A 144,179-nucleotide genomic window follows, 5' to 3' on the forward strand; every position below is an offset into this window, starting at 1 on the left:
ATTCATGAGGTGGGTCATTGCGACCCCATAGCGAGTTGCAGTCGGTGTCTGAGACACCGTACTGCATACCAATTTGCGAGGTGCAAATTGCGAGTCGCATGGACTCGCACTTTGCACCTCGCAAATTTTTAAGTTGCTACATCTGGCCCCATACACCAACATATACTGGGTGGGGACCAGGGCTCACCTATTAGCCACACCTCTGTATTTGGGTCCTCACATTTGGGACACTGCTATTCCTCAAGACAAAGGCATCATGCACCGACCCAGGACACTTAGCATTGACATGGGATATGTACTGGTCCGCCAAGCCCACCATCTGTACATTCATAGAGTGGAAACTCTTATGATTTCTGAACACCTGGTCATTTGATGGGTGGGACAAATGCAATATGTGTTCCATCAATCTCCCCAATTATGTTGGGGATGTGTTCCATTGCATAGAACTCGGCCTTCACTGTGGCCAAATCTTCAACCTGGGGGAAAACAATGTAGCTGCACATGTGTTTAATCAGGGCAGATAACACTCTGGTCAGCACTATTGAGAACATTGACTGTGACATTCCTGCTGCCAAGCCCACTGTCACTTGGAAAGAACCAGTTGCCAGGAACTGGAGCACTGACAGAACTTGCACAAGAGGGGGGATCCCAGTGGGGTGACAGATAGCAGATATCAGGTCAGGCTAAATTGGGCACACAGCGCTGTGATTGTGACCCTGTCAAGTCTATAGGTTGGTGTGATGTGCCTGTCCTCCAGTGTTGCCAAGTCTACCAGAGGTCTGTACACGGGGGTCTGTCACCATCTCCTATTTATCCGCAGCAGTAGCAAACTAAGGAGTGAGAAGCATGTCACTAACTGGACAATGGGGCTGCAACAGAACTTTCAATGCTGTTAACTTGCAATGGGTAAGTGTGAGTAGTATAGTATGTCCAGTTTTCAACAGTGACTCAGCAAATATCCAGGGCCTGCCCCCCACCGTGAAATGGCGTTTGCCTGTCCTGTGTGGAGGGACAGGTGGAAGTGAGGTAATTCTGCTGACGTGCGCCGTTGAGGGAGGCGGTCGGGAACCGCCGTGCAACTACTCATTGGGTAACATTGGGCCCTTTGGGGTACAGTGGCCAATGGGGATCTAAGCTAGCGGTGACGGTATGCACCGTAGCGGACGTGACCGCCATTTTCTATCATATTCCTCACTTGCTACTTGATCATTCAAAGGAGAGGACCTACACTGCATGTGCTGCTGTGACCTCTGTCTGGAACCTACCATGGCCTGTGTGACTGGGAAAGGGCCCCTGCCTTCACTTTGGTGGAGTTGGAGAGACTGGTGGATGGGGTCCTACCTAGTACGGACTGCTGTATGGGCCTCCAGGCCAACAGGTGGGTACACTGTGGGCACGAGGCATGTGGCATGAGTGCATGGAGTGGTGTGTGTGTGAAGGCCTTGTGGAAGGGGGGGTAGGTGGAAGTCCTCTTGGCGGCGTACAGGTTATGTGCTGGGCTATGTGTGTGCCCATGGTGATGGAAACGGGTATGGTGGGCCATATGTGTAAGGGGCTGGACTCGTTGTCTAATGGTTTTTCCCTGTGTGTATTGCCTCTGCAGGTCAGCACCCATCAAAAGAAGGGTATATATTGTGCCATCACCAAGGACGTGCGGACCCTGGGGGTCTATGGCAGGCGGAGCACTCACTGTCGGAAATGGTGGGAGTACCTGAGATGCTGGGCACAGAAGTCGGGGAGGCCCACCTGGGGATGGCTTCCCTACGAGGAAGAGGTGCCCGTTGAACCCAATCCCCCCTGATGGCCCGCATACTGCTGGTGGGCTATCCTGCGCTGGATGGGCGCTTGAAGGAATCACAGCAGCCTCAAGTGGGTGAGTACAGTGTCCATCATTACAACTTAAGCATGGTAGGGTGGTAACCAGGTGGGGGTTGTGTGTCAGTGGGTGCCCCTAGGCCAGGCCTGACATTGCAGCGTAGGTCACCTGGTGGCTAGGGCTCTGGGGGGATAATGCTGCTACCTAGCTTGTAAGCTTCCACTACTGGTTAGGGCTGCATGGGTCCCAGTTGTGCTGCATTTGGCAGTGTGTGCCCCTCCCCATGCATTGGATCCTAACTTTTTCTCTGGTAGTGCAATGCATATTGTGTTGGCCTGTTACCTGTGTGTGAGGGAGCTGTGTACGCCCACGGTGGTGTTGGTGCAGCCATTGACCAATTGTGTCCTTTGTCTCTTCCCCCCTTATTGTTTCGTCATCCTTTCCTTATGTGCATTAGCATCATCTGGCAGAGGAGCAAAGGCACTGGTGATGGAAGGAGGGAGCTGCATCCCACAGGACCCAGGAGGCAGAGTCCACCGACGCTGAGGGCACCAGTGGGACGGAGGGTGAGGGTAGCACCACAGCACAGACTGGAGGGGACAGTTCAGACAGAAATACCTCCTCCGAAGGAAGCTCCCTGGTGGTGGCGGACACCTCTATGACCACCCCAGCTACAGGTACAGCCGCCACCTCCCATACCAGCACTGCCCTCCTAGCAGCCCCTCATCGAGTTGCACATGCCCGCTCACCCAGGAGGGTGGGCATCTCCTTCGCCCCAGGCACCTCAGGCCCTGCCCCAGTAAGCCCTGCTGCCCTGAGTGAGGGGACTATTGACCTCCTGAGATCCATTGCTGAAGGGCAGTCAACCATTGTGAATGCCATTCAGGGACTGGCAGCCCAAATGCAATAGACTAATGCATTTGTGGTGGGCATTCACACTGGATTGGTGGCCCAACAGAGATCGATTCAGGCTCTGGCCTCCTCTCTGATGGCAGCCATTGTCTCTGTTTCTACCGTTCCCCCCTCCAACTTCCACTTCCCAGTCCCATTCTCCTCAACCCCAACCCATCCCAAGCACAAAGGCAGAAGAGCATGCACACAAAACAACACACAAGAGTGGTTCAGGCAAACACAAGCACCACACTTCATCCCACAGGCACTCACACAAACACCATCCAACTGCAGATGTACCAACATCCACTAATTCCACTGTCTTCCCCTCCGCCTCCTCCTCCACCTCCCTCCCAGTTCCATCCACACTCACACCTGCATGCACTACATCATCATCCACTACCAGCATCATCACCACCTCACCAAGCAGAACACACACCTCACTGGCAGACACGTCCACAACAGCCATGCACATTCCCCTGTGTCCTCTCCCACTGTGTCTGTCCCCTCCCTCCTAAGGTACACTCAGACACCCAACAGCCATCCACCTCACAACAGCATCCAGCCCATGCACTTGCATCCAAAATCAGCAGGCAGACACCTACAACAACCACTCTCTCTTCCTCCAATGCCAAACCTTCTCTCTCTTCCCACCCCAGTGTCCCTAAAAAACTGTACCTATACACCATTGACCTTTTCCCTCCCCCCCATCCTGCACTTCCGGCCAGGGTGGGAAGAACCCAGCCAGGGCACCTCAGCCACCCAGTCCTCAGACCCAGTCGTCACCACACCCACTTGTGGTGGAAAAAGATCCAGGCCACATGTCCTGAAGGTAAAGGAGCCTGCCCAAGCTTCTGCCAATAAGGAAAAGGAGCCTGCCTAAGCTGCTGCCAAGAAGGGAAAGGAGCCTGCCCAAGCTGCTTCCAAGAAGGGAAAGGAGCCTGCCCAAGCTGATTCCAAGAAGGGAAAGGAGCCTGCCCAAGCTGCTGCAAAGAAGGTAAAGGAGCCTGCCCAAGCTGCTGCCAATAAGGGAGAGGAGCCTGCCTAAGTTGCAGCCAAGAAGGGAAAGAAGCCTGCACCAGCAGGCAGGAAAAGCAAGGGCCTGGGGCAGGAACTGTGAGGGAGCCCCCACCACCAACCCTGGTTGTGCAGCCATATGAGGTTGCAGGGAATGGGCAGGAGCCTCCCCCTACCAGCAGCACCACCACCTCCAGTGAGAAGCCATCTGAGGTTGCAGGGGATGGGCAGGAGCCTCCCCCCACCAGCAGCAGCACCACCACCACCTCCAGTGAGCAGCGGTCTGAGGTTGCGGGGGATGGGCAGGAGCCTCCGCTCCCCACCAGCAGCAGCACCACCACTGAGCAGCCGTCACTGCTGGCCGACGGTATGTAATCCCGACTCCGTGGGCTGCTGTGCGGCCTGCCCCCTGCAAATCCAGTGGCTATGACACCCACCTGAGAGACTGTGACCTTGCACTCTCCAGGATCACAATGCCCCCTCCAGAACCAGTGGGGAAGACACCCACCTGCCCCAGACTCGCTAGGATCAAGAGCACAGGGCACAATGCCCCCTCCAGAACCAATGGGGAAGACACTCACCTACCCCAGACTCACCAGGATCAAGTGCACAGGGCATGATGCCCCCTCTAGAACCAGTGGGGAAGACACCCACCTACCCCAGACTCACCAGGATCAAGAGCACATGGCACAATACCCCCTCCAGAACCAGTGGGGAAGACACCCACCTACCCCAGACTCACTAGGATCAAGAGCACAGGGCACGATGCCCCCTCCAGAACCAGTGGGTAAGACACCCACCTACTTCAGACTTGCCAGGATCAAGAGCACAGGGCACGATGCCCACTCCAGAACCAGTGGGTAAGACACCCACCTGACTCTCCAGGATCAAGAGCACAGGGCACGATGCCCCCGCCAGAACCAGTGTGCAAGTCTACCACTTGAGAGACTGTGGCCTTGCACTCCCCAGGACCAAGCACGGGGCACGTTGCCCCCTCTAGAGCAAGTGGGCAAGTCACCTACTCAAGAGACTGGGCTTGTACTCCCCAGGACCAAGGACACGGCACGTTGCCCCCTCCAGACCAAGTGGGCAAGTCACTCACTTGAGTGACTGTGGCCTTGCACTCCCCAGGACCAAGCACAGGGCAGGTTGCCCCCTCCAGAGCAAGTGGGCACGTCACCCATGTGAGAGACTGTGGCCTTGCACTCCCCGGGAACAAGCACAGGGCATGTTGCCCCCTCCAGAACCAGTGATGTTTTTCTATCTCCCAGCTGAGGTCCCCCCATCCCCCTGAAGTGCCTGCCTATTTACCAACAGATGCCCCTGCAGTGGTGTCTCCATGTTGAGACAGATGCCATGTTTGACCTAGGACTTTGGCCTGTGCCCATGTGGACTACGTACATTGTGGATTGGGCTATGTCCCTTTTTGTGTACATCTGTATATATCTCTTGTCTTGCCTCACTTGTTTATCTTGATATGTTTCTCTCATTCCATTCACTTTCTCAAAATCGTTTTGTCCTTGCATTATTCATCCGCGGTACGGGGTACAAATATTTTGGTAATGCAGCTGGTTGTGTGTGTATAGTGTTGGGTGTGTGTGTGTGTGTTGCGTGTGTTTGTCACTATCTTTTTCTTCCCTCCCTCCCTTGTGTGCTAAGCATCTGTACTCACCGTTGTCGTCTTTGTCACTGTTGATGTTCGTGGTGGAGCAGCACGTTGAAAATCATGGGGAAGACATGCAGCTCAGGATCCATGGCGGCGTGGTTGTTCCCTGTGTCTCCAATGGTGAGTCCTTTCACTTCTGTGCAGTGTTTCCGCCAGGCTTTTGATGTCGTTGGTAGCACCCCGCAAAAGGTGGCCGAATAGTGTGTCTTAATATGGTGGGTGGAACTGGCTGTAAGCGGCTACTGCCGTGGTGGCTGTTTCTTCCACCCTGGCACTCGGTGTGCTACATTGGCTGTCTATCGGAGATAACACCACCATAGTCATAATTTTGCAGAAATTACCACCGGCCTGTTGGGGGTATTACTGCCACTTTAACACAACCCACCATGGTTGTAATGAGGGCCTATGTCTGGATAAGATGCCTTTCCTCCATGGTCTCCAGGTCTACTAGTGGACGGTACACTGGTGGTTGTCTCACTCTCCTCATGGCAGGATAAATATGTAAAGATAAATGAAACTAGTATGTGTTATTCAGTATGCACAAGTCATGTACACTTTGTTTATTACCTCACACCGAACATCTTTAGAGACCGACTAGCACGCCTGACATATACAGTACAGCCCATTGATAAACATCCGATTACACGATCCTTGGTGCACATTGCCTACTATGACAATGGAATTGTACATATGATACTACTGTAAGAGTATACGTGTGTTCGACTTAGCTGTTCTACACTAATCAAACATATGTTTGAAATTGATTTATATTTTTCTGAGTACTAAGAATCTCTGAGTAGCTGTATAGCTATCACCATATTTCTCACACTACACAGCTTTTACTTCACATATGCATATTATGTGACCCAAACATGATGGCACTACATACAGATACACAGCAATTTAGGGGAGAAAAGTGAATGATGCAGATTAGTAAACTCTTCCACCCATTAAATGTGCCAAAAATGGCAGGCAACCGACCTACTGTACTAGACAGGTGGAAGTGACCTAAGTTCGCCAGCGCAAGTTGTCATGGAGGTAGGCGGTCACAACTGCTGTGTAACTTCCCATTGGAAATTCCTGCCTTTGGTGGACTTGGGCCATGGCGATGTCCGCCGATGGTGAGGGTCATGTACCAGGCGGCCATGACCACCATCTTCTTCACTATTACTCACTCGACTCCTGACACCTTTGCCAGCAAGACCTCCACAACGTGAGCTGCTCTGTACTGCCTCTAGGAGCCATCATGCCACATCCTGCAGGTGATAGGGACCCTGTCTTCACCCCGGAAGAGCTTGAAAGGCTAGTGGAGGAGGTCCTACCCCTTTGTAGACAGCTATATGAGGCACCAGAGGAGCAGGTTAGTCCAGTGTCCTAGCTATGTGCGATAGGTGTTCTGTGTGACGTTGCACCGGACATGTGAACTTGTGAAGATGTAGATGCATGGCGATGGCATAATATGAAGGTGTGTGTGCAGAGGCGATAGGTATGTGTGCCTACTTGCTGTCACTGATGTGTACTGACCACTCCTACTGGTATGGGGCATGTGTAAATGACTTTCTCCTTTTGTCTGTGTCATCCATGCAGGTCAATGCCCATCAGAAGAAAGGGATTTGGCATGTCATCGCCAAGGAAGTGCGGACCGTGGGGGTCCACAGCGGGCAGAGCACCCATTGCATTAAGGGGTGGGAGGACTTGAGACGCTGGGCCCGGAAGACCGCTGAGGCCCAGGAGGGAATGTACTCCCAAAGAGGAAGAGGTGCCCATTGGACCCTGACTTCCCTAATGGCCGCATTTTGGTGGTGGCCTATCCTGAAGTGGATGGGCATTTGAGGGCAGCACGGCAGCCACAAAAGGGTAAGCACTGACTGACTCCATGTATTTTCCTCTGGTAGTTTTCTGTTTGCTGTCACACTTTAGCAGCCGTGATACTGTAGTAGGTGATACATTTATGTTGACTAATGGGAATGCATAGTACTCAAGTTGCTTGAATAAAAGATGGAGATCTGGAATTAGGGGTGTGCATGTGGACGTTTAGATCACATGTGTCAAGGAATATCTATGACTGCATGTGGAGATGCACATTTGATAGTGCCACTTGCATGAATCAACCCAGCCATATATATATGTCTGTAAGCTGCTGTATCATCCTACCCATCTAGTATTTCCAGGTCCATTAATCAGATTACATATTAATGTAGCTCTAAGGTGTCGGCCCACTCCCATTTGTAAAGATCAGCTGCATGTGTTACGTAGGGCCTGACATATTAGGCTTAGGGTCCAGTTACCTTGTGGCCTCATACAGGTATTGGCTCCATGTGAGGTTGGCATCTCATTCAGTCAATAGGTATGGCCAGTATTGGACAGTTCAAATGGGTTTGTGGAGGTTTCCGCATTGTCCCTCCATATTCATACTATGGGGTATGTGTATGTTGTAATGGAAGGACATCCAACCATAGGCATCTGATTTTGTCTAATTGCCCTAAACCATGCATTTCCATGCCTTCGACATGTGGACAAATCACTTTTATCCCAGTGCCTTTGTTGTAGAGGAGGTAGGCTGTCCTACCCGTTGACAATGTGCAATGTCCATGCTAGATGTGTTAGTGCCCTACCAATAAGACTGCAACATATGGTATTATCTGCCTACATCCTGTCTCAATGGTTACTTGGGGGCGGATCTTGTAGAGTGGGACAATAATTGCTACCTTTAGCCTAGTTGATGTGGGCAGATAGGACTGGAATTGTGTAAGGAAATGCCTCCTTGGCATGGTTACCCCCTGACTTTTTGCCTTTGCTGATGCTATGTTTTGAATTGAAAGTGTGCTGAGGCCTGCTAACCAGGCCCCAGCACCAGTGTTCTTTCCCTAACCTGTACTTTTGATTCCACACTTGGCACACCCTGGCATCCAGGTAAGTCCCTTGTAACTGGTACCCCTGGTACCAAGGGCCCTGATGCCAGGGAAGGTCTCTAAGGGCTGCAGCATATCTTATGCCACCCTAGGGACCCCTCACTCAGCACAGACACACTGCTTGCCAGCTTGTGTATGCTGGTGAGAACAAAACGAGTAAGTCGACATGGCACTCCCCTCAGGGTGCCATGCCAACCTCACACTGCCTATGCAGTATAGATAAGTCACCCCTCTAGTAGGCCTTACAGCCCTAAGGCAGGGTGCACTATACCATAGGTGAGGGCACCAGCGCATGAGCACTGTGCCCCTACAGTGTCTAAGCCAAACCTTAGACATTGTAAGTGCAGGGTAGCCATAAGAATATATGGTCTGGGATTTAGGTCAAACACGGACTCCACAGCACCATAATGGCTACACTGAAAACTGGGAAGTTTGGTATCAAACTTCTCAGCACAATAAATGCACACTGATGCCAGTGTACATTTTATTGTGAAATACACCCCAGAGGGCACCTTAGAGGTGCCCCCTGAGACCTTAACCGACTATCTGTGTAGGCTGACTGGTTACAGCAGCCTGCCACAACCGAGACATGTTGCTGGCCCCATGGGGAGAGTGCCTTTGTCACTCTGAGGCCAGTAACAAAGCCTGCACTGGGTGGAGATGCTATCACCTCCCCCAGGCAGGAGCTGTAACGCCTGGCGGTGAGCCTCAAAGGCTTACCCCCTTTGTTCCAGCACCGCAGGGCACTCCATCTAGTGGAGTTGCCCGCCCCCTCCGGCCACGGCCCCACTTTTGGCGGCAAGGCCGGAGGAGATAATGAGAATAACAAGGAGGAGTCACTGGCCAGTCAGGACAGCCCCTAAGGTGTCCTGAGCTGAAGTGACTCTAACTTTTAGAAATCCTCCATCTTGCAGATGGAGGATTCCCCCAATAGGGATAGGAATGTGCCCCCCTCCCCTTGGGAGGAGGCACAAAGAGGGTGTACCCACCCTCAGGGCTAGTAGCCATTGGCTACTAACCCCCCAGACCTAAACACGCCCTTAAATTTAGTATTTAAGGGCTTCCCTGAACCTAAAGATTTAGATTCCTGAAACTACAAGAAGAAGAGGACTGCTGAGCTGAAAAACCCCTGCAGAAGAAGAACAGAAGACACCAACTGCTTTGGCCCCAGTCTTACCGGCCTGTCTCCTGCCTTCCAAAGAAACCTGCTCCAGCGACGCTTTCCAAAGGACCAGCGACCTCTGAATCCTCAGAGGACTGCCCTGCTTCAAGAAAGACAAGAAACTCCCGAGGACAGCGGCACTGCTCCAAAAGAACTGCAACTTTGTTACAGAGGAGCAGATTTAAAGACCCCTGCGAATCCCCGCAAGAAGCGTGAGACTTGCAACACTGCAACCCGGCGACCCCGACTCGACTGGTGGAGAACCAACCCCTCAGGGAGGACCCTCCGGCGACTCCGAGACCGTGAGTAACCAAAGTTGTCCCCCCTGAGCCCCCACAGTGACGCCTGCAGAGGGAATCCCGAGGCTCCCCCTGACCGCGACTGCCTGAACCTAAAGTCCCGACGGCTGGAAAAGACCCTGCACCCGCAGCCCCCAGCACCTGAAGGAACGGAACTTCTGTGCAGGAGTGACCCCCAGGAGGCCCTCTCCCTTGCCCAGGTGGTGGCTACCCCGAGGAGCCCCCCCCTTGCCTGCCTGCACCGCTGAAGAGACCCCTTGGTCTCCCATTGAAACCTACAGAGAACCCGACGCTTGTTTACACACTGCACCCGGCCGCCCCCGCGCTGCTGAGGGTGTACTTTTTGTGCTGACTTGTGTCCCCCCCGGTGCCCTACAAAACCCCCCTGGTCTGCCCTTTGAAGACGAGGGTACTTACCTGCTGGCAGACTGGAACCGGGGCACCCCCTTCTCTCCATTGAAGCCTATGTGTTTTGGGCACCTCTTTGACCTCTGCACCTGACCGGCCCTGAGCTGCCTGTGTGGTAACTTTGGGGTTGCTCTGAACCCCCAACACTAGGCTACCTTGGACCCAAAACTGTGACCTGTAAGTGATTTACTTACCTGCTAAAAATAACAATACTTTACCTCCCCCAGGAACTGTGAAAATTGCACTGTGTCCACTTTTAAAACAGCTATTTGTGTTTTATGTGAAAAGTATATATGCTACTGAAATTATTCAAGGTTCCTAAAGTACTTACCTGCAATACCTTTCAAATGAGATATTACATGTAGAATTTGAACCTGTGGTTCTTAAAATAAACTAGGAAAAGATATTTTTCTATAACAAAACCTATTGGCTGGATTTGTCTCTGAGTGTGTGTTCCTCATTTATTGCCTGTGTGTATGTACAACAAATGCTTAACACTACTCCTTTGATAAGCCTACTGCTCGACCACACTACCACAAAATAGAGCATTAGTATTATCTCTTTTTGCCACTATCTTACCTCTAAGGGGAACCCTTGGACTCTGTGCATACTATTCCTTACTTTGAAATAGTGCATACAGAGCCAACTTCCTACATTGGTGGATCAGCGGTGGGGTACAAGACTTTGCATTTGCTGGACTACTCAGCCTGATCACACGACAAATTCCAAAAATTGTCATTAGAAATTGATTTTTTGCTATTTGAAATGTTTCTAAATTCTTTAAAGTCCTGCTAGGGCCTTGTGTTAGTCCCTATTAGCATTGCTTTTAGAGTTTAAAAGTTTGGTAAAAGTTTGAATTAGATTCTAGAACCAGTTTTAGATTCTTAAAAAGTATTCCAACTTTTAGAAACATAGGGGATAATTCTGACCATGGCGGTAATTACCGCCATGGCGGAGGTCGGCGGTAGCACCGCCAACAGGCTGGCGGTGCACCGCTGGGCATTCTGACCGCGGCGGTTCAGCCGCGGCCAGAAACGGAAAGTCGGCGGTGTACCGCCGACTTTCCGCTGCCCGTCTGAATCCTCCATGGTGGCGGAGCGCGCTCCGCCGCCATGGGGATTCTGACACCCCCTACCGCCATCCTGTTCATGGCGGCTCTCCCGCCATGAACAGGATGGCGGTAGGGGGTGCCGCGGGGCCCCTGGGGGCCCCTGCCGTGCCCATGCCAATGGCATGGGCACGGCAGGGGCCTCCGTAAGAGGGCCCCAAAAAGTATTTCAGTGTCTGCCCAGCAGACACTGAAATACGCGACGGGTGCAACTGCACCCGTCGCACCTTCCCACTCCGCCGGCTCAATTCTGAGCCGGCATCCTAGTGGGAAGGTTGATTTGCCCTGGGCTGGCGGGCGGTCTTTTGGCGGCCGCCCGCCAGCACAGGGCAAATGTCAGAATCACCGCCGCGGTCTTTCGACGGCGGTGCGGTGTTCTGACGGCGGTACCTTGGCGGACGGCCTCCGCCGTCCGCCAAGGTCAGAATGACCCCCATAATGTCCAGTACAGATGTGAATGTGGTGGAACTCGACAGCACACCTTACCTCCATCTTAAGATGAGGGAGCTAAGGTCACTCTGTAAAATAAAGAAAATAGTAATGGGCCCCAGACCTTCCAAACTACAGTTCCAGGAGCTGTTGGCAGAGTTTGAAAAGGCCAACCCCTCTGAGGATGGCAACTCAGAGGATGATGATAGTGACTTGGAGGGTGATTCCCCCCTACCAGTCCTATCTAGGGAAGACAGGGCCTCTCAAGCCCTGACTCCAAGCATAATAGTCAGAGATACTGGCTCCCTCACAGGAGGGACCAACCTCTCTGAAATCACTGAGGATAACTCCAGTGAAGAGGACATCCAGTTAGCCAGGATGGCCAAAAGATTGGCTTTGGAAAGACAGATCCTAGCCATAGAAAGGGAAAGACAAGAGATGGGCCTAGGACCCATCAATGGTGGCAGCAACATAAATAGGGTCAGAGATTCTCCTGACATGTTGAAAATCCCTAAAGGGATTGTAACTAAATATGAAGATGGTGATGACATCACCAAATGGTTCACAGCTTTTGAGAGGGCTTGTGTAACCAGAAAAGTGAACAAATCTCACTGGGGTGCTCTCCTTTGGGAAATGTTCACAGGAAAGTGTAGGGATAGACTCCTCACACTCTCTGGAAAAGATGCAGAATCTTATGACCTCATGAAGGGTACCCTGATTGTGGGCTTTGGATTCTCCACTGAGGAGTATAGGATTAGATTCAAGGGGGCTCAAAAATCCTCAAGCCAGACCTGGGTTGACTTTGTAGAATACTCAGTAAAAACACTAGATGGTTGGATTCAAGGCAGTGGTGTAAGTAATTATGATGGGCTGTACAATTTATTTGTGAAAGAACACCTATTAAGTAATTGTTTCAATGATAAACTGCATCAGCATCTGGTAGACCTATGACCAATTTCTCCCCAAGAATTGGGAAAGAAGGCGGACCATTGGGTCAAGACTAGGGTGTCCAAAACTTCCACAGGGGGTGACCAAAAGAAAGGGGTCACAAAACCTCCCCAGGGGAAGGGTGGTGAGACAGCCAAAAACAAAAATAGTAAAGAGTCTTCTACAGGCCCCCAAAAACCTGCACAGGAGGGTGGGCCCAGAGCCTCTTCACAAAACAATTCTGGGTACAAGGGTAAAAACTTTGATCCCAAAAAGGCCTGGTGTCGTAGCTGTAGTCAGTCTGGACACCAAACTGGAGACAAGGCCTGTCCCAAGAAAAATACCACTTCAAACTCCACTCCAGCTAACACTGGAATGGCTAGTCTCCAAGTGGGATCAACAGTGTGCCCAGAGCAAATCAGGTGTCACACTGAAGCTACATTAGTCTCTGAGGGTGGGGTGGATTTAGCCACACTGGCTGCCTGGCCCCCTAACATGCAAAAATACAGGCAGCAGCTCTTAATTAATGGGACAAGTGTAGAGGGCCTGAGGGATACAGGTGCCAGTGTCACTATGGTGACAGAGAAACTGGTTTCCCCTGGCCAATACCTGACTGGACAAACCTATCCAGTCACCAATGCTGACAATCAAACTAAAGTACATCCCATGGCAATGGTAACTTTAGAGTGGGGAGGGGTCAATGGCCTGAAACAGGTGGTGGTCTCCTCAAATATCCCAGTAGATTGTTTGCTTGGAAATGACCTGGAGTCCTCAGCATGGGCTGAGGTAGAACTGAAAACCCATGCAGCCATGCTGGGTATCCCTGAACTAGTGTGTGTCAAAACAAGGGCACAGTGCAAGGCACAGGGTGAAAAAGTAGAGCTGGAGTCTGGAAGAAAGGCCCAGCCTACCAAGAGAAAAGGAAAGTCAGCTGGGAAACCAGCTGCAACACAACAAGAAAAAGAGAGCCTCTCTTCTCAGGAAGAAGTTCTGCCCTCTGAGGGAACTGAGCCTATGGAGCTGGAACCTTACCAGGTTGAGCTCTTGGGCCCAGGGGGACCCTCAAGGGAAGAGTTGTGTAAGGGGCAAGAAACCTGTCCCTCTCTTGAAGGCCTTAGGCAGCAAGCTGCTGAAGAGTCCAAAGGCAAGAAAAATGGAACACATAGGGTCTATTGGGAAGATGGACTCCTGTACACTGAGGCAAGAGATCCCAAACCTGGTGCCACTAGGAGAGTGGTAGTGCCTCAGGCGTTCAGAGAGTTTATTCTGACCTTAGCCCATGATATTCCCCTTGCTGGGCATTTGGGACAAACCAAGACGTGGGAGAGGTTAGTCAACCACTTCTACTGGCCCAACATGTCCCAGAAGGTTAAGGAGTTTTGCATCTCCTGTACCCCCTGTCAAGCCAGTGGTAAGACAGGTGGACATCCAAAGGCCCCCCTCATTCCACTTCCAGTGGTGGGGGTCCCCTTTGAAAGAGTGGGTGTGGACAGAGTGGGTCCACTTGAACCTCCCACAGCCTCAGGAAATATGTACATCCTAGTAGTAGTGGATCATGCTACTAGGTATCCTGAAGCTATTCCCCTTAGGTCGACTACTGCCCCTGCAGTAGCCAAGGCCCTCATTGGTATCTTTACCAGAGTGGGCTTCCCTAAGGAGGTGGTGTCTGACAGGGGTACCAACTTCATGTCAGCATACCTGAAACACATGTGGAATGAGTGTGGAGTGACTTATAAATTCACTACACCATATCATCAACAAACTAATGGCCTTGTTGAGAGGTTCAACAAGACATGAAAGGGCATGATCATGGGGCTCCCAGAAAAACTCAAAAGGAGATGGGATGTCCTCCTGCCATGTCTGCTTTTCGCTTACAGAGAGGTGCCTCAGAAGGGAGTAGGGTTCTCACCCTTTGAACTTCTGTTTGGCCACCCTGTAAGGGGACCACTTGCTCTTGTTAAAGAAGGCTGGGAGAGACCTCTTCATGAGCCTAAACAAGACATAGTGGACTATGTACTTGGCCTTCGCTCAAGAATGGCAGAGTACATGGAAAAGGCAAGTAAAAACCTTGAGGCCAGCCAACAGCTCCAGAAGTTTTGGTATGACCAAAAGGCTGCAATGGTTGAATTTCAACCAGGGCAGAAAGTCTGGGTTTTGGAGCCTGTGGCTCCCAGGGCACTTCAGGACAGATGGAGTGGCCCTTACCCAATCCTGGAAAAGAAGAGTCAGGTCACCTACCTGGTAGACCTAGGCACCAGCAGGAGCCCCAAGAGGGTGATCCATGTAAACTGCCTAAAACTCTTCCATGATAGGGCTGATGTGAATCTGTTGATGGTAACAGATGAGGACCAGGAAGCTGAGAGTGAGCCTCTCCCTGATCTCCTCTCATCAGACCCTAAAGATGGCTCAGTGGATGGAGTGATCTATTCAGACACCCTCTCTGGCCAACAGCAATCTGATTGTAGGAAGGTCCTGCAACAGTTTGCTGAGCTCTTTTCCTTAACCCCTGGTCAGACACACCTGTGTACCCATGATGTGGACACAGGAGACAGCATGCCTGTCAAAAACAAAATCTTCAGACAGTCTGATCAAGTTAAGGAAAGCATCAAGATGGAAGTCCACAAGATGCTGGAATTGGGAGTAATTGAGCACTCTGACAGCCCCTGGGCTAGCCCAGTGGTCTTAGTCCCCAAACCTCACACCAAAGATGGAAAGAGAGAGATAAGGTTTTGTGTGGACTACAGAGGTCTTAATTCTGTCACCAAGACAGATGCCCATCCCATCCCTAGAGCTGACGAGCTGATTGACAAATTAGGTGCTGCCAAATTCTTAAGTACCTTTGACTTAACAGCAGGGTACTGGCAAATCAAAATGGCACCTGGAGCAAAAGAGAAAACAGCATTCTCCACACCTGATGGGCATTATCAGTTTACTGTTATGCCCTTTGGTTTAAAGAATGCCCCTGCCACCTTCCAAAGGTTGGTGAATCAAGTCCTTGCTGGGTTGGAATCCTTTAGTGCAGCTTATCTTGATGATATTGCTGTCTTTAGCTCCAACTGGCAGGATCACCTGGTCCACCTGAAGAAGGTTTTGAAGGCTCTGCAATCAGCAGGCCTCTCTATCAAGGCATCCAAATGCCAGATAGGGCAGGGAACTGTGGTTTACTTGGGACACCTTGTAGGTGGAGGCCAAGTTCAGCCACTCCAGCCTAAGATCCAGACTATTCTGGACTGGGCAGCTCCAAAAACCCAGACTCAAGTCAGGGCATTCCTTGGCTTGACTGGGTACTATAGGAGGTTTGTGAAGGGATATGGATCCATTGTGACAGCCCTCACAGAACTCACCTCCAAGAAAATGCCCAAGAAAGTAAACTGGACTGTAGAATGACAACAGGCCTTTGACACCCTGAAACAAGCTATGTGCACAGCACCAGTTCTAAAAGCTCCAGATTACTCCAAGCAATTCATTGTGCAAACAGATGCCTCTGAACATGGGATAGGGGCAGTTTTGTCCCAAACAAATGATGATGGCCTTAACCAGCCTGTTGCTTTCATTAGCAGGAGGTTACTCCCCAGGGAGCAGCGTTGGAGTACCATTGAGAGGGAGGCCTTTGCTGTGGTTTGGTACCTGAAAAAGCTGAGACCATACCTCTTTGGTACTCACTTTGTAGTTCAAACTGACCACAGACCTCTCAGATGGCTGATGCAAATGAAAGGTGAAAATCCAAAACTGTTGAGGTGGTCCATCTCCCTACAGGGAATGGACTTTATAGTGGAACACAGACCTGGGACTGCCCATGCCAATGCAGATGGCCTTTCCAGGTTCTTCCACTTAGAAAATGAAGACTCTCTTGGGAAAGGTTAGTCTCATCCTCTTTCGTTTGGGGGGGGGGGTTGTGTAAGGAAATGCCTCCTTGGCATGGTTACCCCCTGACTTTTTGCCTTTGCTGATGCTATGTTTTGAATTGAAAGTGTGCTGAGGCCTGCTAACCAGGCCCCAGCACCAGTGTTCTTTCCCTAACCTGTACTTTTGATTCCACAATTGGCACACCCTGGCATCCAGGTAAGTCCCTTGTAACTGGTACCCCTGGTACCAAGGGCCCTGATGCCAGGGAAGGTCTCTAAGGGCTGCAGCATATCTTATGCCACCCCAGGGACCCCTCACTCAGCACAGACACACTGCTTGCCAGCTTGTGTGTGCTGGTGAGAACAAAACGAGTAAGTCGACATGGCACTCCCCTCAGGGTGCCATGCCAACCTCACACTGCCTATGCAGTATAGATAAGTCACCCCTCTAGTAGGCCTTACAGCCCTAAGGCAGGGTGCACTATACCATAGGTGAGGGCACCAGCGCATGAGCACTGTGCCCCTACAGTGTCTAAGCCAAACCTTAGACATTGTAAGTGCAGGGTAGCCATAAGAATATATGGTCTGGGAGTCTGTCAAACACGGACTCCACAGCACCATAATGGCTACACTGAAAACTGGGAAGTTTGGTATCAAACTTCTCAGCACAATAAATGCACACTGATGCCAGTGTACATTTTATTGTGAAATACACCCCAGAGGGCACCTTAGAGGTGCCCCCTGAGACCTTAACCGACTATCTGTGTAGGCTGACTGGTTCCAGCAGTCTGCCACAACCGAGACATGATGCTGGCCCCATGGGGAGAGTGCCTTTGTCACTCTGAGGCCAGTAACAAAGCCTGCACTGGGTGGAGATGCTATCACCTCCCCCAGGCAGGAGCTGTAACACCTGGCGGTGAGCCTCAAAGGCTTACCCCCTTTGTTCCAGCACCGCAGGGCACTCCAGCTAGTGGAGTTGCCCGCCCCCTCCGGCCACGGCCCCACTTTTGGCGGCAAGGCCGGAGGAGATAATGAGAATAACAAGGAGGAGTCACTGGCCAGTCAGGACAGCCCCTAAGGTGTCCTGAGCTGAAGTGACTCTAACTTTTAGAAATCCTCCATCTTGCAGATGGAGGATTCCCCCAATAGGGATAGGAATGTGCCCCCCTCCCCTTGGGAGGAGGCACAAAGAGGGTGTACCCACCCTCAGGGCTAGTAGCCATTGGCTACTAACCCCCCCAGACCTAAACACGCCCTTAAATTTAGTATTTAAGGGCTTCCCAGAACCTAAAGATTTAGATTTCTGAAACTACAAGAAGAAGAGGACTGCTGAGCTGAAAAACCCCTGCAGAAGAAGAACCGAAGACACCAACTGCTTTGGCCCCAGTCTTACCGGCCTGTCTCCTGCCTTCCAAAGAAACCTGCTCCAGCGACGCTTTCCAAAGGACCAGCAACCTCTGAATCCTCAGAGGACTGCCCTGCTTCAAGAAAGACAAGAAACTCCCGATGACAGCGGCACTGCTCCAAAAGAACTGCAACTTTGTTACAGAGGAGCAGATTTAAAGACCCCTGCGAATCCCCGCAAGAAGCGTGAGACTTGCAACACTGCACCCGGCGACCCCGACTCGACTGGTGGAGAACCAACCCCTCAGGGAGGACCCTCCGGCGACTCAGAGACCGTGAGTAACCAAAGGTGTCCCCCCTGAGCCCCCACAGCGACGCCTGCAGAGGGAATACCGAGGCTCCCCCTGACCGCGACTGCCTGAACCTAAAGTCCAGACGGATGGAAAAGACCCTTCACCCGCAGCCCCCAGCACCTGAAGGAACAGAACTTCTGTGCAGGAGTGACCCCCAGGAGGCCCTCTCCCTTGCCCAGGTGGTGGCTACCCCGAGGAGCCCCCCCCCTTGCCTGCCTGCACCGCTGAAGAGACCCCTTGGTCTCCCATTGAAACCTACAGAGAACCCGACGCTTGTTTACACACTGCACCCGGCCGCCCCGCGCTGCTGAGGGTGTACTTTTTGTGCTGACATGTGTCCCCCCCGGTGCCCTACAAAACCCTCCTGGTCTGCCCTCCGAAGACGAGGGTACTTACCTGCTGGCAGACTGGAACCGGGGCACCCCCTTCTCTCCATTGAAGCCTATGTGTTTTGGGCACCTCTTTGACCTCTGCACCTGACCGGCCCTGAGCTGCTGGTGTGGTAACTTTGGGGTTGCTCTGAACCCCCAACGGTGGGCTACCTTGGACCCAAAACTGTGACCTGTAAGTGATTTACTTACCTGCTAAAAATAACAATACTTTACCTCCCCCAGGAACTGTGAAAATTGCACTGTGTCCACTTTTAAAACAGCTATTTGTGTTTTATGTGAAAAGTATATATGCTACTGTAATTATTCAAAGTTCCTAAAGTACTTACCTGCAATACCTTTCAAATGAGATATTACATGTAGAATTTGAACCTGTGGTTCTTAAAATAAACTAGGAAAAGATATTTTTCTATAACAAAACCTATTGGCTGGATTTGTCTCTGAGTGTGTGTTCCTCATTTATTGCCTGTGTGTATGTACAACAAATGCTTAACACTACTCCTTTGATAAGCCTACTGCTCGACCACACTACCACAAAATAGAGCATTAGTATTATCTCTTTTTGCCACTATCTTACCTCTAAGGGGAACCCTTGGACTCTGTGCATACTATTCCTTACTTTGAAATAGTGCATACAGAGCCAACTTCCTACAAATTGGTATTGGCTCACCTCATATTTCAAGATGTCATGGTTTAGCTGTACTATTGTTGTTATGGGATATGTTATCATTGCATTGGCAGTCATGTAGGTGCATGTGTACATCATCTGTACATGTATTTTCAGTGGGATATATGTGTTGTTTGGACTTAGCTAGTGGAAATCACACGTCAGGAATGCTGTGAGTGATGTTGGTGTACTCAGGTTGTAATGTTGTGGCTCTGAATCTGCATGTCAGGTGGAATGTAATGTGCCCTCCTAGGAATTAGCAGGCTGTCCATTGTTTAGTAGTTGTAATTATGCTCTCTGTGATTGTCAGTGGATGTCTCATGTGTGCTAGGTTGGCTACAGTAGCAGTACATGCATTCATGGTGTAACAGGGAATGTCTGTGAATAGTGACTGCTGTTAATTCTCTAAGATTTGGTACATGTATTGACATAGTTATTCTCCAGACATGGAATGTATAAATGTGATGGCCACTGTATGAGACTGCCACATGTTGTGTCTTCATCAGAGATTGTTGCAATTGTTCATTTATGTACAGAGGGAGCAGCTAGGCGTGTGATTGGAATGGCAGGTGCTGTGTCATTTGTGAAGAGTTGTCTTTACTTGCATGGAGCATGACTTATGTTCATGGACTGGGCAAGTGTAGATTCGGATTAGGCATGATATGGTGTTATCAGTCAGCTGCATTTCCTTAAACTGATAAGAATATGGAAAGTGACAAGCTGGATGAGGATGATATATCAGCTTTAGCCAGGGCATGATGAGCATGCTGACTTTGAGTTACAGGTGATTTGATGGGATGCTCCAGTTTTGCTCCCTTACATGGATTATGGTGTCAGTGAGAGGGATGACAAATGGGGTAGATAGAATGTAACATGTTTTGACAAGATGTAGGATCGATGGGTTTCAGTATGTATGGAGATGTATACCTACAGTTGTGCATGTTGTAATGTGTGTATTTGAAGAATGTGATGACCCTCTCTCACCCTCTATATCTCTCCCTTCCTCTCTCTCTGTTTGTGTGCATCAGCATCGGCAGGTGAAGGAGACGGAGCACAGGCAAGTGGAGATCCTGCCAGCCACAGGACCCGGAGTGCTGATACCACCGACAGCAAGGGACCCAGTGGCCCAGAGGATGAAGGGAATGCCATGGGGGAAACAGGATCCAGCACATCATCTTCGGAATCCTCCTCCTGTGGACACTCCCTGGCAGTGGCAGACCCTTTTTCAATCACCTCAGCACCATCTTTTTCCACCCCCCCCCATTTCTATCACCGCCCTCCCTGTAGCTCCCCACCCAGTTGGCCGCACCCGCTCACCCAAGAGGGTGGGCGTCTCCTTTGCTGCAGGCACCTCTGCCCCTGTCAGCCCTGCTACCCTCAGTGAGGAGGTTAGTCGACCATCGCTACCTGCCCTGACACCCCCAACACCCCCAACACCCCAGCATTACAGACACAACACCTGACACACCTGCATTCACTACACCAACATTCACCGATCCAGCCCAACACCTATCCTACCCACATTCAGCAAAATAGCAGACCCTCAGACAACCACCCCAGTCACCACATCCACAGACACCACAACCTGAGACACACCTGCATGCAGCGCATCCACCATGCCTGCATTCACCACCCCAACAGACAGTCACCCATCCACCACAGCATCTTCCAGCCCCTCTACCCCCTACCAAGACACTTAAACGCCCACACTCACCCACCCAACAGACACCCAACACCCACAAGCATACCTCGCACACACATGCACCCAAGACATCCACCAAAACACCTCAGACAACCACTCCTTCTCCCTCCACACCCAAACCCTTTTGCCATGATCATCCCCATGTGTCAGAGAAAGCTTTCCTCTCAGAGTTTAACCTTTTCCGTACTCTTCTCCCACCCTGAGAGACCCCATAATGCTCTGTGTCCCTCACCAAACCCAGCCCTTCAACCTCCAACACTTCCCCTGCCCTCCCTGCAAGTACCCATGCCCCTCCCTGTGAAGAAGTCTATTCACAGCAAATCTGACAATCTTACTTTGGTTTCGCCTACACAGGTTTTGCACTTTGTCTCATTATTTCGTTTGGCTCCAGCAACCCACTTGGGGCAGAATGAAAAAATTGCAGGACTACAACAACCAGCATGCACTGTTGCTCACTTGAGAGGCCCGCTGGGGTGGACTGGTATTTAAAGAGACTAATCAGGTGCCTGTAATTAGGCAAGCTGAAGCCACGCCAGTCTTTTAACTAAGAAAGAAATGCCTGGAACACTTCCAGCACTGGCTGCCCCTACGAGGATGAAACACTTTTATATTTTTTTCTGCTGATGAAGGGATTGACCCAGGAACACGTGTCCAGAGATGATTTTAAAATCTAAGGCCTGGAATAATGAAACTGCTTAAAGAATTCACTGTGAGTTGCTGGCTTTGCTTTTTCTTCACGTTTATATAACCTGTTGGGAGTGTGCTTTCAAATGAGGACAACTTCGTTTTTGATAATTAACCGGCCTGTCCAGCCGGGAAAGCTGCACCACTGCACATCGAAGCAGGTCTGTGTGACTAAAAATGGATTGTCACATGAGAGCAATCAGGTTGGGATATTCACAGCAAATCTGACAATCTCACTTTTGTTTCACCTACACAAGTTTTGCCTTTGTCTCATTATTTTGTTTGGCTCCAGCAACCACCTTGGGGCAGAATGAAAAAATTGCAGGACTACCACAACCAACATGTACTGTTACTCACTTGAGAGGTGCACTGGGGTGGACTGGTATTTAAAGAGACTAATCAGGTGCCTGTAATTAGACAAGCTGAAGCCATGCCAGTCTTTTCACTAAGAAAGAAATGCCTGGAACACTTCCAGCAATGGCTGCACCTACGAGGGTGAAACACTTTTATATTTTTCTCTGATAATGAAGGGATTGACCAAGGAACACGTGTCCAGAGATGATTTTATAATCTAAGTCCTGGAATAATGAAACTGCTTAAAGAATTCACTGTGAGTTGCTGCCTTTGCTTTTTCTTCCCGTTCATTTAACCTGTTGGGAGTGCGCTTTCACATGAGGACACCTTCGTTTTTGTGATACATATATATATATATATATATATATATATATATATATATATATATATATATATATGTATGTATATATATATATATATATATATATATTTATTTATGTATTTATAAGTTAATGACATTGAATATATATCAGGGCTAACCTGTTGTTGGTTCAAAGGTTACATCTTTGCCCTGTATTTATTTTCTTAGGGCAATTTTAGTCTTGGCTGATTTTGTTTGTCTGTGAGTAAGTTTTGTATGAGTGGTTGTACTACCAGTTGTGTCTGGGCAGCATGTGTGGTTGTGTGCATTGCATTAGTCGCCTAGTGATGGGTGTGCATTGTGTGATGGGCATATGTATGTTTGGGATATGTTGTTTTGTTGATAATGTGTGCTGTTTGTATTGACATGTGTTATTTGCAATGTTGTGTGCCTTTGTGTGGTTGTACTGTGTGTGTGAGTGTGTGTGGATATTGGTATGTCAGATCTGTTGTGATGTGTGTTTGCAGGATATAATGAATTCTGCATTGTTTGGATGTGTGATTGTGTGTGTTTGTTCTCTGGTGTTATTATGCTGTTTTGTATGTATGATTTGTCAAGTGGTGGTGTCTATTGTAGGTGCTTGCCGATGCTTTAGTGGTGTTGCAGTTATGGTGTAGTTGTGTCTTTTGGTGGTGTTGTGTATTATTGTGTGTGACTGAGACAGGTAAGTGTGTTTACTCTTGGTTGCTGTCGTCATCGCTGGTTTCGAAGTCATTGGGCAAGCAGCAGCAGCAGAAAGATGTGTAGTTCTGGTTCCTTGGCAGCTCCAGGCGAGCATGGTTTCCTGAAGGTGAGTGTATCCTTTTATATTGTTGGTTTCCGACAGGGTTTCCGTGGTGGTGCAACCTTGGCGAAAACCTTGGTGGTGTGCCACCTCGTAATATGTTCAATGGGAACATGGTCTCCGCCGGGTTGCAGATGCCTACCCGAACTGGCGGTCCCGATAGTACTTTGGCTGTATTCTGTTGTGAATACTGCCATTGTCATAATTTGGAAGTCTTCTCCACGAGCTTGTTGGTGGTACGACCGCAAACATGGCGGTCCTGAGACCGCCAAACTCGTAATGACCCCCCATAGAGCGTGTCCTGTGAAGTGAGTTGAGGCAGAAATTATTTTTTGTATTTTGATTGCTTCAAGTTTGGATGTGATAGCTGTGGTTGTTGTTAGATTCTTCTTGTCAAACCTTACGTTGAGATCTCCTAGAATGTATTGTTTTGGGTGATCTTTAAAGTTAGTATAGCTATGTGGTGGTCTATATATTAAGAGAAAGGAATAGGTAATAGCTGGAGTTGGGTGACATCTTATCATCAAGGATGCACATCAGTCCATGGTGAGTTTTCCAGTGACTGTTATTTGTAGTTTTTTAAAGGATGACAGCTAGGCCTCCTCCAATTTTTCCAATATGATTTTTGTTAATGATGTGAAAATGCAGGAGGGACGGCTTCATGCACATGGGTGCAAAATCATCCAGAACCATGCTTCTGTATTGAAGATGAGGTCCAGTATTGCTTCTGAGTGTAGGTTACAGACGTTAATGCAATTTGTGTTCATTGATCTTGAGTTGAAAAGTAGGCATTTTAATTGCTATGTTTCTGTTTTGGAAATAGAAAATCCTGCTCACTAGTGAATTTGGATTCATTATTACTATTTTAGAAATGCCACTTTTAGAAAGTTTCTCTGCACTTATTGCCTTCTGTGCCTTACAGCCTATCTCCAATCAATGTCTGGGATCTGCTGGTTGACAGCTTCCCCTGTTCATTCCACCAAGACAGCCATAAACACAGGACACTCTGTCACATTTGCATTCACTTGCATACTGAAGGGGGGGCTCCCTGGGCCTGACCCCACACAAAATACTGATAACCCCCACAGGCATCCTGGCAGACAGTACTGGGTTGAAAGGGGACCTTGTGCACTTAAAAATCACTCTTTGAAATTTCTGCCATTTCGAAGGCAGTTTTAGGTATATATACTGGATCTGTGACCCTCCAAAATTAGACACTTCTGGATCTACAACTGGACTTTGTCAGAGGGACTACCTGACTGCCCAAAGGACTCTTCTGGACTGCTTTGCTGGAAGGATTGCTGTCCTGATTGTTGACCTGTCACCTGCTGGCCCTGACTCTGCTGGAAGGACTCTGCCTTCCCCACAAGTGCCCTCCATGGGCTGAGATAAGGTTACCTCCTGTTCTGAAATATCAGGCCCACAAGGACTTCACCAAAGAGAGGAAAATCCCAGTGCCTCAGAAAATTGATGCAACGCCTGCAGAAATTGACGCAGCGCCTGCCTTGCAGCTGAAAAATTGCCACATCGCCTACCGGATCGACACAGCGCCTGCTCCTTTATACCAGCGCAACAATGATTTTCAACGCATCGTCCCAGGGCATCAAAATATCTCCACATCACGGTGAGGAACCAAGGCTGCACTGCTGGAAATCGACATATTCCTTTGCAGAGTGGAAAGAAACGATGCATCTTCAGTGTTGCAACAGAAAATCAGATGCCGCACCTTATTTTTCAACCCATTTCATCCTCTGTGGCCCCCGTGAGTTGTTATTTTTGACTCATCCCAAAGGATAAAACCGCTGATTCTTAAGGAATGAGACTTATTTAAACATTTAAGAAGTGGTATCTTTTTAAAGGTTTATATTGCATATTGAATTTTTGTTGTTTTGGTCTTATTCAGATAAATACTACCTATTTTCCTGAACTGGTGTAGAGTACTTTTTGTGGTGTTTCCACTGTGTTACTGTATGGGTTAAATACACAGCGAAAACAGGTGGAGAATGCCAAAGCTGCTCGCACAACAACACAGGTTTATCAAATGTCCATCAGTAGTAGTCTTCTTTTAAGCAACAGCTAGTAATGGGTGCCAGGCTAGCCATGCACCTGCGACCTTAGGTGTCAGAGGATCACACACTGAAAAAACAGTGAGTGGCAACCTATACAATGCGAACACAAAGGCCAGGACACACCCAAAATAAAGCTTCGTATAGTCGATCCAAGTGGTGAATCCAAAATTAAGTCGAAGTCCGGCAAACAGGTGACACAGGATATTTATTGCAGGTGACAACAAGTGGTCAGAGTTCCAGTCAAATGACCACATACAATATAAGTCCAAAAAAGCAAAACAGCCAACACGTGTTTCGTCTTCAAGACTTTGTCAAGGCTGTGAAATAGATGAACATACATACCAATGGATGAGATGGGATGTGAACACAAAAATACCCAACATCAAGATCGATTATCTAAAAGAGGGGGGGAAAGGCCCAACCAACAGTGACCAGTGTGATAAAGAATAATCACACACAGGAGATTGTGAGTATCTGAAAGGTCGGTAAATCCTATCATAATCAAGGGGATGCGCACCAAAGGTGGAAAATCATACACGGAGAAAAGTGCACAGTATGAGGTTGATGAACACACTGAATAAGAGTATAAAAGTTGGAAAGGGCCCAGCATCAAGAGGTGATAGTATGCTGATGAACACATAGATGGCAACCTACCCAATGGGTGCACCATGCTTTTTGTGCAAGAAAATAATGAATAAATATGTCAGACAATGCCCCAAAAAGAAAGTATTCCTTGTTTGAAATTAAGCAAGATAGAAAATGCATAAGTAAGCAAGTGCAAAGGATTAAGTAAGAGGTCAAATACCTTCAGCTATGCGGACATATGAAGATGAAGAGAAATATAAAGGAGTCCTGAAAATTTGTTTGAAAGATGTTTGGAAGATGTTGAGCTCCTGGTGAGTCAATCATACGGAGTACAGGTAGCAAAGAGGGATATGATAAGCCTAATGTGAAGGAAACAGAAAAAACTGTCAAAATCCAGCTGGCACTATAAAAATAACGGTAAGTATCAGATAACAGGTTAAAAAGAAAAGGGAACCATATGAAGAATAGCTTCAAACTGGGTCCTAACGCCCAAGGTTAAGGCATACGGATGTCAACTCTGTGGGCTACATAATTAGGAGGCAGGTAATCCGAGGGTGCTCAAAAAAGGAACATGGTAAAACCAAAGCATAAATATAAACGTATAATACCATCGTAAACACTACTAGCCAGTAGACTGTACTATAATGCACCCAATGGAATACCAATGAAAAAAGAAATGAAAAAGGAAACACGAATCGCGTAGTGTATCGGGAAAGCTATATAATTAAACACTACAGTCAAAAAACATGGGGCCGTGTAAATAAAACGGCACAGAGCGGTGCTAGTGTAAAGTCAACAGAGAGTGGCTGGGCAAAGAACGCGCTCATAAAATCCACAAGTTACTTCCTTAAATAAGCGTAATTGGTGGTAAAGAGCCGGTCGCGTCGGTAAACGGCCCAAATGCCGTCCGTAGTTTTTACTGTATGGTTTATTGCACAAATACTTTACACATTGCCTTCGAAGTTAAGCCTGCCTGATCTGTGCCAAGCTACTAGAGTGAGCACGGGATAATTTAGGTTGTGTGGTAACTTATGCTGATTAAGATTGTGGTCCCCACTTGGACAAGGGTGTATATCTCTGCCAACTAGAGACCCAATTTCTAACAACATTCCTTTGAGAAAGATATTTCTGAATTATGAATAATGTGTGTTTAACATCATGGACATTGTGCACTGAAAAATAAAAAGACTGCACTTTGTAAAACTGTATTTTCATGTCCTTGGCTGAATTATGCCCAAATCAGCCACAACTCCATTTTGAATCTTAATGTTTTCCTCGGCCAAGACACGTGTGCTTGTATTTCTCCTATCACAAGATATGCACTATAAATGTTCTGTATGGCACCCTTAAAATAGTGTCAACAATCACAGTCAAACTCCTAATGACAAAGTTCCCAAATGCTCAGTTTCTCTTTTGCTGAGTTTGGTCAAATTCCACTTGACGTGCTTGAATTTTTTAACACGTACTTTAGCTGACAATAGAAAGTGAGTGCAAAGCAGAGTTGTCTGTGGTTGAAAAACAGACAGAGTGTGGTGTTGAAAGAGAACGACAGCGGATGTTTTCACTCTTTATGATGGCCGCTCAGAAGCTTATACGGCCTTCTGCGGCCCAAGCATCTCGTAGAGAGAGCAGGATGTAGTTGGCCTGGCCGCGAGCCCACCCTGCCCTCAACCTTCAGCCCTCCCTTATCGAGCTTGACTTCTGAGAACACCAGCCACTGCAGTAAGAGACACTATTTTCCCAAACGTGTGTCTTATTAACAAGTAAAAGGCACAAAAATGAAAATCGATGGCCCCATTTAAGGCAGCAGCATTCTTCTCAGGCCCATCGATTATTATATTATCCGGGGGTCTGCTGAGCAATAGGGACAACACTTGACGTATGCTCACTCCCTCACTTTCCTAGAAACATCTTTGTTGGTTTTACTGTGGATCGCTGAATGCAGAATGCACCTCATTGACTATTTTAAGGTGAAACGCAATTAGTTACACTTGGTTTAATGGCATTGCCTCCGATGGCCATTATTTCTGATTCCCGTCTTCATATTTAAATGGGCATGTTTTCTGCTTAAATACACGAATTAAGCGGGTAGACGCTAACATATTTGTTCAAACCACCATACCCTCTGACACGCGCGATATTGTCTGAAAATTCGACTTATCAAACAAAGAAAACAAGAGTCAAACCCCAAGGTGTGTACTGTGTACCCAGGGAAAGCAAAAAGTGAAACAACATGTTGGTAATAAAGATTGTTCATGCCTTACTCATGATGGAGAGCGTACATTCTTAGACAGTCCTTTGTGACTTTATCAATTACTCACACCTTAGGGGATGAAGACACCATTGCCACCCCAAAATTACAGTCATTTTTGTGGACATTGAAACAGTGTGAAAAACCTCCCATACCAAAGACAATTTTGGCTGGTCAGCTATTTTGCGGCGGTGCAGGGTGACAGGACAGCTATCCTCACGCAGGTGAATATGGATAGATTAATGGAGGTTGATAAAGGGACATACAGTAAACTTATCAATCCTCCATAGTTCATTGCAAGCCTCCATAAAAAGGCAGCTCAATATCAAGCACAGAATGCAAGACATCTCAGGATTTCAGTAGAGGTGAAGCGTATTTTTGCATTGTCGATGTCAGTGAGATTGTGGTCAGATAGAACCGTAAGATTTTTTGGCATTATTTACATAGAGCTTTTCAGAAAAAAAATGTTTAGACTCTGTGAACTCATTCCCATGTTTGGGGCCATATGGAAAGGGGAGGATAACATGAAGTGTGTTTAATTTCCCTGTGCAGTGGTATGAATGCGTACATTCAAAATGTGCACGGGTCTGGGTGTCCTAGAAATGAGATACTGGCCTCCTCATGCTTGTACAAGAAAAGTGGAGGGTCTTAATTTCTTCCTGCTGCATCAAGGTCAGCCTCTCATGAACGCAGCTTACAGGCATGTTGGAGCATCGGCACTCACACATGTACCAGGGTTTTTCTGGGCCTGCTTCTGCTTGGGGAGAATGCTGCTGTCAGTATATTATTGCTGTGTTCCCTGTCATCATTTTACAAGGAAACCTCTTGGGGGTAGCAGTATTGGGCAGATCCTCTTAGGCTCCAAAGGTGGTAATTTATTTTATCAACAATTAAAGGGACCAGGAGTACTAAAGGTCCCGCATACACACTCCTTAGTACTATCAACAAGATACAGAATATGCTGTTTCTATGTATACTCCAGCTAAACACCATTAGTGTACCCTGGTGAAGTAAAGGTCAGTGGAAATATTTAAATTTCAGCGCAAGAGCCCTCACCCACCAAAAAAGGTGGCATGCTTCATCATCGGGCAGCTCTTCGTTGGGCTGGTGCTGCAATGCCCAACAGGCCCCTCAAGGGGGCTCTTTGCTGGAGTTCTTTTACCTAGTTTGACGATGATGAAGTTTGATCAAGTTAAAAAGTTTTGTTTTTATAAATGAGTACATTGGTGAGGAAAGTGAACTTAAAATTAACTAGTAAGCAATCACACCTATTGATTATCGTGGTGGGCCTTATCAGTAAGTAAAAACAGAGAGGAATATGAAGGAATTAATGTTCCCACATATTCGCTATAAACGGTCAACATGTTTCTTACCCTTTATTTAGTCATAGCTATGGCAATTCTTCAGAATCCTAAAACCCTAATCCACAAATAAATTAGAGTAAGATTCAATTATATAAATGCGCTCATAGGCATAGATCAAGTGTTGTGGTGCAGTTTCCCTACTCAGTTCAAAGGAAATGAGAACAAGAAGGCCAAATAGTTTATGAAAAGGATGGTACAAAATTCATAGAGTATGTTTTAAATTAGGCGAAATCAGGTTTATTCTCTAGGTGCTATGTAATACTTTATGTCTGATTTTTACATCCTCAGTGAAGCAATGAGTAAGAACATAAATAAAAGATACTTACCAGAACTGTATTGGTTCCACACTTTATCCTGCGCTTTAATACGTTTATTCTTTGGACCTTTTTCTTGGCTAGGCTGTTGAAGGATACTTAGCAGCCCTCCCACTACATTTACTCCAGTTATGTGGAATGCTAGTGGCTATCACATTGGTCTGCATGCTAGTAGTTGCTTCACTCCAGTCTTGTGCAGGATCCTGAATGAGCAAATAAAACTCCTTGAAGTGTGTCTGCAATGGGCGCATGCAGCAGGCATGCCAATGGCATGCCGAGAGCCTGCAAAAGGCAATTCAGTCTGTCCGCAGTTATTTCCTGCCCGTGCACAGTGCCGGCCATGCTTTCCTTGAGCTTCCAGATTTTGGACTATAATCTATGGGTAAACCTGCAACCTATAGTTTACTGTTATGAAACTTTGTTTTTGCTCAATAGGTGATATTTGCCCTGTACTACTTCCAATGAGAAGTTGCAGTCATTGAATTCTTATCCTTTTGTATGTGTCCCAACTTTTTTCTTATTCCTGCCCTCCCCCAACTCCACATTTGAAGCTACCCAAACTCTTTTCATTGTTCTCACTGAACAAGCTTCAATCATGGCTTCCTGTAACCAACCACCTAACTCTTGCAAATTGAAATGTGTGCAGTCAACACACTTTCACTGGTCAAACACTCTACTGAGGTACACAACCTTTTGATAAACTATCAGCTAAACATACTTTACTGCTGAGTCTTGCGCTACTGAAGCTTCCGCTCCAAATCTATAATTTGCTTGTCCTGAGGGTTACAAAGTGGTTTGTCTACCTTGACTTGATAGGAAGGTTGGTGGGCCAGCCATTATTTACAGAAATGCTTTGCAAGTGTCTCCAACTCCACTCAAATGTTTTCCCAGATCAGAGATCTCAGGGTTTTTTATTGGACTCTCTCCCTCTGTTTCCATTTTAGGCATTCTCCACTATAGTCCACTTCCTGCTTGCAGGGGCATAATACTTACCCCTTCAGCCAAGGTGGCGCAGAGGGGAGGCAACCCTTCAGGGGCCCCAAAGCCTTTAAGGGGGCTTAATTTGGCTTCATTTCAACTGTGTGCTAATAACTGTTTGGACTTCTTTGCTAATAATATCTTGTCTTTTTGTAGCACTCTATCTGTAGATGATTCTTTCATGGATGCTGCTTCTTCAGGAGTAGGTCACAAGCCCTCCCTGACCGAGTTTGAACATCTTTCCATTGAATTTATTCTGGAAGGTTTCCCTGTCACCTTATCAGGGCCTCACCTTGACCCCTGTTCTATTTATATTCTTAGGCTTGGAATCCCTTTCTCATCCACGGAACTTCAGACTATTAGTAATAAAGCTCTTGCTACCTTTTCAGTTTCTCCTGTTTAGAAAATGCAGTAGTCATTCCTCTATTTAAAAGGCCTACATCAGGCTCAACTATTCCTAGACATTTCTTCCCAATCTCTTTGTTATCCTTTCAATAAAAGATTTTAGAAAATGCCTTCAACAATCTACTGTTGTATTTTCTGGAACATAAATGTTAGAAATTGGGTTTCTGTTTGGCAGAGGTATGCACCGTGCCCAAGCTGGAACCACTATTCTAGTCAAGGCAAGTCACTAACACACCCTAAAGTAACCTGTGCTTCCCCCGTTAACTTGGCCCAGAGCAGTCAGGCTTAACGTAAAGAGTAAACTGAAATGTAGTGCCTAAAAGCATAAAGCACCAAGCAGAGCTATCTGGTCATGCTAGACCAGGTCAAAAAAGAAAGTTCAGGCCGACTGTGATGGAGCGTGGGTCAGATATAGGGACCAGCCTTGGTCCACTGCAAAAGTACTTTGTTGTCATTGATGTCAAGGGAGATGCGAGTAGCATGGGAGGCGCTGCATTGGCATAGATCCTTAGGATGTAGGCGATGTGTTGGTCGGGATCTGCGCAAAGTTGGCGATGCATCAGAAATGGAGGCAATGACCCTTCAGCGATGCAGTGTCCTCGAGCCTCACAGCAGCAACGATGCACCAGTTCCGAGTAGTGCACAGGCGTTAATGCTTTGATTTTCATTGGAGCAGCACTTTATGCCTGTAAGGAAATGCCTCTTTGGCATGGTTACCCCCTAACGTTTTGCCTTTGCTGAAGCTAAGTTTTGATTGAAAGTGTGCTGGGACCCTGCTAGCCAGGCCCCAGCATCAGTGTTCTTTCCCTAAACTGTACCTTTGCTTCCACAATTGGCACAGCTCTGGCACTCAGATAAGTCCCTTGTAACTGGTACCCTGGTACCAAGGGCCCTGATGCCAGGGAAGGTCTCTAAGGGCTGCAGCATGTCTTATGCCACCCTGGGGACCCCTCACTCAGCTTGTGTGTGCTGGTGGGGAGAAAATTACTAAGTCGACATGGCAGTGCCATGCCAACCTCACACTGCCTGTGGCATAGGTAAGTCACCCCTCTAGCAGGCCTTACAGCCCTAAAGCAGGGTGCACAATACTACAGGTGAGGGTATATGTGGAAGAGCACTATGTCCCTACAGTGTCTAAGCAAAACCTTAGACATTGTAAGTGCAGGGTAGCCATACGAGTATATGTTCTGGGAGTTTGTCAAACACAAACTCCACAGTTCCATAATGGCTACACTGAAAACTGGGAAGTTTGGTATCAAACTTCTCAGCACAATAAATGCACACTGATGCCAGTGTGCAATTTATTGTAACATACACCCAGAGGGCATCTTAGAGATGCCCCCTGAATACCAATCTGACTTCTAGAGTAGGCTGACCAGTTTCTACCAGCCTGCCACACACCAGACATGTTGCTGGCTACATGGGGAGAGTGCCTTTGTCACTCTGTGGCCAGGAACAAAGCCTGTACTGGGTGGAGGTGTTTCTCACCTCCCCCTGCAGGAACTGTAACACCTGGCGGTGAGCCTCAAAGGCTCACCCCTTTTGTTACAGTGCCCCAGGGCATCCCAGCTAGTAGAGATGCCCGCCCCTCCGGCCACTGCCCCCACTTTTGGCAGCAAGGCTGGAGGAGATAATGAGAAAAACAAGGAGGAGTCACCCACCAGTCAGGACAGCCCTTAAGGTGTCCTGAGCTGAGGTGACCCCTGCCTTTAGAAATCCTCTATTGTTTCCTACCTGAAACCCGACGCCTGCTTTGCACACTGCACCCAGCCGCCCCTGTGCTGCTGAGGGTGTGTTTTGTGTGCCTACTTGTGGCCCCCCCAGTGCTCTACAAAACCTCTCTGGTCTGGCCCCCCCGGACACCGGTACTTACCTGCTGGCAGACTGGAACCAGAGCACCCCTGTTCTCCATAGGCGCCTATGTGTTTTCGGTACCTCTTTGACCTCTGCACCTGACCGGCCCTGAGCTGCTGGTGTGGTAACTTTGGGGTTGCCTTGAACCCCCAACGGTGGGCTGCCTATGCCCAGGAACTGAGACTTGTAAGTGTTTTACTTACCTCACAATCTAACCATTACTTACCTCCCCCAGGAACTTTTGCAGTGTGTCCACTTTTAAAATAGCTTATTGCCATTTTAACAAAGACTGTGTATGAAATTGCTTTTATTCAAAGTTCCTAACGTACCTGTGTGGAGTACCTTGCATTTTATGTATTTACTTCAAATCTTGAACCTGTGGTTCTTAAAATAAACTAAGAAAATACATTTTTCTATATAAAAACCTATTGGCCTGGAGTAAGTCTTTGAGTGTGTGTTCCTCATTTATTGCCTGTGTTTGTACAACAAATGCTTAACAGTACCCTCTGCTAAGCCTACTGCTCGACCACACTACCACAAAATAGAGCATTATAATTATCTAATTTGCCACTATCTTACCTCTAAGGGTAACCCTTGGACTCTGTGCACACGATTTCTTACTTTGAAATAGTATATACAGAGCCAGCTTCCTGCAATGCCCACTTCCAAGTGTCTTGGACTAGCTTGGAACCACTTGGCAGGGAAAAACTCACAGTTGGCAGACTCCAGGTGCTGTAGCAGCTGAGTTAGAAATATTGTATGCCCCTGAGACTTCAATCAGAAGCAAGCCTGTGGAGTCACTTTTGTTCTGGCATGTAGAGATGCTGGTCCAGTCCTTCTTACGCCCAGGCAAGGAGGGCAGCAGCCAGGAGGTCAGCAGAGCAAAGCAGGAGTCCAGCAGAGTAGCAGCCCAGCAGAGCGGCAGTCCTTTCAGCACAGCAGTCCTTCTTCTTGGGAGAGTATCCACAGGTCCAGAAGTATACTGAGTTGGTGGTGTCTGAGGTCCAGTACTTATACCCAGGTGTGCCTTTGAAGTAGGGGAAACTTCAAAGAGAGGCCTTTGAAGTTTCCCCTACTTCAGTATTCAGCCCTTTGTGTGGGGACAGGGCACAGAATATTCAGGTGTAAGTATCAGTTCTTCCCTCCCATCCTGCCCAGGATGGCCCATCAGTCACACTTAAGCTTCCTTTGTATGTGACTGTCTAGAGGGAATGCACAAAGATCAGCTCTCATCCACCCCGGATGTCTTTTCAGAGGCAGGCAGAAGGTGCCAAATGGCAAATTAAGAATGCCAACTTTCTAAAAGCGGCATTTTCAGAATTACAAATTAAAATCCAACTTCACAATGAGTTGTGATTTTACATTGTGATTCCAGAGACACCAAACTTGGGGGTCTCATCTCTTCCCAATCAGAAATTACACTTATCAAATGTAATAAGGTAAGCACAATGTTATCCTGCAGGAGAGATAGCCCTTGCAGTAGTGAAAAATAAGTTTAAGAGTTTTCCACTACTTGGACATGTATAACTTGAACGTACATTTCCTACTTTTTAAATACACTTCACCCTGCCTTTGGGAATTCCAAGGCGTACCATAGGGGTGACATGAGTAAAATAAATGAAGGATTGGGCATGGCAAGATTGTCAATTTTCTAAGTCTCTGGATTCCAGGAGTGGTAGGAGAAGCCCAGTTAGACACAGCCACAGCCACAGTACTGATCAGCTGGGCACTTCAGGGAAAGGCCTCTTGCAGCTATTAATAGCCCTATAGCCTCACAGGAAGTACACTCTAACAGACCCTTGAAGTCCACTTCTTTTTCCTGGGTACACAAGGGAGCAGTTCCAGTTCTTCAAGGCACCTCTCAGGTCACAGGCAGCTGGTCCAATCCTCTTCTCTACTTCCACCGGACCAGACAGTGTTATGAAGAAGGTGCTTGGGTATGCCATATTCATAGCTGGCACTAGATAGTGGTTGGGGGTGACTTCTGGCTCATCCCTAACAAATGGGTAAAAGTTCCTAGGAGTAATTCTATTAAACGTTTGCGACAGGTCCTGTTTGCTCTAAGGCAAACAATCCCACGGTGCCCTCATTTACTAAATCCAAGATGTAGAAACACTTCTCCAGTTGTGCAGAGCCTGTGTGCTCACCTAGAGGTGTAGTAAGGTAATAAGCAGCCCCTCCTCTCCAGTCACTCCACACCAGCTCTGGGGGCAGCATTCCCCAAATGGGTTTGATGTCTGTAAGGGCAAATGAGGAGGCCTGTTCTGTGCCATATGACATCTGCTTGTGAAAGGGGAGGCCTATTGTAAGTAATTTAAATTCCTGGGTATAGCCCAACTGGTCTTCTTGCCTGGGGAACAAAAACATCTCTCCATATCCAGGCTCAGAGAGCAGTTTTTACACCTCATCAGGGCTAAGCATTCACTGGGCCAATGCTAGAGAGCAAATTGACCTTTAGGAGCTTCATGCAGGGAAAGGGTAAGTTTCTAAAAGTTACTTTTCCTTTTTATTACAAATCTGTCTTTACCATAACGCTGGGCTTTTAATAAATATTTCAAATGGTGGTTTAATCATATTTCTAGCTGGTCCCAGTACAGCGATATCAAAATTAATATTTTCTGTTGTTTCCCAGCATTTCTCTAAGTGCCAGACAGCTTTTCTACGATGAAAATAGCTTTTGGGTGCTAGTCCCTGTCAAGACATGTAAACTTTTAATGTCCACATGTTATTCGTTTAATTATCATTCAGCCTGCACTTTGGGCTGCAGGGCCTACATAGGGGTGACTAATTAATATTTAAAAGAAAGGGTTTTGACAGCTTTAGCTGCAGGTTAAAATTGCAGCTGGCATCAAAGTGAATAGTGCATAGGTGACATTTAACTTAACTTTGCCTGCCATGGGTGCACTTCGGGCACCAATGGAAAGTAAAATATGTAATTAGGAGTTAGCAAAGTTTTAGGGGTCACAGCACATGCACTGGGGCCTAGTTAGCAATGTCCTAGTGCACCAAGTAAAAAAATCAGGTGTATCAGTCTCCAAATAATTGGGCGAGACAACACAAAAAAGAAGTACTTTCTCATTAGGTGTTTGTGACTGATCAATGGTTCGTCAACATAATTTCCTTCACAAATCATTGATACATGCCACTGCAGTTATGAAGGGCTGACCCTTTCAACCCTATTGAAGACTGGAATTGTTGGCTGGAAAGACATTTCCAGCTTGCAAAATGAGCTTAGTATATTGTGCATGACACTTTTGCATCCACAAACCCTGAGATTTAACAGTGGGACCCTAACTATTCTACCTGAGTTCAATAGGTCAAGTAACTAAAGGAGCAAATACAATCCAAGAGCAATTCAAAGAAAGAAGCACAGGTAGGGTTACTTGGTTTAAAAAAACAAAAACCAGGACTAACCACAAACATGGAATTAGAACTTCAATTTTGCAGCAGCTGTGGGGTACAGAATGACTTAGTTGCAATGCTCGCTAAAATAGAAAGAGGATGACAATGTGGTAATAAGGTCCGCAAATGAGCATTTGTGTAGTAATAAGATGGGGAAGTGATGGAAGGGGGGGGTCCCATCGACCACTCAGATATCCCCCTGCAGGGTGGTGCAGTCACTCACCGCATCCGTCTGCAAGGGGATCTCTAATCCCTTTTGAAAGTGCAGGCAGGTGGCCGCCTGCACAGAGAAACATGGAGCAACATTTAAATAGCTGCTCAGTATTTTTCTTGAATGCGCTGCCCTAGGGCAAGCATGAATTCCTGGCTGCCCCGAAGACAGGGCATTCTTTCTAATAAAGCACACTTTCTCTGTTTGAACCAGACACACCTGCTTAAAGGTGCATTGTGAAGCTAACAGGGAAAGTGCGCTCTTTCAGTAATACGGGCTCTGGTTGCCCTGCACAGGTCCAAATTCAAGCAAGCATTGTCAAAGCCAATCAAGCTCACTAGTTTAAAACAATACAGAGTGCAAAATTATTCAAGAGTAGATACAGTGCAACAGGAAAGGTTACTCAGAAACTGCCCATCAGAAAATTAGACTTCATGCAGATGGCCTGTGGTGGCAGAGATAATAGATAGTTCCTTGTTGTGAGCTGAGGAGGCTGCAAGTGGGAAAGGTGGCGGCAGTGGTAACAGAACTGTTACCAACTGTCAGCGCATCATACCACAGCCACATGTCTTAGAGTCCCACAACACTAACACCAAAGAATGATTCCAATCATCACGGAATTTTTGAATGGTTGCACAGTGGGAAAAATGCTTAGAAGGTGTCCTGGAATAAGAAATCAGAAACTGCAGAGGGAAATCAGAACGCATTAATCAGGTAAACGTCAGGTCTTCAAGGCTTTTCTGAAAGGAAATAACTGATCATGTCCCTGAACTGAACTGCAAGTGGCTTCCAGTGCTGTGCAAGCACAACATTGAATGACTGTCCACCTAACTGGGAGACGCAAAACTTGGGAACTGATGGTAAATGGGCATACGATGAACTCAGAAAATGGTTGGGTGCATAGTGATTGAATTTCTGCCTTAATTAAGCTTCACCTATCTAATGTGAAGCTTCGAAACCTATACACATAGACTTGAAAATTATTATTCTTGGAGAGATTTGAAGCAAGTGTAAGGATTTAAGACAGACAGAAGCACAGTGATAAGAGCGCAAAGCACTATGGGGCATATATATAATGCACTACCGCCACCTTGTGCCACATTAATGTAATTATTTTTTACGTTAATATGGCCAAACGAGGCCAAAATCCCTGCGCCGTATTTACAAGGTGGTGCAATGCATGCATTATGCCACTCTGTAACTCTTTGCGCTACATTATATGTGAGCCAGGCATAATGTATGCAAAAGGGGCATTCCCCCGTAAGGGGAGCTGGAAAAATGGCGCAAGGAAATCTATAAGATTTCCTTGCGCCACTTTTACAGGACTTTTAATATCTGCTCAAAAGCAGGCGTTAAAAGGGGGCTTCCATTTAGAATGGGGTCCTATGTAATCTGCAGGAGTAGTGCCAATATTTTGGCGCTACTCTTGCAGAGTACATCAAAAGCGTCATGAGAAGTGATGCTATTGCCCCCTGCCCTGGGCCATGATGCGCCGTTTTTTAAATACGGTGCACACATGGTGGCTGTAGGAGTGGGTGAAAAGGGGCGCAGGGAAAGTAGCGCTGCACTCAGTGCAGCGCCACTTTCCCTAAATCTGCCCCTATGTAAACAATGGAATTCTAGATGTGTTGTACTGTCTGAATATGTAATAAAGTCAGGCAAACAAAGAGTTACAATAATCCAATCGACTAAGGTGGACTGAATTATCAAACAATGAGGGTCCCTTTACAAATAAGGAACAATTTTCCACAGAAGTTTAAAAAAGAGAAAGCAAAAAGAAGATAATTCTGATAAAATAGAACACCCTAATTAGGAACAACTGGTGCTGGCTGACGGCCAAGCTGAGCGGTCCAAATTGCAATTCCAAATGTAAGAACTCCATTGAGTTTCTTTTGCGATTCCCGGTGGGCCGCAAATAGACATACCTCATTAATATTAATGAGGTAGGTCGCAATTTGCGACCCACTGGGAATCACAAAAATAGTAGGGATGGTGGCCTGCTGGTGTCAGCAGACCGCCATATCTGTGATTGCTTTTAAATAAGGCAATCTATTTTGTTCCTTAGAGGAAAACAGGCTGCGTTTAAAAAAAAAAAAATTAAATGTTTCAGTTTCATTTTTTTAAGAGTAGGCAGTGGTCCATGGGACCTCTGGCTGCTTTTAAAAAACTTTTTGCTTTTAAAACTGGTGCTAACTGCAATTGTTTTGCGACTGCATTCACAGTCACAAAGCAATCTTACATACCATTTGGATTTGGTATTAGATAGGCACTCCCTGAACACGCCTCTTCCTAATACCAAATTGCAAAACCCAAATTGTGATTCGGTAACAAGTTACTGAATCGCAGTTTGGGCTTTGTACACCCCAAAAAGCATTTTTCTAGTTTCAAACAGGCTGATTTGCAGAATCGCCCCATTTGCGACTAGAAAAAAGCTCCGTGCATGTGGCCCTACATGTCATCACCATAGCACCATAGCACATAAAACTAAGGCTAGCTGAGTGAATAGGTTTTGCCAAAGGACAAACATGAAAGATAAAAAGGGTGGGACCCAGGGAGGAACCCTGAGGAACTCCATCTTTAATAGCTTTGAAGTCTGAGCACTGGCGAGCCAGCTAGGCAGCCTGAAATGATTGGACAAATAATCCAACCCAGAGCGGTACCTTTCATACCAGCCTTCCATAGACAGCTGATCAAAATGACTTGTGACACTGTATCGACTGCAGCAAGCAGATCTAATAAGACCCCGACAGAGGAACTGCTGTGATCCATCAGCATTCGTAGGTTGTCAGGCAGAACAACTAAAGTAGTCTCTGTGCTAAAAGAAAGCTATCTTCCAGAGGTCAGTCCATCAGGTCCTGGCTGGGTTGGAGAAGTTGAGAGGCGCCTACCTAGGCGACATTGCAGTCTTCAGTTCTAGCTGGGAGTACTAGCTGTGCTACCTCCAGGATGTGCTCTGAGCTCAGCTGCAGAGTGCAGGACTGAGTATCAAGGCCACTACGTGCCAGATAGTGTTGGGTTCAAGGGTCTACTTGGGTCACCAAGTGGGAGGTGGCAAGGTGCAGCCCCTCCAGGCTAAAATGGAAACCATTCTGACTTTGGAACACCCCAAGGCTCAGGCAGAGGTGAGAGTCTTCTTAGACCTCACTGATTACTACGGGAGAGTTGTCCAGGGATATGGCATCATTGTCGTACCCCTGACAGAGCCCCCTGATAAAGCTGACTTCCAGGAAGCAGCCACATCAGGTGATCTGGACAGAGGCATGCCAGACAGCTTTTGACACCCAGAAGGAGGCCATGTGCACAGCACCCTGCTTCAGGCCCCTCACTTCTCCCAAGGGTTCATTATACAGACATATGTCCCAGAGCAGCATGGTGTAGGGGCTGTGCTCTCACAGCTAAACAAAGAGGGCCTGGATCAGCCTGTAACCTTCATCAGTAGGAGGCTACATTCTGGGGAACAGAGGTGGAGCACAATACAAAGGGAAGCCTTTGCTGTAGTATGGACATTGAAGAATCTGAGAGCATAACTGTTTGGTACTTCTAAGTTCAGACAGACCCCAGACCCCTCAGATGGTTAATGCAGACGGGTAGTGAGAATCCCAAAATGATTAGGCAGTCCATCTCTCTAGAGGGAATGGACTTACGGTGGAACACCCTCCTGGAACAGACCACGCCAATGGTGATTGTCTCTTCAAGTTCTTCCACCTTAATGAAGTGAGCTCCGAAGACGTTAGGTAGCTATCCCCACTTTCAGCTGAGGGAACGTGAGTTAGACCTGACATCCTTTGTGTGGTTTCCCTTGACTTTTTGCCTTTAGACCTCCTGTTTAGCTGATACACAAATTGCAAAAGCTGCATTTTGGTTATGTTGGATGACCTCACAATGAGGATATGCTCTGTGGAGGTCTTTGGAACAGATAGGAACGCAAGCATTGTGTCCTGACCAAACAGTGAAGGGAGTTTCGGTTTGAATTTCTAATTTCTGCCAACATATCAAGAGAGGATGCTGAGAATGATAGTGGAAGAAGGAAGATAAAGCTAAGCTTCAGTGAGAAGGTGTTGGAGGAGCTCAACGAAGAGTGTGTCACTCCCAATGAAGAGCCTTTTGGGAAGAGCTCATTCACAGATTCTGATTATCACAAGAAACACATATGGAAGGAGATCAAAGAGTAAAATAACTCAGTGGGAGTGACTCAGCATGCCATTGAAGAGACATGTAACAGATACTATTATCTGAGTTCCTGAACCTAAAATAAGCTGGCAAACTGGTTATCGGAGGCACTCGGAACAGGCAGAGGACCCTCCACCCAGCCACACCTCTTGAGGAACTCATCAAGTCAAGGTTACATCCTGAGAGCTTTGTCGGTCTCACTGACATTGATACCTCAACACCACCCTGTTCATCTAAAGGTAAGCATAAAAGTATTAGTGCTAATTTCAACCTTCTAGTTAGAAATCAATAACATAGTTTATTAGTAACCAATGCACATTCCACTCCAGAATAACATTTAACTTACTGTTGCATTACGGGAGGTGTAGTACACACACAATTGTGTAACAGTATGAATACATTCTGACTTCCAGAACAGAGATACAGACATTTCAATATGTCAAATAAAGCACTTTGTGGGTGTGTTTGGTTAGGAACATACGTTTTAATATACCATCAAACAGATGTACCACTACAGAGAGGGCAAGAGTACAAGCAAGAGTACAAGCAAGAGGCAACTCAAAACAGTCCATCAGACATGGAGGGAGACAAAGAGCACTCATCCACTACATCACCACCTGCCTCATCGCTACACAAAACACAGTCTCTCAACTGTCAACTTTTGATGAAGATTCAGAGGAGCATCCAACAGTCAGCATGGTGTATCCTTGTATGGACAGGCAAATACTTAGGAGGCCTCTTTAGCGCTGTTGCAGTGCTCAACAACAAAGCCGTTTTACTTGTGTTACACCTATTTGAAAGGTATTCCAATCGCCGTACACAAAGTAAGTTTGCAAAGCCTTTTATTTCCAAGATAAGTGCTAGACAGCCTCAACTTCCGTCCTCCTACATCAGCCACTCCGATCCCAACTGCCCCGCAACACTCAAATCACCCTCAACATTCCCTATTCCATTGTCTCACCATTCCCTTGTCCCGCCGCGTGGGGAGCGCGCAATGGATACATCCCAACACATCTCTTCCCTTACAACGATTTTTACAAAATGACAATAAAATAATTTACATAAAGTTACTTACAATACATAAATAACAATTTACTTCTATACATGAAAATAATATCCTGGATCACCTATATACATATCATCAGTATTAATGTTACATCAATACGTAGTCATTACATTTTTTGGGTGGTTTGACGATTCTGGTGGAATGTTCGAAATGATGCGCAGGTGGATTAATTGTTCTGGAAGAACGATTGTCATCACACACGTCTTGCTAACTTGCATTCACGCCCGCTCACCTTCCTTACTCACAGCTCTAGTTTAAGATATTTTGCTCTTGTTCCACCATTTACCATCATCCAGTCTTACAGCACTGTCACCCACCTGAAAGATTCTTCTCCAACCACTGAATTTAGACAGGCCTTTAACCATGGCTCTCGGAGACTTCACACTCACCAAATCCCCTTCCTTCCAATCAACCCTATGGATGTGAACTTTCTGTGAACTTAGTGCATATTTCTGTTGTGCAGCCGCTCGTTTTTCTACCACACCATCAACTTTATGCCATGGCACACCAAAACGACCCATGCACTCTCTAGTTAGTTTTGAGGACAGAATGCAACCACGAAATAGAACAAAAGGTGATACATGTGTATCAGAATTGTTCGTAGTGCGCACTGCCCACAACAGTTTTGCTAATTCAGACTTACAGTGCAGTCCACTCGCCTTGGACAATTGAATATTATCATTGAGGACCCTATTGAACCTCTCCCTGAGTCTATTACTCCTTGGATGGTACAGCAAGGTTTTGGAATGTTTAATGCCCAAGAACTTCACAAACTTTTCAAACTGTCCTGAAGTAAATTGAGAACCATTATCAGTCAAAATCTCATCCTGGATGCCTTCCCTAGCGAAAATACCTTCCAGCCACTGGATCACATTGTTAGAGTCAGGAACTTTCACAAATTTTACTTCTGGCCATCTGCTGTAATAATCGATAAGCACTAACCCGTATTCTTGGGATCCGTAGGACAACTTCACTGGCCCTATTATGTCAATAGCAAGCTTACTCCAAGGTTTATCCGGAACCCTTACCACTTCTATCGGGCTTGGTACAGTAACCTGGGACTTGTCACTGGCAGCACAATACATGCAATCCCTTGCAAAATGTTCTGTGCATTTATCAACCCCAGGCCACCAAAAACCTTCTCTGATCCTCCTCTTCATAGCATGCATTCCAATGTGACCTTCATGCGCTAAACTCAAAACTTTCTTTCTCATGCTATCCGGTACTACTAACTGCTTGTACCTAAATAATAATCCATTAATTACCGAAACTCATCAAAAAGATGTTTGTACTTATCCCTTAGTTCACTTTCGGAAGTCCAGTGTGACCACCCCGTGACCACTGCATGCATGACTGATCTCATATCATGATCCTCTCACAAGCTCTCCTCCATTCCTGTTCACCCAACGCACCATCCAGTTGTTCATTTACTGAACACACAACAACATCGCCATCTTCATCCTTGGAGCTAATATCTGTTGTTAACTCCTCCAAAGGATCAGTGCCAGAAAATCTAGACAAGCAATCAGCCAAAACATTTTTCTTACCCGGTACATATTCCAACTTAAAATTGTGTTTACACAATTTATATTGCCACTTGGCAATCCTTGAAGTGGCTTTCTCCGCACCCTTGGCTGTGAAAAGTTGAACCAAAGGCTTGTGATCCATTCTAACTGTAAACCTAGTGCCCCACACAAATTGTTTAAAGTGATTAATGCCCCACCAACATGCTAGGGCTTCACATTCAATCACTGAATACGTTGCTTCAGCTCCCTTCAGACTCCTCAATACAAACGCAACTACTTCCTCCATGCCGTCCCTTCTTTGCAATAACACTGCACCCAAGCCTTTCTGGCTGGCATCAGTCATAATGATGGTGAGATCCCTGGTGTCAAATGGTTTCAGAGGAATTGCCTGGACAATCTCTTGCTTAATACTCTCAAACTCAAGGTTGCAGCCATCGTCCCACAACATTTTTACATTCTTCTTTAGAAGATTCCTTAGATTATAAGTTTTTTCTGAACAATTAGGTACGAATCTGGCATAAAACTCTACTAAGCCTACGAAAGACCTCAACTGATCTTTGTTTTCTGGACACACAAAATCTTGAATGGCTTTTACTAAACTTACTTTGGGTTTGATGCCATCAGCCGTCAATTCAAAGTCTAAATAGTTCACAGCAGATACGCCAAAACGACTCTTAGTGGGACTGAGAGTCACGCCTTTCAATTTCAACACATCTAACACACAACCTAATCTCTCATCATGTTCGCACATATCCTTCCCATAAACTAAAATATGGTCCTGAAATGCTTTCACTCCACTCATCTCCTTGAACATACTTTCTACCATCCTCTGGAATACGGCCAACGCAGACGCCAACCCGAACGGCATTCGTTTAAACTGAAATAGACCAAAAGGTGTAATAAAAGCAGTGTAATGTCTTGAACTTGGATGCAGACTAATTTGGTGGTATGCAGATGCCATATCAAGCAAGGAAAATACTTTACCACCTTTAACGGATGATAGCATTTCTGAGATGTTCAGTAGAGGATATTGGTCCACCAAAATCTGATTATTAGGGTCGCGTAAGTCTACACACATTCGTAACAACCCATTTGCCTTTGCAAACCAAAACTACGGGTGCAACCCAAACTGAGGACTCAATCGGTTCTATTATGTCCTGAGTACACAATTTGTCTAGTTCTTTCTTAAAATCATCTCTCAAAGTGAGAAGAACTTTCCGTAACTTGTGAACTTTAGGTTGAGCATTCTTATTAATCTTGATCTTATGAGCAAATCCCTTGAATAAACCCACACCACTTTTAAATATTTCTGGATAACGCGATTCCCATTTATCACACATAACAGAAGACACCTGCATGTATTCATTTCTCACTATAACTTGTTCAGGGTTATTTGGGTCTAGCACTAATTCTAATTTGCCCTTGTCAAACCATCCTAAGAGGCATGCGTTATCTTTGGCTACATATATTGTTGCTGGTGTGACTTTTAAACTTGAGCTCGGCTTGGAATTCACCCACCACATCAATTGATTTTCCTCCATATCCAATTGGCTGAATACGTGACAGATTTAAAGTAGCGCCTTGACCTCTGAACAATTCGTTCCACTTGGTCTCACTCAAAAGTGTTAATGGTGACCTAGAATCAGCCATCATCTGAACCTGAACACCATTTATTTCTACCAAGCAAAACGGTCTTTTCCTGCAAGAATTCTTTATCTCATCGATCAAGGACTCGTTGTCATGCACCATAAATACTTCCCCCTCATCACTAGTAGAAGAAAGGGAATTATTAATAGCGACACTGTTGACCCTGTTGGAATTAGGTCTGTCAGAATTGTTAGTCTTATTAGATTTGCACACTCTTGCAAAATGTCCTTTTTTATAACACTTGGCACACATCTTGTCAATAGCTGGACAAAATTTAGCATTACCCAAATGAGCTGTGCTACCACACCTATAACACTCTAAACGTTTTGAGAACTTTTTCTCAGTTTTGCCTCCCGTAGGTTGTAGTGTATTCCCACTCTTCCTGTTTCCTTTTTTATATTTTGTTTTTACAGCAAATACGTCAGGTCGTGGAGACTGGCTTCTGTTGTCAGAAACTGACACTTGTTCCATGAATGAAACCGTGCTTTCAATTCTGGTGGTGATCTCTAATGCTTTTTGTAGAGTTAAGTTGGGCGTAGATAGGAAGGCCTCCTGTACTTTCTTGTTATTAGTTTTTTCCACGAGCTGGTCCTTAATCATTTCTTCTTCAGATTCCTTGTAATCACACGAAACTGACAAAAGCCTCAAAGCTCCTACATAACTAGACACAGATTCGCCTTCAGCTTGGACCCTTTTGTAGAATTTATGTCTTTCCAAAGTGACATTTCTGCACTTCTTGAATCTCGCGTCCAGGGACTTAATTGCGGTTCCATACTCATCATCTACACCATCACCTTCACCCTCAATGGTTAATACAGTTACCTTTGGAATATGTTTCAAAATTTCCCACCCTTCATTCCCCAAACAATGCCTTAGAATTGCAAATTTTCTCTTGTGGGTGAAAGTTTCACCCTCTAGAGCGTCCAAATATGCCTCAAATGCCTCTTTCCATTGCTCCCAATCTGCGTCAGGCAAAGCCGGATTGGGAACAAAAGGATGCGGAGGAGAGATGGCATGATGCATAGTGGGTGCAATCAAGGAATATAATAATAAAATTAAAAAACGATTAATAGATTTGTAGGAATGTGCTTTCAATACAGTATGGAAAATAGTACAAAATGTCTACTAGTCTCCAAAAGGTGTGGATGTCCAATTGTCCCAAAAAGGTGTGCGTATCACCGTATGCGCTGTTGAAATGTTCGCACAAAGTTGCTGCCAAAGTGTGCCAATTACAGGTTATATAGATGCAATTAGGTGTGCGTGTCACCGTGGCACGCAAAATCTTTAGTGTTGATTGTAGTGTGTGTTGTCGAAAATAATGCCGTTCGATGTGCGTGTAACCATATTATTATTATTAATAATCAAGCAGTTCGGTGTGCGTGTTACCGTGGGGCACGCAACTTCAATCGTGATTGCCTACAAAATGGTGGCCGTAGGTGTGCGTGTCACTCTGACACGCAATCTCTAATCCCAAAATGGCCGCTGGGTAGGCGCCCCCACCAGTTTGCTAAATGTTACCCCCAAAATGGCCGCCGTAGGTGTGTGTGTCACCGTGACATGCAATCCCTTATCTCAATATGGCCGCTGGGTAGACGGGCTCACCAGTTCCAGCAATGACATACTCACATACAGGTTCAGAGGCAGGTTCAGGAAAATGATGCACTCGGCAACCCGCCACGGAAAGCGCCCAGAAGATATGAGCGAAGAAAACGAGCTTGTCTTATGGACACCTTCGAAAATGGGGAATTCCAACACACAGAAGAAGAAGCTGTCAGAGGACTCTTCGCATTGCCATCAGGAAGGAGGGCAGGAAAGATGATCCTCGTTGCCACTTAAAGGTATTCCAATCGCCGTACATGAAGTAAGTTTGCAAAGCCTTTATTTCCAAGATAAGTGCTAGACAGCCTCAACTTCCGTCCTCCCACATCAGCCACTCCGATCCCAACTGCCCCGCAACACTCAAATCACCCTCAACATTCCCTATTCCATTGTCTCACCATTCCCTTGTCCCGTTGCGCGGGGAGCACGCGATGGATACATCCCAACAATATTCAATGTGGATAAAAAGCTGATTATTTTGTTGGGTTAGATGCCTCAATTTTGGCAGTAAAGCGCCTACCAAAAAATGTAAAAGCTGTTAAGAAACAATTAGTAGGCATAACGAAAACATTTCTTCCATCAAAGATTCCTTATCTAAGCTCACAAACATAAGGAGGTGCGGAGGGCTAAAATGTTTGCTGATAAATTTGATCAGTTAGCTGAGGCAGTACCCACATTATGCACGGTTTTACAGCATGAAAATGTCACACAGAGTCACAAAAATCATCAATATGTGACACGCATAGATTGCTTGTCCTGATCTGTAAACCGTCTGGTACATGCTACTATCACTTTGTAAAGGCACACTGTAAACATGCAGATAAGAATGGGGAACTATAGCAGGGATGTCACACGTGGCCTAGTGTGGGGGACCAGCGCCCTAGAGAATATACAAGCCTCCCAAGCAGCAGCTACTGCTGGAATAGGTGAGGGTCTGAGTGAAGAGGCTCAAGCCTCAGTAATGTCTCTGTATATGAAGGCATGAGTGAGCATTGCTCTAGCAGACAAGCTGCAAGTAGTCATGTGTCTGCAGCTTCTAATGTTATAACCACATAAAATCGAATTGCTGGGAGAGTGAAGCAGTAGGCACATTTGTTTACACTTACCTGATTTAGGTGCCCTTTGTTACAGTTAGTAATAAAACATTGTTACTTTTTTAGATAAAAAACAATCTATCAGGATTAAAATCCTGAATTAATATTTTATTTCATTCATTAAAATTCCATCTTAAGCTTTGTTTAACTCAACTAACCTTAAAAATAATGCATAGTGTTCTCTACCTTCCAAAGCTCCAGACATATACTGTGGTAGATGGAATAATGGATGTGCCTCCTCTGTATCTGAATCTGGTTCAACAGTGGGGTGTCCCCTTTGTGTAGCATAGCACAGGGTGTTGTTTTTTTTTTTTTGCAGCATGAGTCAGGGCTATATTTCAGTGCACTACCACTCTTGTGAAGACAATTAAATAGTTATTTTACAAGTCCAAAGTTTCTCTCTACAGCAGATGGTGTGTGTTTGTGAACATTGGTTTACTCTTGCCCATTTCTGGTGCTTGGGTTTAGGTATAAAGTTAAATATCAAGGATGCAAAGCATACTCACTCTCTCCTAATCTCATTTTTTTAAATTAGTACTTGTGAAAATTCACTGAGCCTGTATAATGTGCTAAAACAATCAACACACTTACCAAGCAAAGACACATCACCAGGGTCTTCTCCAGAAAGACAATTATTAACCACACTGCGATGAAACATGTAGGAGTTGTCTGTGCTGCCTGGAAAAGGGGGCAACAAGGTCTGTGATAGTGCACAATGCATCACACCTGTATATTTGATGAGTTATGTAATGAGTTAGTATTTTTTCTATTAAGAAATAAATATTAATTTGCAGATGGTGGGTATGGCTCTACATGAGTCCCATCTACACATCCAATAATGTTTAAATTGATCTATACAGTAAAGTAACAATTTGCTCTGCTATAAATCCTGTTGTGTTTTAGGAACATATAAATGATTAATTCTTCCAAAAATAATATCTAAAAACCTTCTAAATAATGAGATAAGGCACTTTTGGACACCCCAATTGCAAACACTATCATTCCATGGTAAGTACCAGAAGCTGACAGGTTAGGAGAAAAGAGTACTTTCACATTAGTTGAGATAGCATTATTTCTAGCTGCATTTCTTTCTAGGGGAAGATTAGGCTGATCTATTAAGTTTAAAATAACCTGTCTTCCAAACCTATGTTTATCATCTTCTTCCCAGTTTGTTCAAAGAGTGTAGTCCTGACCCTAAAAATGCATTCTTTACTCCTCCTCCTCTGCAGACCAGCTTGTATTCACATTCTCCTTGCCATCACATACAAAACAGCCATTGTGAAAGGGCTGGATGTATTCTGGCGCTGTTTATATCGCTTGCTCATGATTAGCATCTGTTTCCATTTATGCTAATTTGCACATGCAAAATCATCATTCAACAACTATGCGCAATTTGCAAAAACTTGATACATACAAACACCAATTTGATATTAGGAAATCCCTAATAAAATAATGGCTATTTAAATCAGCAAAATTTGTGATTTAAAATTGTGTAGCTTTGATAAAACTTGTGGCAAAATGGACTTTCGTCTAGTTTAGCGTTCAGTAACCAGGTTGAAATTGGTTACCGAATTACTAAACGGTGGTACATCTGGTCTTAAGCCAGAAGATAATAACTTTGACCAGGTGAAGGCACCAAAAGTATCTGACCATTGAGAGGTCTTCCACAGGTACGAAATTTGAATTTCTTCTGCACTGAGTTTTTCTCACCAAAGCCAACAACTTCCGTTGTACCTTGCCCAGCGTCTATCTGACTAAGCAAGGACTTCCTCTGATACATTTTTTTCTATTAAGAAATAAAAAGAGGTCTTTGAGTAAAGGCCGGATGCATTGATGCAAACGGAGTATACATAACACCAAGGTAAAGGCCCCCTCAATTAAGATGCTGTCGCTTTGATCATGACGGAGACTACTAAATCCCCATTCGGATTGAACCCCCCTGGCGGCCCTGTGGACTAAGGGCTGTCAGACGCAGGCCTCTAATCACACCCATCTGACATAGATGAGAGGAATTAAAGGCCTGTTTTCACTACCCGTCACCACCAGAAAAACCCTGGCAGTAAGGGGCAGTGAAAACTGCTAAATGCTCCCATCACCATGGGAGAGGGCTCACATGGCGAGGACAGCATTTTCTTTTTTTTTCAAAAAGAAAATCCCACTTTTATTTTATAATTTAAAAAAAACAGCTCGGTGCAAGGCCTGTTGACGGAGCCGTGGACCAAACTTCAAAAAGCATTGGCAGGAACTACTATAACAGTAGTTCCTGCCAATGCTTTAAGAAATTTCTGCCTGCTTGGAGGTAATTTCTTAATTTGGTGGGCAACATCTCTGTCAGGGTGAATGAGTATTTTATTCTCTTTCTCTGACAGAGAAACGCGCCACCTGCTAATATCTAAATTAGGTCCTATGTTCCAAGGTAAAATCTGTGACCCAGCGGAACTTGGTTGGGTGTATCTGACCCGGACTCCATCACGTTTGGACTGAAATCACACTTTGGTCCCGGTCTACCTCAATCATTGCCTGTCATTGGTTCTTTGCACTTTTTGGAACAATTTCTACATGAATCTTTTCTGGTTCTCCTTCTTAGAATTTGTCATTTTGGTGCCATAGGATTTTGGGGTGTTGTGTTTTTGACTTTTTAACTGTTTTGTTATTGCTAAATTCTTTACACATTTTCTCTAAGTTAAGCCTGACCGCTTTGTGCCTTATCTACCAAGGACTGTACTTAGGTGTAAGTTAAAATCTTTTACTGGACCTAACAAGAGAGTGCCACTATCACAACTGATATCCCACTTTTTCACACACCTTAAAAGTTATTGTCACTGATTCACAAAAGAGAAGGTTCCTCTTAGGACATCTTCCCTTTGTGAATTTTGATGAGAGACATTGGACCCTACATCTGTGTCTAAAGTGTTGGCATACAAGGATGGGACTCAAAGCGTAGCACTGGAATGTAGGTTATTTCTATGGTCATAGTGATGGATACCAGCCAATAGGGGGCTCCAATTAGAAACACTCTGGTGATGTTCAGTAACTTGAGGCACTCTGCATATGCTTGGTACTCCATTGATGTTCTTTAGTAGTGACACGGGCCTCATATCCATGCTTAAAAAAGCACAAAGGCGTAAACTCTTCATAGACAATGGACCAATTACAACAGCATTGCCCTCATGTGGTTGACAGAGGCTCATGCAATCTTGTCTTAAATTGATCCAAAGCGTCAGAAGTGGAAACAACATGCTGACGCAAGGACATAGGTGCTAAATGGCTTTTGAACACTGAAAATGTAGCAGTTCCAATTACAACTTGCTTAATTTTTAACTTGAAAAACCTATTGCACGTTAGAATAAAAATAATGAATAGTAGGACTTTTTAATGAACTGCTGTGTGAAAAGTTGTAGAGTACCTAAAAAGCCTCCTTGCTAGTGTATGAGGAGGATCAAATATGCCAGTATTAATAGGCTCTGTCAAGTTTTTCACAGCTCACAAAATAATTCGAAAAGAAAAAAACCCAGACCATTTATTTTCACTTAGGGCAAAATATGCAAATGATCCCCTGGTAGACAGTCAGTTATCACATAAATATCTTGATCGGGTAAAGATAATCTAAACTTTCACTCATTTGAGTGGGAGGATTAAAAAGATCATTGGATCACAGGGGTAATTATTTTAGGGGGATAGTAAGTGGCCAAGACTGTTTACATAATTAAGGGAGTTTGCCCATACTAGATAACATATTATTTGATGCATCATTGTCATAGATGAACACACAAAGTTAAGCATATGATATTTGTTGTTAATGGCCAAAACACACAGTCATATTCACCTATTTCTGATGAATATCTGCCCTGTGACATATGAAACCTGTGAGAAACCTGATACTGCCCCACAATGTTTAACTGGGCACCACCCACTTAGCAAAGTTAGGTCTCAATACGATGTTAAAACAGCTTCTCCAGTCTATTTTTTCAGGATTACACTCCCTGCCATACTTGTTTGGTAGAGAGTTCCACATTTTCGGGATGAACCTTGAGAAACTGACACACTTTAGGTATTGATGACACCTGACAGAAAATAGAACAGCATATTCAGGGATGAGGGTAAGGACTTGGGCACTATGAAGCCCACATCAGGACTCATCTCTGTCGTCAGCTCCGCTGGTCAATTCATTTAAGTTGTGTAAACAAAAACTTCTCAAGATTGAAAGTGCCATTGGCACCTTTTCAGATCATTTGTTTGACATTTTGTGAATGCAAATGTTTTGGGTTCCCTGTCACACCGTAAATTAAGGATAGACTGGCTCCTGCATGGTCTGTCACTCAATTGTTATCTTAGGACGCTACTCAGTTTCATCATGACCTGACACAAACCGATGGTTCTCGAGGGGATAACAGTGGAAAATCTATAAATACTGCCTACATGAAGAGCAGTTCTATGGTTGCCATTTCCAGTGCACTATCTTGCCATAGTTCTACCTGGTCCAAGGTCGGAAAACTGCTTACCTGCATTAATAATAATGTTGCTGACCTTGGTGGGAAAAGGGCAGTTACCACTGTAAAATATTTTCTGTACCTGTTGACTTGGCCCTCTCTACAGTGTCACCCCAAACATTTACCTTCACCCCCTCCTATTTTGCTAAATTTCTTTTTGTTGGCCTTAGGACTCCCTAGGACATGGTAACCTTGATTTACACCTGATTGGCATACTTAATGTACTTTCACAGCCACACTTGCAATTGAATAGGCTGTGCTCTGCGTTCATGCGAAGGCCGTGTCACCACTGCATTGTTAGTGCAGCCAGTTTTGAGCCAAGAAAGGGCAGGCATGAAACTTCAAGAACTGTAGAGGAAATTTTCTGGAAACATCTTCTACTTTAAAGAAGGCACCAGGTATAAGAATAGTACCCTCAGACCCACTCTTCAGTTCACTTTCTGGACCCTCCGGGAGGACTCTTACAGGACTGCCCATTGTTATGGCCTGCAATGTTCTTCAGAAGACTGCTTTGCTGCACCTGGAAGGAATGCTTTGCTGCCTGAAGCCTGCCTTTTACCTTCAGGGACTACAAAGGCTAGTTGGCAGGCCCTCCTGATCAGAGCCTCAAGGGTAGAAATGCTCCATCCACTCTGAACACACACTTGTACTCAGCCTGATTGAATCCTACCCCTCCACTCCCCACCCAAAATGGTGCCACTCCAGTTCTGGAACATTGGTGGTGGTGTTAAAAGAGCCCAAATAGGCAAAATCCAAAATGTGGACCTTAAAACATTTTGGTTAAAAACTGCTCTGAGAACCTGAGAACTGAGAGGAGACCTGGAACAACCTGCTTATCTATTCACTGAGGTGCATCAGCCTGACTTCACGGCAGCTCCCGCTATGTTCTTCTCCGCAGCAGCAAATCCTGTTCATCAGTCCTTCACCAAAGGGGTAAGCAGCCTCGTGAAACTCTCGTCCCATCACAGTGACTTCATTGAGCGGCACGAGGGCACCTCCTCCTTTGACACTGCTTGCAGCCATGCCATATTGAACTTCTACCTTCTCAGAGAAATTTTGTTGAAATTTCTTCTAAGTCCGAATGGAACGGAACCACCAACTAGGCCCAATCAGCTCTTTGTATCCGATTCACGCTCCATTGGGGTTGGCCATATTTTTCTACTTTGCCTGGTCTTGCGCAACTTCAGTGGTTGATCTTTTAGGTGCTGGTTTTTACCTTGAATTTTAAAAATTCAAGACTCCGGTTCTACTAATTGGATTTTTGTCATTTTGGTGTCATATAATTGATTACAATTTACTCTATCTTTCTGAATTGTGGAATGTTTTTTGTGTTGTGTTTTCACTTTATTACTGTTTGTGCACTTAATAAATACTTTTTTTTAAATTACATTTTGCATATAAATAACAACAAATGACCAAGCGGCAAGAAAACAAGAGTTCCATTATTCATCAACATCTCGCCAGTCCCATTGCGTGGACCATCTTCCAATATGTATTTGTAACAGGCCCATTAACTAGGTACAATAATCTCAATTCCTTGTGTAGAACAGGACAGGCTATCTGTAATGACAATATTCTCTTTAACCTGACAATGTCTTTGTTGGGGATGAGGGGTGGGGAATCCACGCACTCTAATGACACAGCCTGGGGGCAAGATGAACCCCACAGGCCCCACAGGGGGAGTCCTGCAAGGCGATCCAGTGCACTGAAGTGCTAAGCAGCTGTACCACAATTCCTAGGTCTTAAGCATGAGATATGTCTGGAAAGGGGACCAGATATCTGTGGGCCGAGAATGGGCCGGCATCAAATCCCAGTAGGTGGATAGGTGTTCCTGACAATAGACGCCATCTTTCGGCCAATCTATCTTATATGGTGCATGATTTTTCCCCAGCAAATTGCAACTCTGCGCTTCGCAAATACAAGCAGTAAGCCTACTAGATTCCTTGAAGTGGGCTGTATGCCCTTTACATATCCTAAGAATTCAACAGGGGTGTGCCAGACCAGTCATATGGCCATTCAGGTCCAACACTTCTCACCAAATGTCCTGTGCCCTGCTGCAACCCCAAGCAGAGTGCAGAAAGTCTGCATCCGGTATCGAGCACCTAGGGCACCTTGCATCTGCTCGCAATCCCATGTCGCTGCGGGTATAATATATACAATTTATGAACTTCAATGTATTAAGCGTAACCTATAAAGAGGAGAGAGGTTATGCATATGCGCGCAGCAGTACCGCCAGACGTCATCCGAGAGGGGGGTATCTCATTCTGATTGCCATTGTAGCCTGGCCAGAGGTCTCATGGAGGGAGCGGTGGTCTGAATAATAGCGTACAAACCGGTAACTAGCCTCTGGGGCATCAGGCCATGGATAACAGTTCAAGCGCCTAAAATGTCTGTGGTGTGGAAGGGAAGTCTGGGCTCCACACATGCACTGCTGCTCTAATCTGGAGATACGTCAGGCAGTGCAGCCCAGTATTGTGAGATTCATGGAGAGCGTCCTCCGGGGAAATAAAATGGCCATCCGGATACAATGATCCCATAGTAGTCAACTGCATGTTGCAAAGGCATGTGCGCACTTCACTGCCCCCTGCCAGCTGCAATCCTTGGTGGTCTAATATGGGCATTGATGGTGCACATACCGTAGGGGCACCGGTACATCGGAACAGCGCCTGCCAGGCTAGGGATGTACAATGTCCGCCTGAGTCCGCTGGCTGGGGGATAGTATGACGCCCTGAAAAGCTTGCACGGCCATATGGAGTCATGTTCTGGGGTTGAGTGCGATAAGTATCTAATGGGGTGGATCTAGAAATGTGCATAATGTGCCTGGGCACAATTGTAATGGAGCTCCAGGTCAGGGGCCACTAATCCCCCCATTTCAGAGGGTTGAGTCAGCATTTCCCATGCGATCCTGGGCAGCTTGCCTGCCCAAACCAGCTAAATTAGTAGGGAGTGAAGTCGCTTCTTGAAGCTGGCTGAGAGTGCGAGAGGAATATTAATTAATAAGTAAACATTTTTTAGCAATATTACCATCTTGACGATTGCTATTCGACCAGTTAATGAGAGAGGGAGAGAGCGCCAGGCCTTGACCTTGTCCTCCAGCCATGCGATCTCCCTGCCGTAATTTTTGGCCCACAACTCATTCACATTTCTGCTTAGCCAGATCCCTAAGTATCGAACCGGCTCAGACCCCAACGTAGAGGGTAATCCGAGAGGTGTGGGGTTGTGACATCCATCAATGGGATGCTTACGGACTTGGCCCAATTTGTTGTGATGCCCAAGAGGCAACCAAATCGAGCAAATTCTTCTACAATGGGGTCTAACTGAACATGTGGGTCTCCCACGTACAGTGTAACGTCATCAGCATACATTGATACTAGAATTGGATGCTGCAGGAACACCAGTCCACGGTTATTGTGATGCTGCCCTAGAGGAGCTGCCAGCGACTCCACCGCCACAACGAACAGCACTGCCAAAAGGGGGCAACCCTGCCTAGTGTCCCTCAAGACTCAGAAGGGTTCAGTAATGCATCCATTGATTCTCAATCTGGCCATTGTGTTTGAATACAGGAGTCAAATTAATTGGATAAATCTAGAACTCAGCCGCAACCACTTGAGAAGAGCAAATAGGTAAGGCCAAGCGAGAGAATCAAAGGCCTTCGTGGCATCCAAGAAAATCGCTGCAACGCTGCTTTCCTGGTCTACTATCCAGGCTGCTGCAAAAAATGTGAGCAAATTATACAGGGTTGAGCGTCCCAGCATGAATCCCGACTGATCCAGGAGCAATATAGTTGATAGTACTGGCTGCAGTCTGAATGCTATCAGCTTCGCCAAAACCTTATTGTCAACATTTATAAATAACAGCGGTCTGTATGAATCACATAAAAAGGAGTCCTTCCTGGGCTTTAGTACAGTGACTATGGAGGGTTTGCGGAGCAAAGGGGGGAGTATGCTCCCCTCCAAGGATTCTGCATATTTTTCTAGCAGGTGAGGTGCTAATAGTTCCACATACTCCTTATAAAAGTCCACTGTGAGCCCATCCAGACCTGATCCCTTATCACTTGGTAGATCACGGATGACCCGAGTAACATTTTCAACCGAAAAGGGGGACTCCAAGTATTGTCTGTGTGTGCCCTCCAGACATAGCAGACTGATGAAGTTGGATATTCAGTGTACTGCACAGGGTCTGGCTCCTCCGACGCGGTGTATAAAGAGGCATAGAAATCCTTCATAATTCTCTGCACTTCCACTGTTACGACACAGCGCTCCCCCCACGTCTCGCCTGCCCAAGTTTTCCACAACATTGCAGTGAGCATCTTCCCAGCTCTCTCACCTTTCCCATAGTGCCACACTGTCGCCTCCTTCCCCGAGAAACAAACTTCACATTGCGCTGCTTCCTCATACTGTGACAACTTGTCTCTTGCCTCTCCGAGGAGCACTTCATCCATACTCTCACAGTAGCAAAGCTCCAGGGATGCCAGATGGGACTCCAAGTCAGCCAACTCATGGTTCAGCGCACAAAACACCCCATGCTGCTTGGGGAGGCATACCCCATGAATCACCGCCAGAAAGGCTTCCCAGAGCACGCTGGGGGATGATACAGAGCCTTGTTTATGAGCAAAGTAGTCCACAATTGCCTTCCGAACTTCTTCCCTCAATGCCTGATCCCACAGTGCCCCACGGGAAGGCACCAGGCGAACTCTCGACGGATGTTACCGGGAATTAATAGAGCGAGGAACACTGGAGAGTGACTGATAATGTTTGTGGCAAGTGCTCAGCCTCCGCCATCCAGAGCTCTACATCTCTAGTCTAAAGCCACATATCTATGTGCGACCAGCTGTTACGCACTGTGTTAATGGAGATGCCCTCCCTGCACATGCCATGTCCTGCCCACCAAATATCTACCAAAGCATGGTCTGTCATTTTTATCAAACCCTTTGCCGCTGTCTGATGTGGGACACACACGTGGCTACCCCCGTCTATGGAAGGGTTGAGCACCACATTAAAATCACCACCCCACAGCAGGGCCCCAGATCATCCTGGGCCTGTTTTGCAATCACCATAGGCCACTCCTGAGGCGACTACCACTCCTAATCCCGGTTATCGGAACTGTCACTGATGTAGGGGGATTCTCCTGGTATTGTGGCCCTCCTTTTTACCGACCCCTAAAAATCCTAAAACCCTAAAAAAAAGCATACTGCACTGGTGATCTCAGCACCCTGTAGTTTGCCCAATGGGCCAACCTATGAAGTACCTACTTTCAACCCAATTCATACCTTTAGGCACTTTAACAATAACTGACTGCCCAGGCATTCCAATCTGAATTTGGGTCCTAACCTAGATGTTGTTATGCCAAACGCAGTTACTACTAACACATTAGACCTTATGGCTTGGAAGTAGCTGGCTTGTCGGGCAAAATTGCCAACAAGAGTGTTTGACTCTTTTTAAAGAAATGTAATGTAATTTGTTTTCCGGAAACCTGGGATGTTGGCAATACCTTTTCTTGGATGGTTTTAGTTCACTCTCAGTCCATGTCACTCCTTCCAAATCGGGGAGGGCCAAAGGTGGCCTTCTTATTTTAAAAGCCTTGAATTTAAAATGTAAATTAGAGGTAATCAATACTGTCTCCACGAATTTGGCTGTAGCTCTATTACTATTCTCTCATTCACGGAGATTCTTAATTGCTAACTTATATAATACTGGCTGTCGGCAGCGCCACCAAGAACATCTTCACTCACTTAGAGACTTCCTTGAGGGGTACTTATTACCGATAGTGTTTTCACTTCAGTTATATTAGTGGGTGATTTTAATTTGGCTCACTGCACCAAATGTTGTTTCCCTGACTGTAGCACTCAGGAAACAATTTTAATCAGTGAATCACATTCCACCCACACGCCCTAGGGTGAATTGACGAACTCTAATACTTACGATTTTCATTTCATGTCTAGAGGTTGCGTCTACTACGGACATTCCCACTTTTATTGGTAGTGGTTGCTCAACGGTGATCGATTTTATTTTCGTCTCACCTACCCTGATGAAGTTACCTAAGAATGCAGAGTTTTTATGGGATACTCGGAATAACCATAATGCTTTTACTGCTTCTTTTACTGGGGCCTAAAAAGAAGTCCTCCCATCTGCCTTGCTAGTAATGCAGTGAAAATCCAAGATCAAGGTCGAAGACTTAAACAGGTCAAGTTCGTACAGGATTTTTTCATTCTGAACTATTTATTGATTATTTTTTGTGTTTTAAAATCTGTTGGATGACACCTCTCCTGCTGGATTATTCATTCATAATTTTCTATCAGTTTGGGGATAAAGTCAAGTCATTGCTAACTGGAAAGGTGCAACCCTTTCGAGCCAAGCCATTTAGATGGTTTGCTAATTTGTTTTCAGGGTCTATCGCAACGTTATGGGGGCTTTACAAGAGAATCCGAGAAACCTATTGAGTAGCCACCGGTCATGCTACATATAAAGATATTATAAAAGACCGAAAAACTGATGCACCCAACTCTGTACCTGAGGCCCGTCACTACTCTCTGACTAATGGCACCACACCAATCTCTTTTCAGTAGGAAGAGGTCAGAGATGCCTAAAAACAAAGCACCCTGCCCTGTGGGGATGAACCTGGACTTAACAAAATCGGATGTTCCGCTTTGGGCCCCACTGATCTCAAATTACAGCAATGTTGCAGTTAGGGCAGTCATTATCAACATCTTGGTCAAAATCGGTGATTATGCCAGTTTATAAGAAGGGGGTAAATCCGACCTTGGTAGTTTTTGTCCTATTTCCCTGATATGTGCTGTGGTTAAGATTAATAGGCTGATGGTTCTGAACAGATTGATGACATGGGCCAACGAATACAATGTCCTGACAGATGTACAGTATGGTTTTAGGGAAGATTGACTGATGTCTAAACCGTCATCTCACTGTCACTAAATAGACGGTTGCTAAACAGGGATCTATACTTTTGGCCTTTATGGATCTGAGTTCAGCGTTCAACAGGGTCAATATTCTACAAATGGGAATTGAGGGCAACGTAGTTCATGCACTGCGCAATTTGCACTCAGATTTGTCAGGTTCTGTTTTGTATGTGAGTGTGGTTAAAGCACAGAGCACTTTCATTTAAAACGTGATATGTGCCAAAGTTGCATCTTGGCGTCTTTCTTGTTTATGTTGTAAGTTCACCACCTTGACCAGGCCCTGGTTGATGGGGGAGGATACTCCCCTCAGTAGAATGAGTCCTGTACCAGTATTGCTTCCTGCTGCTGATGCCGTCCTTTTATCCAGGACAGCGTTAAGGTTTACAGCGCGTACTTGATTTCTTCTTGAGCTTTACGGACAGTTTATTCTTGAGCACAAACTTCAATAAACCTTATGTAATAGTGGTTGGTTGCAGGTAAATTAAAACTTGAACCGTTTTGTAAAAGGCAGTTTTAGTAGCCACATTGCATAGTTTCCCTATTTAGAGAAGTGTCATTTGATTCTTCCAATTCCTCGTCCCGTTTGGTACATTTTAGAAGATATGTTTTTGCCAGGTGTATAGCATCTGGTTTTGATTTCGCTATCAGATTCAAACCAATCCAGGCAATGTTGAGCATCTACAAGGCTAAATGTGTCCCTCCTCTTGGTTAAAATCAGAATAAAAAAATGTTTCTAAGATGACTATTATCTCTTTCCCAAAGTTCTGCCTCCTTTGTCATACATGAAGAATTGCTCCAGGGATATTTGTCAGATGTTCTGCAATCACAGCCTTTGCTTCTGTGGCTCACAGTCTGGCTGAGATCTGAAATAAAGTTAAATCGCCTAATTATAAAATATGTCAAACAATGTTTTAATAAGTTGGGGTGCGCTGAGATTTACGTTTTTACTTAGTTTGAAACCGGAGAAAGAATGAATAATACGAAATATTCAGAGCTCAATCCTATTCCAAGACTTAGTTAAACTACATATAGCACTTATAATAAAAACCTGAAGGAACATACAAATTAAGACATCGGCATATTTCACGACATATGTGCGGTAATGTGTTATTTCATGTACTTCAACGGGCGATTTTTGTTGTATAATATATCAAAATAAATGTTTATTGTTCTACATTTTATCTTCGCTATAAATTATTTATTTTATTACAATCAGTGTTTGTAACTATCAATACTCAGGAAATAAAACGATTCAATTAATTCCAAGATGTAATTTTAAATTGAACAGTTGTATGAAATATGATAGTTGATTTATTGTGATGTATTGCACATAAAGTTGGGCCATGGGGAAGCAATAACAGTTTAAACTTTCAATAATATAATGAAATGGAAATGTAAGGAGGGATGTGCATACTTGCAGAGTTCTCTTCTGCATATTTTGTGAACTGAGTTCTATTAAAAAATATCCTTATTGTGTGATCACCGAAATGGTATCTCGTATACAGTGACAGAGGCATTGGGGATATGCATACAGTATTAACTTACATCATACATTCCCATAGTACCCTCCCACTTCATGTATGAATAATTGAACTGTCTCGATAAAGAAAACTCCAGAGAACATGTGTGAATGAAAGCAAACAGTATCTGCTGTCCACCCCCACCTCCCTGCATTTCCGACAGGAGCAGTAAATCACGTTATCCCTCAATCCACCCATAGTCCTGAGGCTTGTCGTGACCCTCTCGGCATGTCCCCTGAAAGCCGCTAGTCTCAGTTAAGAGTACTCTTCACTACATATGCCCTTCTGGGCCAACCCAGTATTCTGAGAAGGGGAACGGATTCTTAGGTGACTCAGATGTTCGCTACATGATCAAAGTCCAGCTCAGCTAACTGAATGTATTTCATTCTTCTCCAGGTAGTCCTCCCACTGTTCCCATAGGCGACACCACCTGCCTCTTGTACTGGTGTCTACTGGTATTGCCAACTCAGCTGATGCCCACCTGGCCACATCTTTCTGCCACAAGTGGATGCGAGGGGGCACCTCTGCCTTCCATGACATTGCTATGCAGCATTTAGTCAGAACTAGGGCCCAATTCTCAAATAAAACTATATGCCTCGTCGGTCTGGTCACCTCTCAGTGTGTGGAGTAGCCAGCACGATGGGTCCAGGGGTACAATGGAGAAAGTGACCTTTGTCGTGCATTGTGAAACCTCTCTCCAAAACTCGGTGATTATCGGGCACACTCACACCATATGAATAAAACCAGCTGGGTTAACCCAGCATAAGGAACAGATCGGTTGGGCTCCTTCCTACATTCTTGCTATACGATCTGCTGAGAAGTATGTGTGGTGGATCTAATTAAAGTGTGTAGAGTGAAAACAAGCATTCTTAGAGCCTGTCTTTATGGCGCCGAAATTGCTCATCCTTCTGGCCTCTGGAAGCACCATCAAAAAGCTTTCTTCCCAATGTACCTTCAGTGCCCGACTACCGTATGTGGGGGTCCCATGTAGTAGCGCCCCATACAATCCCAAAACCACTTTTCTAGTCTGGTTTATGTCCAGTACTGGGGTCAGTTGGTCCCTGCTGGTGGTAAGTGGAATTGTGATCCCTACATTTCACCCGCCACCCTCACAAAGCTGAACATAAAAGATTATGGGCCAGATGTAGCAAAAAAAAAATTTGCGACTTGCAAATTGCGGGTCATACCGACTCGCAAATTGCAACTCGCAAAAGTGCATGCAGAAAGGTGTCTCAGACACCTTCTGCGACTCGCTATGAGGTCGCAAAGACCCAACTCATGAATATTAATGAGGTGGGTCGGAAATTGCAAACCCATAGCAAGTCCCTGCCCTCACAGGGATGGTGGCCTGCTGGAGACAGCAGACCTCCATGTCTGTGACTGCTTTTTTTAATAAAGCAGTTTTTTTTTTTTTTGTATTGCAGGCCGTTTTCCTTAAAGGAAAACGAGTTGCAATACAAAAAAACAATGAAACCATTTGGTTTAATTTTTTCAGAGTAGGCAGTGGTCCATTGGACCACTGTCTGCTCTGAAAAATAATTTTCAGCGACATTCACAAAGGGGAAGGGGTCCCATGGGGACCCCTTCCCGTTTGCGAATGCGTTACCACCCACTTCAAGTGGGTGGTAACTGCGAGTTGGTTTGCGACCGCTTTCGCGGCCACAAAGCAACTCAGCATGGCGATGCGGTCGGATTCAAATTTTGCGAGTCGGTACCGACTCACAAAATGTGAATCTGCATCGCAATGGCCGTTTTGCATGTCGCAAACTGCGTTTTTCGCAGTTTGCGACATGCAAACCGGTTGTTACATCTGGCCCATTGTCCCAGGTCCAGACCATTCCCAGCAATGAAGTTTTCAAATGGGCGTAGCCTACCTTCCATAACCACGTCTCCCCATGTGAACAATCCTGCCGGACTACACCCTCTGTCTGGTGTGTCTTAGCTAAGTGCCTATCTTTAGGGAAAGCCCACAGGGGAAGACTCGGGACATATGGCACCACCTTCTTGCCGTAATGAAAGTATCAAGCAGCACAGTAGCATGTTACCAATACCGCAATGGGGGGGGGGGCTCAAGAGCCACTCCAAAATAGGCCTGACACCAAGCTCTTCATTTATCATCTCCCACTCCAGATTTGGTGTGTCCCCAAGCCAACACATCGGCTGCGGAATTTGGGTCACAGCAAAATAGAGTCCGTAGTTATGGTCAGCCTGTGTCATCAGGTCCCCATATTAGCGAGGTGAGTAGATGTTATAATTACTTAAAGAAAGATTTCTGTGATATAATCAGCAGTAAAGCTGGGAAAAAATATAGCAGCCCAGGAAGGACTAGCATTTTTGCTATTGAAATCCCTCGTACAGGCAAAAGGGGAAACTGTGCCAGAAAGGGAGTGACTGTCAAATGGTTGCTAACGCTTTCTCTAGCTTACCATCCACTAAGTCTTGTCCTAGATAATATATTTGCATCCCCAAATATTTATTGGAGCCATATCTCCACTGTAGGGGGTCTCCCTCATCTGGGTGCCACTGGGCTTCCAGTGTCCACAAGAAGGGGAACAAGCATAACTTCCCCCAGTTAATGCACAGCCCAGAAATCCTCCCAAAGTCGTCTAGAGTCGCTATGACCTCCCATTATACCCGCTAGTCTGCCTTTAAACAGATCAGTGTATCATCAGCATACATTGACACAATCTGGAGCTGTCCAAACATGCAGATTCCCCACTGACGTCCCTGTGTGCATAACAGACATGCCAGTGGCTCCATGGCTAAAGCAAAGACCAAGAGGGAGAAGGGACATCCATGTCTGGTTCCTTCTTTTTCTATGTTGAACCTGTCTGATATAACCTCCCTAGTGCGTACCATGGTTAGTGGGGATTCGTAGAGAATCTCATTCTACCTCCAGAACTCCGGTCCCACCCTAAATTTGTATAAGACTGTCAGCAGGTATGGCCATCCCAGGGTGTCAAAGGCCTTTTTTCTATGTCCATGAAGGGTACCCAACAGCTGGTGTCAGTCTGATGAGCCCAATCCATGGTACAGAATAAACAGACTAAGTTCAAGAATGTGTTTCTACCAGGAACTAACCCATTCTGATCGGGGTGTATTAATGCCTGTACCAGTGGTGTCAGCAAATATCTTTCCTAAGGTCTTGTAATCAAGGTGAAGCAGGGAAAGGGGGTGATATGACAACACCTCCAGTGGGTCATGTCCTGACTTCAGGAGTACCGTTATGAGAACTTCTGTCATGGAGTCAGGCAGCCTACCCTGCTCTCTTGCTGTTTCGTATATTCGCAAGAGTTGAGGAGCAAGTTGGGAATCATAGGTGGTGTAAAACTCCATGGGAAGGCCTTCCGTTCCCAGAGTCCGACCCCTAGCTATATGTTTTATTGAAAACTTGACCTCCTCTAGAGTCAGTGGGCCATCTAGCCCATGTCTCTGTGAGAGGTCAAGAGTGTGGGTCCCGATATTACATAAGTAAGCCTCTATTGACTTCTGATCGGAGTACCTGTCAGCCCTGTATAGTAACGCTTACTACCTCTCAAATTCCCCAATGAGAAGCAGCTGTGAGTTCATCATGTGGCCTGCAGTAGACTGGATCATCCCAAGGGTGTGCGTGGTGCCTCCGACCACAGCAACCAAGCGCCTCCGACCACAGCAACCAAGCTAGCTGGTACCAGCCTTGTCATGTAGCTCGTGTTATTGATTAGTACATTCCTTGTAATCTAGGTTACATAGGCAGCTTTTTGCCTCCCTATGTTTGGTTTTGATGCCTTTGGTGCTCTAAGAGACTCCATATTGGACACCCACTCCCACTCCACGATCTTCAGGCAGTACCAGGATCTCCCTCTGTAACCCACGCTCCATGACATACTGTGTTGTCATACATACCCCTCTGACTACCACCTTGAATGTGTCCTATTCCACTACTGCATCTATAGCATATCCCTTGTTTTCAACAAAAAATTGAGTTCTGTGTTTCCCCACGAGTTTTAAACGTCCCATCCATCAACACCAGTGTTAGTGACCACCAGGTGGGAATCACGGTGTGGGCGCGGCCCCATGAAAAGGTCACCAGTAACGGGATATTGTCTTATAGTGTCTTGCCTAGATACTCTGCATTCTCGCACTTACTCCAGAAGGTCCTGTTGCCATAAACCATATCAATCTGTGTGTGTGTAAAGAATGCACTACAGAGTAGTGTGAATAATCACACAAGCCTGGGTGTAGGGCACGCCAAACTTCTGCAGCTTGCATATTATGGATCTATTATTGTAGGTGTCTAGATTTGGTGTGTGCCTGGGCCCCTACTAGGGGAGGAGTGAATTTGTCAATCAGTTGATCTGGGACACAGTTAAACTCCCCACACCAGAAATTCGAAGAGAGCGCTAAGCTCAGGAGTGCAGGTGTTAGGGAGGCAAAGATAAGGGATTGTCCTACATACAGAGCATACAAAGTGGCTAACACAAGGGGTTCCCCCATCCAGTTCACCCTCCAGAGTAATGTAGCAACCCTCCAAGTCTATCAAGGAGTGCTCTGCTACAAAGAGTATCCCAGGGGCCACCCATATCAACACCCTCTTTGCATAAGCAGAGTAGGCAGTACCTTAAAGCATACCCTGCCATTGTTTGCACAACTTTACCTGTTGTAGAGTGTATTTCTTGGAGAAATGTAAACTGTAGCCCACAGCATTTGAAGTACAAATGAATCAGATAGCGCTTGCCATTTGCTGCCATCCCTTTCACATTTCAAGTCATGAGGTGATAATCTTACATCTGCATGGTGACAGTATGGGTGTGAGCACAATTAAGTCAGCGAATACTGCTTGGGATATGGAGTAGCAAGAGCGGACATAGCGGTACACAACTGAAAGATGTAACTGTAAGAGGGATGGCAGAAATATGGCTTCAGAGGCTTTGTTGATTTCTGAATCTTGGCCTTTATTTGGATACAACAACAAAAATATGGCAAGATTGCACAGGTAAGTCTGGTCCAAACTGGTATAAATCTAACATCTTTGTTATGCTCTTCTCAAAACATGACCAGCTTGATGACTTCACCTCCCTTCTCTTCCTTTCAGGGTTCGCCGTTGGGTGTTGCCACCAGTACTTCTGAACAAAAATTGAAGCACCTACAATGCAGTAAGTATTATATTTCTTATATAGGTGATATCACCGTCACCATATCACCAGTGATTTCCTGTGGGGTCAGGTGCCTTTGCTCTGTGGGTGATGATATAGAGTGGAAAATGGTGCTCAGAGATCAAAGACAGGTATATAACATCAAGATAAAGGGGCTCCATGCACAGTGACGTGACGGGTCAGGAAAAAGAAACTAATAATAATATAAAGGTGTAGTGACCCTCTATAAAGATTCAGAATGTACTGTTAACACAAATCTCTTAAATTCAGGTCTCACACTGCCCCTTTCATTTCCACCCCAACTCTTGTGTACAGATCTATTGCAGCCCCCCAACACTCGGCACACTAGCCATACCTCTCCACAGTTGTGGCGAGCTCTGGGAATTTAACTGGGGGGCGTTCACCAGTCCTCAAGCAGCTTTCAGTCACCTCCTCGGTCTGGGGGCCTGTCTTGGCTACCTTGTCTTGGTAGTACTGCGGATGGCTCTCTTTCTCTCCCTCAACCTCATCATCGGCTCAGAGTGCTGCTTCCCCTTGTCAGTCCCGGCTGCGCTTCACCTCACTTCTGTGACATTTCCTCTCTGTGTTCCTCTCCAAGCACAATTTCACCTCCAGCAGTCCAGGGGGCAGGGGCTTCCAGACTGGCTGACCCGTTCCTCACTTCAGGCGCTTGACTCCGCCCTGCATCTCCGGAAAGGGCAAGTCCGTCGCTACTGTTCGTGATTCCCACAATGGTTTGCTTACTCATTTTTAATATTTGGTCCTTCTTTCCACTTATGTGTTCCTGACCGTGGGATTTTGTGGAAGGGAGACAGGAGGTAACAGTTGGACTATTGGGGAAGGAGGGGTCTCTTCACAGTAACATAACAATCAAACCCCAACAAACCCACATCCCTGGCCATACCTTCAACCGAGCACAGCCAATCAGTTCCTCCAATGACCTTTGGTGTTCATTCTGCCATATGGGACGGTCCATACGAGTCATGATACAAGGATGGTGTACAGCTCATCCATCCTCCCAGGTAGCTCCTTCATCCAGAGAGATCCTCTGTCCCCACCTCTACCTCAATATAGAATCCCCTAGCAATAGCAAGAACTAACAATTAAAGAATGTCACATCAGTTGATCAATCAAGGAGGGCACAATAACAGTTCTGCAGCCATTGGTGTGACCTGAGGGCATCCCTGTAGTTCCTCTGGAGTTCTGTAATTGTTGGGAGGCCGTGAGATCCTACAGTGTCGGCATCTGAGTCCCTAACACTTGTTCCAGCTACTACAGACTGTTACACAACAGTCAATACCTCTGCTCTGCCCTGGGCAGTCTGAGCCTTTGTTGGCTTGCCCCTGACATTCCTCATTGTGCATTTTCTGCTCCTCTAAGTGTGCTACTCAGTCATTCCCTCAGGTATGATAGCACCTTGTGACTCACTCCTTGACTCCCTGACTCCAGCCACTTTTGTGTCTCTTAAGTCATTATAAAGAAAAGAGTCACATTGTCTGAGATGACCTTTAGCTTCGCTGGATACATTCATGCATATTTAAACTCCAGAGTGCTGAGCCACTGTTTCACCTCATGGAATGATTCTCTCTGCTGTCTCACTTCCATCGTGTAATCTGGGAAAATGGTAACCATGCTATTGCCGATCTTTCAGGGGCCCTTGGCTCTGGCTACATGTAGGATATTGTCTCAGTCCCTGAAGTTGAATAGTCTTGCCACCACTGGCAGTGGAGGAGTCCTACAGGTTTGGGGGACGGCCCGGGTACTCTGTGGGCTTGTTCTACAAAGAAGATGGTTGACATCTTGCCCTCTAGGACTCTGTCTACTAACCAGGTTTCTAGATAGAGATCCATGGATGGGCCATCCACACCCATGGGTAGGTCTACTACTAGGGTATTTTTTCTCCTGGAGCAGCCTTCCACACCATGCTAACCCTCCCCTAGGTGAATGGTCAGTGTCAGCCAAGGCTCAGAAGGGGAGGGACATTGAAGTCCCCTCCTCTGCTCTGTTAGCCTACATCTCAGCCATTGCAGTGGCACAGGGGTCAAGGGGACAGGGTCACTGGTAGTCTTCTGGGGCTAGGCAAATCACAGTATCAGTGGCTCCCCCGCCCCCCACTGGTGTCTCCACTGGCCTGTTTTAATGTATTGTGGACCAGGTCTTTGATAAGAAAAGAGAGGGAGGGACCAGCAACCCACTGTTCAGGGTTATACCCAGTAAAGTGCAGGGGGAGGTGGGGTTCACCCTGCCCTTCAACAGTTCCCCCTGCAGGAGAGAGGTGTTCTGTAGTAAACACAACTCAGGGTCACCGGGTCGCCCAGAGATCAAAGTCAGTAAATGTCCATTGGCCAGCACACCCAAGTCTAGGGATGGCAATCTTTAAAGATGAGAGGTATGAGGGCAGGCGTTCACCTTGTTCATGTGCTGTATCCCCGCCGATGGGCAAGTCCTGAGGTTCTCATGGCTCCCCGATCCCTGGGCCAACAAAACAGTGAGGCAAGAGCAGCACTGATTAACTGAGGTGCCCAAGGACCAGACTTAGCAAGCTTGGTCAGTAAATTGAAGAGGTCACTAGTGAAATGATCAACAGTTGGATGGGGGCAGTGTCAGGGCCCACTTAATTCTATGACCCCAAGTGACTACCCTGAATCACCCCAAGCAGCAGGCAGCCAGAGCTCATGAAAAGCGTGTTCCTCCACTGCCCTTCACCTTCGCAGTCTGGGTGGTGCAGGGATCTGAGTCAACTCACCGGCATTCATTCTGGTTGGCTTGGGCGTCTTGCAGCCTTGTGACTGTGTGTCTCTTGCAGAGAGAAACGCCCTTCCTAATCGGTATGACACGCACCCAACCCGAGAAGAGGGGTGGCACAAGAGAACCATCATCTTCAGCCCTTTTTTGCATTGATTGTGCCTCTGGAGTCCCCACCCGGGTCCCATGAGCCAGCCCGATGGTCGTGCAGTCTCCCGCAATGTTGTCCGCTAGGTCTCGAGTCCTCCTGCCGAGTGACAACAGCAGGGCATTGCCAAGGGGCATCACCAGGCCTCAGCCACAAGCTGGCAGGCTGTCTCATTGATATACCCCCAGTCACACCCGGGTGTCTGAGGCAAGGCCGACCAGACTCCCACCACCAGGGAGCTCTATTTGTGTTCAAGGCCTACCATAGGGGGTCATCAGGAGTGAATGATTCTGGATGTCTGGTTGCTGCAGGTCAGAGCTTGCATTTATACGGCCATCTCTAATGTCATCTTGAACACACTCCAGTGAAGTTTAAGTTCTTTATACAGACATGGGAGAAATATTTTGCAGTAATAGCTTTTGAACATTGAAAACATCTACAAAATCTTTAAAAGTCCTCAAAAGCAAATATGAAAATCATTTATAACATGGCAGGTTCATAACATTTAAAACAGTATTTATTTATATCTCTTATGCAAGCAAAATTTGAATTTTTAACATTTCTACTTACAACAACAGGTACATAACTATAAGGCTAAAACACATCATAGTATTGTTTTGACTAGTTTTTGACTAGTAGACGTTTGATAAACTGAGCTTATTTAAGATGGATAACATGTAAATCTAAAAAAAGATCTTGATTAATGCTTAGATTGCTTATCAGTAATCTTCATGACTCTGATTCCTCTTATCCATCCATGCCCATTCAGTACCTATTTGTCATTGTTTCTCAAAGCTGCTTTCGGATTCCACAATTGGATAGAGGAACTACAAATAAAGCATCTAACCTCCCCCTATACTTCCTGTTCCCTGACAAGCCCCTGAAGAGAGGCTGATGACGGATACAGTTTGGGAGGAAGGGTTGAAAATATTGGGATGAGTATGAAGAGTCAGAGTAATAAAAATAATCTGTAAGTAATCCGGGAATTACCTCTTCTTCTTCTACCTCACCCCACTACTTACTTTAAGAGGTCTGCCCAAACAATCCTTCCTTCATCAATATGAAATGCTTTACATGTGTTCCTCCAAGTAGCTGAGTGCTCTTCGCCACAGTACCAGCACTGAGCTAAGGTTACCTAGTGTGAACCCAAGATCCACTACTGGGTAATGTGATAGGATTACATGGTAAAACTCCCCTGTCTTACCACATAATACTGCCACCTTGCTACTCCATTGCAAAAACAATCCCTTCTCTCTCTTCCATCCCATTACGGAATGGAAAAGAGAGAGAGAGAGAGAAAGTGAGAGATTGAGAGAGAGTGATAAGTTTAAAGAAAGAGAATGACAGAGAGATATTGCGAGAGAGGGAGAGAGAGAGAAAGAGAGAGATTTTCAAGCTTTGATGAATGATATACTTAGAATGAGATACTTTTGGACAGATTGAAAAAATTGCACTTGTCAATTAAAAAGAGTCAGATCACATTTCAGTATGTACCTGATACCATTGAAGTTGAAAAGAAATGAAAGTAGGCAAAAGACTACATCTACACCTAAACTAGAACCCTCAGTTTTCGGTGTAATGTTTAGAAAGCTACACCACAAGGTAACAGGCAACTCCTCTGCATGAATTGTCCATACATGGTATAGCATTCAATCCAAAGAGTGTGCTTGGAAAAAGACATGTGTTCCATCATTAGGAATGTTGAACATTCAAAACACTAGGAAATAAAAATGCAAACTACCATGAGATGCTGTGATTTGAACCTTAAACCTACTGAGTGACAGACCAAGAGGACTACCAGTAGGCCAGAAGTGATTCCCTCTACTGTCCTTCAAAACTTAACTACAAGGTGAGAACCTAGCAACTGGCTAGTGTGACACTTTCAACTCATTCCATGGAGAGACCATTGCAATAACCATCTCTCTCTCCCATCCCAATCTGGGATGGGAGAGAGGAAGAGAAAGTGAGGAATTGAGAGAGGTGAATTTAGAGAAAGAGAAATTGAGAAAGAAGATTTTTGATGAATAAAATACTTAGAAAAGGGATATTTTTGGAGAAATAGAACAGAAAAATTAATTCCTCAAGTAAATAGAGTGGGGTCACCTCTTTGAATGTACCTTAACTATTGGAAGTTGAAACAAAATAACAGGAAAGATATGGCAAATGAGAAACCAAGACTTATACCCTCAACCTTCACTGCGAGTGGCTGAGAGCTTAACCACTAGGCCACAGGAAATGCTGTACTATGGAATGTCCAGTCGTAGCTATGACAAGCAACCCAAAGATGTTGATGAGAAAAAAGACATGGGGCATATTTACAAGAAAGTATTGCATCGGACCTGATACGCCATGGTTCTTGCATCGCCCTTGCCCCACCTAAAGACACCATGGTTGTGCTATATTGAAAATATGGTGGTCGTTACCACAACTGCGTGAATAAATGTTGATGCTTTTGTGGGGCTTTGTTGCACTAGCGCCAAACATTTTGACGTTAGTGCAGCAAAGCACAGGGAGGCCCATTGGGTTTAATGGGTGCATCATCTTGATGACTACTCTGAGCAGGTGTTAAAAATAATGGAAAAAACAGTGCAGTGAAAACTAATAAATTTCACAACACCGTTGTTCTGGACCTCCCTGCGTGGGAACGTCCCCCTTGCATACATTATGCCTGGTGCAGGCATATTGTTGTGTAAGGAGTTACAAAGCGGTGCAATGCATGCATTGGGCCACTTTATCAATATGGCTCGGTTGAAAAGCCATCTTAGCGCTGCATTAGCATAAAAAAATGGCACTATGGTAGTGCTAAGGCAGCTCAAGGGGCTTGTAAATATGCCCCATAAAAGTTCCATCACTAGAAATGTTGAACATTCAAAACACTAGGAAAGAAGCACAGAGACTACTATGTGATACTGCAATGTGAACCTTCAACCTCCAGTCCAAAAGCTCTACCAGTAGGACAGAAGTGACTCTATTGAGGTGTGCTTTGAAACGTAACTATAATGTCCAAACCAAACATCTTGCTAGTATGATGCTTTCAAGTCATTGTATGGAGAGATAATTACAATGACAATCTCTCTCTCTCTCTCTCTCTCTCTCTCTCTCTCTCTCTCTCTCTCTCACTCTCTCTCTCTCTCTCTCTCTCTCTCTGTCTCTCTCTCTCACTCTCTCTCAATCTCTCTCTCTCTCCCTCACACGTCCCATTATGGGATGGAAGAGAGAGAAAGTAAGTGAGATATTGAGAGCAAGAGATTTAGAGAAAGAAATTGACAGAGAGAATTTAAGAGAGAGAGAGGTTTTTAATCTTTGATGAATATTATACTTAGAATGAGATAAAGACCAGAAGTGTCTGTGCTTCAATACTTAACTATAACGTGCAAACCATATGTCTTGCTAGTGTGGCTCTTTCAAATCATTTTATGGAGATAACAATCTCTCTCTCTCACCCTCTCTCTCTCTCTCTCTTCCATCCCATTAGAGAGATATAGAAAGTGAGATATTGAGAGATAGAGAGATTTAGAAAAAGACAATGAGAGAGAAATAGAGAGAGCAAGGTTTTTGGACTTTGATGAATGATGTACTTAGAATGAAATATGTTCAGACAAACTGAAAAGAAAAAGGCATTTGTGAATAAAAAAGAGTGAGATCACCTTTCAGTATATACCTGAAACATTTGAAGTGGAACATAAATGAAAGTAGACAAATGACTTGAGCTATATCTAGCCTAGAACACTCAATCTTTAGTGAGAGTGTTGCAGAGCTGAACCACCAGGACACAGGTGACTCCTTTGCAGGATCTGTCTTAACAATGCTGTGACATGCACCTCATAGAGAGTGCTGGAAAGAGACATAAGTGTTCCATCACTACAAATGTTGAACATTCAAAGCACTAGTAAATAAACAGGCTGACTACCATGAAATACTGCACTTGAACTTTCAACTTACTTAGTGACAATTTAAGAGCTCTGCCAGCCGGCCAGAAGTGACCTTATTTTGCTGTGGTTCAAAACGTAACTATAACGTGTGAACCAAACATCTTGCTAGTGTGATGCTTTCAAGTCATTGTATGGAGAGACCATTACAATTCCAAACTCCCTCTCTTTCTTCCCCCCCATTATGGGATAGATGAGAGAGAAACACAGAGGGAAATATTGAGAGATTGAGAGAGAGAGATTTAGAGAAGGAGATTGACAGAGAGTAATAGAGAGAGAGAGAGGGAGGATTTTAGAGTTTGATGAATGATATACTTAGAATTAGATATTTTCGGACACATTGAAAAGAAAAATACATTTTTCAATTAAAGAGAGTGAGATCACCTTTCAGTATGTATCTGAAACATGTTGAAAAGAGATAAGATTAGGGAAACATTTAGAGTTGCACCTTCACCAGAACCCTAAACCTTCAGTGTAAAGGTTAGGGAGCTATACCACAAGCCCACAGGTGACCCCTTTCAATGAGTTGTCCATACATGACCTTGGCATTTAATCCAAAGAGTGTGCTGGGAAACAGACATGTATTCCATCACTAGGTGAACATTCAAAACACTAGTGATTACCAGATTAGTATGAGATGCCGTGATATGAACCTTCAAGCCACTGACTGACAGTTCAAGAGCTCTATCTGCAGGCCAGAAGTTACTCTCTTCTGCTGTGCTTCAAAACGTAACTATAACGTGTGAATCAAACATCTTGCTAATGTGACGCTTTCATGTCATTGTATGGAGAGACCATTGGAATAACAATCTCTCTCTGTCTCTTTCTCCAGTCCCATTATGGGATGGGAGAGAGAGAGAGAGAAAGTGAGAAAAAGAGAGAGAAAGTGAGAAGTTGAGAGAGGGAGAGTGTAGCAAGGTGGCAGTATTATGTGTTATGACTGGGTTATTTTACCATGTAATACTAAGATGTTACCCAGAAGTGGACCTCAGGTTCACACTAGTAAACCCTTCCTCAGTCCTGGTAATGTGGCAAAGAGTAGACAGGCTATATAAAGGGACATGTGTAAAGCATTTACCAACAGCCACATAGATGATAAGTAAGTGACACAACTCCAAAGAAATCCGACACCAATTTAGAAAAATAAAACCGATTTTTATCTTAATTTAGACACCAAAACAAACATTTTATCTTACAAACAACCGGGGTTGTGAATTTTTAAAGTGTTGGAAAATTGAATATTTTTAATGGTCAAACAACTCCCATTGAAGTCAATGGGGAAAATCTTAGCGTGCAATCGGTTACATATAGGGTGAGCTCTGGAGAACCCACTTGGAGTTAAGGTCTTGCGAGTCCCTAGAACAAGACCCAACAATCAGTTTCTAGTTACCTTGCCCAGGAAATCCAGGTGCAGAAGTGCGCTGGCTGTCCTTGGTGCTGACAGAAACTGGGTGCTGTCAAAATTGCAGCACTTGACAAAAGCAAGCTTTGGGGTAGACTCACACTCTATCCTCAGAGACCTGGATTCCACAGCTGGAACTTCCCCACCATGCCCAACGGCTCTGAGTGCAGTGGTGGCCTTTCAGCTGTCAGTCACAGGACAGGTCGTGCCAAAGATGCTTTGGTGCTCCTTTTAAAGTTGCCTCCTACAGGCTGCAGGATCTCAGGAGAGGGGTTCATTGCTGATGTTGGTCTCTATGCTGGCAATTGTGATGGAGTTGGTGGTGTCTGAGTAGCCGTCAGTTGCCAGGCTGGCGACAGGCAAACCTTGGCAGTCTATGGTTACTTTCTCAGCTGGAGGTTGTCTGGAAGGGGGTAGTGGCTCAAAACTTGGTGAGATCCTTACTACCTCTCCTGGGGTGTAGGTCACTGACTTTCTTTGGGCTCCATCGAGAGCGGCCTGACTGGTTGCCCTTCTAGTGACATAGCACAACGTTTCTTCAGCAGGTTGCAGGTGACTGGTACCAACATTCAAGGGAGTCTGCTTTCATTTCTGGTCCCCACTGGAGTTTGTCTTGCTGGGGGCAATGAGGTTTCACCACAGGCACACCCCGATCACACTGTTCAGGAATATGGTCTCCTCAGGACACTTAAGTATCCTCTCTATGCACGGCGGTGGAGTCCGAAGTCCTGTTGTCAGTGACGGCGTCTCCTTTGTGCTTCTTCTTGATTTCAAAGTCAGAACTGAGGTTCGGGTCCCAGGACAGCCCCCTAAATCCTAGTTTAGGGGATGTTAAGGGTTTGGGGGACAGTGGCCAATGTGCTACTAGTCCCTGTGGCTAGTCTGCTCCTGAAGTGACAATTACCTGTAGGCGTATGCCAGTTTTCTACCCAGAACCCACTATTTTTAAGGCTTGCCAACATTGCAGAACCCTCCTTCGGCTGTACGGATCTCCTAGCCTTTTGGAGGTGTACACCTTCTGAATATCTAATTTTTGCACCTGCCAGCAAGGTCAGGGCAGGAAGCGTTTTGCCCTAGAGTGGGGGACAAAAAAATTACACATCAAGGACGGTGAAAGCCTTTGAAGCTGACCGCCTTGATTACTGTCACACTAGCCATCCTGATGGAGCCAGTGTGACCACCTTCCTGCCCAGCCCATTTGTATCTATCTTGGGGAAGTGGTAGCATGACCAGCAGGAGGCCAGACTCTTGTCTGTGGTGGCAGATGGCTCAGGAGAGCCTGCCAAAGCAAGAGAAAGCTGGCTACTTTGTGGCATCCTCCAAAGATGCCACCAGGGTAGATGCTAGTTAATCCTGGGCACATTAATCATGCTCAGTGTTTGATATCAAACACTGGGGGAATCAGATGAGTCATCCTGGAGCTAGACATCTGGGGACTGCCCGGGGGTCAGCCCATGTTATCCTATGGACCGCCAGTCACTTGTGGTAGCATTAGGTTTTAAATGATATCACAGGGGCAAATATGCTCATGCAGATATGCCCACACTAAAATCACAGTGCACCCTCCCTCGTGAGCTATAGGAGGCTTGCCTTAGGGGTGACTGACCTGTGCTATGGGCATTGAAGGGACTCTGGCTGCACTTCCATGGGATGGAAGAAAAGAGAGAGAGAAAGTGAAATATTGAGAGAGAGATTTAGAGAAAGAGATTGGCAGAGAGAAATAGAGAGAAAGAGGTTTTTAGGCTTTGATGAATGATGTATTTACAATGTGATATTTTCAGACAAATTGAAAAGGAAAATGCATGTAGCAAGGTGGAAGTTTTATGTGGTATGACTGGGGATTCTTATCATGTAATACCAGCACATTACCCAGAAGTGGACCTCAGATCAACCTCATAAACCATAGATCGGTTCTGGTAATGTGCCAAAGAGGAACATGTGTAAACTATTTCACAGTATCCACATGGACAATAAGTAAATGACCCAACTCAAAAGAAATCCGATACCAACTTAGAAAGATGAAGCAGATTATTATCTTAATATAGACACCAAAATGAATTTTGTAACTTACACACAACCGGAGTTGTGAATTTTTAAAGTGTTGAAAAATACAGCACTTTTAATGATCAAATGACTACCATTGAAGTCAATAGAGAAAACAACTGTGTGCAATCAATCACGTTTGGGGTGAACTCCGGGGAACCCACTTGCAGTTAAGGTCTTGCGGGTCCCTAGACCAAGTCTCAAAAGTCAGTTTCTAGTTACCTTGCACAGGGAATCCAGGTGCAGAGGTGCTCTGGCTGTCCTTGGTGCTGACGAAAACTGTGGGTGCTGTCAAAATTGCAGCACTTGACAAAAGCAGGCTTTGGGGTGGACTAACACTCTAACTTCAGACAATAGAGGCCTTTGCATTCCCAGGACCTGGATTCCACAGTTGGGAATTTGTCACTATGTCTGGTGGCTCCGGGTGCAGAGGTGGCCTTGCAGCTGTCAATCACGGGGCTGGTCATGCCAAAGATGCTTTGATGCTCCTCTCAAAGTCGCCTCCTTCAGAGTGTATGATTTCACGAGGGGGGGGGGGCGTTGCTGATGTCAGTTACTAGCTAGAAACTGCTTTGGAGTTGGTGATGTCCGAGAAGCCACTGGTTACTGGGCTAGCAGCAGACAAGCCTTTGCAGCAACAAAAGTAGTCCACAGTTACTTTGTTGGTTGAAAGTCATCTAGAAGGAGGTAGCAGCCCAAAGATTGGTGAGATCCTCACTTCTACTCCCAGGGTGCAGGTCTCTGACTTTCTTTGGGTGGGCTCAAGAGGGGCCCGAGGGGTTGCACTTCTTGGGACTTCAGCACAAAGCTTCTTCTACTGGTACCAACAGTAAAGGGAGTCTGCTTTACTTTCTGGCTTCCACTGGAGTCTCTCCTGCTAGGAGCAATGAGTTTTTACCACGGGCAAACGTCAATCACACAGTTTTAGTATATGGTCTCCTTAAGGCACTTAAGGGTCCTCTTTTTGCATGGCTAGAATTCCAGGAACTCTTTGTGCCTCTTCTCAGATTCAAAGTCATAACTGAGTTTCTGATGCCAAGGGAGCACCTTGAATGCAGGTTTAGGTGATGTTAAGGGTGTGGGGGACAGTGGCCAATGGGCTACTGGTCCCTGCGGCTAGTCCCCCTCTGAAGTGGTGACTTCCTGTGGGAATATGTAACTTTTCTACCCAGAACCCACCATTCCTAAGCTTTGTCAAAATGGCAGAACCTTCCCTCGGCTGTACAGATTGTCTAGCCCACCTTAAAGGTGTGGCTAGCCTTTTGGAGGTGTACGAATCCTGCATTACTAATTTTAATGCCTGTCAACTTGATCAGGGCTGGAAGGGCTTTGTCCTTGAGTGGGGGACATGAGATTACACAAACAAGGGGAAATTGAGCGGGCCTTCATGGAGCTGGACATCTGAGGACTGCTCGGGTGCCAGCTCATGTTATCCTGTGGGCCGGCTGTCACTAGTGGCAGCATTACGTTTTAAATGCTATCACAGGGGCATACATGCTTGGGCATAATTGTCCACACTCATAAGACAGTGCACCCTGCCTCGTGGGATATAAGAGGCTTGAATTAGGGGTGACTGGTGTGCTATGGGCAGTGAAGAGACTCTGCCTGCATTTGGTGCGGACAGAGTCGAACTCGAGCAGGCAGGCTGTTTGTGAAGACCGACATGGCAGCTCTGCAGATTTACTTTGACTCAGGTCAAGCAGGGTGACACAATCAGTGCTGCAGCTCTGGTGACCCCTTTACCATCCCTGAATTGGGTATCACTGGTACCATTTACTAGGGTCTTACAGGGATAGTAAAGTCCTTGCCAACTGGATTTGCAAAACTCTCAGTAAAATTTAAGGGAAAGAGCACTGGTGCTGAGGCATGGTTATCAGGCTTCAGAACACTTTCAGGTCAAATGGAACAGCATCAAGCAGCAAAAAGTATGTGTGTGTTTGGGGGGGGTGACCATCCAAAAAGGGGACTTTCAACAAAAAGTGCCTTTGTCAATTAAAAAGAAAGAGAAGACCTTTCAGTATGTACCTGAAAAGAAATTAAAGTAGTTAAATGACTAGAACTTCACCTAGACTAGATGTAAGGGTCAGAGAGCTATACTCACAAGGACACATGTGACTCCTTTTCATGAAGGGCCTATACATGACTATGGCATTCAATTCACAGAGTGTTCTAGAAAAAGTCATAAGTGTTTCATCGCTAGGAATATTGAATATTCAAAACACTAGTAAATAAACAGACAGACTACCATGAGATGCTGTGAGCTGAACATTAAACTACTGAGTGACTGTTCAAAGGCTATACCAGTAGGGCAGAAGTGACTCTCTTCTGCACTGCTTCAAAACGTAACTTTAATGTGCGAATCAAACATCTTGCTAGTGAGACGCTTTAAAGTCATTGTATGGAGAGATCACTGAAATAACAATCTCTCTTGCTTCCGTCTTATTATGAGATGAAAGACAAAGAGAGAGAGTCAAAGTGAGATTGCGAGAGATCCATTTAGAGAGAGAGAGAAATTTAGAAAGAGAGAGAGGTTTTTAGGCATTGATGAATGATATACTTAGAATGAGATATTTTCAGAGAAATAGAAAAGAAAACTGCATTTGTCAAGTAAAGAGTGAGATAACATTTTCATATGTACCTTAAATATTTGAAGTTGAAAAGAAATTAAATCAGAGATATGGCCTATGAGAATCCTAGACTTAAGCCCTCAACCTTTCAGAGTGAGTGTTTGAGAGCTTACCCACTAGGCTAGAGGAATCACCAGTCTGCGCACTGTCCAGTCATAGCTATGACATTCAACCCAAAGATGTTGATGAGGGATATACATAAAAGTACTATCACTAGGAATGTTTAACATTCACAAACCTAGTGCATGAACAGACTACCATGAGATTGCAAGATTAGAACCTTCATTCTTTCGAATGAGAGTCCAAGTGATTTCCCAGTGGTCCAGAATTGACTCTCTTCTGCTGTGCATTAAAATGTGGCCATAACATATGAACCAAACATCTTGCTAGTGTCACACTTTCACATCTTTCTATGGAGAGACAATTGCAATAATCTCTCTTCTCTCTCTTCCATTCCACTTGAGGCTGGAAGAGAGAGAGAGAAAGTGAGAGATTCAGAGAGAGATAAAGAGAAAGAGAGTAGCAGAGAGAAATAGAGAGAGAGAGAGAGAGAGAGTTTTTAGGCTTTGATGAATGATATACTTAGAATGTGATCTTTTCAGTCAAATTGAAAATACAAATGCATTTGTCAATTAAAAGAGTGAGATCACCTTTCAGTATGTAACTGAAACATTTGAAGTTGAAAGTAAAATAAAGTAGGCAAATAATTAGAGCTACAACTAGACTAGTACCCTCAACCTTCAGTGTAAGGGTCACAGAGCTATACCACAAGGCCACAGGCAACTCCTTTACATAAATGGTCAATACATGACCATGGCTTCAATCCACAGAGTGTTAGGAAAAAGACATAAATGTTCCATCTCTAGGAATGTTGAACGTTCAAAACACTAGTAAATAAACAGACTACCATGAGATGCTGCAATATTAACCATTAGCCTATTGAGTGACAGCCGAGGAGCTCTGCCAGTAGGCCAGAAGTAAATCTCTTCAGCTGTGCTTCAAAACATACCTATAACATGCAAAACAAACATCTTGCCAGTGTGACGCTTTCAGTCATTGTATGGACAGACCATTGCAATAACAATCTCTCTCTCTCTCTCTCTCTTCCAGCCCCTGGCCGAAAGAGGGGTCCTTTCACCCACACGACATGGCAAATGCTGAAGCTTGCATTTTGTATGGTGAGGGTGTTCCAGATTGGGACTACACTTACATTAAGGGAATGTCTGTGTATATGGCAAATGTACGCCAGACAGCACCATCCCAGTACACCACCACCACCTTTACATCAGATGCCCCTGATACGCAAAGGCCCTAGGACATCACATTATGGCCCTCATTACAACCCTGACGGTCGGTGATAAAGCGGCAGTAATACCGCCAACAGGCCGATGGTAAAGAAAATGGAATTATGACCACAGCGGAAACCTCTCAGACAGACAGCCACTTTAACACACCGACCGCCACGGCGGTAGCAACAAGCACCACAGCAGTAACTGCCAACAGCCAGGCGGAAGACAATGTACCACCCACACATTACAACAGGCCTATCCGCCACCTTTTCTGGGGTGGCACCAACGACATCAAAAGGACAGTGGAAACAGTGCACAGAAGGGAAACAACTCACTCCTGGAGACTTAAGGAAGAACCATGCCGCCATGGCGCCCAAGTTGCAGGTGTTTCCCATGCTCGTCTATCTCCTTCTTCACCATGAATACCAACGCCGGCGAAGACGACCACGGTGAGTACTGCCGCCTAGCACAAAGTGGAGGGGGGAGGAAAAAGAGAGTGACACACACACACACACACACACACACAACACACAACACCCCCACCCCCAACACCAAACACACAAACAGATGCAGTAACATTACATATCCATCCGTACCCCTCAGGAATAATGCAAGGACAAAAGGAATTGATTAAAGTGAGTGTAATAAGATAAAACACTAGAAATACGTCCTTCAAAATCAAAACAGTATATGCATATATACAATGGAGGGAGACTGCCCAGTCCACAATGTCGGTGGGCCACAGGGCCACATCACATAGGCCAAGGCCCCACTTGACTCCTGCAACAATATAGAGAGAACACTGCAGGGGCTTCAGGTCGAAAATACACAGGCACCTCAGGGTGATGGGGAAGAGGGGGGCACCTCAGCCGGAAGATGGAACAACACCACTGGTCCTGGAGGGGGCTACATGCCCTGTGCAATGTCTTGGGGAGTGCAAAGCCACAGTCTCCCAAGTGGGTGGTCTGCCCCCTGCTTGGTCCTGGGGAGTGCAAAGCCACAGTCTCTCAAGTGGGTGGTCTGCTCACTGCTTGGTCCTGGGGAGTGCAAGGCCACAGTGTCTCACGTGGATGGCTTCTCCACTGGATCTGGAGGGGGCTTTGTGCCCAGTGTGCTTCATCCTGGCAAGGAGGGGGTGAGTGGATGCCTTCTTCCACTGGTTCTGGAGAGGGCTTTGTGCCTTGTGTGCTTCATCCTGGCAAGGAGGGGGTGAGTGGATGCCTTCTTCCACTGGTTCTGGAGGGGGCTTTGTGCCCTGTGTGCTTCATCCTGGCAAGGAGTGGCTGAGTGGATGCCTTCTTCCACTGGTTCTGGAGGGGGCTTTGTGCCCAGTGTGCTTCATCCTGGCAAGGAGTGGGTGAGTGGATGCCTCTTCCACTGGTTCTGGAGGGTGCTTTGTACCCTGTGATGCGGCACATGGGGAGTGCAATGTCACAGTCTCTCACCTGGGTGTCACACCCACAGGATTTGCATGGGCCAGGACGCACTACAGTCCATGGAGGCAGGACTACACACTGCCCGCCGGCGGGGATGGCTGCTCACTGGTGGCAGTGGTGGGGCTGGTGTCAGGGATGCCAGTGGTGGGGGGATGGTCCTGCCCGTCCCCTGCAGCCTCAGACGGCTGCCAACTCGGGCTGCTGGCAGTGATGGCAGCGGTGTGGGGAGGCTCCAGCCCATCCCCTGCAGCCTCAGATGGCTGCCCACAAGGGCTGCTGGCGGTGCTGGCAGGGGTGGGGGGAGGCTCCAGCCCGTCCCCTGCAGCCTCAGATGGCTACCCACTGGGGCTGCTGGCGGTGCTGGCAGGGGTGGGGGGAGGCTCCAGCCCATCCCCTGCAGCCTGAGACGACTGCCCACTCGGGCTGCTGCTGCTGGCATTGCTGCAGGCAGTGATGCTGGTGGTGGAGCTGGTGGCGGGAATGACCACGGTGGGGGAGGCTCCAGTCCGTCCCCTGCAGCCTCGGACGGCTGCCCACTCGGGCTGCTGCTGCTGGCACTGCTGCAGGCAGTGATGCGGGTGGCGGTGCTGGTTTGGAGAATGCCTGTGGTGGGGGGAGGCTCCAGCCCTTCCCCTGCAACCTCAGACGGCTAAATAGCCATGGTTGGTGGTGGGGGCTCAGATTCAGTCCTTGCACCAGGCCTCCTGACCTCCTGCCTGAAGGGGCAGACCCGTTACCCTTGCCTTTCCCAGTTTGTGGTGCCTCTTTGTCCTTCACCCTGGCAGTCGGTGGTGCCTCCTTGCCATTGTCCTTCACAGCTGGTGATGCCTCTTTGCCCTTCACAGCTGGTGCCTCCTTGCCCTTCCCCTTGGCAGCTGGTGGTGCCTCCTTGCCCTTCACAGCTGGTGGTGCCTCCTTGTCTTTCCCCTTGGCAGCTGGTGGTGCCTCCTTACCCTTGCCCTTCACAGCGGGTGGTGCCTCCTTGTCCTTTCCTTTGGCAGCTGGTGCAGGCACACTGCCAGTGCTGATGGATGGTTCCCTGGAGCTTCTCCCACCTGCAGTAGCTGCCGACACTACTGTGGCTGTGGACTGGGGGGCTAAGGTGCTAGCCTGGGTTCTGACCACCCTGGCCTGACGAGAAGGATGGGGAGAGGGGTAGGGAAGAGGTCAACGGTGGAGATGCAAAGCTTCTTAGGGACACTGGGGCGGGAAGAGGGTAATGGTCTGGGAGTGGAGGAAGAAGGAGTGCTTGTAGGAGGTGCCAGTCTGCTGTGTTTGGGTGCAGGTGCATGGGCTGGATGCTGTTGTGAGGTGGATGGCTGTTGGGGGTCTGAGTGCTTGCGTTTGTGTACTTTGTCAGGAGGGGGCACAGACACAGTGGGAGGGGACACAGGGGACGTTTGCATGGATGTGGGGGTGGTGACTGCCAATGTGTAGTGATAGGTGTGATGGTGATGGAGGTAGTGGATGAGGTTGTAGCGCATGCAGGTGTGAGTGGAGACGCTACTGGGAGGGTGGTGGACGAGGAGGAGGAGGGGGACACAGAGCAGTGGATGTTGGTGTGTCTGATTCTGGAGGGTGTATGTGTTAGTGCCTGTGGGATGATGTGTGGTGCTTGTGTTTGCCTGAGCCACTCCTTTGTGTTGTCTTGGGTGCATGCTGGTCTGAATGTGTTCTTGGGATAGGTTGGGGGTGAGGGGAATGGGACTGGGTAGAGGAAGTTGGAGGTGGGGAGGCTAGAGACAGGGACAATGGCTGCCATCAGGGAGGAGGCCAGAGCCATGCCAGAGTGAATGCCCTCCAGGATTGCATTTGTTTGTTGCAAATAGCCTGCCAGCCCCTGCATGGCATTCACTATAGTTGACTGCCCAACAGAGATGAATCTCAGGAGGTCAAGCAGCCTCCTCACTCAGGGCAGCAGGGGTAACTGGGGCAGGGCCTGAGGTGCCTGGGGCGAAAGAGATGCCCACTTTCCTGGGTGAGGGGGCTTGGGAAACTCGCTTAGGGGCTGCTGGGAGGGCGGTGCAGGTACGGGGGTGGCGGCTGTACCTGTAGTTGTGGTGGGCACTGAGGTGTCCACCACCAGCAGGGAGCTTCCATCGGAGGAGGTGTCACTGTCAGAACTGTCCCCTCCTGTCTCCGCTGTGGTGCTCCCCTCGTCCTCAGTCTCACTGGTGCCCTCACCGTCGGTGGATTCAACCTCCTGGGCCATGTGGGATGCATGTGGGATGCATGTGGGATGCAGCTCCCTCCGTTGCGGTGTCTCTGCTCCTCCACCAGATGATGCTAATGCACACAAGGACAGGGTGACAAAACAAAAAGGTGGGGGAGACATAGGATACACTTGGTCAATGGCTGCCCCAACTCCACCGCTGGAGTACACAGCACACTCACAAAGGGAACAGGCCTACACACTGTGCAATACACTACAAGTCACAGTGCTAGTCACCAGCCCTAGGACAGGCACGCCTAAGGCCTAAGGCCAATAGCAGCATACCTGAAACCCACAGACCCCTGCCCGGTAGTGGAGACCTACTAGCTTGGTTGGAGGACTTTCACATCAGAACCCTGCCCAACATGGGACCTACCATGCAATGTCCTGCCTGGCCTAGGGGCACCCAAAGGCCCACATGCCCCACCCAGAGACCACCCCACCACGTGCGATTTGCAGAATGGGGAAATGTATTCACCCCCTTTTGGCTGCTGTGATGGCCTCAAGCGCCCATCCAACTCCGGATAGCCCACCGCCAGTATGCGGAACATCAAGGAGGTCAGGGTTCGACGGGTCCCCCTTCCTCGTTGGGAGGCCATCCCCAGCTGGGCCTCCGCCGTCTTCCGTGCCCAGCGTCTCAGGTCCTCCCACCATTTCCGACAGAGGGTGCTCCGTCTGCCATAGACCCCCAGGGTCTGCACATCCTTGGCGATGGCACACCATATTCCCTTTTTATGATGGGTGCTGACCTGCAGACAAGTAAACATAGAAAAGGGTATCAGCCATACCGGACGGCCTCTTACACTCATGGCCCGCCATATCCCTCACATCCCCTTACGCACAGACATTGCCCACCATACATGCAGCACATTACCCAGGACCTTTCCACCCCCCCTTACACGAGGCCCTCACAAACAGCACTCCATGCATTCATGCCCCATGCATCGTGCTCACACTTGCTGGTCTGGAGGCCCATACAGCATTCGGTACTGGGGTAGGACCCCATCCACCAGTCTCTCCAACTCCGCAGCGGTGAAGGCAGGGGCCCTTTCCCCAGTGAGATGAGCCATGGTCGCTTCCAGACACAGGTCACAGCAGCACTTGCAGTGTAGGTCCTCTCCTGTTGAAGGTCAGGTAGCAAGTGAGAGAACAATTCGAAAATGGCGGTCACGTCCGCGGTAGTGCGTACCGTCACCGCCGGCGTGGATCACCATTGGCCACTGTAACCCATAGGGCCCATAAACAACCAATGAGAAGTTGCACGGCGGTACTCGACCGCCTCCCGCAATGGCGCACAGCATCAGCAGCATTACCTTATTTCCACCTGTCAATCCACACAGGACAGGTGGACGCCATTTCGGGGGGGGGCAGGCCATGGCACCTAACTGCTTCACAGTACACATAGGCACCATTTGGGTCTATCCAACAACATCCTGTTTCAGTCACAACATGCAATGCAGCATACAGTTTGGAAATGTGGAATACTGACCAGATGCTCATCGTTTTGCCCCCTAGATTGCAACCGCTGCAGATGAATAGGAGATGGAGACATCACCCCTTGTACAGACCCCTGGTGGACTTGGCAACAATGGAGGACAGGCACAATATCCTCACTTACAGACCTGACAGGGCCACAATCCAACAGCTGTGTGCCCAATTGGAGCCAGACCTGATATCTGCTATCTGTCACCCCTCAGATGAGGATCCCCCCTCTTGTGCAGGTGCTATCTGTGCTCCATTGGAGGAATGTCACAGCCAGTGTTCTCAATAGTGCTAACAAGAGTGTTATCTGCCCTGATGAAACACATGCGCAGCTACATTGTTTTCCCCCAGGCTGAGGATTTGGCCACAGTGAAAGCTGACTTTTATGCAATGGGAAATATCCCCAACATTATTGGGGCTATTGATGGTACACATATTGCCTTTGTCCCCCTCCTGGAGAAATGAACAGGTGTTCAGAAATCGAAAGAGCTTTCACTCTATGAATGTTCAGATAGTGTGCCTGGTGGACCAGTTCATCTCCCATGTGAATGCAATGTATCCTGGCTCTGTGCATGATGCCTATATCCTGAGGAATAGCAGCATTCCATATGTGATGGCTCAACTCCAGAAGCACCGGGTTGGCTAATAGGTGAGCCCATGGTTCCCACCCAGTATATGTTTGTGTATGGGTATGGGGTTGGCCGTAAGGGTTAGTGTGTATCTAACATGTATCCCTTGATATTTGCAGGTGACTCTGGTTACCCCAACCTCTCATGGCTACTGACCCCAGTGAGGAATCCCAGGATAAGCGCAGAGGAATGTTACAATGAGGCACATGGGTGAACAAGAAGGATTATAGAGAGGACATTCGGCCTCCTAAAGACCAGGTTTCGGTGCCTCCATCTAACAGGTGTTCCCTGTGCTACTCACCCAAGAAGGTCTGCCAGATCATCTTGGCATGTTGTATGTTGCACAACCTTGCCTCATGGCGCCAGGTGCCTTTTCTGCAGGAGGATGAGGCTGGAGATGGGCATATGGCAGCAGTGTACCCTGTGGACAGTGACGAAGAGGAGGCAGACGATGAGGATGAGGACAACAGAACAGCAATCAGATGACACTACTTCCAGCTTCCAGTGACACACAGGTAAGACACTGTAACTCCACCTTTCATTGACAGTTATGTGTTGGATATTGTCACTGGCAGGCTGATTTTCCCACTTCTATGGCCACTTACTGCACCAGTTGGCATGTCTATTTTCAGAAATCTGTGCCCCACTCTGGCTCCTGGTGTGTTGACTGCAGCCAACTACAGGTCATACCTATGCATACATTGCTGTACAGTTGAATTGAAATATTTACTGATTGTTGAACGAATGCATAGTTCAATCAATTGACAGGCTCCACCCTTGTATTTATGTGCTAATAAGTGGAGGGGGTATTTCAATGGGCTGCGGTGGTTGTGGAGGAGAGTCCAGGGTAAAGTTCCAGTCTATTTGAATCACAGGTGTACTGTCCAAGGTGGCATAGGAAGTGGAGCAATGGTAGTTCAAGGTGGACAGGGTGACAGAGTGGGACACAAGGGTGACATTCAAGAGAGTCTTATTTCCTGGCGTGGGTCTTGGCAATATTCTCTGGCTTCTGCCTGGATCTCAGGGCCCGTTTGTGAGGTGGTTCTCCTTCTGCAGGGGGAGGGGTGCTGATAGCCTGTTGTTCCTGTGGCGGGGCCTCCTGTCCACTAGCGTTAGCAGAGGTGGAAGGCTGTTCATCGGTTTGGCTAGTGTCAGGGGCCTGTTTGTGTGCCACTGCCTCCCTCATGGTGTTGGCCATGTCTGCCAGCACCCTGCAATGGTGACCAGGGTGGTGTGGATGTCCCTCAGGTTCTCCGTGATCCCCAGGTACTGTCCCTTCTGCAGCCGCTGGGTCTCCTGCAACTTGGCCAGTATCTGGCCCATCATCTCCTGGGAATGGTGGTATGCTCCCAGGATGTTGGTGAGTGCCTCGTGGAGAGTCAGTTCCCTGAGCCTGTCCTCCCCCGTCCCACAGCAGTCCTCCCAGCTTCCCTGTTGTCCTGTGCCTCTGTCCCCTGGACCGTGTGCCCACTGCCACTAACCCCAGGTCCATGATCGTCCTGTGTTTGTGGGGTGGCCTGGGGTCCCTGTAGTGGTGGACACACTGCTGATTGACGTGTCCTGGGGACAGAGGTATGGGCCCGCTGGCTAGGTGCTGTTTCCTGAGGGGGGAGGCTCTGTGGTGGTATGGGACTGTGCCTGGGTAACCGACTGTCTGGAGATCCCTGATCGGCCAGGTTGGTCATCCTGATCCAGGGTTGAAGAGCTGCTGTCATCAATGTGGGCCTCTTCTTGGGGGGATGGATGTTGCTGGCACCTCCTCTCCGGTGATGCTGTGTGGGGGACCTGTGGGGATGTAAATGCAGTGTTATTGTTTCTGTGTGTGCCATTTTGTGCATGGGTGTGTTGCCCTGTATGGTTGTTATTGCCATGGCAGCTTAGGCTTCTGTGAGTGGTGATTTGGTGGGCTAGGTAATTGTCTCAAGTGTGCATGCTTTGGTGATGGGCGTCCATGCAGGTCTGTGATGGGTGCCCATGCATTGGTGTTGCAAGAAGGGCTTGGTTGGGAGGGGTGGGTTGTGATGGTGGGGTGTGTGGAAGGTGGTGGAGTGATGGGAGTGAGGGTGAGGGTGGTGGTATGTGATGGCATGCAGGTGTGTGATATTAGGTGCGTGGATGGTGTGTAGGTGATGGTGGTGTGTGGCTGTGGTCTTGTCTGTGGTCTTGCTATCTCTCTTGTGGCAATTGTTTTTAGTCGTAAAGGGTTGTGGGTAATGTGTGTGTGTGTTTTATAGTGGTGTGGGTGTGTGGGTGTGGTGTGTGTATGGGTGTCAGGTGTGTGTTCTTCAAATTGTCCACTGTAGTGTTGTTTTGTATGTGTGTGTGTATTTTGAGCGCAGCGTTATGTACCGCCAATGGTTTAGCGCCAATGAATGTCCGCCACTGTAATTCGTGGTTCATAATGCTGTGGGTGTTGTTCTGTTGGCGTAAGGGTGTAGTTTTGCTACCGCCAGTTTACCACTGACCTTTGGTCTGGCGGACTTGTGTGTGTGTCTGTATAGTGATGGATTGCTATCTGTGTGTCCTAATATGGGTAACGGTAAACCATGGCGGAGGCGGTATGTTGGCAGCAGTCGGTATGGTGGTAAGCAGGACTTACCGCCAATGTAAGAATGAAGGCCTATGTTCCTTGGCCACAGATGCACAAAGAATACCTCAGAAAAACGTTGCCACTGCTTACAGAGGGAGCAGACAAATGGATCAGAGCATTTGAGAAGCAAACTGCAGTTATCACCCTGGCAGTATGCGATGTAAAAAGCGTACTTTGTTCCCTCATAGAGGACGAAAGAGACACAGTATTCCAAAAGGCTATTAGAAATTTGACCCTCACTGAGACCGCGTGAGGAGGTGTTTGGGGGGTATCCCGGCGACAGGAACATGATACCTTTCCACCAGCATTTTCATGGCGGAGAATCCGCCAGGGAAATGCTGGCGGTGTCCCGAGTCAAAATAACCTCAGCGGTACGGGCAGAGAAGCGGCGGTTTGGCAGTGGCCAAACCGCATCAGTCGTAATTTAGGGGTCTTCACCGCTGGTCCAGTGGCGGTGAGACCGCCACAGCGGCAGCAGGGTTGTAATGAGGGCCTGTATCTCTTCTAACCAGTCTTGCCCAGAGAGGATACAAAGTAGAGCAGGGGAAAATTCAGTACTGCCAGGAAATAGTCCAATATTAGGACAATTACTGTCAGCATCTGGTAGGCATGTAACACCTGAAAGGGCAGCCTCCATGCAGCAAATGTCAGAGCCAGAAACTGTCAGAGGACTGTAGAAGTTCCTGGGTCTCTATAACTACATGACACAGTGAGAATTTGATTATAACACTCTAATAGCCCCATTGTTGGTGACTATCAAACAGGCAAGAGATAGGGAGGACAAGGTAATTTGGACACCAGAGATGGGGGAAACTTTAAAAAAACTGAAGGATGACATAACAAACGCTCCATTTCTGAGAACTCCAGATTACACCAAGGAGTTTTACCTATTCTGCCATTGCAATGGTCAGGTGATAATGGCAGTCCTCACATAGAAGTATCCACTAGGGCACAAACCAGTCACATATGTCAGTGGGCTGCTGGACTCAGTCATGAAAGGAAACCGTCCCTTTGATCAAGCTCTGGCCGTGGCAGCATTTGCAGTACAGAAGAACACCCCCATAGTTATTGGGGCGCCATTGACTCTCTATGAAGAGCATGCAGTATTTGCTACCATCCAGAAGGCCAAGATCACCCTGACTACTCAGAGAGTGTCAGGATATGAGAGTTGAAGGTTGTGGAGTGTCATACAGTCAATCCTGCAACATTCTTCTCCCACCCAATATTAAACACTGAGGAGGATGAGGATAACTGTGCAAAACATAGGCCCTCATTTCAACATTGGTGGTAAAAAGTGCCAAAAGACCACCGCAGTGGCTACCAGCCATCCGCCATATTATAACCACAGGTGGATTTCCGCCACAAGAAGAGCAGAAATCTATCTGTGGCCATACCAGCGGATGGTGGTAAGGTGGCACTCCTACCACCAGCAGCGCCACGCCAGTAGACTGCCGCCAGCCATAGTATGACAAATAATATGGCCTGGCAGTGTTCTGCTGGCAGGTGCTACTGGCGGTAGCAGCGCCCCGTCCCGTCTCCTGCCAGAGGACCCCCTGGATTCAGGTAAGTCGGTCCCCGACAGGGGAGAGAGGTATTGTGTGTGTGTGTGGCGGGGGAGGGTGTGTGAATGTATGTGTGGGAGGGTGTGTGTTGAGTGTTGCATGCGTGTGTGCATGTACGGACATGTGAGTGCATGTATTTTGTGAAATGTGAATGCGTGTCTGCGTCTATGTTTGGAAGTGTGTGCGGTTGTGTCTGTAATAGGATGTATGCATGCATGTATGTATGTGTGAATGTGTGTGTGTGTATCCGTGTGTGTGTGTGTGTGTGTGAAGGGGAGGCGTGGATGTTGGGGGGGTATGGAGAGATGGGGGGAGACCCCTATCAGTGACAGGGAAGGAATTCCTTGTCATTGATATGGCCTACCGCCATAGTTTTCATAGCATTACGAATGTCACAAAAACCATGGCGGTAGGAGGGGTCATAATCCCGCAGGCTGCACAATGGCAGCCTCCGGGCTGGAGATTAGTTTCTCCAGCCCGACAGCTGTTACCGCTGTGTCGGTTGGAATGGTACATTGGCGGTAAGTACCACCAGCCTATTGGCGGTACTTACCGCCACATTATCGACGATCGCCGGGGTCATAATGACTCCCATAGTCACAACAAATGCAGTCAAGCCACAGAGGACCCTATACCAGACAGCGCTGTCTAGATTATTGATGGGTACTCCACCATTAACCAAGAAACAGGAATTAGACACACAGGGGCAGCGGATGCAGTGCTCAGCACCACAGCTCCTTGGATACTCTATAGGTCATAGAACAATTAACACTGCCTGCACACCATTCCACACATGCAGCAGAGCTAATATCATTAATAGTGGCCCTCAGGCCATGAGCAGGAAAGATAATTACAATATATTCAGATTCTGCATATGTAACAACCACTGTACACTCCAGTATCATGAGATGGAGAAGACAAGGGTTCTTTAAATCAGATGGTAGACCTGTGAAGCATTGAGAGCTCTTAGAAGACCTAAAAGAGGCAGTGGCACTACCACAGGCAGTAGCAGTAATGAAATGTGTAGTACACACAAACGGACAGGGTTTCGTGTCCCGGGGTAACGTGCTGGCAGATCAAGCAGCTAAGGATGCAGTCAGATGGACACCCTCAAATGTACCATGGGAACCACAAATTGCCCCTGTCCTGGTGGCTTACACTGCCTCACCAACAGGGCCCGAATCAAAGACTACCATAGACAAGGACCCCCCTTCATAACAATGAGACAGCAAGGGTACACCTGAGGGAACTATGGAAAGCTGCTGCATCACATGGAAAACAGTAATGGGAAAATAGAGGGAACATCCATTCTGGGAATGACCCAGTGTATAGACAGCTTTATACAGGAAAGCCAGTTATGACAAGCTTTGCTTGCAGTCGCTCTAGATCAGATTCATCCAGCTCACACTTCCAGAGACCAATTGACAAACCAAATACAAAACTGGTTTGTAACCGATTTTTTTTTGGGAACGTCGCTCTCTGTGTTGAGTGCGGAATGAGCAAAACTCTGTGAACTCCGCCGGTGGAGCGGAATTCATCACCCACCCCTGTATAAAACTAACTTCTGCCTCCTTATTTTTCAGGGGAAATGGGACTTTTGACGGAGGACAGAATATTGGTTGCAAGGTCACAGTGTTCCATGCCGACATGCAAGGGGGCACATCCAGCCTCATGGTTTTCTTCTGACATTGTGGAAAACTACTGTATGCCCAGTTACTGTCTAACTTGGGAGGAATTTGTTCCATAGTAACTGCGTGCTCTAGCTTTAGTGATACCTGGAATAAACATATCCCCTTTGCATAAGCACCCCATGAACCATCCTATAGCCTTGTTACACCACAGCCAAAGGAAGAGAACTACAGAATGTTATGGCAAAAGCACCTTGAATTAAATTCCTCAAGAGTACTGCTTGTTCAATGACACTGAACTTTTCTTCGGGAGCATCTTGCCATTTGTCCAAGCTAATTGGCTCCAGATCACAAGGTGGAAATTCCTCAAGGTCATTAACACCACAAATGCAAGCTTTAATACAATAGAGGAAGAACTGCATGACCTAAGGATAATGGTGCTTTAACACCATTATGTACTGGACCTTATGACGGCCATGCAAGGGGTGTCTGTAAGAAGATAGGCACTGTATGCTGCATGTTTCTTCTAAAAATGATGCAGAGAATGGAAAACAGACACTGCATACTTTACAAACTAAAATGATAGATGAAGGCGATGCCTCAGATAGTTAGTTTAGTGGTTGGTTTTCAGCACTGACATCAGAGATGTCTGGACTGCTGGGGGCTCTGTTACCAATAACTGTGATCTTGCTATTAAAATACTGTACAATGCCATTAATACTAGTATGTAGTTTAACAGCTGGGTGTCTGGTCTTCATACCATATATTGAATTGCATACTCTATGTAGTTAGGTTTTTGAAAAACGTTGCATCTGAGAAGAACAATTTGCCAAGTAGATGTTCATTTGTTGTTTTTTAAATTTCCTTACAATACTTTACAACTCAATTTCGTATTTCAAAAAACTTCACCTCACCTGACCTCTGTGGAGAAAAGATATCTTTATCCTGTTCAGTGACACTCAATAACCTTAAACAAGTGACCCATTGTGCCAGTTATTTCCTTGCATTATAACCCATTATGGGGAATCCTTAATTACACACAAATGTCTGCCCAAGAGCCAAAAACCAACCTGAAGGAGTAAAATGGGTCCAACAAGTGATATTTGGAAGATAAAAAGCAACACTTATTTAAGGTTAGTATTTGCAGGCATAGTAATGGGGAACTGAGAAAGAGAGAGAGAAGAGTGGTTTTTAGGCTTTGATAAATGATATACTTAGAATGAGATGTTTGCAGTCAGTGTGAAAAGAAAAATGCATTTGTCAATTAAAACAAGGGGCATCACATTTTAGCATGTAACTTAAACATTTGAAGTAGGCACATGACTAGAGCTACACCTAGACTATAACCCTCAACCTTCAGTGTAAGTTTCAGAGAGATATACCACAAGGCCACTGGTGACTCCTCCCATGAATTGTCCATAAAGGGCTATGTCATTCAATCCAACGAGTGTGCAGGGAAAAAGACATATGTGTTTCATCACTAGGAAAATTTAACATTCAAAACACTAGTAAATAAACAGGCAGACTACTATGAGATGCTGTGATTTTAACATCTCAACCTACTGAGTGACAGTCCAAGAGCTCTACCGGTCGGTCAGAAGTGACTCTTTTGAGCTGTGATTCAAAATGTAACTATAACATGAAATCAAACATCTTGCTAGTGTGAAACTTTCAAGTCATTGTATGGAGAGACCATTGCACTAAAACTCTCTCACTCTCTTTTCCATTCCATTATGAGATGGAAGAGAGAGACACAGAGAGAGAAAAGGTAAGAGAGGAAGGGAGATATTTAAGGAAAGAGATTGACAGAGACAAATTGAGAGAGAGAGATGTTTTTAGGCTTTAATGAATTTTATACTTAGAATTAGATATTTTTGGACAAATTGAAAAGAAAAATGTATTTGTCAGTTACAAAGAGGGTGATCATCTATCAGTATGTACCTGAAACATTTGAAGCTGAAAAGAAATTAAAGTAGACAAATGACTAGAGCTACACCTAGACTAGAACCCTTCACTTTCAGTAAGGCCTGGGCAGAGTTCGCAGAGTCACACTAAGTGCAACTCCACAAAGTGGCAAAAAATCTCTGCCGCACCACAAGGAGTTCCGCTGGTGGGCAGAATTCCCAGTTGCGCCTTTTTACATTGAATTTGATATTAAATGCAACGCAAAGTACATACTTGCGTTCAAAATATTGCATGAACAGCACCACGTGGTCTGCAAGGGCATGGCCATTTTGTTTTTCACTGTTTATGGTGCTGGGACTTATACTTCTATCTGACCTCAATCTTTGCAATCCTCCACTTCATTTACCACAATTTTTTTATTTATTGTATTAGTGTTTCTTTTAGTGTCTTATTTTTTAATTTTGTGTGTTTTTTGTGACTTTTTGTATTTTTGTTTATTTTTCCTTCTTTTTTCTCCAGTTTTTCTTTTCTCCTACCATACCCATCCAACACCATGGCAGAGCAGCAGCAGGGCAACAGCAGGCGCCTGCCTTGTGGGTGGTACCGCAGTCAAAGGATGCAGCCTTGCCTGATCTTCAGTGAGGAGGAGGTGGCAGCATTTGTTTTTTATGTGTAGCGCCACCTTCAATCCATGCTGGCAGGAGGCCTGGAAGCGGGTGCCCACATGGGAGCATAAGCAGCACTGAGCTGGGTGCACCGGTTGGTCAGGGCCACCACCCAGGTCCAGTACACCACCCAGCAGCTGACGCACCCCTGGGCGGTTATCATCAACCGTCAGCAGGACCTGCTCCGCCTGCTAGGTGTGGAGATCCTGTGGCTTGGTGAGTATTTTATTTTTATTGTGTTTGTGTTCTACAGTGCTAACTTTTTTTCTGCATAGCATGCGGCTTCCACTCAGAGGTAAGTTATGTTTAGTTTATGTTAGATTATTATTTATTATGTGATCCAGATATAGCTAGCCAGGTGCTCAGTGCTACATTATTGACTGTCATACTCATAGGTCGGCACTCACTTTGGCTGATTATTTAAGAAGCCATTGCAACGCAGAATCCTCTGTCCTCCTCCTAACTCCACAGTGAATTAGTAGTATCAGTGAGTTAGAGTTCTCTGTGTCTTTATGTAGTGCGTACAGTCCCACGTAATTTCACATTGTTGAGAGTATGCATGCATTGCAAAAAAGGGAGACTGAGTTGGTCCATTAATGGGCTTGAAAAATGAAAATAGAATGAAAGATCATTCATTGCAATGCATTAGTTGTAAGTATAGATTTTCTTAAGGAATATGGATTTTAGGAGTATAGCCAACTCAATAATAGTTGATCATACTAGTATAGTACCAAAGGCGATCTGATTTAAGTACACTGTTATTGCATTTGGCTGTTATATAATAATTTTGTGGAGATTAATGTTACCACTAATATATTTTTTATCTTCTTTCTAATCTTACATCAGCACCCAAGGTCAAGCAGAAGGGCATAGCACTGCCAGGTCCGGCAGGAGCTGGGGAGGCACCAACCACCAGTGCAATGCTGAGGGCTCTGCACATCCCAGTAGGTCCTATTATTTATTATTATTATTATTATTTCCCTAACTTTTACATCTCCCCACTTTTATATTACTTTTAATTTTGCCTTGTTTACTTTTTCTATACTGTCTCCCTTTTTTTCCAACTCCCCTATCTAAGTTTTGTTTAATTCCTGTTATCCCTGCATTATATATTTTTTCTGTCTTTCATTGACCATTTTATATTCATCCCCTTTGTTGCTCTTCAATGATTCAGAGTCATTGTCAGTCGTAGTCTATAGCTCTGTCCCCCTGTAGTAAGTTAAGTTTATTTACTTTCATTTCTGCCAAACTAATCAATTTGTTGGCAAGAATTTACGATGGTGGGCAAGACCACTGAGAAAAGTAGAATTAGAAAGTGCCCAAATTGATTTCAAGCTTGGCATAGGGGATGATGAACATGCCAAATACAATCTATGTAGCCCATTCCTTTCCTGTAGTGCAGTGCATTGACCTCCCCCACAATTTCTACTTATGGCAGACAGGAAAATATGTCTGCGTTTTTTTACACGATGTGTGATGTATCTTATTTATTCATCTGCCTCATTAAACGCAGGGTAGAAACTAAACTAAGTGAAAGGCATGTGAGGAAGATCATGGCCATTGGAATTCAAGATAGTTAACTCAGTGATAGCTGCCTGTGCTGCAGACAGTAGCAACATACTTGAAGCGCTGGCTAGCATGCCTTTAATAATTTGGCACAGAAACTTGTAGCCCATAGTGCATAATGCCTTATTCATCATAATGAGAGGTAATTATTTGTAATCTTTTAACAAAATGTGTCTAATTATTTTTTAGAAATCCTTTAAAAGAAAAAAATGAAATCACCAGCTTTTGAATCTGGTCTTATGCTGCCTTAATTATTTTCTACCAGTTAGTGCATCTTATGTGAGGCATGAGTAGGTAAACAAATAAAATATTGGCCCAGTGACTCTCCTAATCATAAATAATAATCACATCAAATTCCATCATCCCTAGGGGACTAGCAATGTAGTGCTACTGTGCCACCCACTATCTATCATTTAAACAAGTGTTTGTTCAGATTATTAATTCCAATTTGTGCTTTGTTATTCTTCTTTTTCTCGATATAGCTACTCCTGTAGGATGACCATCATCAGCTAGGCAGAAGATAGTAGCCCACCTGTGGCAGCAGAGGCTGGGAAACTTTCGGGCTCAGTACCCACGCCCGGTGATCCTGGAGGAGGAAGATGCTGAAACAGCTACCTCAGACCCAGGACCCCGCGAAACAGCACACCAGCACCTGGCCACTACATTGCCAGTGCTGCGGGCACCGCCACCAGCAGTCAGGGTCTCTGACTGCAACTGCTGCTGCACCCTCCCTCTCCACCAGGGCATTTCAAAGACACATCTTGCAGCGGATGAACCGTTTGGAGAGTCAGATTGCCAAGATAGAGCAGGGCATAGGCCAGCTCTGGACCCATATAGACAGTACCCTTTATTAAGCCCTTTTTTAAATATGTTTTTGGTTTGGTTGGAGGGAGTTGTTGTGGGTGGAGAGAGTGGGGAAGGAGTTGGGATGGACTTCAAGTTTGGGCTTTTCGCTGGACTTTTTGGAGACGGGGTTGGAGCTGGTGGTGCTGACTGTGCCAAATCCCTCAGAGCAGGTTGGATAGTAATGTCAGACTCCTCTGTGCCAGCTTCTACAATGACTGTGTTGTTGTCATGATCCTCATCATCATCCCCATTCTATGATTCTAAGGCTTTCTGGAACTTTTCTTTTCCCTTGCCTCTTCTGGTGTCTCCCGTACTCTGCGGGGGTCAACCCCATCTCCCTTTCATCATCATCAGATGTGGTGCTTGGGGAAGATAGTGGAGTAGTACGCTTCCTTTTTCTTGCTGGAGATCGGGGAGCCCATGACTCTGAAAGAGTAGGTTCTTGCTCAACAGAAAGCTCGACCTCCTATTCTGCTCCAACTTTAGGAAGATCCGGCTGTGGCCACTGTCCACTTTGCTCTGTCTCCTGAACCACTTGGCTACTACTTTGTGAAAGGGACAGATCCAATTCAACATCACCGGTCATTGCGATTGCCATGATTGCAGTGGCTGCCTCATTGGTATACATCATCTTGGGCTTAGGTTGGGATGGTGCTGTTGTTGATGCAGGAGTGCTCCCAGGTTCCTCCCCAGAGGCCAGTGTGGCAGTAGGCACACGTCTCCTAAAAAACGTTGCGGTTGGCATGCACTTGTGGGAAGCTGCTTCTTCTCACTGGCCCCTTTCTTGGGAGCAACTTTCTTTGTAGCCATGATAACTTGCTCTAGGTTGGCAGTGGCACTAAGATGCACAAGCGAAAGAGTTTGGTGCCTGTGTTCCGAAGAAACTGTAGGACCTTATCTTTGGCAATACTGCAGGTGATAAGGGGTCTCTTCTCTTGTACACCTAAAAACAACCAAGCAAGAAAAACATGTAATTAATTAAATGTGGCATGCTCTTCTTGCAGCAGGTTGAAAATGGTACAGAGAAATGCAATCTTAGTGCAGTTGAATACTTATGTAATATACCTTGTATTTATTGTAAAAGCAAACCACATCACCACACCATAAAAAATAACATTTCAAATCAGACAAAACAAGAGGCAGATCTAGGGTACTTCTCTATTTACTTCTGTTTTAGTAGCCACCTGGGGTAGTCAGAGAGAGGTGCATGGGTAAATGGAATAATAATTTAAATAAAATAACCTATGGCAGCAAGGTGGTCCAGGGGAAATGCTTTGGTGGGTGGATGGAAGGAGGAATGGATCGGATGGATGGATCAAGGCAAAATGTAGAATTAAATACAAATAAAAATAAAAATAATATTTAAAAAGTTAAAATATATTTAAAAAAACATTACAATTGAACATAAAGTAAAAAACATTTTAAAAAAATCTAAATATAAAAATAAAAATATTTTAAAAACCTAAAATATAAACATTAAGATAAAAAAGTAAATACAAACTGAAATAAAAATGTCATAACAATTTAATCACTAATAAAAATAAAAATGTAAAAAATAAAATAGAAAAAAATAAAAATAGAAACTTCAAAACCAAATGATCAAGAGCTAACAATGTTTGTATATGCTTGTGTCAACTCAAAGACATACTGGCTACACAGCGTACGCACAAAATGGCTGCCAGCCAGCCACATGTTCAAACAACAACAACAAGGAGCAAGTAGGAAGCATGGAGAACAAGGAAAACATGCAAGCCTATGGCAAGGGACACTGGCTGCAAGAGCAAAATGGCTGCCAGCCAGCCACATGGTCAAACAACAACAGCAAGGAGTCATGGCAAACGAAGAACACATGCAAGTCTATGGCAAAGGGACATTGGCAGCATGCAAAAAATGGCTGCCAGCCATATGGTCGACCAACAACAAGGAGCAAGGGGGAATGATAAACAAAAAACACATGCAAGACTATAGCAAAGGACATTGGCTGCTAGCCAGCACCATCATCAAACAACAACAAGGAGCAAGGAGGTATGGCAAACAAAGAACATATTCAAGACTATGGCAAAGGGACACTTGTTGCATGCACAAAATGGCAACCAATCACATGGTCAAACAACAACAACAAGGGGAAAGGAGGCATAGCAAACAAAGAACACATGCAAGCCTATGACAAAGGGACAGTGGTAGCATGCACAAACTGTCTGTCAGCCACATGGTCAAACAACAACAATTAGGAGCAAGGAGGCATGGCATTCAAAGAACACATGCAAGCCTGTGGCAAAGGACACTGGCTGAATGGACAAAATAGCTGCCAGCCAGCCACATGGTCAAACTACATCCACTTATGTCTTCAAATATTATTACTCCACAATTTATAAACTTTTTGCAAAAAAATTAAATGCAATCGATAGCCAACATTTTACATTTAAATTAATCCAATGCCATCCCTACCCTAAATTAAGTTTTAAAAACATATACTACTGAAACATTTATTTCATGCACTGATGATTACTAGTACTGGCCTGGGTCGACTGGCTTGATGGCCCTTAGGAAATGTAGGACACATGCTAAAATAAAAATGCAAATGTAAACATATACTAAAGGTACTGAGTTGTGCAACAATTTTCATTTACATAAGGTAAAAAATCAATGCTATGCAAAATAAATAATAACTAGGCCCATACTTAATCTTCAGGCTGCCTACCACCACTATACGTTTTTAAATCAAATTAAAGTACAAAGAAATACTGGTGCTTTGCCAAGAAAACAAACAACAACACCCTTATTCAACACAGTTTTAGAACTTACTTGTGTGATGATTTCATAAAAAGAAATTCCTTAAATCCAAAAATATATCTAGGAGACAAAGAAAGTGATTCTTCCACCTCAAAATTCAAGTGGAAAGAGGCCAGGGATAGACAAAGCACAGGGAGGAGCCTACTGGACAGGAACAGGAAGTTGGAGTCTCTGAGACACTTTCCTTCCTGTTTGAAAAAATAAAAGGCTTCTCAATCTGAAAAATAATTTGCAGGGACCATTGGAGAAGAAGATCTAATCAAAAAGTATCTTTTTGATTAGATTTAGTAGCTCCGGAGCATAAAATCTACTGCAGAAGTGAGTTTGTGCTCGCGAGCAGCCCGTTTTGGCTGGAAGCAACGCAAGAAAACGTGAGGTCTCCTGTGTGCTAGCAACCCAGGAGAATCATCGTGCTCATGAGAGAGTGCCAAAACTCAATCTCACAAACGTGAACTAACTCTGCTCTGCACCGTAGAGCGTAATTCGGGAACTCTGGGCTACTCCGCATAGTGCGGAGCGCCCAAAATCCGCAAACTCTGCCAGCGGAGTTGTACACCCAGGCCTACTTTCAGTGTGAGGGTCAGAGAGCTAGACCACAACCCCACAGGTGACTCCTTTGAATAAACTGTTCATACATGACTATGACATTCAATCCAAAGAGTGTGCTGGGAAAAAGACATAAGTGTTTCATGTAATGTCCCCTTTTTGTCTGGTCACCCCCCCCCAACCTTTTGCTACTTGATGCTGCTACTTTTGACCTGTGAGTTTATTGAGGCCTGCTAACCAGACCTCAGTACCAGTTCTCTTTCCCTTAAAACTGTATTGAGACAATTGCAAATCCAATTGGAAAGGACTTTACCACCCCTGCAAAGCCCTAGGAAATTGTATCAGTGGTACCCAGGGCAGAGATAGTAAAGGGATCACCAGGGCTGCAGCTCTGATTGTTCCACTCTGTGTGACCCAAGAAAAATGCAAGACCTGTAGAGCTGTCATGCCAGCCTGCACGAGCAGCTTGTCTGCTTGAGTTCGACTCTCCCCTCACCAACTGCAGGCAGAGCCACTCCATTGCCCATAGCAGGGATCAACTCTAAGGCAGGTTTCCAATAGCCCAGGAGGCAGGGTGCACTGTGTTGTGAGTGTGGGCATATGTCCATAAGCATATGTGCCCCCGTGATAGCATTTAAAACCTAATGCTACCACAAGTGACCTTTGGTCCATAGGATAACATGGTCTGACACCTGGACTGCCCCCAGATGTCCAACTCCATGATGGCCCGGCAGATTCCCCTATGTTTGGCATCACAAATTGTGCTTTTTAACCCTGAGCATGATTCTTGTGCCCAGGATTAACTAGCATGTACACTGGTGGAATCCTTAGAGGATGCTCACCAAGTCACCAGCTTTCTCTTGCTATGGTGGGCTCTCCTGAGCCATATGTCACCACAGAGTAAGATCTGCCCTCCTGCTGGTTGTGTTAGAACTTCACCAAGATGGACACAAAGGGCCAGTTAGTGTAATAGTGATGAAGGCAGTGAGCCTTCAAAGGTTTTACCACCCTTGGTGAGTAATTTTCTCGAAGAGAAAGCCCTCCTCACCTGACCTTGCTGGCAGGCAGGAAAATGAGTTATTCAGGAGGCATACACCTCCAAAAGACTAGCCACACTTTTAGGGTGGGCTAGGAGGTCTGTACAGCCAAAGGAAGATAGTGGTTTCTGGGTAGAAAAGGGATGTACTCCCACAGGAAGTAATCCCTTCAGGGGCAGATTAGCCACAGGAAACAGTAGCCCATGGGACACTGTCCTACACACCCTTAAAGCCCCCTAAAACAGGATTTAATAGGCTCCCCTGGCACTAGAAACTCAGTTATTACTTGCAACCAAGAAGAGGCACAAAGAAGATGCCATCACTGACACTAGGACCTAGGAATGAGCCACAGTGCAAAGACAGGACACTTAAGTGCCCTGAGAAGATTACTACTGGAATTGTTTGATTGGCATGTGTCTGTGGAGAAAACTCATTGGTCCCAGCAAGAGGGACCCCAGTGGACACAGAGAAGCCAAGACAAACTCCTCTGACTAGTGGGACCAGTCACCTGCATCTGCAGGAGAATCGCCATTCTGTGACTAAAGAAGTGTAACCCATCAGGGTCCCCATGTGTGAGCCCAAAGAAGGTTGGTGACCTGCACGCCAGGAGAGGTAGTGAGACTTTCAGCAAGTTTCAAGCTGCTACCCCCTTCCAGATGACTTCCAGCCGACGAAGGACGCATGGACTGTTTTTGTCGCTGCCAAGGTTCGGCTGTCAATAGCCTGGTAACCGACAGCTACACAAACATTACCGACTCCAGAGCAGTTCCTAGCATAGAGACCTATGCCTGAATTTGACCCCTCTCCTGAGATCCTGCATCCTGAAGCAGGCGACTTCGGGAGTAGCGGCAAAACATCTTTGGCATATTCAGTCCCATGATTGACAGCTGAAAGCCCTCCTCTGCACCCGGAGTCACGGATGTGGTCAGAAAGCTCCAGCTGTGGAACCCAGGCCCTGGGACCCCCAACTGCCTCTACTCTCCGAGGGTAGAGTGTGAGTCCACCCCAAAGTGTGCTTTTGTCAAGTTCTGCATTTTGACAGTGCTCACGGATCTCGTCAGCACCAAGGACAGCCAGAGCACCGCTGCACCTGGACTCCCTGGGCAAGGTAATTAGAAACTGGCTGTTGAAACTTGGTCTAGGGACCCGCAAGACATTAACTCCAAGTGGGTTCCCCGGAGCTCACCCTGCAAGTGACTGATTGCACACTAAGACTTTCCCCCATTGACTTCAAAGGGAATTGTTTGACCATTAAAAGTACTCTATCCTTCAACACTTTAACAATTCACAACTCCGGTTGTGTGTAAGATAAAAGGTTCATTTTGGTGTCTAAATTAAGATACAAATCTGCTTTATGTTTCTAAATTTGTGCTGGATTTCTTTTGAGTCGTGTCATTTACTTTTCATCAATGTGGTTGTTGTGAAATGTTTTACACATGCTCCTTAGTAGTCTGACTGCTCTTTGCCACACTACTAAGACTGAGCTCAAATTTACCGGTGTGAAGACAAGGTCCACTTCTAGGTAACATGCTAGTATTACGTGGTAAGACTTTCCAGTATACCACATAATACTGCCACCTTGCAGAGGTGTGGATCTTGAACTTGTGTTTCACTTCACCACTTAGACATAAGTATATTTTTGGGTACACAAGAAATCCTCAATTGTCCTTAGACCCAAAAAGTATTGTTTAGATTTTTTCTAAAATCAGGTTTAGTTGGAATTGCTAGGGCCATGTGTTACATCCCCATTCCAATATGTTTCAAGAAGTTTTACTAAAGTCCAAAAGTATACAGACAGGTAGGTAGAAGCCTTTTTAAAGTGTTTCAAAAAGTACCCGGCTCCATTGATAACCAGTGCACAGTGCAGAATATCCTGAGTTTCAATCAGCCTATCCTTTTCATCCTCAAGATCAATGATCTGAGGTCTCTGTGTAAAAGTAGGAGCATTAGCTTTAGGGCTACTGCCAAAAGAGAGGACCTCATAGAGGCCCTCACCCCATATGAGGAAAACAGAGCTAGGGAAGAGGTGTCCTCCTCAGAAGAAACCCCTAAAAAACTGGAGAAGCCCTGGCCCCAGCAAGTAAAGGGGAAGGAGATGAGGACCATGGTTCTCAATCTTTCCCCTGACCACCTTCACCAATGGGAAGTGTCCAGAGTCACTCTAGCAATCACTCACTGGAAGGGTGTTTAGGACTCTAGAGAACATGCTTCAGCAGCTCTCCCTGGAGGAGAGGAGGCTTAAGCGTGAAGAGAAGGACTAGCCTTGAAAGAGAAATTGGGCTAAATTGCGACAAGTTCCCAAAGATAGAGGCAGCAATCTAAATAAGGAAAGAGGGTTCTTGTGACCCTAAGGTCCCCAAAGAGATTGTCTCCATACACAGTGCAGGAGATGACTTTGAAAAGTAGTTTGCAGCATTTGAAAGATGTTGCAGAATGAGCAAGGTAGGTCCCCAACATTGGGGCTCTCTATTTTGGAAGTTATTCACAGCTAAGGACAGAGATAGACTTCTGATCCTTCCTGAAAAAGTGGCTAAGTGCTATCCCCACATGAAAGAGACCCTCACAGATGGGTTTGGACTCACCACAGAGGAGTACAGAGTCAGGTTTATGGATACCCGAAAAGGTCAATACCAAACTTGGGTAGGCTTTGTTGACTCCTCAGTCAAGGCACTAAAAGGCTTGATAAAGAGCAATAATGATGACACATATGTCTGTATAATCCTTTGATGGAAAGCACATCTTAACCAACTGTAATACAGAGAAAGCTGACTAATTGGTCAGGTCCAGGGCAACCCAGATCAAGTCCCACTATGGAAGTGACTCCAAGATGGGATCTTAGAGTTCTCAACAGAGGAAGGGCAATAGCACCAACAAAGGTAGAAAGAAAGAGTCCTCTCCAGGCCCCCAAAAAAACTCCAAGGAGAGTGGGCCTGAGATTCTTCACAGTCCAAAGGAAAGGGAAACACTGGGATCCTAAGAAGGCTGGGACATGCTTTGACTGTCAGGAGCCGGGGCACAGGAGAGGTGATGCAATTTTCCCAAAGAAGCCCTCACAGAGGGGCAGTCCAAGGGTGTTGTTAGTATTGGGATGGGAGTAGAAGTGTACTCTGAAGAATTTAGAGGGCTCACTAAGGCTACCTTGGTGTCTCTGGGAGGGGTGGACATTCAAACCTTGTCATTCTTACCTCCAAGTCTGGAGAAGTACAGACAAAGGCCAAGAATCAAGGGTATTGAGAAAGAGGCTCCGAAGGATACAGTTGCCAGTGTCACCATGGTAACAGCCAGGCTGGTTTCCCCAGACCAAATAATTCTGGGTGCCAGTCACCTGAATACCAATGCTGATAATGAGACTAAGCTTCATCCATTGGGTTTTGTGAACTTAGAGTGGGGAGGAGTTACTGGCTTAAAAAAGGAGGTTGTATCTCCTGCCGTACCAGTGGAGTGTCTGTTAGGCAACGACCTGGAAACCTCTGCATGGGCTGATGTAGAAAAGAGGGCTCATGCAGAGATGATGGGTCTCCCCGGGTCAGTGTGTGTGACAAACTGCACAACAGGTTAAAGGTAAAGAGCTAGAGCGTGACACTATGGCTTAGCACTTTAAGACCAAGAGAAAGGGCAAGAGGACTGCTGACCCAGTCTCTAAGACTAATCAGGCTCAGGGGGAGAACTAATCCCAGGGTGAGGGCCTGTTGCGTGAGGAGGGACCCGGAACTGAAAAAGCCTGGCCTGGCAGAACTTCTCAGTACCAAGGGACCCTCTAGAAAGGAACTTTGGCAGGAGCAAAGAAGGTGCCCTACTCCTGAGAGCCTCAGGCAGCAAGCTGCCAGGCAAGAAGAGGGAGATGTCAGTGGCACTCACAGGGTTTACTTTGAGGATGGATCTCTGTACACTGAGGCCAAGGACATTAACCCAGGGGCAGCCAGAAGAGTGGTGGTCCCCCATGTGTACAGAGAGTTCAGTCTACCTTTGGTCCATGACATCCCTGTTTCTAAACACCTGGGATAGTCCAAGACTTGGGACCGGTTAGTGACCCATTTTTATTGGCCCCAGATGGGAGAGGAAGTTCTGTCGCTTGTGTGTCACATGTCAGGCCAGTGACAAGACAGGTACACAAACAAAATCTCCCTTAATACCACTACATGTGGTTGGGACTCCCTTTGAGAGGGTAGATGTTGACATAGTTGGTTCCCTTGACCCACCTACTACATCTGAGAGCAGGTTTATCCTAATAGTAGTGTACCATGCTACTAAATACCCAGAGGCAGTCCCTCTTAGGACTACAAGTGCAACTGCTCCTGGTGTGGCGAACACCATCCTTGGAATCTTTACCACATTGGGGTTTCTTAAGGAAGTGGTCTTTGATAGAGGGACACATTTTAGCTCTACCTACCTGAAGACTATGTAGGATGAATGTGGTGTGGACTTAAAAGTTCACCACCCCCAATATCCCCCAGAATAAAGGCTTGGTAGAGGGATTCAACAAGACCATTAAGGGGATGATCATGGGATTCCCAGACAAACTCAGGAGGAGATGGGGTGTCCTACTGCCATGCCTCTTCCTTGCATACAGGGAGGTCCTTCAAAAGGGGGTTGGCTTCAGCCCCTTTGGATGTTTGTTTTGGCACCCTGTAAGAGGTCCCCTTTGTCTTCTGAGGGAAGGATAGGAGGAGCCTCTCAAACAACACAAGCAGGACATAGTGACTATGTGCTTGACCTACGCTCATGCATGGCTGATTATATGAAGAATGCAAACAAAAAGTTGCACGTCAGCCAGGAGCTTGTCAAGCACTGGTATGACCAGAAGGCAGCCTTGGTTGAGTATCGACTTGGTCAGCTGGTGTGAGTGTTGTAGCCTGTGGCTCCCAGGGCCTTCCAGTAGAAATGGACTGGGCCCTATCCCATTGTGGAAAGATAAGGGTGGTCACCTATTTGGTTGACTTAGGCACCACTAGGAATCCTCACAGAGTGATTCATCTGAACCATCTATATGGTCACAGATGGAGGGCAGGAGGAGAGTAAGCCTCTCCCTGATTTTCTGTTCACCAATCTCAAAGATGGGACAGTGGAGGGTGTTGAGTTTTCTGACTCCCTCACTGCACAGCAGCAGGCTGACTGCAGACAGGTTCTTAGTCAGTTTGCAGAGCTCTTTTCTTTGACCCTCGGTCAGACAACTTGGTGTACCCATGATGTAGGCACCAGTGACAGCCTCCCTGCCAAGAGCAAGCTTTATAGACTGTCTGACCAAATTACAGAATGCATCAAGATAGAAGTCAAGAAGATGGTGGAGCTAGGGATGATTGAACTCTCTGACAGACCCAGGGCTAGCCCTGTGGTACTCATCCTCAAATCTTACTCAAAAAGTGGGAAACCTGAGAAGAAGCTTTATGGGGATCATAGAGGGTTGAATGCAGTTACTAAGACAGATGACAGATGCTCATCCCATCCCCAGAGCAGATGAGATTATTGACAAGCTAGGGGCAGCCACATTACTCAGCTCCTTTAATTTTACATAAGTGTACTAGCAAATTGGTCTGACCCTGGTAGCAAAGGAAAGAGCTGCCTTCTCCGCCCCAGAGGGCCACTTACAGTTGCACCTGCTGCTTTTCAAAGGTTGGCGACTCAAGTTCTGTCAGGCTTGGAAGGCTTCAGTGCAGCATATGATATAGCTGTCTTTAGCTCCACCTGGGAGGTTCACCTGGTCTACCTAAGAGACGTTTTGCTGGCCCTGCAGCAGGCAGGACTCACTATCAAGGCCAGTAAGTGCCAGATAAGGCAGAACACTGTAGTTAATTTGGGCCACTTGGTAGGTGGAGGCCAGGTTAATCCTCTCCAAGCCGAAATCCAGAACATTCTACATTGGGAGCCTCACAAGACACAGACCTAAGTCAGTGCCTTCCTTGGCTTGACAGGTACTATAGGAGGTTTGTGAAGGGGTATGGTACCTTTGTGGCCCCTCTCACTGTGTTAACTTCAAATGAGCAACCCATACAGGTCATTTGGACAGAAGCTTGTCAAAATGCCTTTGATACCTTGAAAGCAGCCATGTGCTCATCACCTGTCCTTAAAGCACCGGACTTTGGGAAACAGTTATTGCCCAAACAGGTGCTTCTGAACATGGGATTGGGGCAGTGTTGTCACAAACCAACAATGAGGGCCAGGATCAGCCAGCTGCTAACATTAGCCGGCGACTTCTCCTTAGAGAGCAGCGTTGGAGTTTCATTGAGAGGAAGTCTTTGCTGTGGTTTGGTCCCTGGAGAAGCTGAGACTCTACCTATTTTGGAACTCACTTCAAGGTTCAATGAAGTGCTCCAAGGTCCAACAGCCCCCTTCTGTCACATAATACCCAGGTTCAATATGAGCGGTGGGTCACCAAGTGAGGTTTGAACCACTTGTTCCTCAGATTTATTACTTGTATTAAAAGTGAGTAAGTGAACCCATCCAGGGTTAAGTGTTACGTTATCTCTTGCATGATAGGTGTAGGCGCAACTTATACAAATGATTGTTAAAAAATGGTCGAAGTCGTATTGGTAATCCAAAAATTCTTTATTGCAAAGTTTTAGGAAGACAGCTGACACATGTTTCACCCCTTCAGCGACAGAGAGCCTGGGGCTGTCTTAAGGATGTAAAAGCAAGCAATGTAAGTTTTGGTTAGTTCTTAGAACCTAAGGAGGAGCCTTCACCCAGTATGACAAATTTAGTTCAAAGGAGGATGAGTTTTGAGAAGGTAAACACCCAGTGAAAATAGTAATAGCAGAGGAATAATCCTCTGTATAGTCCAGTGGTTATCTATTAGATCAGAGTACAAATTCCCTGAGCGTACATTCTCATACCACTTGGTACATGATCAACGCAGAAATGCTGATCAGAAATAGTGCAGGATGAAAGGAAAGGGAAATTAAGAGAGTTGTAGGCTAGTGGTACTGGCTGTGATTTGGATGTGCAGGGTAATAAAAACAATCACCAACAGCTGGTGCAAAGTTAAGCAATGTCTGGGGATTGAGTGATATCACCCGGGAGACAAGACAAATAAGGAAACGTTATGAAAAAAAGGAAAATATGCCCTCAGCCTCAAGCATACAATACCTCAAATTACAGTAGACAGAAGTATCTCATGTATGAAGTTCAGAAGATGAATCTTCAAACAACGTTCATATAGAGGTGCATCCAAGTATTAAGATACATACAGAGTATTCTATTCAATGCTATGGGAGGCATAATAGTGATCTCCCAGGGTGTAATGCAGTGCAGGAAGCCAGCAGGGAGTTGAGTTACAAAGGTAATATACACTCACAAACTCTCCTGAAACGCTGACAGCGGGGCCTAAGTGGCATTATAGTAAAACATGCATGTAAGAAAAAAATCAAGCGCCGGTCTGTTAAAGGAAATCAATTATTTCCATGATGCCATGGTAAAAATAGGTCGTATTCATGGAATTAGTGAGAACGAAGCCAAAAACATAAGGGGGCATATTTATACTCCGTTTGCGCTGAATTTGCGTCGTTTTTTTCGACGCAAAACTAACTCCATATTTATACTTTGGCGTTAGACGCGTCTAGCGCCAAAGTTCATGGAGTTAGCGTAATTTTTTGGCGTGAACACCTTCCTTGCGTTAAAGATATGCAAGGTAGGCGTTCCCGTCTTAAAAAATGACTGCGATGCATATGCGTCGTATTTATACTCCCGGGCAAAAATGACGCCCGGGAGTGGGCGGGACTAAAAAACCCGCATTTGCGCCGAATTTTAGCGCCTGGGTCAGGGCAGGCGTTAAGGGACCTGTGGGCTCAGAATGAGCCCAGAGGTGCCCTCCCAAGCCCCCAGGGACACCCCCTGCCACCCTTGCCCACCCCAGGAGGACACCCAAGGATGGAGGGACCCATCCCAGGGAAGAAAAGGTAAGTTGTGGTAAGTATTTTTTAAAACATTTTTTTTTGTGGCATAGGGGGGCCTGATTTGTGCCCCCCTACATGCCACTGTGCCCAATGGCCATTGGGCAAGGGGGCATGACTCCTGTCTTTGCTAAGACAGGAGTCATGTTAATGGCGTCTGGGCGCCCCAAAAAAATGGCGCAAATCGGGTTAAGACGATTTTTTTGCCTCAGACTGACTTGCCCCATTTTTGGACGCCCAAACGCCATTTTTCCCTACGCCGGCGCTGCCTGGTGTACGTGGTTTTTTTTCACGCACACCAGGCAGCGCCGGTCGGCTAACGCCGGCTAACGCCATTCAATAAATACAGCGCCCGCATGGCGCTTCAGAATGGCGTTAGCCGGCGCTAATTTTTTTGGCGCAAAACTGCGTTAGCGCAGTTTTGCGTCAAAAAGTATAAATATGGCCCAAGATATTTACGGTCTGCATGCAAGGTCTATGTAAAGTAGGGATGGCAGTTTAGTGTGTACCCTCACCAGAAAACAAGACAAAATATTCTTTAGAATAGGTCCTGGTTTTTAATCCCGGGTGTGTCCCTTTTAGACAATGAAGGGACCCGCGGAGAGAGAGACACAGTCTAGTCTCTCTGCGGGGGGATTCGGGACAGGGGAAGTGGCGCACTAGGCGCCTGATTGGTTAGGGATAAGTGGGGGTGGGGGTTAGAGTAGTTTATAAGGGGGGTGGAGGGTGGGGTCGGGCCTCTTTGCGCGCCGACTTAGGAGAGGGAAGGATTTATTTTAGGACCACCCACCCACCCAGCTTAGGAAGACAGGGGGAAGAAAGGTTTATTCAGGTAGGGTAGATAGGTCAGGTAGGTTTGGGGTCAACAGTCATTTAGGACAGGTGAGTTGTGAAGAGGTAGCAGGAGATGGGGGAGGGTGGAGAGCCAGGTGCGGGTTTGTCCACCCTTCCAGGGGGAAAACAAGGAGGTGAAGCATCCGAGCAGGGAGGGGTAGGCTACAGGCAAGGAAGGCATGGGCGGAATAGGGAAGCATATACGGCAGGAAAATTGAAGGGAGACATTTGTGGAGAAAATGAAGGAGAGGGAGTTCTAAAAAGTTAAAGTTTGCTTTAAAAGATATACAGTTAATGTTTTGAAATATTGTTGTGTTAAATCCTGTTCTAATAAATGACCTTTTACACCAACAAGAGTGTCACGTATGTATGTCCCGAGTGCTATGGCAGGCGTTGGAGTACGGAACAGGCGTTTTACTCACACACCAAGTTAAGAGCGGGAGAGGGAGTGGTTACTTTTTTAATCCGTTGACCTCAAGGGAGGAGTGTGGGGACCGATAACGCGCCAGCCAGGCAAGAACTCCAGCCCACGGATTACCTAGAAGGGCATATACAGTGTCTCGTTAATGTCTGGGACTGCTGAACAGCTAGCCCAGACATGTCATAGTGAAAGAAACCGTATTCCCTTAGGTATAAGTTAAATAAAGGCAAGATGCCCGCACTAAAACTGTTGTGCACGCTAATGGACACTGAGAATAAACCAGCATAATTATGAATTTCTTAGGAAGGTAGCTGTCGCCGCGTAGTTTACAGTTTTACTGAGCGTGGGGGGCGGGGGAGAGCGGGGTAAAGAAAAATAAGATTATTTCACCACAGTATAAACAGGAAGGGTTATCGATATAATGAGACGGGATAAATTGCTCAAGAATACCAGTGGCAAGGTGAGATTGAATACAAGCAGTCCAGATTTAGAGCGGTGGCATAGGGGAAGGGGTAGGGGGTAGGCTTAAATCTAAGAGCCACTAGATCGAGATGTTGTCCATAGAGGAGGGTTAGGAGCCAAGGGTTCCAAGCACGACATGGAAGTCAGATATGTATGTGTAGGCCAATGTGCAAAAACCACAGTAATGCGAGGTAGTCCACAGCAAACGATTGAGAGCCAAAGGGCGGCTAAGGCAGACCATTTACAATTGGGCACAGTAGTCTGGTATACATTATAGGTCAATATTCAAAAAGGGGACAAACACAGGAATCTGGAACTCCATGTTTTTAGCCCAGTGTGGTTCACATGGGAATTTCATCATCAGTATATAGACATCAGTTCGGAATACCGTCCAGTTCTGCAGAGTCAGTAAATAATCTAAGAAAGAACTCTGATACAATTTACTTATGAAAGGATTCCGTACATAGTATCTGTGAGTGATCCATGTCAGGGAGATAAGTGGAGATTAGAGGCAGTAATGCTATTCTGAATCCTTGTTCAGGCCATGTGGCACTGAGTCAAAGCAAATTATCAGGGCACTTTCTTATTGCCGTAGCTTTAATTCCAGATCTCCACCCCTAGGGTGGTGTTGTACTTTCATGAGCCCACAAAAAGAAAATGTTATTTGCAGTGGATGATAGAACACAAAGAGGCAGGTTGATGGAAAGTGGCGGTCACTTTCCCTTCGCCCCTTAGTGCCCCCCTACTGCCACCATGAGTGTGCCATATTTAAAATACGGCACCCCATGGCGCAGGGTACGGAATAGTGTCATTTTAACATTACGCTATTGATGTACTCTGAAGTAGTAATGCCAAAATATTGGTGCTACTCTTGCAAAGTACATAGGGGCCCATTATAAATAATGGAGCCCCCCTTTTAACGGCCTGCTCTGAGCAGTCGTTAAAAGTGCCGTACAAAATGATGCAAGGAAATCTGTTAGATTTCCTTATGACATTTTTTCGGCCCCCTAATGGGGGCACGCCCCCTTTGCATACATTATGCCTGGCAGAGGCATAATGCAGCGCAAAGGGTTACAAAGTGGCACAATGCAAGCATGGCGCCACTTTGTAAATGTGGTGCGAGGATTTTGGCCTCGTTGGTCCACATTGGTGTAACAAAAATGACAGCAAAGTGGCACGAGGTGGCGTTAGAGGTTAGTAAATATGCCCCAAAATGTTCAACCAGTGGCTATTTTTGGTCATCTTTGTGGATGTTATGGAAGTGTTCCTGAATTCTTGTTTTCAAAGTCTGGTGGTGCTGCCTATGTAATGATGATTACAGGGACAAGTGATATGGTAGACCACATTCGTACTGTCATAATTGATAAAAAAAACTCTCTATGAACAACCTCTAGTTTTTGATTAAGACTTGTTTGGTTTTAGACATTTTCAGTTTGCAAATTGAGCAGTTGGTTAGGTGTACAAACCAGTAGTCTGTTGTAGAAAATGTTAGGTTACCTTCTTTCCCTGAAGGAAAGAAGCGCATAGTCTCTCTCTCTAGGGTTTGACACTCTTTTGAAGCCCATCTGTGGCAATGGTTGAATATCCTTAGAAATAGATGGATTGTTGGCAAGGAGGGATCAATGTTTGTGTAGTAGTTTCCAGACGTATTGAAGTACATCACTAAAATTAGTAATAAAGCAGATTGGTGTTTGTGCTTTCATCATTTTGTGATTGTGCAGGATTTAATTCCGATCGATTTTAGCAAAATGTTCCCTTGTTTTGTTCAGTTTTGAGGGGTCATACCTTCTCTTAGGCAATTGTTCAGTGATTTCCATTGTTTTCAGGTCATAGTCTTCAATTGTGCTGCAGTTGCTTCTTGCATTTTCTGTATTCCCAGGTTGGGATATTGGTTATTGTATTGTATGGGTGGAAGCTGGATGCATGGAGAATGGAGATGGCAGCTATGTGTTGCCTATGGATCTTAGTTTGTAGATGATGTATCAATATAGAGAGTAAGGTCTAAAAATGCAATTGATTCTTTTGAGATTATGTGAGCCACTTCGATTCCCCCATCTGTTAGGTGCAAGGGTTTTTAGGAATTGTTGGAGATTATGTTTTTGGGCCTTGCCAAATTAAGAGACTGTCATCTATGTACTGTCCCTAGAAGGTGATATTATCTGAAAAGCATTCTGTGTTCTCATTCCATAGCCAATGTCTTCCACACTCTCCTATCAGGAGGCAGGCATACTGTGGAGTAAAACGAGCTCCCATTGTGGTCCCTTGTTTCTGAAGATAACATTGACCCTTTAACAGGAAGAATTTTGTTTTAATCATTAGGAACCATGTTGTTTTGTTTCCAGAAGTTGTACTGACTGTGTTGATAAGCATTTGTGCACTACTTCAATTCCATCCTAATGTTTGATTGAGGTGTAAAGACTTACCACATCTATAGTAGCCAGTATATAGTCAGGATGCCAGTCAATGTCTTGAAGTTTTTGAACTCAAGCCAACATGACTATATACTAGGTACTATAGATTTGTTCAGTCTTTGAACCACAATCAAACTTCAGGACAGAGTTGAAACAGTGCACAAATGCTTATCAACATGGTAATTAGATCATTTGCTCCTAAACCTATCGTCCAGGAGCTCGCTTCAGTATTCAAACTGACCACAGGCCTCTGAGGTGAGTCATGCAGATGAGAGGAGAAAATCCCAAATTGTTCAGATGGTTCATTTCCCTACAGGGGATGGACTTTGTAGTGGAACACTGACCAGGCACTGACCTTGCCAATGCAGATGGTCTTTCCAGGATCTGCACTTAGAAAATGAGGACTACCAGAAGGGAGGTTAGTTCTCATCCCCTTTCGTCAGGGTGGGGGGTCATGTTGTAAAGTCCCCTCCTTGGCTGGCCACCCCCCATTTTCTGATGCTTGATGGTGTTGCTTTTGACCTGTAAGTTTATTGAGGCTTGCTAACCAGACCTCAGTACCAGTTCTCTTTCTCTTAAACTGTTTTGAGATGATTGCAAATCCAATTAGAAAGGGCAGAGATGGTGAAGGGGTCACTAGGGCTGTGGCACTGATTGTGCCACCCTGTGTGACCCAAATAAAATGCAAAGCCTGAAGAGCTGCCATGTCAGCCTGCATAAGCAGTGTGGTTGTTTGAGTTTGACTCTGCCCACACCAAGTGCAGGCAGAGTCCCTTCACTGCTCATAGTACAGGTCAGTCACCGCTAAAGCAGGTCTCCTATAGCCCAGGAGACAGGGTGCACTGTGTTGTGAGTATGAGCATAATGCACAAGCATACATGCCCATGTGACAGCATTTAAAAGCTAATGCTACCACAAGTGACCAACGGTCCATAGGATAACAAGGGCTGGCACCAAGGTAGTTCACAGATATTCAGGTTCATGATGTCCCTGCTGATTACCCCTGTTTTTGGTAATAAACACTGTGCTTTGTAAGCAAGATTTCTCATACCTAGGCATAACTTGCATGTATTCTGGTAGCATCCTTAGAGAATGCCCATCAAGTTGCTAGCTTTCTCTTGCGCTGTCAGGCTCTCCTGAGCCATCTGCCACCACAGACAAGAGTCTGTCCTCTTGTTGGTTCAGCTAGTTCTTTTCCTGGATGGAGTCCAAGGGCCTGGGCACGAAGTAGGTCACACCTCCTCCCTCCCAGAATGGCTTTCACCACCCTTGATGTGTAATTGACTTGTCCCCCGTCCGAGGAAAAAACCCTTCCCACCCTGACCTCACTGGCAGATGGGAAAATATGTTATTTATACACTCCAAAAGGCTAACCACACCTTTAGGGTACAGCCGGGAGAAGATTCTGCCAGGTTGGCAAACCTTAGCAATAGTGGGTGCTGAGTAGAAAAGTGTAGGTACTCCCACAGGGAGTCATCACTTCAGTGGTCTGCTAGCCACAAGGACACTATCCCCTACACCCCTAACACTCTCTAAACCAAGAATTAAGGGGCTCCCGTAACACCAGAACTTCAGTTCTGACTTTTAAATAAAGAAGAGGCACAAAGAAGATGCTGCCATTGACAACAAGGCTTTGGACTCGGCTGCTGTGCAAACGGAAGACACTTAAGTGCCCTCAGGAGACCATATACTGGAACTGTGTGATTGACTTGTGCCCGTGGTGAAAACTCAGTGTTCCCAATGAGAGGGACTCCAGTGGATGCCAAGAACAAAAGCAGACTCCCCTGACTGTTGGTACCAGTCACCTGCAACCTGCAGAAGAAACGTCTTGCTGCATCCCCAGAAGTGCAACCCATTAGGCCTCTCCTGAGACAGCACAAAGAAAGTCTGTGAGCTGCACCCCAGAGGTGGTAGTGAGGTTCTCACCAAGTTGCGAGCCAATACCCCCTTCTGGACATCCTCCTGCCAACACATTAACCATGGACTACTTTTGCCGCTGCCAATGCTTGTATATCGCCAGCTCAGTAACCAACAGCTTCTCAGAAACCACCAACTCCAGAGCAGTTCCCAGGATAGAGATCGACATTGGCAATGACCCCTCTCCTGAGATTCTCCATCCTGAAGGAGGTGACTTTGAGAGGAGCAGCAGAGCATCTTTTGCACAGCCAGTTCTGTGATTGATAGCTGAAAGGCCACGTCTGCACCCGGAGCTACCAGACATGGTGGCAAAATTCCAGCACTGCAATCCATGTCTTGGGACCCCAAAGGCCTCTACTGTCTGAAGGCAGAGTGTGAGTCCACCCCGACGTGTACTTTTGTCAAGTGCTGCATTTTAACAGCACCTTGGGATCCTGTCACCCCTGAGGACAGCCAGAGAACCTCTGCATCTGGACTCCCTGTGGAAGGTAATTAGAAACTGATTGGTAAGAATTGGCCTAGGGACATGCAAGACCTTAAATCCAGGTCGGTTCCCTGGAGCTCACTCTGCAAGTGACCGATTGCACACTAAGCTTTTCCCCATTGACTTCAAAGGGAGCTATTTTACCATTTAAAGTACTCTATTTTTCAACGCTTTAAAAAGTCCTAACTGCCACCTTGTTACAAATAGTAATTAAAGTAGGCAAAGACTAGAGCTATACCTAAACTAGACCTTTAGACCTTCATTGTAAGGATCAGAGAGCTGTACAACAAGGCCACAGGCAACTCTTTTGCATGAACTGTCCATACATAACTAGGGCATTTAATCCAAAGAGTATGCTGGGAAAAAGACATATGTTTTCCATCACTAGGAATGGTGCACATTCAAAATACTAGTAAATAAACATATAGAATACTATGAGATGCTGCAATCTGAACCTTCAACCTATTGAGTGACAGTCCAAGAGCTCTACTGGGAGGCCAGAAGTGACACTCCTCTGCTGTGTTTCAAAATGTGACTATAACGGGCGAACCAAACATCTTGCTAGTGCAATGTTTTTAAGTCATTGTATTGAGAGACCACTGCAATAACAATCTCTCCCTTCAATCCTATTATCGGAGATTTAGTGAAGGAGATTGACAGAGAGAAATTGAGAGAGAGAGAGAAAGAGAGAGATGAGGTTTTTAAGGTTTGATGAATGATATACTTAGAATGAGATATTTTCGCACAAGGTGACTCCTTTGCATCAATTTTCTATACATGACCATGACATTAAATCCAAACAGTGTGCTAGGAAAAAGACACAAGTGTTCCATCACTAGGAAAGTTTAACATTCAAAACACTAGTAAATAAGCAGGCATAGAACCTTGAGATGCTGAAATGAGAACCTTAAACCTACTCAGTGACATTCCAATAGTTCTACCACCAGGCCAGAAGTGACTCCCTTCTGCTGTGCTTTAAAACATAACTAAAGCATGCAAACTAAATATCTTGCTAGTGTGACACTTTCAAGTCATTGTATGGTGAGACCATTGCAATAACATTCTCTCTAACTCTCTCTTCCATTCCATTATGGGATATTAGAGAGAGAGAGAAAGTGAGACTTTGAGAGCGATAGATTTAGTGAACGAGAGCTAGAGAGAGAAACTAAGAAAGAGAGAAAGAGAGGTTTTTAGGCTTTGATGAATGATATACTTAGAATCAGATATTTTCAAACAAATAAAAAAAAAAATGCATTTGTCAAGCAAATGGAGTGGGATCACCTTTTTGTATTTACCTTAAATATTTGTAGTCGAAAACAAATAAAAGCAGAGCTATGGCCAATGAGAAACCTGTACCTAAACCCTCAACCTTCAGTGTGAATGTCTGAGAGCTTAACCACTAGGCTACAGTGTAGCAAGGTGAAGATATTACATGATGTGACTAGGTAGTCTTATCATGGAATACCAACAAAATACCAAGTAGTGGACGTCGGATTCACTCTCTAGTTCAGTCCTGGTAGCATGGCAAACAGCAGTCAGGCTACTTAGAGGAACATATGTAAAGCATTTCACATTGCCAACATGGATGATAAGTAAATGACACGACCCAACAGAAATCTGACACCAATTTAGAAAAATAGTTTAGATTTATATTTCAATTTAGATACCAAAATGGGCTTTGTAGCTTTTGTACAGCCGGAGTTGTGAACTTTTATGTCTTTGGAAAATACTTTGCAGATTTAAAGGGCCTCTATTGGAGTCAATGGGGAAAATAGCAGCGTGAACTTGGGCACTTTTCAGGATGAGTTCCAGCAAACTCATGGGAATTTAAGGTTATGCGAGGACCTAGACCAAGAGTCAACAATCAAACTTTTGTTACCTTTCACAGGGAGTCCGGTTGCAGAGGTGACTTGGTTATTCTTGGTGCTGAACGGTCTGCAGTGGCTGGTGCGTTTTGCACTCCGGTCGCAAAACTGGTCTTGGGGATGGACTTACACTCTGCTTTTTGGATGTAGAGGTCTTTGGGGTGCCAGGACCAGGATTCGATGCTTGGATCTTCGTCACCTTGTCCGGTGGCTTCGGGTGCAGATGTAGCTCCTAGCTGTCATTCACCAGGCTGGTTATGCCAAAGCTGCTTTGCTGCTCCCGCCAAAGTTACTTCCTTCAGGCTGCAAACCCATAGGAGAGGGGTTATTTGGGACATTGGTCCATTTGCTAGGTGGGGTACTCTGGAGTCGGTGAACGTCGTGTGACGGTCGGTTTCCAGGCATGTGACAGATAAACCTTGATAGCTTCAAGGAGGGTCCACAGGTTTCTTGGCGGCTAGAGGTCATTTGGCGGGTCGCGGTTCTTCCTCCTCAGCACTTCTTGACTCCTGCAGTTTTCAGGGGACTGGTGTCACCAGTCAGGGGAATCTTCCTCGGAGTTTTGGTGTCCACAGGGGTCCCACTTGCCAGAAACAACACATTTTCACCAATAGCACATGTCTTGCACTTGGTTCCAGTACTAGTCCCCTTAGGCCACTCTGGCCCTCATTATGACTCTAGCAGTGAATGATAAAGTGGCGGTAACACCGCCAAGAGCCTGGCTGTAATTTCCACCAAATGATGACCATGACAGTGATAACTCCCATAGACAGCCAATGTACCACACCACCCACCATGGCGGAAACAACAGTTACAACGGCTGTAGTCTACAACAGCCAGGTGGGAGACAAAGTACCGCCCACCATATTATTACACACGAAACCGCCACCTTTTCTGGGGCGGTACCAATGACAAAAACAGAGCTCAGAAGTGAAAGGACTCACCATTGGGGACACAGGGAAGCACCACTCCACCATGGAACCCGAACTCCAAGTCTTCCCGATGATCTTCTATGTCATGCTCCACCTGGAACACCAACGCTGACGAAGACGACGGCGGTGAGTAGAGCCGCCTAGCACACAAGGGAGGGTGGGAGGAAAACAAAAGTGACACACATGCACAACACACACCCGACACACACCATACACACAACCAGCTGCACACGTAAACCAATGGCACACGACACACGGCATAATAAAACACGGACCACAATGCTGGAGTACTGACAATGTATTAGCATAGCAAAAACCACCACACAAACCAAATATATACAAATGTCCATAAAGGGCCAATGCCCAGTCTAAAGGCCACAGGGCACAACCTAAGGCCCAACTCGTATCCTGACACATCCGGAGAGAACACTGCAGGGGCATCATTTTGCCAGTGGGAAGGCACCTCAGGGTGATGGGGGGCACCTCAGCCGAATACGGGAACGTCCCCACTGGTTCTGGAGGGGGCAACATGCCCATTGCTCTGTCCTGGGGAGTGCAAGGCCACAGTCTCTGAAATGGGTGACTTGCCCACTGGTTCTGGAGGGGGCAACATGCCGATTGCTTTGTCCTGGAGAGTGCAAGGCCACAGTCTCTGACACGGGTGACTTGCCCACTGGTTCTGGAGGGGGCTCCATGCCCATTTCTCTTTGTCCTTGGGAGTGCAAAGCCACAGTCTCTGAAGTGGGTGATTTTCCTACTGGTTCTGGAGAGGGTATCATGCCCATTTCTCTTTGTCCTGGGGAGTGCAAGACCACAGTCTCTGAAGTGAGTGACTTGTCCACTGGTTCCGGGGGGGGCAAAGTGTCCATTGCTTTGTCCTGGGGAGTGCAAGGCCACAGTCTCTGAAGTGGGTGACTTGCTCACTGGTTCTGGAGGGGCCAACATGCCCCTTGTTTTGTCCTGGGGAGTGCAAGGCAACAGTCTCTGAAGTGGTTGACTTTCCCACTGGTTGTGGAGGGGGCTCCATGCCCATTTGTGTTTGTCCTGGGGAGTGCAGGGCCACAGTCTCTGAAGTGGGTGACTTGTCCACTGGTTCTGAAGGGGGCAACAAACCCATTGCTTTGTCCTGGGGAGTGCAAGGCCACAGTCTCTGAAGTGGGTGACTTGCCCACTGGTCTTGGAGGGGGCAGCCTGCCCAGCAGCCCTTGAAGGGTAGCCTGCAAGGCATCCGCTGGCAGTGACGACTGCACTGTGGGGGTGTTTGGAAAAGACGCTTGGGCAGCCTCTGCACTGTCCGATGGCTGCTCTATGGTGGTGGTTGAAGGAGCCTCCTGGGCAGCGTCTGCACTGTCCGATGGCTGCACTGTCGTGGTGGTTGGAGGAGCCTCCTGGGCAGCCTCTGCACTGTCCGATGGCTGCACTGTGGTGGTGGTTGGAGGTGCCTCCTGGGCAGCCTCTACACTCACTGATGGCTGCACTTCCACAGCTAGCGGTGGGGGCCTGTGACAGTTGGTGGTGGTGGTGGTGGCAGTGTCAGCCTGACAGCTTCCGCTGTCATAGAGTGCCTCGTCTCCTCCTGGACATGGGGGTGTGGATCCCTTACCCTTCCTGGCATCTTCCCCTCCCTACCTGGTGGTGCAGGCTCCTTCCCCTCTTGCACAGGTGGTGCAGGCCCCTTCCCATTCTTCACAGGCGGTGCAGGCCCCTTCCCCTTCTTCATAGGTGGTGCAGGCCCCTTCATACTCTTCCTGGTGGTGCAGGCCCATTCACACTCTTCCCTGGTGGTGCAAGCCCTTTCACACTCTTCCCTGGTAGTGCAGGCCCCTTCACACGCTTCCCTAGTGGTGCAGGCCCCTTCACACTCTTCCCTGGTGGTGCTGGCTCCTTCCCCTTCTGTGATGGAGGTCTGGTACCCGTACCATCATGCAGAGGTGGTGCTACCACTGTCCCCATGGACTATTTGGCTGAGGTGCTGGGCTGTGTCCTTTGTTCCCTGCCCATACGTGTAGGACGGGGGGAGGGGGAGGGAAGAGGTCAAATTGGGAAAGGAAAAGCTTTTTAGGGACAGTGGGGTGGGAGTTAAGGAGGAGTAATGGGAGTGGAGAATGAGGGAATGGTTGTTGTAGGTGTATGTCTGCTGGACTTGGGTGCAGGTGCATGGGCAGTATGCTGATGTGAGGTGGGTGGCTGTTGGGTGTGTGAATGCTTGCATTTGTGTCCTTTAGGGGGAGACAGACACGATGGGACAGACACAGGGGATGCGTTCATGGATGTTGTGGAGGTGTCTGCTAGTGAGGTATGTGTGCGGCTTGGTGTCGTGATGCTGGTGGTGGATGTTGATATAGTGCATGCAGGTGTGAGTGTGGACGTGACTGGGAGGGAGGTGGTGGAGAGGGAGGAGGGGGAGACATTGGAGGCAGTGGATGTTGTTGTGTCTGCACCCATATGGTGTTTGTGTGAATGCCTGTGGGATGAAGTGTGGTGCTTGTGTTTGCCTGTGTGTTGGACCTGGCTTTTTGACGGGGACATCCCCAAACTTTTTGCCTCCTTCCTCCTATTTTTTCTGACCTGTTGTTGTTGGCTTTTGACCTCTGGGCACTTTACCACTGCTAACCAGTGCTAAAGTGCATATGCTCTCTGGGTAAATTGTACTACTGATTGGTTTATCCATGATTGACTATTTAATTTACTTGTAAGTCCCTGGTAGAGTGCACTACATGTGCCTAGGGCAGGTAGATTAAATGCTACTAGTGGGCCTGCAGCACTGGTTGTGCCACCCACCTCAGTAGCCCCTTAACCCTGTCTCAGGCCTGCCATTGCAAGGCCTGTGTGTGCAGTTTCACTGCCACTTCGACTTGGCATTTAAAAGTACTTGCCAAGCCTAGAACTCCCCTTTTACTACATATAAGTCATCCCTAATGTGTGCCCTAGGTAACCCCTAGAGCAGGGTGCTGTGTAGGTAAAAGGCAGGACATGTACCTGTGTAGTTATATGTCCTGGTAGTGTGAAACTCCTAAATTCGTTTTTACACTACTGTGAGGCCTGCTCCTTTCATAGGCTAACATTGGGGCTGCCCTCATACACTGTTGAAGTGGCAGCTGCTGATCTGAAAGGAGCAGGAAGGTCATATTTAGTATGGCCAGAATGGTAATACAAAATCCTGCTGACTGGTGAAGTCGGATTTAATATTACTATTCTAGAAATGCCACTTTTAGAAAGTGAGCATTTCTTTGCACTAAAATCTTGTTGTGCCCTTCAATCCACGTCTGGCTAGGTTTAGTTGACAGCTCCTTGTGCATTCACTCAGACACACCCCAAACACAGGGTACTCAGCCTCACTTGCATACATCTGCATTTTGAATGGGTCTTCCTGGGCTGGGAGGGTGGAGGGCCTGCCCTCACACAAAGGACTGCCACACCCCCTACTGGGACTCTGGCAGACAGGATTGAGCTGAAAGGGAACTTGGTGCATTTCTTAGAGACTCTTTGAAGTCACCCCCACTTCAAAGGCACAACTTAGTATAAAACAGGGCCTCTGCCCTACCTCATCAGACACTTGCTGGAGAAGAAACCTGAACCAGAAACTACATCCTGCCAAGAAGAACTGCCTGGCTGCTCAAAGGACTCACCTGTCTGCTTTTCTACAAAGGACTGCTGCCTTGCTGTTGGCCTGCTGCCTTGCTGAACTCTTGCCTGGCTGTAAAAGTGCTCTCCAAGGGCTTGGATAGAGCTTGCCTCCTGTTCCCTGAAGTCTCAGGACCAAAAAGACTTCACTCTTCCTCTTGGACGCTCCGTGCGGCGAACTTTTCAACGCACAGCTTGTTCCGCGGCAAGAAAAACGCTGCACACCGACGCTGATCAACGCGACGCCTTCGGGACGACCGAAACTTTGACGCACGGCCTCGCAAGGACAACGCCGCCCGACTTCCCGGGAGAAATCGACGCGACGCCTGCCGTGAGATCAAAACTTTGACGCACGGCCTCGCAAGGACAACGCCGCCCGACTCCGCAGGAGAAATCGACGCGACGCCTGCCGTGAGATCAAAACTTTGACGCACGGCCTCGCAAGGACAACGCCGCCCGACTCCGCAGGAGAAATCGACGCGACGCCTGCCGTGAGATCGAAACTTCGACGCGCAGCCCCGCAGAACGACGCGCAGCCGGAAAACAAGCAGGAAAATCCACGCACAGACCCGGGACATCTGGTAATCCCCGCGACCCACAGAAAGAGACTGTCCGCGCGCCGGAAAACGACGCCCGACTTCCCCGCGTGGAAAATAACAACGCAAGTCCGTGTGTGCTGGGGAGAAATCGACGCACACACCCTTTTTCCACGCACCTCTTCCTTTGGGGCCCTCTGAGGAGATTTTCCACCAGAAACCAGGTACTTTGTGTTTGAAAGAGACTCTGTTTACTTTCTAAAGACTTAAGACACTTTATATCACTTTTCAGTGATATCTTTACAAATTCATATTGCAACTTTGATCGTTTTGACCTGAAGATACCCAGATAAATATTATATATTTTTCTAAATACTGTGTGGTGTATTTTTGTGGTGTTATGCTATGGTGTTGTATGATTTATTGCACAAATGCTTTACACATTGCCTTCTAAGTTAAGCCTGACTGCTCGTGCCAAGCTACCGGAGGGTGAGCACAGGCTGATTTTGGATTGTGTGTGACTTACCCTGACTAGAGTGAGGGTTCTTGCTTGGACAGAGGGCAACCTAACTGCCAACCAAAAACCCCATTTCTAACATTGGTGATCAGCGGTGAGGATAGGACTTGTGTTTGTGCAGTGACATACAGTAGCTAAGTATTTCACTACCTACCCACAGTTGAAGGTCAACTTGATTTTTCATCTTTTGTGGCTCTTGGTTCTCTGATGTCCTCCTGGATATACTATTGATATTTTGGACTTTGGATTTTGGTTTTTGCTGATAAGATCTTATCAAAATGGGATTGTGTACCTACTCATTCTTTGTTCGTACGGACCACCTCACTAAGGCTGACCTAAGGAAGCTTTGCAGAAAATGGGGCCTTCCTGTGGCAAGGAGATCTACTAAGGCGGAGATGCTCCATCACTACATAGTCTGGGGGGAGGAAAGATGGGCAGAGAGAGAGGCAGCAAGAAACCAAATGACTAAGTACCCCTCAGATGAGGAGGAGGACTACTCACATGAGGAGGAAGACTGCTCACATGAGGAGGAAGACTACTCAGATGAGGAAAGAGAACCAGTGGGAGATGAATGGCTCCTAGCTCTAGAGCGGTGTCTAGAAGAGCTAGATGAGCAGCTTGAAAGGGCTGAGGCAGCAAGTCTCTTAGCCCTGGAAGAAGAAAAGATTGCAGCTCAAGAGCTGAGCTGTAAAGAGCTGAAACTGGAGGCCGGAAGGGCTGAGTCCAGTTCAGATGGTGGCAGCAAAAATCTTGCATCCAGTACTGCTGAAGAAGGGCACAAGCCCAGAGATGTGGTGCCCAACTTGAAGAAGGGAGTTGACACACCCCAGGCGGTTCAAGGGAATGAGGTAGTTCCCGTTATGCACAGGGTCCCTGAGAAGGATTGGGGAACTGGCACAGGGAGTCATATTCCTACTGGGGGGAGGGACACTTTACTGACTCTAGCAGAGAGTGACAGAGAAAAGGGTTCCCCCCTGGTGGACGTCCTGGATATAGAGTGTAGAGACATCCCAGAAGAGTTTGGGTTGAGTGTCAGGGACAGACAGATACTGTCTCACCAGTCTCAGGAGGGCGAAGTAGAGTGCTTTTCCAAGGTTGAGTTACTGGGTGGTTGGGTGAAGGGTACTGTGGTTAATACATGTGAAGGGCAGAGTGATGTAATTGCTGGAGAGCATATGTCTGGTCCTTATTTTCCAGAGCTACGCCAACACCAGGTGGAGTGTGAGTTCTCTGACCCCAGGGAGCTTACAATGGAGGCAGACTTCTGGGTGAGTACCAGAGAGTCTGAAGAGGCATTTGGGGGTGCTCCTGAAGGGAGTGGTCTAGGTGGTTCCCAACCGAGTGTGGTGGGAAAGGATTGTAGTGTCCCTGGTAGGTCCCAGGTCCTAGAGGGTTCCATGAGGGAACAGCAGGAAGGAAGCCTAGCCTGTACCGTAGGGCCACCTTTTGAAGGAAGCCCCGCAGTGTCAGAAGAACGTGGGGGGGTGACTGTAGCCAGCATCCCAACAGTTCTGGTGTCTGGCAGTACCCCTCATAGTGAGGGGGTGCAGAAGTCCAGACATAGGGTTGAGAGGGGGTTGCAGACCCCAGTGGAGGACCTTGAGAGTCAGGGGACACCTCTGAGAGCAGAGCCCCCCAGGAATGACCCAGGTGAAACCGTTTCTGGTTTGGGGGAAACCCAGACTCTGCCGGATGGGCAGAGGTCGGGAGACCTGCGCCAACCAGACTCTTGTGTGGCCCTTGGGGACGGTGTGTCCCTTGTGGGGGGTGAGACTGCCCCCCAGGAAGTCCTGGCATGCCAGGCAAAGATTCAACCTCAGGGTGGTGACTCTGGGTTGGATACCCAGGTTCAGAGGTTAAACTCTGACCTGGTGGGAGGTAGATGTGCCTCCCAAGATGTCCTGCTGTGCCAGGCAATTGTCCAACCTCAGGGTGTTGACTCTGGGTTGGATGACCAGGTTCAGAGGTTAAACTCTGACCTGGCGGGGGGTAGGTGTGCCCCCCAGAAAGTCCTGGCGTGCCAGGCAATTGCCCAACCTCAGGGTGGTGACCCTGGGTTGGGGAACCAGGCTCAGAGGTTAAACTCTGACCTGGTGGGAGGTAGGTGTGCCTCCCTGGAAGTCCTGGCCTGCCAGGCAATGGTTCAACCTCTGGGTGGTGACTCTGGGTTGGCTAACCAGGTTCAGGGAATAAGCTCTGACCTGTTGGGGGGTAGGCGTGCCCCCCAGGAAGTCCTGGTGTACCAGGCAGTGGTCCAACCTCAGAGTGCTGACTCTGGGTTGGATAACCGGATTCAGAGGTTAAACTCTGACCTGGTGGGGGGTAGGTGTGCCCCCCAGAAAGTCCTGGCGTGCCAGGCAATTGTTCAACCTCAGAGTGCTGACTCTGGGTTGGATAACCGGGTTCAGAGGTTAAACTCTGACCTGGTGGGGGGTAGGTGTGCCCCCCAGAAAGTCCTGGCATGCCAGGCAATTGTTCAACCTCAGGGTGGTGACTCTGGGTTGGATACCCAGGTTCAGAGGTTAAACTCTGACCTGGTGGGAGGTAGGTGTGCCTCCCAAGAAGCCCTGCTGTGCCAGGCAATTGTCCAACCTCAGGGTGTTGACTCTGGGTTGGATGACCAGGTTCAGAGGTTAAACTCTGACCTGGTGGGGGGTAGGTGTGCCCCCCAGGAAGTCCTGGCGTGCCAGGCAATTGCCCAACCTCAGGGTGGTGACCCTGGGTTGGGGAACCAGGCTCAGAGGTTAAACTCTGACCTGGTGGGAGGTAGGTGTGCCTCCCAGAAAGTCCTGGTGCGCCAGGCAATTGTTCAACTTCAGGGTGGTGACTCTGAGTTGAATGGCCCAGTGCAGAGGTTAAACTCTGACCTGGTGGAGGGTCAGTGTGCCCTCCAGGAAGTCCTGGCGTGCCAGGCAATTGTTCAACTTCAGGGTGGTGACTCTGAGTTGAATGGCCAAGTTCAGAGGTTAAACTCTGACCTGGTGGAGGGTCAGTGTGCCCTCCAGGAAGTCCTGGCGTGCCAGGCAATTGTTCAACTTCAGGGTGGTGACTCTGAGTTGAATGGTCAGGTGCAGAGGTTAAACTCTGACCTGGTGGGGGGTAGGTGTGCCTCCCAGGAAGTCCTGGTTTGCCAGGCAGTGATCCAGTCTGAGGGTACAGACCCTGGGCTGGAAGACCAGGTTCAGGGTGTCCCCCCGGACCTGGAGGGAGGGGCTACTGATAACAGTGCCCCTACCATGTTGTCTTCTGAGGAGGCCACTCCTAGTTGGAGGGTGCTGGACCCCAGAAGGGAGGGCAGGGGGAGGGAAGCCTCACCCTGGGCCCTAGTCCAACCTGAAGGTACAGGCCCCAGGTTGGAGGGCCAGTTGCAGGTTAACAGCCCTGCACTGGTGGAGGAATGGTACAGGGTTACTTCTGTAAGCACCCTGACCATGTTGGACTCTGGGGGTACCGCTCCAGGAGGGAGGGTACAAAGCCCCAGAGGGGAGGACCAGGTTCAGGCTGTCATCCCTGACCTGGTGGAAGGGAGAGTGGTTAAAGGGTGCCTAGCACCTGGGGCTACCACCCCCCACTCTCCACAGCCACAGTGGTTGGAGAGCTTTGAGAGGCCTGGGGCCTGGCTCTCATCCCTGGCAGCTGTCAGTAATCACTGTGGCTTGCTGTCCGGGTGGACAGAGTTATCCCTGGGGAGGGGACAAGTGTCACACCCCAGGGGTAGAGTGGGCAACACCACTGTGTTGGTCATGGTGGTACTATCCTGCTCCTGGGATACATCTGTGAGCAAAGTAAGGTTAGGTGCTGCACAGATGGGATCCGCAGGTAAGGAGAAATGTTCCCCATGGGTTGGCTTAGTGGGCCCTGAGAGTATGGACAGAGTGATCCAATTGGAGTCAGGAAGGCGAAGAACTGGAGCATGCCCCTGCTGTTGTGGGCCTGGGTCCTTGTTCTGTCGCCTCAAACAGGGAAGTACATCAGGATAATGATTGTTCTCCCCTGGCTTTAGGCTGGTAGGGGGTCATGTGGGACCTGGCTTTTTGACGGGGACATCCCCAAACTTTTTGCCTCCTTCCTCCTATTTTTTCTGACCTGTTGTTGTTGGCTTTTGACCTCTAGGCACTTTACCACTGCTAACCAGTCCTAAAGTGCATATGCTCTCTGGGTAAATTGTACTACTGATTGGTTTATCCATGATTGACTATTTAATTTACTTGTAAGTCCCTGGTAGAGTGCACTACATGTGTCTAGGGCAGGTAGATTAAATGCTAGTAGTGGGCCTGCAGCACTGGTTGTTCCACCCACCTCAGTAGCCCCTTAACCCTGTCTCAGGCCTGCCATTGCAAGGCCTGTGTGTGCAGTTTCACTGCCACTTCGACTTGGCATTTAAAAGTACTTGCCAAGCCTAGAACTCCCCTTTTACTACATATAAGTCATCCCTAATGTGTGCCCTAGGTAACCCCTAGAGCAGGGTGCTGTGTAGGTAAAAGGCAGGACATGTACCTGTGTAGTTATATGTCCTGGTAGTGTGAAACTCCTACATTCGTTTTTACACTACTTTGAGGCCTGCTCCTTTCATAGGCTAACATTGGGGCTGCCCTCATACACTGTTGAAGTGGCAGCTGCTGATCTGAAAGGAGCAGGAAGGTCATATTTAGTATGGCCAGAATGGTAATACAAAATCCTGCTGACTGGTGAAGTCGGATTTAATATTACTATTCTAGAAATGCCACTTTTAGAAAGTGAGCATTTATTTGCACTAAAATCTTGTTGTGCCCTTCAATCCACGTCTGGCTAGGTTTAGTTGACAGCTCCTTGTGCATTCACTCAGACACACCCCAAACACAGGGTACTCAGCCTCACTTGCATACATCTGCATTTTGAATGGGTCTTCCTGGGCTGGGAGGGTGGAGGCCCTGCCCTCACACAAAGGACTGCCACACCCCCTACTGGGACTCTGGCAGACAGGATTGAGCTGAAAGGGAACTTGGTGCATTTCTTAGAGACTCTTTGAAGTCACCCCCACTTCAAAGGCACAACTTAGTATAAAACAGGGCCTCTGCCCTACCTCATCAGACACTTGCTGGAGAAGAAACCTGAACCAGAAACTACATCCTGCCAAGAAGAACTGCCTGGCTGCTCAAAGGACTCACCTGTCTGCTTTTCTACAAAGGACTGCTGCCTTGCTGTTGGCCTGCTGCCTTGCTGAACTCTTGCCTGGCTGTAAAAGTGCTCTCCAAGGGCTTGGATAGAGCTTGCCTCCTGTTCCTTGAAGTCTCAGGACCAAAAAGACTTCACTCTTCCTCTTGGACGCTCAGTGCGCCGAACTTTTCGACGTACAGCTTGTTCCGCGGCAAGAAAAACGCCGCACACCGACGCTGATCAACGCGACGCCTTCGGGACGACCGAAACTTTGACGCACGGCCTCGCAAGGACAACGCCGCCCGACTTCCCGGGAGAAATCGACGCGACACCTGCCGTGAGATCAAAACTTTGACGCACGGCCTCGCAAGGACAACGCCGCCCGACTCTGCAGGAGAAATCGACGCGACGCCTGCCGTGAGATCAAAACTTTGACGCACGGCCTCGCAAGGACAACGCCGCCCGACTCCGCAGGAGAAATCGACGCGACGCCTGCCGTGAGATCGAAACTTCGACGCGCAGCCCCGCAGAACGACGCGCAGCCGGAAAACAAGCAGGAAAATCCACGCACAGACCCGGGACATCTGGTAATCCCTGCGACCCACAGAAAGAGACTGTCCGCGCGCCGGAAAACGACGCCCGACTTCCCCGCGTGGAAAATAACAACGCAAGTCCGTGTGTGCTGGGGAGAAATCGACGCACACACCCTTTTTCCACGCACCTCTTCCTTTGGGGCCCTCTGAGGAGATTTTCCACCAGAAACCAGGTACTTTGTGTTTGAAAGAGACTCTGTTTACTTTCTAAAGACTTAAGACACTTTATATCACTTTTCAGTGATATCTTTACAAATTCATATTGCAACTTTGATCGTTTTGACCTGAAGATACCCAGATAAATATTATATATTTTTCTAAATACTGTGTGGTGTATTTTTGTGGTGTTATGCTATGGTGTTGTATGATTTATTGCACAAATGCTTTACACATTGCCTTCTAAGTTAAGCCTGACTGCTCGTGCCAAGCTACCGGAGGGTGAGCACAGGCTGATTTTGGATTGTGTGTGACTTACCCTGACTAGAGTGAGGGTTCTTGCTTGGACAGAGGGCAACCTAACTGCCAACCAAAAACCCCATTTCTAACACTGTGCCACACTTGTGTGTTGCCTTATGTGCACACTGGTCTGTATGTGTGCCTGGGAATAGGTTGGGGTTGAGGGGAATGGGACTGGGAAGTGGTAGTTGGTGGGGTGATGGTAGAAACAGGGACAATGGCTGCCATCAGAGAGGAGGCCAGAGCCTGAATCGGGCCGCCAATCCACTGTGAATGCCCTCCAGGAATGCATTATATTGCTGCATCTGGGATGCCAGCCCCTGGATGGCATTCACAGTGGTTGACTGCCCTACAGAGATGGATCTCAGGAGGTCAATAGCCTCCTCAATCAGGGCAGTAGGGCTCACTGGGACAGGGCCTGAGGTGCCTGGGGCTAAGGTGATGCCCACCCTTATGGGTGAGCGGGCACAGGCAACTCGCTGAGGGGCCACTGGGAGGGCAGTACTGGTACAGGGGGTGGCGGCTGTACCTGCAGCTGGTGTGGTCACAGAAGTGTCTTCCACCACCAGGGAGCTCCCATCGGAGGAGGCATCCGAGTCTGTCGTCTCCTCCTGTCTCCGCGGTGGTGCTCCCCTCGTCCCACTGGATCCCTCAGCATCGGTGGACAAAGGAAACAATGGGTAAATTACTGCACCAACACCACCGTTGGCGTACACATCACCCTCACACACAGGGAACAGGCCTAAGCAATATACATTGCACTACCAGTGATATGGCTAGTCACCAAGGCATGATGAGGAGCACACACCACCAACTGCAGCACGCCTGGGCCTCACAATGCCCCACCTGAAAGTGACTACTAACAAGCAAGGTTACCTGTATTTGACATGCAACCATTACCCTAGAGATGACCCACGCTGCAATGTCTGGCCTGGCCTTAGGGGCACCCACTAACACACAACCACCACCTGGAAACCACCCCACTAGCCCAAATATGTAATGATACCCACTGTACTCACCCCCTTGTGGCTGCTGTGATTCTCTCAAGTGCCCATCCAACTCTGGGTACTCCACCGCCAGTATGTGGTCCATCAGGGGGGTCACAGTTCAATGGGCACCCTTCCTTGTTGGGAGGCCATCCCCAGCTGGCTTCTGTGGTCTTCCATGCCCAGCGTCTCAGGTCCTCCCACTGTTTCCGACAATGGGTGTTCCACCTGACATATATCCCCAGGGTCCGCACGTCCTTGGCGATGGCATGCCATAATCCTTTCTTTTGATGGGCGCTGACCTGCAATGCAATAAAGATAGGAGAACACCATTACTGTAACAGTACACCCTGTGGCACACCAGGCCCACCATACCCGTTTCCATCACCATTGGCACATACATAGCCCAGCTGACAACATGTACACCGCCAACAGATAATCCCCCCTTACTCAATGCCTTCACACACATCTCCATGCATCCATGCCACCTGCATCGTCTCTAGGGTGTACTCACCTGTTGGTCTGGAGGCCCATACAGCAGTCTGTACTGGGGTAGGACACCATCTACCAGTCGCTCCAACGCCTCTGAAGTGAAGGCTGGGGCCCTTTCCCCGGTCACTTGGGCCATGGTAGGTTCTCGACACAGGTCACAGCAGCACATGCAGTGTAGGTCTTCTCCTGTTGAAGGTCAGGAAACAAGTGAGGAATCAGATAGAAAATAGCAGTGACGTCTGAGGTGGTGCACGTCGTCACCACTGGCGTACATCCCAATTTGCCACTGTACTCCATAGGTCCCAATATTATCCAATGAGGAATTGCACTGTGGTGCACGACCGCCTACCGCCACGATGCCCAACTTTGGCAGAATTACCTCACTTCCACCTGTCCCTCCACACAGTACAGGTGGTCGCGATTTCGAGGGGGGTGAAGAGGCCTATCAAGAATTGCTGCGTTACAGGATAAATAAGCACATACTTTGGAATTTACACTGTCCCAATACATAAGTGCACAATGTGGACTGCTGTTGTGGTTAGTTGTTTAAATTGTGACAGCCTACTCACTCTTGTGTCCCTTCAATACCTACCGTTGCGGATGAACAGGAGATGGAGATGTACCCCTGTGTACAGAACCCTGGTGGACTTAGCTACACTGGAGGACAGGCACATTATACTCACCTATAGACTGGACAGGGCCACAATCACCGAGCTGTGTGCCTAGTTGGCGCCAGACCTGATCTCATCTATCTGTCATCTGACTGGGATCCCCCCTCTTGTGCAAGTGCTATCAGTTCTCCATTTCCTGGCAACTGGTTCTTTCCAAGTGACAGTGGGCTTGGCAGCAGGAATGTCACAGCCAAAGTTCTCAATCGTGCTGGCAAGAGTGTTGTCTACCGTGGCATGTGCAGCTACATTGCTTTCCCCAGGTGGAAGATCTGCCCCCTGTGAAGGCTGGATTCTATGCAATGGGACATATTGCCAATATTATTGGGGCGATTGACGGGACACATATTGTGTTTGTCCCCCCCTGCCAAAATGAAAAGGTGTATAGGAATCGTAAGAGTTTCCACTCCATGAATGTGCAGATGATGTGCCTGGCGGACCAGTGCATCTCCCACGTCAATGCTAAATATCCTGGGTCAGTGCATGATGCCCTTGTCCTGAGGAATAGCAGCATCCTAAATGTAATGGCCCAACTACAGAGGCACAGAATGTGCTTAAAGGTGAGCCTTGGTCTCCACCCGGTGTATGTTAGTGTATGTCTCTGATGTTAACCTCATAGGATAGTGTGAGGCTAAATGTTGTCCCTCACTATTTGCAGGTGACTCTGGATACCCAAACCTATTGCGGCTGCTGACCCCTCTGAGTAATGCCAGGACAAGGGCTGAGGAACGTTATAATGAGGCACATGGGTGAACCAGAAGGATAATTGAGAGGACCTTTGGCCTCCTGAAGGCCAGGTTCATGTGCCTCCATCTGACAGTTGGATCCCTGTGCTACTCACCAAAGAAGGTCTGCCAGATAGTAGTGGCATGTTGCATGTTAAACAGCCTGACCCTCAGACGCCATGTACCTTTTCTGCAGGAGGAGGAGACTGGAAATGCCCCTGTGGCTGCAGTGGACCCTGAGGACAGTGAGGATGAGGAGGCAGAGGATGAGAATGTGCACAACAGAACATCAGTTATCCATCAGTACTTCCAATGACACACAGGTGAGACAGTGCAACTTCACATTTCTATGGCTATTGGTGTATTCTGTGTGGCTGTGGCATGGTGGCATGATAGCATTACCCAATTTTTACCTCTACTTACTGTCACCTATGGATTATCATTTTACAGATGTTGGTGATATGACATCAATGTCCTGATGCGATCACTACAGCCAGCTGCAGGTCATCATTTCTATGCTCTCACAATGTACAGTTCATTAGCAATGGTTGTAGCTGTTTCCATCAATACAAAATTTCAATACATGAAATACTAGTAGTCGAGTTCTGTCCAAGGGTGTTTATTGTAGTGCTAAGAAATTGAGGGGAAAGTGCAATGGAATGGGGTGATGATGGATGAAAGTCCAGGGTGTTGTTCCAGTCTGTTTGTAGCACAGGTGCAGTGTCCAAGAGGGCATAGGAAGGGAAGCAATGGCAGTTCAAGGTGGACTAGGTGACTAAGTGGCACACAAGGGGTACAATCAGGAGAGTCTCATTTCCTAATGGTGGTCTCGGCAAGTGTCTCTGGCTTCTGTCTGGTTCACAGGGAACATTTGCAGGGTGGTTCACCTTCTGCAGGAGGAGGAGTGCTGGTGGCCTGTGGGTCCTGTGGCGGGGCCTCCTGCCCACTAGCGGCAGCGGAAGTGGAGGGCTGCTCAGTTGACTGGCTAGTGGTAGGGGCCCGCTGTTGTGCTGTTGCCTCCCTCATGATGTTGGGCATGTATGCCAGCACTCTGCTGTGGAGATCAGGGTGTTGTTAATAGCCTGCAAGTCCTCCATGATCCTCTCATACTGTCCCTCCTGCAGCCACCTGTTCTCCTGCACATTGTCAAGGATCTTGCCCATTGTTTCCTGGCAATGTTGGTAGGCTCCGAGGATCTCAGAGAGTGCCTCCTGGAGAGTTGGTTCCCTGGTCCTGTCCTCCTCCTGGCACACGGCAGTCCTCCCAGTTTCCCTGTGGGCCTGTGCTCCTCTCCTCTGAACGGTGTGCCCACTGCCACTGACCCCAGGTCCCTGATTGTCTTGGGTATGAGGTGTGGCCTGGGGACCCTGTACAGGTGGGCACACTGCTGATTGATGTGCCCTGGAGACAGAGGTGTGGGTTCGCTGGGTGGGTGCTGTGGTGTCGGATCCTGTTGGGGGAGGCTCTGTGGTGGTCTGTGATTGTGCTTGGGTGAACGGCTGTCCAGTGTTCCCTGATGGGCCAGGTAGGTCCTCCAGATCCTGAAGTCCAGAGTTACTGGCATCACTGGGGGCCTCTTCTGTTGGGGGACTGGATAGTGGTGGCACCTCCTCTCCACTGACATTGGCTCGGGTACCTGTGGGGATGTAGCTGATTTATTATGCTTCAAGTGTATGACATTTGTACATCCCTGGCTTCCCCTCTATCGTTGCTGTTGCCCTTCCAGCTTTTGCTTGTGTATGGTGATGTATTGTGGGTATGTTAGTTTCTCTAAGCTGTGCATGCTTTAGTGATGGGTGTCTATGCAGGGCTGTAAAGGGTGTCCATGCGTTGGTATGGCATGCAGGGCTTGGTATTGGGGTTAGTCAGATGTGTAGGTTCAGTGTGTGGGTTGGAGTGGAGTGATGGGAGTGAGGGTGTGGGAGTGAGATGGCATGCATGTATTGGGGGGTGATAAGTAATAAATGTTGACTCACCAGTGTCCAGTCCTCCGGCAACTCCAGTGAGTCCCTAAGGATTCAGCAATGCCAGTACTTGCTCCTACCATGCTGTGAGCTGTGGGGGAGAAGTTGGGGGTCCACCGCCAGTCCTCTGTATGGCGAGCAGGTGTCTTGCTGCTATGAAATGTGCCTTCCCCCGTAAGTCGTTCTACTTCTTTCTGATGTCACCCCTTGTTCTTGGGTGCTGTCCCACAGCATTGACCCTGTCCACGATTCTCCGCCATAGCTCCATCTTCCTTGCAATGGAAATCTGCTGTACTGTGCTCCAAATAACGTGGCTCTACCCTGACAATTTCCTCCACCATGACCCTTAACTCCTCCTCAGTAAAATGGGGGTGCCTTTGTGGTGCCATGGGTGTTGTGTGATGTGTGTTGGTGAGGGTGTGTTGAGTAATGTGATGGGGTGTGTGATGTGGAGTGCATGAGGGGTGTATGGGTGTGAGTGGTGTGTGTGTCTAGTTGTCTCTGTGCTCTTCTTCTCAGTCTCCTGGTAGCAAATGGTGTTCATAATGGGTTGTGAGTGTATGTTTTATAGTGGTGTTTGATGTGTGTATGAGTGTCAGGTGTGTGTTTTTAATATTGGCCAATGTGGTGTTGTTTTGTATGTGGTTGTCCATTCTGAGCGCGGTGGTATGTACTGCAAATGGTTTACCGTTGTTGAATGTCGCTGTGGTGATTTATGGGTCATAATGTGATGGGTGTTGTTCTGTTGGTATAACAGTATGGGTTTTGGGACCACCACTTTACCACTAACCTTTGGCCTGGCGGATTTGTGTATTGGCAATATTTTGTCAGATTGGTGTGTGTGTGTCATAATATGGTGAACAGACATCCACCACCGCGGTGATAAGTTGGCGGCCGTCAGTGTGGCGGTAAGCGGCATTTACCTCCAATGTCATAATGAGGGCCTCTGTGTCCTATTCTTCAGCTGGGGTCCAGTTTCTGTTGTTGGTGCAGACATTTCTTTGTTCTTCTTTCTTCTTTTGCAGGTAAAATCTAAGTTCTGGTGCAAGGGGAGCCCCTTAAATACTCGTTTAGAGGGTATTTAAGGGTGTGAGGGACTGTGGCCAATGAGCTACTGCCTCTACGGCTATTCTGCCCCTGCAGTGGCAACTTCCTTTGGGGGGTATATCACTTTCTACCTAGAACCCACAATTCTTAGGGCCTGCCAAGATGGCAGAAGCCATCCTTGGACGTGAAGACCTCCTAGCTCACCCTCAAAGGTGTGGCTAGCTTGAGGGAGGTGCATGCCTCTTGCATAGCTAATTTCTGGTCTGCCTGGCTGGGCAGGGCAGTAAAGTCTTTGTCCTGCACTGGGTGGGGGGTCAGCTATCGGCACATCAAAGGTGGGGGAAGTCTTTGAGACTCACCACCCTGATGCTAATCTAACTAGCCAGCCTGGGAGGGAGGAGGTGTGGCCACCTTCCTGCCCAGGCCCTTTGTCCTAAGTCCTGCCAAGGTGCTAGCACCACCGGCAGGAGGTGAGACTTCTGTCTGTGGTGGCAGCGGCTCAGGAGAACCAGCCAAAACAGTACAGAACTGGGTATCTTGTGGGCACCTTCTGAAGATGCCACCTTGGCATCTGCTTTTTAATCCTAAACATGGGCATTGTGTTCAGGGTTAAGAAGCACAGTGTTTTATACCAAACATGACAGTATTCAACTGGGCCATTGTAGAACTGGACATCTGAGCAGTGGTTAGGTGCCAGCCATGGTATTCAATGAACCGCTGGTTACTTGGGCCGCCATCACATTTTAGATGCCATCACGGGCGCATATGTGCTTTGGCAGATATGCCCTTGCTCATGGAACAGGATGCCATGCCCCCTGGGCTAGAGGGGGCCTGTGTTAGGGGTGACTGATCTGTCCATGTGCAGTAACAGGAACTCTGTCGGCACATGGCGTGAGCAGAGTCTCACTCGAGCAGCAGGCTGCTTGTGCAGGCTGACATGGCAGCTCTGCAGTCTCTCTTTTTACTTGGGGCCCTCAGGGTGGCACAATCAGTGCTGCAGCCCTGGGTACCATTTACTGGGAACGTACATGGGTGGTGGGGTGCTTGCCAATTGTCCAATGCAATTCGCATATACTTTAAGGTAAAGAACATTGGTACTGGGGCCTGGTTAGCAGGCCTCATTATACTAAAAGGGCCAAAAACCACAGCATCTGACAATAAAAATTGGGGTTGACCATCCAAAAAAGGGGCACTTTACAACATACAGGTAACTCCACAATATGCAGTGTCAAGTGATAGCTATGACGTTCAATTTTGATGAGAAAGACACATACATGTACCGTCACTAGGAATGTTTACCAACCAAAAGACTAGTAAATAAATAGACAACCATGAGGTGTTGCAATTTGAACATTTCAGCCTACTGAGTGACAGTCCAAGAGCTCAATCAGTATGCCAGAAGTGACTATCTTCTGCTGTGCTTCAAAATGTAACTATAACGTGTGAACCAAACATTATGCTAGGGTGACCCTTTCAACTCATTGTATTGAGTGATCATTGCAATAACAATCTTTCTCTCTGTCTCCTCCATCCCATTATGAGATGGAAGAGAGAGAGAGAAAGAAAGAAAGAGAGAGAGAGAGAGAGAGGGAGAAAGAAAGAGAGACTGAGAGAGAGAGAGAGAGAGAGAGAGAGAGAGAGAGAGAGAGAGAGAGAGAGAAAGAGCGTGAGATACTGAGAGAGAGCGGTTGAGAGAAAGAGAATTACAGAAATTGAGAGAGAAAGAAACAGAGAGATATAGCTTTTTAGGCATTTTATGAATGATTTACTGAAAGTGTGATATTTTTAGACAAATTAAAAAGAAAAATGCATTTGTCAATGAAAAAGAGTGAGATCACCATTTAGTATGTAGCTGAAACATTTGAAGTTGAAAAGAAATGAAAGTAGACAAATTATGAGAGGTACATCTCAACTAGAATCCTCAACCTTCAGAGTAGGGAGAGATAGATATATATCACAGGGCCACACGTGAATCTTTCTCACAAATTTGCCATACATGACTATGGGATTCAATCCCCAGAGTGTGCTGGAAAAAAGACATAAATGTTCCATCACTAGGAATTTGTAACATTACAAATACTAGTTTGAACGTTAAAAATACCAGTAAATAAATAGGCAAACCACCATGAGATGCTTAAATTTGAACCTGCAATGTACAGAATGACATTCCAAGAGCTCCACCATTAGGCCAGAAGAGATTCTCTTTTGCTGTGCTTCAAAACATAACAATAACATGTGAACCAAACATCTTGCTAGTGTGACACGTTCAAGTCATTGTATTGAGAGATCATAGCAATAAAAATCTCTCTCTCTTGCTTCCATCCCATTATGGGATGGAAAAGAGGGACAGAGAAAGTGAGAGACTGAGGGAGAGAGAGATTTAGAGAAAGAGATTGACATAGAAAAATTGAGAGAGACAGAGAGAGAAATAAATATATATATATATATATATATATATATATATATATATATATATATATATATATATATATAGAGAGAGAGAGAGAGAAAAGTTTTTATGTTTTGATGAATGACATACATAGAATGAGACACCGTCAGACCAATCGAAAAGAAAAGATAATTTGTCAATTGAAACAAGTGAGATCACCTTTAAGTATGTACCTGAAACATTTGAAGTTGAAAAGAAAAGAAAGAAGGCAAATAACTAGGGCTACATCTAGACTAAAACACTCAACCTTTAGTTTAAGGTTCATTGAGATAAACCACAAGACCCCTGGTGACTCCTCAGCATAAGCTGTCTGTAAATTACTGCGACATTCAATGCAAAGACTGTGCAGGGAAAAATACATATGTGTTCCATTACTAGGAATGTTGAACATTCAAAACACTACTAAATTTCAACCTACTGAGTGTTATTCCAAGAGCTCTACCAGTAGGCCATCAGTGACTCCCTTCTGCTGTGCTTCAAATTGTAACTATAACATGCGAACCAAGCATCTTGCTAGTGTGACACGTTGAAGTCAATGTATTGAGAGACATTTACAATAAAAATCCCTCCCTTTGTCTCTTCCATCCCATTATGGGATGGAAGAGAGAGAGAAATATAGAAAGTGAAAGATTGAGAGAGAGATAGATAGAGAAAGAGACTGACATAGAGAAATTGAGAGAAAGAGAGAGAGAGAGAGGGTGAAAGATAAAGAGAGAGGAGTTTTTAGGCTTTGATGAATGATATACTTAGAATGATAAATTTTAGGACAAACTGAAAACAAATGAGCATTTGTTAGTTACTTTTCAGTATGTACCTGAAACATTTGAAGTTAAAAAGAAATGAAAGTAGGCAAATGACTAGAAGCACACCAAGACTAGGATCCTGAACCTTCAGTGTAAGGGTTAGAGAGCTATACCACAAGGCCACAGGTCACTCCTCTGCATGAATTGTCCATAAAGGACTATGGCATTCAATCCAAGGAGTGTGTAGGGGAAAAGACATATGTGTTGCTTGACCGTGATACCATTCTTCCAATTTCATATTCAGAAACTGTGCTCCGGTGGAACACAACAGCTCATCCCACCCACACTAGCAATCAATGGGATCTTTGGACTCAGAAAAGAGTAGGTAATTAGATACATCAAACACAAATCTATGACAGAAGAAAACCATGACCAATTTGACCACAGAAACAAAACTCCAAACTGAATCAATTTTCAAAGCTTTGTTACAATCACAGAGTCAAAGTAATGTAAATGGTACACAAATCGCTGATCGAAACATCTGAAGAAATTCAGCCTACTAAACATCAATACTATTAGAGGCTCCAATAAGGTGACACAAAGTAATACGATAATGATTTGCACAACAGAAACAGATTTAAAAGCAGTTAATGGTGACATTGGTCAAATTCAACCAACAATTATTAATTTTTGAGCTGGGCCATCCCCACTCCTATCACATATTTGGACTTGCATGTGTGTGGACAGACTAACACATGCGAGTAATACAAAAAAGAAGAGAAGACAAAAATAATTTGGAAAATCATCTAACTAGGTTAACTCGCTAAAAATACACTGGTGTAATTTATCTAAGCTGAAAAAGAAGCATGAAATATTGCATTGCAGATTATATACCTCCCCTTATAGGACAGCAGGCAGGAAGGATTTGTTATTCCAGAACGCTCACAGCTTCACAGCATCAGTAGACAACATTATCAGGGACAGCGTATAACAAGCAAAAGGACAGTTCTGAATATTTTGGGCTTATTAATACTGAACAACATAGGTATTGGAATAACTAGAAAAGATTAACATAAGGGTAAAAGGGAAACAGCTTTGAGAATGGTTGGAAAGGATTGACTCCCACGATGTCAAGAAGCGGACTCTCCCTCAAGTTCAAAGGTCTCTCTCTAATTAGAAAAGAGCATGGAGTCTTGATTGCTCCTCAGAGTGAACTCATCTTACGCAAATGGATCAATATCCAATCAAAATTATAGACGCCTATCAGGTTTGCAGCTATTCCGGATTTTCTCAGAGAAAGCTTGAAGTCATCGTGATGAGTTCACACAGTTAGTTGAAAAATGACAATTTGCATAACATTTGAAACATCGCAATTTCTTCCAATGAGATGCGGATGGTTACAACAGTTCTCATGTGAATTCAATAATACTTGTTGTCCATCTGTTAATTGGAACAAATATCGTTACATTTTGAGGCCTACATAGTCACAGTTGTCATCTCTAGAAAAATAAGACATTCTCTTACACATGAGCATCTAAGAAATAATTCAGGCAAAGGGAACATGATGAAATAATACGTCTCACTATTGCTGCAAAATGAATCTTCCGGCCTAGTCTGGCTAAGATAGCCTAAATACATAATCCTAATTAGTAAACACTTATGCTAATGCGTACCATGTAACTAATACATATGTGAAAATAAAATAATTTAATTGTGGTCATTACTAATGCATAACATTAGAAAATTGAAACATGCATCTGTTTTTCTGCACACATATATAACTCCATGTTAATAAACTCATATAAATCAACATGAGGACTGGTAAATCATGTTTGTATACTACTCATATTATTCTTTTCATGTCTACTATTTCTCTAAAAATTATATTTTTAATTGGAATTCATGTATTAGGTTATTAAATATAATTGCATAACATCTGTTATGTTAACACGCGATGCACAAATAAGTAAAGGGCACAATGTCTACCATAATTCAAATGTGCACATTTTTGCATTTCTTGTTAATGGTCTCTGTTAGGCTTTTAAATGAAGATTTATAAGTTGCCATATGCTAACTTCTATGCCATTAATGTATTAGTAAAATCTAATCTCTATCAATCCCTCCTCTGACGGCAATCTATGTCGTCACAACAATGACATTCTCATTTACAATGAGACAACTCAAAGCTGTGTAATATGATAACACATGTATCTAGGTCTAGTGTAATTTTCAATTCTCTTCAAATTCTTGTAGAATCTGTTTCTCATGTTCTCCATTTCAATCACTTCCCTCCTCGGTTTATTCCTTGCACCTTGCAGAAATTATATGTCTTGTAAAATCTAAGTGTACAAATTATGCACACAGTCACAATCAGTAGAGGTTTCAGGATCTTTCTCACAAATCCATTCACTAAATCTCCTACTCTCAAAAATCCTTTACCTATTGTCTCCCCAATCTGTGTCTGCTTCAGGTGATTCTAGTAATTTTTCAGACTTGTCAGATTAGAAATGCAATTGTAATAGTATTTATATAGCGCTTACTACCTCCAACAAGGTGTTGATTCACTTTTTGGCAAGTAAAACTCTACTTTGTTACCCAAAAGGATTAGTGGTGGATTAGTATATGGAAATATGAGTACAGTTTTAGTATGAGTTGATCTGAGCAGAGGATACGTGAGTTTTATAGTAGGTCTGAATAGAACAATGGAGGGATAGAGGAGGGAAGAATCCAGAAGTGTTAATTGGGAGATAATAGTAGTAGAATGAGGATTGGGATGAGTAAAAGAGAGAGATGGAGGAGGGAAGAGTTTGTAGAAAGGGGCTAGGGCGATCATAGTAGTAGAAGGGGTTTTGGATGGTCAAAGGTGAGATAAGTGAGGGAGAATTTGGTTGGGCTGTTTGGGAGATCATAATAGTAAACTGAGGTTCGGGGTGAACCAGGAGTGGTAGACGACCGAAGAGCTTAGGCACGATTTTTTGGGGGTTCATAGTAGTAGAATGAGTTTGGGATGAGTCAAAGAGTGAGGATGGAGGTTAGATTAATAGAGGTATAGGGTGGTGGGGAGACAGAGTAAAGCTTCTGAGAGAGTTTTTTAAAATGAATGAATTAATTTACTTTTTCCTGTTGTACAGTAAGACTAAAGTAATGAAAAGATGCGTAAATAAGTAGTAAGGGAATATATATGTAAGGAATATAATGATGAATATAATATTTTGAGATTTAAAGTTGTGTTGTATAAACACAGACTTTCAAGATTAGCAATATTTGAGGTTAATTTATTTGTGTACTTTTCTAAATTTATTTTATCTTTCCTCAATTTTCAATAGTGAAATGCTTGCTGATAAAGTAGTTAGGATAACATTTGCTCATTTGATAGCTAAAATGAAAGCAGGGATTCATACGTATGTAATATAACCTCTTATCTAGGAACTATGCAAAGACCCCTGAATATGTTAAGCATAGAATACACATAAATATGTATACATACACTGCATACAAACTTGCATATACACACATATATATATATATATATATATATATATATATATATATATATACAGACATACACATTTAACTGTGAGTAACTATATGTATGTTAAACAGGCTTAAAGAGTATGTACACATTTTATTATTATGAAATAGTAATTATACATATTTCTTAAAGAAATACACATATCTATATACATACACATTATCAGATTATAAATGTTTACCAACACATGTATATGCACTCCATTGCTGTTTGGATACAGTGGTTCTGAAGGAAAGAGTCAACTCTTTCATAGTCTTCTGAAGACAAGATAGTTATCAGTGGATCTTATATTTGAGGGTAATGAATTCCATAGTTTGGCTGCTTGAACAAAGAAGGATGTACCACCTATACATTGTTTCTTTTATGGTGGTGTTTTAAGGTGGGGTGTCAATCTTGAGCAGAGGTTTCTTTGTTGAGTGCATTTAGTGATTTTATTCCTGATGAAAAGCAGTCCTGTTCCATGTATTGCTTTGTGGGTGATACAAAGGAGCTTGAAGGTGGATCTTCTTGCAACTGGTAACCAATGTAGTGCCTTCAAGGCAGGGGAGATGTGGGATTGTGGCATTACATGTAATAGTAGTCTGGCAGCTGAATTCTTAATGCATTGTAGGCCATTGGCGTAATCTAGTTTAGATAGTACAAAAGAGATAGTAGCTGGACCTTGTGTAGAAACCAGAGGTGGGGGAATATGTGTCACAGAGTTTTCAAGGTGATGAAGATTAATTTTTTACTGCCTTAGATACTTTCCAATCACCACATGTGAATATTTCTGTTTTGGAAGCATTCAGTTTGGATTGGCTTCTTGTTATCCAGTGATCAATGGCTCTGAGGCAATTGGTTGCACACATGATGTATGCATGCCTGGATAGGATATCATTAGACCATAATCTTACAAACATGGTCACAGGGTAGAACATGGTTTTATTACACTCTCAGACCATGCCCAGGTGATATGTCACAAAGTAAGGAGCTTGTTTAAGAGCATGAAGGCTCGTATGTAGACTAAATGATTCATTTTTATGCCCCCTGTTACAAAGACTCAAGGAGAATGAGCAACTGAGGGATTTCCTCAACTTTTAATGATCTGAGAGAAACAAATCTCAAAATGACCTAGGGTGCTTTAAGAGCACTGGTAAGAAGCATCTTAACAGCTAAAGGTGCACCACATAAAAGAATGAAGCAGGAAATAATCATAAATTAACATTGAAGAATTTAAAGCGACTGTGGTACTACACAAAAAGACCTAGCCAGAAATACTATAGTGCAAGGTTTTTTGTCAGCTCAGGCTATTAGATATAAACAAGATAGAATATACCCTTGCCAAGGCATGGCAAACATTTTATGAAGGCTTTCTGGTGTAAGGTTAAATGTACTGCTAAATGTACACAGGCATACATAGATGCTGTAAAGGGTAAATGGAGCACCAGGGTGGTGGGAGAAGCAAACACAGTAGACAGATTTTGTTGATTTTATCAGCATTTATACCACAGCAAATTTGCTGATTCAGTCCTATGTGGAAGTAAGTTTGGAAAGAAAAATTGGATAAACTATTCCCAGAACAAACTGAAACATTTGATCAACTTATGGTGAAGAAGGACTTAATAAAGACAATTAAATGTATTTGGACTTCCAAAGCTCCGTGGATTTACCTCAATATTTTATAACACTGTTTGGCATTCCATGCTAGATCTGCTGGCCACATTGTTTAATTCTTTTGCTACCCAAGCATGGTCATTCCCTCAATCACAGAAGCAATGCTGACAGTACTCCCTGCCCTGAAGAATGGGGACTAATGTGAACACAGATGTCAAAATATTCAAGGTCTTGGAAACAAGATTCAAAAAGATTCCCCAACAATTAGTAAACCCAGAACAGTCTAGCTTTGTCACTAGGCGTAGTGTTAGTGATAATGCCAAAAAAGCTGTACATTTAACAGATGCTGCTCCTATGCTCAAGGGGGATATGGTATGACGGGCGGAGTGTGCAGCACCATTCACAGTCAATAACTTAGACTCACAGAAAGTAAAAGTAGGAAGGGAATTTGTCAGAGTGGTCCTATTTCCCCACTACTCTAAACTTTATATTTGGAACTCATAGCATTGAAAATCCTTGAGGGGTAGTCATTTAGGATCAGAATTGTTAATTTGAACACCGGTCGTTAATGGCATATTGGTTCACTAACCCAGACACACTTCTATCTTCACTAATGGAGGAACTGCATTAGTTTGGGAGGATTTTAGTGTCTGCGATAAATATATCTTCGTCTAAGGAGGGAAGAGAAGGCAGGGAGGGATTACTTGTGTTATGACGCTTGATGGATGAATACTGCAGATCCAAAACCAACAAAAAAATATCAAAACCAAAAATCCCATTGGTTTAAAATGTGGCCAGTGGAGAGACAGATGTGTTGAGTAGTGATCTAACTATGGCAAATATTGTAAGATACTCATACCCCCAATGGTATAATTAGTAGAAAACTATAGATAGAGCAGCACAAACGCTCAACAACAATCTTTACGTAGTAACAGGAGAGAAGGTAGCATATGCCGAAGGAGATGGCACAATTTTAGATGCTATGGAGGGCTAGCCAGAAGGCCTCATTGGTGGACACCCGGGAATCTGCAACATTTTTCAACAAGAAAGGGTGCTGGAAACCCGGAACTGGGTCATAATCTGCCTGAGCGAGACAGAAGGAAAAAAAAGAAAGA

This window comes from Pleurodeles waltl, chromosome 6 (genome assembly GCF_031143425.1).
Source record: "Pleurodeles waltl isolate 20211129_DDA chromosome 6, aPleWal1.hap1.20221129, whole genome shotgun sequence".
NCBI lineage: Eukaryota > Metazoa > Chordata > Amphibia > Caudata > Salamandridae > Pleurodeles > Pleurodeles waltl.